Genomic DNA, 144,179 nt, shown 5'->3' with positions numbered 1-144,179 from the left:
CTGCTTGGGATTCTCTCTCTCTCTCTCTCTCTCTCTCTCTCTCTCTTTCTGCCCCTCCCCCAACTCTCTCTAAATAAATAAACATTTTAAAAAATAGAAAAGAGAGGGTTTGGAATGTTTACCACCTGATAAAGAGGATCACCATAAGAACAGGAAATTTAGGGGCACTGGGGTGGCTCAGTCGGTTAAGTGTCCAACTTCGGCTCAGGTCATGATCTCATGGTTCGTGAGTTCAAGTCCCACGTTGGGCTCAGTGCTGACAGCTCGGAGCCTGGAGCCTGCTTCCAATTCTGGGTCTCCTTCTGTCTCTGCCCTCCCCCACTCACACTCTGTCTCTCTCTCTCTGTCTTTCTCAAAAATAAATAAACATTAAAAAAAAAAGAACAGGATGTTTACATGGCACCCAAGTATCACCACACACCTTGTTAACTGACTTCAAAGGGAAACATATCAAGTCAGTGGGAAGGTCTGGCTGTCAGCACCTTTTACCAAATCAACATTACTAGTAGTGAGACAGTTCACTGTTATGTGCCCTGTGGCGTGGTGTAGTGTGAAATACCCAACATCAACTCTGAATATATTTATTAAAATGTTAAATCTAAATGAAATCCGGGTCTCTAGAGCTAACATCTAGAGGGACTAGAGCCAGTTAAATTACAACATCAGGAAACAATCAGAAAATTCCAGAATGTGAGATAACTGGCATAGACATTCCAAAAAGTCAAAGTTTTAGGGGAAAAAAAGCGGGGAGGGGGGTTGCCTGTAATTCTGGGAAAAAAGACATATACTCAAATGCAATCTGTGAACCTTGATTGGATCTTGACTTGAACAAAAACAGCTCTAAAAGACATTCTTGGAAAAATGGGCAAATTTGACCATAATTGAAGATTAGACGATATTATAAAATTATCGTTAATTTCCTCCGCTGTAGTAATGACATATTGATCACGTAGAGAATGTCAGATGATCCCCTTGAGTCCGGTCAAGGCCTTTCTCTCTCCAGGTAGGGCGAGGAATCTACTTTTGGACACCTGGCATCCTTGTCGGCCGGGCCCAGAAACCTCAACCAGTGTGATTCTGTATGGGTGGCCCAGATGCTGATCCGAAGCCTATCCAGAAACTGGGAATCCTTCGCAATGGTACAAGGCTGAAAAAGCCCTGTGGCAAAGGAACCTGTTTAGTGAGCAAACCTCGAGGTGACTCGGCCGGAGAACACTGGGTGTCCCAATCCTCATCCGAGCTGGCTGTAAGCCGTAACTGAGAGCTGAAGTGTCCTCCCTGTAGGCAGATGAGTTCCTGCTCTGGTGTCAGTGACCCCGCATCTCAGAGGAGGAGGGCGACAAGGAGAACTTTGTGGAAGGCTTGTGATCTGTGTTTCCCTCCTTAGGCTCTGCTCCAAATAGGCTGCAACCACTAGAGACCAAATGTAAGTCTGGGGAAAGTAGGTTATCAGGCACAGGACGGAGATAATTAGTCTATTGTGTTCTGCTTACAGCACGATTCTTTTACCGTGTTGTCCTCCCCAAATGCTCCGTTTCATGGAAATTAGTGTAGTATTGGCATAGCATCTAATAATGAAGCCAGGAGATGAGGAGAATTCCAGCAAGCGCCTGACCTAAGCAGGTGGACAGAGTCACGCTCCCAATTCCTTTGCACCCACCACTTGCTTTGCTCATATCCCATTTCTCATGCTGCTGCTGGTAATTTAGCTGTCTCAGCCCAATTTGAGTTAAAAAAAAAAAAAAAATGTTGGCTATTCTAAGTGCAGCTCCAGGCAAGTGACATTTACAACTCGTAGTTTCTTCCCTCCACCCTGTTTTTTTCCAGGATTTTTTTGGTGTGTGAAACTGTACTTGTTTCCGGATAGGGCCACGACGTGGCACATTGCTAGAAGAAAGTAGTGCAGGGAGGGGACCAAACTTTGTGTCTACTCTCTTAGGGTATCCAGATGGGCCTGAGAATGAAGTCAATGGAAGACAGATTGACAAGAGAAAAAACACAGATTTCACATGTGCCCGAGGACCCCCAGAGGAAAGCGCAGACCCAAAGAAGTAGTTGGAACGGAATGTTCACATACTAAGTTGGACAAAGAGTAGTGAGTGGTAGAGATGTGACAAGATCAAGGGACTTGGTCTAGGGCAGTTAACCATGACCAGGAAGACAAGGATTCATTTAACAAGGCTTGTTTTGTTTGTACAGAATCTCCTTGGCTGTGACTCCCGTCTCTGGTGATAAGGATGTTTGTTTCCTCCTGGTGTAAGAGGACATCTTTCATAGGGGGGGCTCCATCTCCTTCTTTCAGGAACAAAACACAAGGTCAGAGAATCCTTCTTCTTCTTCTTCTTCTTCTTCTTCTTCTTCTTCTTCTTGTTTGTTGTTGTTGTTGTTTTTCTTCCTCTCTCTCTTTCTCTCCAGCTATTCGCTCCAGAATCAGGGCTCCCTCCCCACTGTGGCATCCACGGCTCTTTTCTCCCACAAATTAATTCTCTGCAGTTCCCACCTTCCACGGGTCATTTTTTAGTGTTTGCGGATGTGCAGCTTTGTTTTCTAAGACTTCCAGTTGATTTCTTGGATGTTCAGAATGATTTGATATTTATCTAGCTGTTCAGGGGAGAAGGCAGGCTTGGGGTCACCCTACTCCTCCGCCATCTTAACCTCCCGGCCGGCATGTGCTTCTTGCATTTGTTGCTTTTCCAGCGCCTTTAAACTCAAAATAATCCTTAAGCCAAAGTGGCACATTTTGGGGTGGTGTAATTTGCCACCCTTCAGTAGTACATCGGTTGAATTAAATAAGCCCTCGCCATGCGAGCCTTCAGGTTTGCATTATGTCGGTACTGAGGGAAGTAGGGAGAGGGGCGACAGAGAAAAATGCCCTTTCAGAGCTTATACCCTAACGGCGGAGACGGACACACACACATCTGTGGAGAAGTAATCAGATACGTCCTCATCTTCCCATCACCCAAACCACCCAACTAGCCATGCCTTTGGCCACACTCTCCATCCTGCTCCCTGTTGGCTCATGTCTCGAGTCAACCTCTCTTCTTTTTTTTAAAGTATTTTTATTATTATTATTTTAAAGTTTTCATCCAAGTTAGTTAACATGTAGTGTAATAATGATTTCAGGAATAGAATTTAGTGATTCGTCACTTACATATAACACCCAGTGCTTGTCCCAACAAGTGTCCTCCTTAATGCCCCTTACCCATGTAGCCCATCCCCCCACCCAAAACCCCTCCAGCAGCCCTCAGTTTGTTCTCTGTACTTAAGAGTCTCTTCTGGTTTGTCCCCCTCCCTGTTTTTATATTATTTTTGCTTCCCTTCCCTTCCCTCGTGTTTATCTGTTTTGTATCTTAAACTCCACATATGGGTGAAGTCATATGGTGTTTGTCTTTCTCTGACTGACTTATTTCACTTAGCATAATACACTCTAGTTCCATCCGCATAGTTCCAAATGGCAAGATTTCATTCTTTTTGATTGCCGAGTAATATTCCATTGTATATGTATACTACATCTTCTTTATCCATTTATTCATCGATGGACACTTGGGCTCTTTCCATACTTTGGCTATTGTCGATAGTGCTGCTATAAACATGGGGGTGCATGTGCCCCTTCAAAACAGCACAGTGGTTCCCGTGGATAAATGCCTAGTAGTGCAATCGCCTGGGTCATAGGGCAGTTCTATTTTTAATTTTTTGAGGAACCTCCATACTGTTTTCCATAATGGCTGTACCAGTTTGCATTCCCACCAGCAGTGCAAATTGTTCCTCTTTCTCCGCATCCTCGCCAACATCTGTGGCTGCCTGAGTTGTTAATGTTGGCCAATCTGACAGGTATGAGGTGGTATCTCATGGTGGCTTTGATTTGTATTTCCTGACGGTGAGTGATGTTGAACGTTTTTTCATGTGTCTGTCGGCCCTCTGGGTAGCCAACCTCTCTTCTCGTGTCCAGTCCCATCTCTTGCCTTGTTAACGACTCACTTCAAGCACCCCTCTCTCATGTCTGGTTCACCACTCTACCCCTGCCATAGCATTCTTCTCTAAGGGCATGTCTGTTCAGAAATGACTTTACCTCTACCCCCCAGTGAGCCAATCCTCTCTTCTCCTCGGCCCCCTCCAGCTCTTGTCCCGTTTCGGGGCCGCTCATCTCGCACTTCAGAAGGCTTGTGTGTTGAGGCCGCCTCTACTTCCTCTCTACTCCTTCATCACCTCCCTTTAGACGAACTTCCATCCTCCAGACCCCCCCCAGGGAGCACCTTGGTCACTGTTTCTGGTGACCTCCAGGTTGCCAACTTCAATGGTAGCGTCTTTGTATTTATCTCCTTTGATTTCCCAGCAGGTTTTCGTTCAGTTCACCACCCTCCTCCTTCTTGAAACAATTTCCTCTCGTATTTCTTGACACGAGGCCCTTCTGGTTTTCCCTCTACCTTAGGGAATGCCAACTCTTATTCTTTGTTTGTTCTCCCTTCTCCATTTGACCTTTTGATGACCCAGGCTCCCTTCTTGTGCTTTCCTTTTCTGGGTGACCTCATCCAACCCCATGGCTTTTGACATCTCTACATGTCGATGACTCCCAAGTCTGCATCTCCAGCCCTGATGTCTCCCTGGAGTTCCACATTTTTATAATCAACTGTCTAATTGATTCATCGCTTGATAGGTTTATTAACTCCACTAAGATTTATTGATCATCTATATATGCCAGCTGCTGTTCTAGGTGTGGAGACCATTAGCAACACACATAAGTAAATTAAGTGCTATCTCAGAAGCCGGAAAGCATGGAGCATGGGAGATGGATGGTGAATGTCAAGACGAAGGAGACAGTGTTGTAGTTTTAAGTAAGATGGTTATGGATGTCGTACTGAAGAGGGAATAACCGAGCAAAGACTTGAAGGAGGGAAGGGGTGAGCCATGTGGATATCTTGGGAAAATAACAATTGAGGAAGAAGGAAAAGCAACTGGGGCAGGGGTGTGCCTTTTTGTATTCAAGAAACATCAGGGAGGGTTAGTACAGCCGAAGCAAGGTAGAAGAGAAAGTCAGAGAAGAAATGGAAGCGATGCATTGGGAGCAGGTCCCACGGCGCTTGGTTGGCCATAATGAGGACCTTGGGTTTTATACTGACTGAGATGAAAATCTATTGGCAGTTTTGAGCAGAAGTCTAACATAATTTGATTTACTTTTTAAAAGATCCCTTGTTTGCTTTATTGAGAATAGACTCTAAGGGACGATGGGAGAAGAGCTGGAAGGCTATGTCAGTTCTTGAAATGGTGAGTCATGTCTTGGACCAGAGCGGCAGCAGTGAAGTTGGTAAAAAGCTTCAGATTATGGATATATTTTGAAGGTAGAGCCAATGGGATTTGCTGACAGATTGGATATGGGATGTGAAAGGAAGAGAAGAATGAAGGATGATGCCAGTATCTTTGGGCTGAGCTGTTGGAAGGACGGAGTTGCTATCAATTAGGGTGGAGAAGACAGTGGGTTGAACACATTTTCAGATCCAGTTGCCAGATTTAACAAATGAAAATGCAAGATGTCTGGTTAAATTTGATTTCAGCTAAACAACAGATTCGTCTTTAGTTTAAGTACATCCCATGCAATGCTGTTTAAACCTACACTAAAAAGTTATTTGCTGTTCTTCTAACTTAACTCGGTGTCCTTTATTTTATCTGGTACCCCTGGATTGGAGGGAAGTCAGTGTTGTCTGTTAAAGAGAGCGATGTTGAATAGGCGGCTGGACAAATGGGGCTGGACTTCAGGGGCGGATTCTGGGATGGAGATTAAAGTTGGGGAAGCATCAGCATATAGGTAGTTGGAGGAAGTCACTAAGGCAGTGAGGTTGGATAGAGAGAAGGTCCAAAGGTGGAGCTTATGGCCGTCCGATGCAGAGAGAAGAGACGAGCCAGCAGAGAAGTCTGAGCAGCAGGCACCAGGATGGAAATCAGCACATCTAGAAGGTGTCTAAGGTTTAGGATGGCCCAAGTGCACTCTTGGCTTCTCCACACACCCCTTCTCAATTCTCCTTCCTTCCGTATTCTATCCCAATTCAGGGTAGAACGGCATCCATCCAATTGCAAAGGCCAAATACAGTAAAACCTTGGTTTTCAAGCGTAATTTGTTCTGGAAACATGCTTGTAATCCAAAGCACTTGTATATCAAAGCGAATTTCCCCATAAGAAATAACGGAAACTCAGATGATTCGTTCCACAACCCAAAAATAGTCATATAAAAATGATTACAATACTGTCATATAATACAAGATAATAAAGAAAATACCAAATATGAAGAAAAATAAACAAATTAAGCTGCTCTTCCCTTTGAAAACTTTTGTGGCTGATGTGATGGAGACAAGAGAGAGGAGGGTTATTGTGTAGGACAACTTTCACTCTCACCAACGGAATCACTGCTATCTGTTGGCTCAATGGAATCTTTTTCTGCATGGGGACCATTGTATACGCTCGAACGGATGTTGACTACAGTTCAGAGTTAATAAACTTGTCATTCACTGTGTTTCATGTAACTGGCCATTAGCCAGCAGAGGAAAGGGTCTATATCTGCAGGCAACCTGATCTAGAAGGAAGCAAAGCATTACCTAAGCTCACTCTTGGATGGAGAAACAAGGGACTGTCCATAGGCGCTTGGAAGTGACATAAAATACACAGGTGCCAGTTGTGGGCACCTTCCAATGTTTTGAAAAATCACTGATTTCTCCCAAGCACTGTGGCCTGAGACCGAGCATCCAAGCATGGGGGACGATCACCCACAGTCCCACAGTGAGAGAGAGAGAGAGAGGGAGGGAGAAGAGCCATTGGCCCAGTTGTGGTCATGTGACGTTCAGCATCACGTACTACTCGTATTGCAAGACATCGTTCATTTATCAAGTTAAAACTTCTTAGACTTGTTTGCTCATCTTGCGGAACACTCACAGAACAAGTTACTCGCAATCCAAGATTTTACTGTATCTAGGAATTATCTTTAATTTCTCTTTCCTTTACCCTGCCTATGTTTAGTCTAACAGCAAGTTCTGCCTCCTTTGTTTCCAAACCACGCTCTGAATCCATCAAGGTCTCTCCATGTGATGACCACAGCCCAGCCTCCGTCACTGCTCAGCTATGCTCCTGCAAGCCTCTTGCAGGACTCAGTATGTGGCGTGTGTGTGCGTGTGTGTGTATGTGTGTGTGTGTGTCTGTAAATCCAGGGCTTCAAATCTGGCATCTCATTGTCACGGTCGGCACAATGAAATCTAAACTCATGATGACACCTGGGCCCTGTTACTTCTGACTTCCCTCTGTGACCTTTTCCTGCTCATGGGATTCAGCCCCAGTGACTGGATTATGCAGGGTCAACAGGAGGGAGTCAATTTTAATAGTCCCGGCAAAGAAAAAGGGCTTGACCTGCAGTGGTGGGGTTGGGTTTGGGGGTAGGGTGTGCGTGTGCATAGACATTAGAGCGATCTCAGAAGGAGACGTAAGAAGGTTTGTCCTTGATTTCTGCCTTTCACTTAATTCTTTGTGGATCGTGATTTTAGATCACAGATAATGAAGAATGATCTGAAAGGTATGGTTGTCTACTTTTGTCTCTCAGAAATAAAAAAAACTGGCTTTCTGTTGGTTATTTTAAATCTGGGCAATGGGCCACTGTTGTGAGCTGTTTATTTTGGGTGTCCCTTTGTTTGTGGACACAGGAACTCTAGGAGAAAAATATAGATGTTAAGGACAAAATACCAAGAGAACACCACAAGCAGGCAGCAACCGACTTTCCCCTCCAAACTTTCAAATCCTCTCGTTTGTCAATGTTTAGCCTTCATGAGAAATCACCTGGCAACGACTATGCATTATTCTGATTGCTAGGGAAAAAAATGACACAAGCGCATTCAAAATCCTTAGAAAAGATTGCCATCTTTTTTGATGCTTTGTTGAAAAGCACGCACGAGAAACTAGCATCACTGGTTGCCTCTAGGCAAGGGGACCAAGGGTCTGGAGATCCGGACTGGGAGATGTGTTTTTCCTGTGCACTCTTTTATATATTTTGAATCTTGTGCTGTGTTCCTGTACTATCTACTGCCGCAGAACTAATTTTTGTAAAAACGACAGCTTAAGAGGGCCAGAAAAACGAAATCTGATTGGTTGCTGATTACTGTGATTTCATATGCAAATTTTAAACATGTATTCCCCGCATGGGCAAATATTTTGCGGACTGTTGAATCCGTGCCTGGTCCTGGACGTAGCAAAGAGAGCTCGGGCACCTCGTGCACAGACGGTCGGACGCCCTGGGAGCTCCCCAGACTCGGGCAGTTCCCGGTGCTACTGTGTGTTCTGCTTCCTGGACTGTCAAATGTGGGGCCACCTGGGGATGGCGTCTCCACTCCCTTTCAACTTGGATAGCCTTTATGCGTACTCATTTCACAGAGTGAGAAAGCATCTCCTGGCCTTTCTATCGCAGATTTTTTATGGGCATTGCCTGTGAAATTTCATCTCAAAGACAGGCTGAGTGCTTGCCTGTAGAGCGGTGCCCATGGATCCCCCAGCAGCTCACACCTGGGAAGTTGGTGGGTTTGCTGAACGGCTAAGACTCACGCCTGCAGCTGGCTGGTGCTTCCCAATCCATGCGGGCTGAATCTGAATCGGAATACTAATTCCACCCTCAGGAGCCAACACATATGGAAAATATTAATGCTTCCTTCACATGGAAATCTTTTTTTTTTTTTCTTTTTGGAAAAAAAAAAAGATTTTTAAAGAAGATTCTAGTTACGGTGCTGCAAGGAAAAAAAAAAAATCATCTTTCCAAATGCCCATAGAGTCATCGTTCTATCAGAAGTAAAGAGAAAATGGGGGATTATTTGAAGGGAAGAATAAAAATCAAGTCGGGCTTTTTCCTTCAACGGCTACAGGTCATTAGCCCTAAAAATTGGAACTTTCCATTTCCTGGAAACAAACCCAAGAACATCGATGTCAGCTGTGTTCCTGTGTTGTTTAATCTCTGTAGAGCCTGCTGGACTGAGTTCTCTCTGACCCTTACAGAAGGTTTCAGTACGTGAATTGTAAGTGTTGAACCTGGGTCTGAGTAACCACGGGGACCTGCCCTTCTTGGTCTCAGAGATTTTGCATTTACATTTTTAATTTTTTTTAATGTTCATTTATTTTTCAGCGAAAGAGACAGAGTGTGAGCAGGGGAGGAACAGAGATAGAGGGAGACACAGAATCCTAAGCAGTTTCCAGACTCTGAGCCATCAGCACAGAGCCCAACGCGGGGCCCAAACTCACGAACCATGAGATCATGACCTGAGCCAGAGTCGACGCTTAACCGACTGAGCCACCCAGGCGGCCCTACATTTTTGACGTGATACAGCTTCTGGTAAGTTCTTAATTGCCATTGCTCACAGTAATGTGGAATGGACGTGAGGGAGAGCTTTTGATAAGAGGTCTTTCTAGGGGCCTTTTAAGGCATTTAAACATAAAATCTTTATGTTTATACAATCACATCTAATTTTTCTGTTTCTTGTAGCCTGACATCTAATCATCTAACAAACTTGTTCACATATTTAAGTAACTGGTCCCTGTGTTCTCTCGTGCAGCACGAGGTCAGTTTGTGCTGAGTTAGACTCCCTGGGGGCGCGGAGAGGTTTGGTGTGAAGGGAAGGAGGATTTACTCCAGTAAGATTGAGCTAGTTAGGAGAAACCTCCGGATGTCCCCAATGAGAGGATTTCTGGGAGGTTGGATTAGTGGCAAACTTCAGGAATTGCAGTTCAGTCTTCTGCACGTCCCTCCCCCGGGTGCTGCAGGAAGAACCAAGCGGGGCGTGGGGAGGGTGGGTATGGAAAACAGTAGCTCAGAGCTGTGCTCCTTCCTGTCAAAGCCCAGACTAGGCTTGCTGGCTCACAAAGGAATGGGGGCAGAGAGAATGAGGGTGCCTGGGAAAGGAATGTTGAGAGGGGAAAATATATTTATATAAGAACACAAGGACTCAAACTATGGCTGGTGCTTTCTCACTGCTCTTGATACTGAAGACATCCTTGGGGGCGGTGAGGACCACGGGACCCTGCCTGACCACGCTAACAGTCCTCCAGTTCCTCTCCTTGAAATAGATAGATAAAATTCCAGTTCTTTCTACTCCTGGAGACCCCATGCTCTGCGAGAGGGATTCCAGAAATCTGGGTTTGGGGCGATACCTTTTCCTATTTCTTTTTTGCATGCCATCACGGGAGAGACCCTTTTCACTTTCTGAGCAGAGGAACAGGTCCGTTTTCCCACAGACCTGGTTCTTCTACCGTGACAGGTAGCAAAGCCTTGTTTTCTGTATCAAAAGGTATTTTGCCACGGTGCTGACTTCGTGGTGTGCGCAGGCAGCGTGTGTTATAAATTATGAGCTGATTATATGGCTGACTTCATTCTCCCTCTTCTGAAACTATGCAGTCTGTCCCAAACAATTAGCACTTAGTTATGTTTCTATATTGTTTCCTAATTGTTCCATATGTTGGGGTTTCACTCCTCAACCAGACTACACGCCTCTGGATGACAGACATCAGAACTGAAACTTCTTCGAACCTGCAACACAGCAGTACTTTCTGTCCTGATTAACACGGTCACTGGCAGAGTTGGGGTTTTAAGAAAGGGACGGTAGCATGAGTGTAACTGAGTCATTTGTTTGCGAGCAGGGTGGGCAAAGCCAAAACCAAGATTTAAAAGAAAAAAGCTGGACGGACATTTACTGAAGTCGTTCGTTGTTCACGTTCCCAGACGGCAGGGATCGTATGTTTGCATTACTGCTGCCTTCCCAGAGCCCAGCCTCTGGTTTGGCAAGTAGCAGACACTAAATGATTATTTTTATTTTTGTTATTTTTTAAAAGATTTTACTCTTTCTTCAGTAATCTCTACCCCCAGCGTGGAGCTCGAATCCATAACCCGGAGATTAAGAATTGCACGCTCTACCGACAGAGCCAGCCTGGTGCCTCTAAATGACTATTTCCAATGACCCAACAAATGAATGGCTTGAGCTCCTGTAGTTTCTAGGTCCTGTGCTACAATAGGAAGACACAAAGACAAATGGCATCTTCTTTCTTCAAAAGCTCACAGTCCGGGGAAGGGGAGGAATGGCGGAATTGAAAACGATGGACTCCCACCTACAAAAGAAGCTGTTAGACTTCCATACAAAGGGCTTTGCAACCAGAGAAGGGAGTTGCTCACTGTCCAGGGGCGGTCAGAGAACTTAAGACAAACAAACAAACAAACAAACAAACAAAAATTTGATGGATTTTGGAGGGAGAAAAAGAATTTGCCAGGTGGAAGATGTGGAGACATTCTGGGCAGAGGGAATAATTGGACCCAGTTCAGAGGGCGGGGAAGTCTGTGTTTTCTGGGAAACCTGTGGTTCTTCTGAAGGCTAAGGGATGAGGTCTCTTGAGGGGGGTGGAAGAAATAAGACAAGTGAGTTGAGACCTGTTTCTGAGAGCCTCAGCGTTGCTCTTGCTGGCAATGGGGGCCAGCGAAAGTGTCTGAGCAGAGAATCACCGCAAGTAGGTTTGGATTTGGGGGGATCGCTGTGGACAGCGTGGAGAGCACATCGGGAGCGGGAGAAACGAGTCAGAAAGCCCTCCACGAAGGTGATCGTGGCCCTTTGATTAGAGATTACGGAGGCAGGAAACGAGGGAGTGGAACTGGGGATGGAGAGAAACTGACTCATTTGAGAGCTTTTCAGAAAGTAGAGTTACGGGAGGACTGTATGTCACCTGGGTGTAGGGAGATGGGAAACGGAAAGACAGGAGTCCAGAGTGATTTATTTATTTATTTATTTATTTATTTATTTATTTATTTTTAATGTTTTATTTATCTTTGAGAGAGTGCAAGCAGGGGAGGGGCAGAGAGAGGGGGAAAGAGGATCTCAAGCAGGCCCTGCACTGACCGAGGGGAACCCAGTGCCACTTGAACTCATAAACTGTGAGATCGTGACATGAGCCAAAGTCCCAGGTGCAACTGACTGAGCCACCCAGGTGCCCCAGGGTGATTTTTAGTTTCCAGTTTAAGAAAATGGAGAACCCAGGAACAGTAGCGGAATGCGTGTATTGGGAGAAAGCAGGTCTCATTTTGGACTGTAATGCAACAACCTCTTCTCTGTGTCGACGACTTCATTATTATTACTATTATTTTTAATGTTTTTATTTACTTTTGAGACAGAGAGAGAGAGAGACAGAAGCGTGAGCGGGGGAGGGGCAGAGAGAGGGAGACACAGAACCTGAAGCTGGTTCCAGGCTCTGAGCTGTCAGCACAGAGCCCGATGCAATGCGGGGTGAGGCTCGGGGGCTCGAACTCATGGACCGTGAGATCATGGCCTGAAGTCATAACCTGAGCTAAAGTTGGATGCTTAACCGGCTCACCCACCCAGGCGCCCCCTGTGTCAATGACTTCAGACTGTTTTCCTGTTGAGGCGACAGGGAGCCTCCCCTTTGTAGGGAAGGAGAAGAGGCTTCCGTGAGGAGGTCAGGACATGGGTCCCAGTGTCAGCCATCTTGACAGGAGGACATTTCTCAGCCAACCAGCTGTAATTCCAAACGTGGTCTTGAGCTCTCTCTCGATTCTAGATTCCAAGAAGCCGTGGCCCCTTAGCTACAAATCAGGCTGCAAGTAGCCTGCAGCCTACGAGACTCAGAGAAGGACGTATTTTGTGAGTCAAAGAATTTAGTTATACGCTGTCATGTGCTTTTTTCATTTTTCTTATCCTCGAGCATAGTCGTCTACAAATAATCTAGTCTTATGGTAACTGTCCTGTAATGGCTTCAAGAACATAAAAGGAACAGTACCGCCCTTGCCTCCTTCGGAATAGGAATGATATTCAGGAGGAAACCCCTGAGGGGATGGGTGACACCTGCAAGGTTCAGGGATTTACCCCTTGCAGACAGTCCCCCTCGGTTGCCAACGTGGAAGAATGGTGCTTTATTTTGTTAAGGTGAACAGATGTTTCCTTAATGGCTATGTTGTCGTTTGAGGTGCCTACCCTATGTCACTTTTAGTATGTCTACTAGAAAATGACATCTCCTCCCTGGCTCCCCCAAGAAGAGGTAAATACCCACATCCTTTTGTTGATCCTGCCCCAGCTCCAAAGACTGACACGCTTGTAGTAAATGAGTGTCAAATGGGTTGGTGGCCATTCGGGGAAAGGTGTTTGTAGCCTATCACGAGAACCCTTATCTAATAATCGTACCGGAAGAAGACACCCCTCCACGCTAACATTGTCTATCCTTTCTTAAAATATTATTGTCAATTGTGGTAAAATACCGCGTGAAATTGACCATCTTAGCCATTTTTAAGTGTGCGGTTCAAGCACGTTCACGTTGTTGGGCAACTATCACTACCAACCAACTCTAGAACTTTTTCATCTTCCCCGACTAACACTCTGTACTCATTAAGCTCATAATAAACCCCATTTCTCCCTCCCCACAGCCCCTGAAAAACCACTATTCGGTTTTCTGTCCCTATGAATTTGACTCCTCTAGGGATTCTCAGTAATGTCCGTGGAATCATGCACTACGTGTTCTTTTGTAACTGGCTTGCTTCACGGAGCATGATGTCGTTGGTGTTTATTGGTACTGTAGCCCGCGTCAGACTTTCCTTTCTTCGTAAGGCTGAATAATATTCTTTTGTGCTTACCTACCACATTTTGTTGCTCCATTCACCCCTCATTGGGCACTTGGGTGGCTTCTATCTTTGGCTGTTGTGGGTGAGGCTGCCATGAACATGGGTGTTCGCGTCCCTCCTTCCTTTTTTTTTTTTTTTAAGTTTATTTACTTTTTTTTTGAGAGAGTGAGAGAGAGTGTGAGTGGGGGGAGAGGAGCAGAGGAAGAGAGAGAGGGAGAGAATCTCAACCAGCATCTTGTCAGCATGGAGCCCCACACAAGTCTCAATCTCACGAACTGTGAGATCACAACCTGAGCCAAAATCAAGAGTTGGAGGCTGAAGTGACTGAGCCACCAGGCGCCCCAGCACTTCTCGTCTTATTCACAGCTATAAACCCAAAACTCAGAGCAGAGTTTAGCAAATGGTAGGTGCTCAATACTATCTGCTGGATGAATAGATAAATAAACTAACAGTTTTGACTCAAGAGGAATTTCTATACTGAGTTCTCTTCAGTTCTGTTGCTGAATGTAGAAGGGGAATTTTGAACAAAGCTTTCAGTTAGATAGTGCCTCACATTCCTTACCTCTAAACTGGGCATCAGTCTTGCTTTAGCAATACTTGTGAGCCTCCCCCGTGTGACAGGGAGCAACGGAAGGGTCATCGTATTTTCTGGCAGAACTCTGGCCAGCCCTCTAGAATGATAAGCAAACTCCCTGAGGGTGGCGTCTGAGGATTTTCTCTCTGGTTTTCGTCTACTGGAAGAGTGACAGCTTTGTTTCTTGAGCTACCTTAACTTAAATTAAAAAAACAGTGTATCCTGAACTATCCATTCAATGGCATAGATATTGTCTCAAAGTATGCTAAGCCATAATTAAAGGAAGTTGTAATTATACCAAACTTGAGTTACACCCGTTACTACTTTCAAGCACTATTTTATGTATAAACTTCCAATAAAAAAGTTTAGATACAGGGGCGCCTGGGTGGCTCAGTCAGTTGAGCGTCCAATTCTTGATTTTGGCTCAGGTCATCATCTCACGGCTCGTGGGTTCGAGCCCCTCGTCGGGCTCACTGCTCTCAACGCAGAGCCTGCTTCAGATCCTCAGTCTCCCTCTCCCTCTGCTCCTCCCCAGCTTTTACTCTCTCTCTCTCTCTCAAAAAAAAAAAAGAAAAAAGTTCATATACATTTCACTCAATATGATGAATTATTTTATTCAATTTAATGTTATTTTTACAACTTTATTATAACATGTCACTTTCAGAAGGCTTTAGGATGGGCTCAAAAGTAGTATGACTTGTTCAATTTGCTTATTTTCAGTATTTCATATTTGTGTCCCAGAGTAAGTCAGTTTATGAGACCAGACCTCCAGAAGAGGAGACTCTCATCAAACCTATAAGCAGGGAGGGGCGCCTGGGTGGCTCAGTCGGTTGAGGGTCCGACTTCAGCTCAGGTCATGATCTCACAGGTTGTGAGTTTGAGCCCCGCATTGGGCTCTGTGCTGCTGGCTCAGAGCCTGGAGCCTGCTTCCAGTTCTGTGTCTCCTTCTCTCTTTCTGCCCTCCCCCGCTCATACTCTGTCTCTCTCTCTCTCTCAAAAATAAGCATTCAAAAAATTAAAAAACTAATAAAAATTTTTAAAAAAACCTATAAACAGGGAGCAGTTAGAAGGGATTCCCTAGAAGGAAATTTAGTTTTCTTAATGTTTTTTTAAAATGTGTATTTATTTTGAGAGAGAGAGAGAGAGAGAGATGAGACAGAGAGGGGCAGAGGGAGAGAGAGAATCTCAAGCAGGTTCCACTCTCAGTACAGAGCCTGATGCGGGCTCAACCCCACAACCCTGAGATCATGACCGGAGCTGAGATCAAGAGTCGGATGCTCAATCGACTAAGCCACCAGGTGCCCTTTGTGTGTTTTTTTTTTTAAAGATTTTTTTTAAAGTAATCTCCACACCCAAGTGGGGCTTGACTCACAGCCCTGAGATCAAGAGTCTCACGCTGCACGGACTGAGCCACCCAGGCACCCCTTAACCTTCTTGACTAAAGAAGAAGGTTAAATAAATATCTTCCTTACCTTCTGGTCGACAAGCTTCCACTTAGTACTTTGTATTCGTGCTCTGGGTGGGCACATCATAAAGGCCATCCTTACATATTTCTTTTCCCCAGGGCTAAACGCTAGTAACTTCTGAGAATTATAAAAGAGAACAACTTGTACATTATTATATATTTAAAGATTGAAACATAGTGTTAGTGATTTGGTGATGGGCAGATTGGAAGAAAAGGCACTGCCTCTACACTCTGTCCACCCTGGTCCTCTGCATCCCCTGTCCCAGGTCACAGCTCCACTCAAGGTGGCTGCACACGACACCCTCCTTTCTATTCTGGCAAATGCTCTTCTCGTCACCCACTCAGCCCAGAGGCGGTGCCGCTCTACATCTCAGCCACACTTTTGTAAGTGGTCTCTTCTCTTCTCCCTCCTCAGCTGACAGTATTTGGAACGCACCCTCTTTTCTCTGATTGGGTCCATTTGATCCATAGGGTTTAAGTCACCGAAAGGAAAAACGACTTCCGTGACCAAGACAAGATTTAATTAAAAAGTGCACAATACGCAGAGTTGCTCTAAACTACAGGCAATCCAATACCAAAAAGGTGGAGAGTGTGAGAGAGAGAGAGAGAGTGGAGTCAGGGAAGAGGGGGAAGGAGAGGCGGAAAGGAAAACGAGTGCTACGAGTCTTGGCTTTTGCAGAACTAGAGGGACTCTGAAGTCCTAAACCAACTGATGAAGGTGAAGGGTGTAGTATGCAGTAGAAATGACAATGACAGCTATATCACTTACTGAATGGTTTATGCGCATAATTTGCTCCGGAAACACGCTTGTCATCCAAAGCACTTCTATATCAAAGCGAATTTCAAGAACCATTGGCTCAGTTGTGATCATGTGACATTTGGTGTCACATATTACTCGTATTGCAAGACACCGCTCGTTGGTCAAGTTAAAATTTATGAGAAATGTTTGCTCGCCTGGGGGAACACTCGCGGACCAAGTTCCTCGCAATCCAAGGTTTTACCGAGTATGTTAGATGCCCGTCTGAGTTAGCCTGCTTGGGCTGCCACAGCGAAAGGTCACAGGCTGGGTGGCCTAACCAGCAGAAATTTATTTCCCAGAGTTCTGAAAGCTAGAAGTTCGAGACCCAGGTGCTAGCAAAGTAGATTTCATTCTGAGGTTTCTTCTCTTGGCTAGTCAACAGCCGCCATCTTGCTGTGCCTCACAAGGCCTTTCGTCCCTGCGTTCGCTATGCAGACAGGGGGAGAGCAAGTCTCTTCTCATAAGGACACTCATTCAGTCTGATCAGGCCCCGCCATTATGTCCTCATTTAACCTTGCTTACTTCCCTAGAGGGCCCATCTCCAAATACATCCACACTGGGGGTTAGGGCTTCAGTGTATGAATTTGGGGGGCACACGAACATTCAGCCTGGAGCACCTTAGTCCGTGTGCTACTGCTTTCTCCAGAGTACAACCACAGGGAACCAGAAAGAGGGTAAGGAGTGAGGCAGGGAAGGGGGACAGCCATTGTGAAGGCCAGTTTCCAAGCTGGCCAGTACTTCATATCAAACTTGATGCCAGGGACCATCTTGGGAGATGCTGAACAAGCACGTCCTGAGACTCACTCAGGGAAGGAAGGGGGTTAATGTGCCCGTGTGAAGTTGGCAGGAGCCCACACAGAACTGATGGCTGCAGTGGCGACTGGGCCGGAGACCCTGGAGACAAGAAGCCAGGAGAGCAGAAGGGGCAGGAAGGAGGAATAGTATTCCCTACCATATTAAGTGCTTTAAGGACATTAACTCGAAGCCTCATAATAACCCTCTGAGTAGATGGAGTGCCCGGTGCCCCTTTGGGAGGGAAGCGTAAGTTCCCTGGAACCAGGGATTTGAGCAATGCTGAGACCCTCTGTGCCCCTCCTACTGCTCTCAGAAGGGTTTCCCCTCGTTTCAGAATCAAGACCACCAGCCTCTCTGGCCCCACCCCTCTACAGGGCTGCCACTTGAAACGAAAGGAAAGGGTTTCTCTTTCTCTTACATAGATTGAAAGCATCACAGGGAAGGGCTCTGTGGGCTTTCGGTCACGTGGTGACTGCTTGGGCCAATCGCTGCAGAGGGAGCTGGGGGCCCAGTCACTTGGCTATTCCTTGGACCAATCGTTGCAGCGGGAGCTGGAGGCCGTGCTGTGATTGGCTACTGTCTGGTAGTGTGCCCTGCCGGGTGGCTGGAATCTCGGCATGTTAACAGAGCAAGGGAGCAGACCAGGAAAGACGCTCAGTGTGCAGTACAAAGAGCCTAAGGTGGTCACCGTCACGGTGGGTCCTTCCATTAAATCTCACTCCTACAAACAAGGGCTAGCCATACACCAAGAACACCAGATATCTTGTTTGCATGTGCACCCAAGGTCAGCCCCGTCTCTCTTGTCCAGAAGGATATTTATAGGGAATGTGTTTGGCGCGATTTCACCTTCGGCCCCCCACATGTAATTAATTGTGAATTTTTGTCAGTCCTGCCTCTTGAATGTCTTAAACACTCCCTTTCCTTTCTGCTCTCATGTGGCACCATACCTTGTCCCTTGGCCATTTGCAATCGCCACCATTTGCCTGTCTCATCTTGTTCACCCTACGCTATCACCAGATAAACCAGAGTTTGTCGCTGTGAAACAAATCTCAATTAACTACTCTGCTTAGTAGGTCAGTTTTTGATGACCCACTCTTTCTTCTATGTTGCGTATCAGCTCTGTGAAACCTTCCCAGGAGAGAAAAATGGAAGAATTTGACTTTTCTTCTTGAATGCCTCACCTAGCACAAGTATAAATACTTTTTATTTGCATAAACACTCTTAGGGTATTGACCATAGTGTGTGTGTGTGTGTGTGTGTGTGTGTGTGTATGCATGTGTATGCATGTGTATTAGTTTCCTCCACTAGATAGGAGCTTATTCAAATGGGTGGAGTGTTCTTATCTGTTATTCTATCCACAAGACTTGTCATGTAATAGGTGTTCAATAACTGTTTGCTGAATAAATACTTACTGTTTAGTCTTTGGTATTATTCCCTAGTTTCTGGAAAAGGTAAAGAGATAAAAAGGAAAAGAACAACAGGGAAAGGAATGGAAAGGAAAGAAAAAAAAATCCAAAATGACATTTAATGCCTAGCTCTTGTATCAAGTCAATTTTGGAATGAGGTGAGGTTATAAACAAGTCAACAAAATCATCATATTTTATATTAAATTATTTATTTATTTATTTATTTATTAAAATTTATGTATTTTTTTTGAGAGTGAGAGAGAACCGGGAGGGGAGGGGCAGAGAGAGAGATGGGGGGACAGAGGATCCGAAGTGGGCTCTGTGCTGTCAGCAGAGAGCCTGAGGTGAGGCTCGAACTCATGAACCCTGAGATCATGACCTGAGCAAAAGTCAGACGCTTAACGGACTGAGCCAACCAGGCTCCCTTAACAACATATATTCTTATCTCCAGAAAATAATCTGGCCTGGTGCTTGTGATGTACCTCTTGGTTGGAAGACACGATATTATTGCAATTGAGGCTGGGGGTGACACCGATTTGGGGACAGGTGCTTGAGGATCAATCCAGGAATGCAGCGACGAAGGTAGTAGGTTAAGTCACGTGGCAACAGCCCTTCAAACTCCTGACAAAGCTCAGTGGAAAACCCCCCAAAGATTCTGTGGTAGAGTGTTTTATTGTTTACAACTGCTCACTCCTCCTTTCTATAACAGCAGATTAGACATTCCTGCTCGTTGCATGTGACGTCATAGTAACTCCCCACCAGCAGGGGCAGGGTGTCCTCCACACCCTGTTGTCGTGTGGCCGGTGACACATGAGCAGACGTGGCCTGCACCTCGAGAGCAGGCGCTGTAAATGTGACTGCTTGCTTCTGCACCAGACTTCTGTTTCTGCCCTCCGCCATAGGAAAGCGTGTTCCAGATCGGGGCTGCTCTCATAGCCGAGATCCAGGGTTGAGAAAACACAGAAAGCAGACGGCCCCGGAGCAGAACCACAGCCTGGAGCTGACTGTACAGACCCACGTGGAACACGAAGAAAGCCATAAAAATGATTTATATTATAAGAAACGGAGATTTTTTTTGTAGTTGCTTGTTACGGCAACAAAGCTGACTATATAGAGAAGTCAATCAAAATTCTTTTTTTTTTTTAATTATTTTAAATTTATTTTTGAGAGAGAGAGCACAAGCTGGGGAAGAGTGGGGCGGGGGGGGGGCGCAGAGGATCTGAAGTGGGCTCTGAGCTGACAGCAGCAAGCCCGATGTGGGGCTCAAACTCACAAACTCGTCCTTTGACCTGAGCCAAAGTTGGATGCTCAACCGACGGAGCCACCCAGGCACCCCTCAAAGTTCTTTAAACTGAAATATACTCTTTAATATGAGCCATTAAATCCAATACTAATAGAAGTAACAGGGAATTTATTGCAGAGGGAAAAAAAAATTGCTTTGATTTTTGGTAGGAGTAGAATCTCCAATTACACAAACAAATGAGCAAATATTCACACCCCATGTCGTTATTTGCTCCCCTTCCAGTGAAAGATTAGACTTCCACACATCATTGACATCAGGTACGGCCGTGGGACTTCCTTTGACCTGTAAACTGTGAGTGAAACGGACATAGGACCCTTCTAAGCAGAAACCTTAATGAGGATAATTTGAACAGAAAAGGTTATCAGGATGTGGAAACACAGTAAGAGATCTAAACTGCTAAGTAACATGGACTCCCTTTGTTGATCTTTCATTGTTATTTTTTAAAGTTTATTTTGGGAGAGAGAGGGAGAGAGAGAGAAGGCATAAGCAGGGGAGGGGCAGAGAGGGAGGGAGAGGATCCCAAGCAGGCTCTGCACTATTAGCACAGAGCCGGACGCACGGTTCCATGCCACGAACTATGAGACCATGACCCGAGCTGAAATCAAGAGTCAGACGCTTAACCGACGGAGCCCCCCAGCTGCCCCTCTTTGTTGATCTTTTTTTTTTTTTAATTTTTTTTTTAATGTTTATTTATTTTTGACAGAGAGAGAGACAGAGCATGAGCGGGGGAGGGGTAGAGAGAGAGAAGGAGACACAGAATCAGAAGCAGGCTCCAGGCTCTGCGCTGTCAGCACAGAGCCTGATGCGGGGCTCGAACTCACAGACTGTGAGATCATGACCTGAGCTGAAGTTGGATGCTTAACCGACTGAGCCACCCAGGCGCCCCTTTGTTGATCTTTTAAAGGAGAGGTGTCACCAGACGTAAATCTTCTGGCTGGTCAGCAGCGGCCTCACTGGTGGTATTTCCTTTAGGAATTCTTGTCTTAGTCGTACACGTCCAGAAACTTCATCCTAGTGTAGCAGGCAGATTAGCTACGTGGAGAAAATGGCTGACGCTAATACAATCCACAAGGGGTCAGTTGTAAATCAGATCCTTGGTGTCTTGATCTATGAAGTACAGTAGCCTTTCCGGCGCCCCAAATCTTCCTTTCCAGTTCCTCTCCAGCACGAAGCGTATGCACTCGTCTCTAACAAGGGATCTGGAAATGTAGGGAGGAAATCTCTGGGTACGTGTGGAAAAGATGAGGCAAACAGCATCAAGTGTGTTTAAAGGAAGCTGCTTGGTGGTGTGTACCAGCCAGAGTCCCAGAAGTTTCCGCTATATTCTGAGACTCTCTGTGCTCCAGAGTTGGACATTCTCCCTTCTCACTGACACTTTTCTGTAGGTGCGTTCATAACACTAATCATTTCTCAAGTACACAGTTGCTTTTCCAGTTCCTAGCGGGTCCTTTATTTCCCAGTTCGGAGACAGAGTAGAGAAAGCATGGGTGTTGGAGCCAGACAGACACGGGTTCCAATGTAGCCTCTCCCATTGATTAGCTGTGTGTTTCTTCGCCAGTCTGAGCCTGTATCTTCAACCACAAAAAATTAGGGTATTACTATCTTCATCTCAGGGTTATTGTATAAGAGTCCAGCCTAGCTGGTGCACACAAATGCAAGGTTTCCTTTCTTTCTATCTGTACTAAAACGTAATGCAAAATCATCTCACAGTGATGATCACAGCAATAACACTAACCCTTCCCGAGTCCCACTGTGTTACTCATGCCATGCTGGACACTTTTGTTAACTATGCTCTGTGTAACTCAAAATGATCATTTTTAAAAAAAAATTTTTTTTTAATGTTTATTTTTGAGAGAAAGAGCGAGAGTGCATGAGCAGGGGAGGGACAGAGAGAGAGGGAGACACAGAATCTGAAGCAGGCTCCAGGCTCTGAGCTGTCAGCACAGAGCCCGATGTGGGGCTCAAACTCACAAACCGTGAGATCGTGACCTGGGCCGAAGTCGGACGCTTAACCGACTGAGCCACCCAGGCGCCCCTCAAAATGATCATTTAATCCTCTTTTCCTTTTCTTCTCCGTGCTACTGTCATATGCCTCCCTTTTCTCTAGAAGCTAGAGATTTTTTGTAGCTCAAATAGCTCTTAATGCTGATGAAAACCTCCATGCTCTGTCCTATCTTTTATTTATTTTTTTATTTTTTTTTAATTTTTATTTTTGAGACAGAGAGAGACAGAGCATGAACGGGGGAAGGGCAGAGAGAGAGGGAGACACAGAATCTGAAACAGGCTCCAGGCTCCGAGCTGTCAGCACAGAGCCCGACACGGGGCTCGAACTCACCGACGGTGAGATCATGACCTGAGCCGAAGTGGGACGCTTAACCGACCGAGCCACCCAGGCGCCCCTCTGTCCTGTCTTTTAATTACAAAGCCTCTCACGGCTCTGGCCAAGAGTTTACGATGGCTCCTGAGTGTATATGTATCAGGCTGAGAGACGAACTCCGGACTCCCCAGCCCCACCGTCACTCCTTGAACATTCCCAACTTTCCGCCTAAGGGTTCCATGCCATCCACCTCCCCGCATGAACACACCCGCATCTCACTACTGATTTCCTTTATGTGAACTCTCTTTATGCTCTTCCTCTGCCTCCAATAAGTTTTCTTTCCGTATTTCCCTTCTTTGAAAGCTTGCACTTTCTTTCAAGTCAAATTCGAAGTCACAGAACTTTCTAAGGGTAACCGAACCTCAACCTACATAATTAATATTTGTTTTGCTTTGAAAAATCTCCCCCTGTCCCTCTCAGGTAGACGGGTTACACAGCTCCTCAGTCACCGAAGATTATAGCCCCCCAAGGAGAAGGAAATTGTATTCTATTACTTTAGTGGGTTTTTTTTTTCCCCCATCTCTGAGCCTAATCAGAACTAGAGAAAACAGTAGGTAGGTACTTAATAAGTGCAGGAATGAATCACTAGTGTAGTGATCAGTGAGCCATGGAACTGTCTACCACAAAAACTTCTTGAATACCAAAAGAGTTCAACTCAGATTTGTGAATAAAGTTTTGCTCAATTTATACATGCTATGTATAGGGTTAATTTTGTTTTAAAATTCATGCATAGTTTTTAAAATGCATGTGTTTTTAAGAGCCAGCCTACTTAAAAAGATTCTAAGAATTCGCAATCAAGCCACATAAAGAATGATTAAAATGTGAATCGTTTAATAAGAATCATGTAGGGAAGGAGGGAGATAATTGTATAGTTTCATCTCCAGACTGTTGAAGGGTTGCCTTCCTGAATGTGACCTTTTGGTCTCTTGGAACCTAACGTAATTATGCATATGAATATATACTTTGCACAAGATAAGAGAATGACACCCAGTCAAGATGTTTTTTCCACCATTGTTCGTCATATCTTTAAAAAGCATGTATAAGGGCAAATAAGTTATATAGCTTATTTTTCAATATAATCGTAAGGCACAGCATCCCGTCCGTAACCTTCTTCTATGTGCTGACTTGTGTGAATGCAGGGGATAGCTGTAAACAACTTTCCACGAGAGACTGTGGAAAACAAAATAGCTGTGGCTTGGAACCTTCCTGGCGCTTACTGGGGGGACAAAAGCAATGGCATGAGTAAAATATTCATCGCTTACACCCTTCTCTGATTTTAGTATGGGCGTTATGGACATACCAGCATGTGGTCTACTTCTAGCTCACGGATTCCTGGGCCAAGGTCTAGGCTGAGGACAACGTAAATGAAGCCCAACTTTAGCTCTGAGCTTCATGGCAGCCGAGGAAGGATGAAGATTTGGGTGTCTTTTGTGATTTGACGTTGAAAAAAACCACCAGGTCTTTAAGGGATGAACTTCTTTTCCATATCAAACTGAGAAAAGCTGGTCCTGGGACCCCGAGCCGCAAAGGCAGGGAGTTCAATGAAGATTTCAAGAACAGATGGCCTTTCTTGTGAACAGACAAGAGCCTAATGTGCCGAAATAATTCTGAGAAATATTTTGACAGTTCAAGTGAGTTAATCCTTTAAAGCCATATCCTGATATAGCCATAATAAGAGGAAGTCATTAAGAGGGACTTAGTGGGTTATTTGGTTTTGTTTTTTAAAGCTGAAAATGGGGTGAAAGCGATTGAAAACAGAGTTTCACGAAGTCCAGGTAGCAGAGCGTTCTTTTTTTCAATTTTTCTTCGCCTTTGTTCTATTTTGGCTGATTTGTGGATTGAAAAGTAAATTATTTATGTCATACTTTGTTACCAGAAATAAGTGAAACACGTTTGACTACCGAATGCTTCTGCGGCGTTTGCTTCCCGGGATGGGTCAGGTGTCTCTTCCTACCTATTTGGCCACAGGAGCACTTGTAAGGGAGCCCACCTCAAGTCAGTACAAAACATGGGCTCCAGCCCAGCAGAGCACTGGAAGATGACCTTTGGTCTGGGCTGAGTTGTTTCTGTAAGTTGCCTTCTCTTTCCTCCTGGGGCTTTGCTCTCCCAGTGGACTCTCACCATCTCCTCGCCTCTGCGTCTCCCAATCCAGACCGCGGGACGGGCCGTTCCATTTTGGGACTCTACCCCAAACTTGGCCGAAATAATCTTCCCTTGGCTCCCCAGAGCATCCATGCATTCATTGGATGATAATTAATTCAGCATGATCGCTGTGCTGGATCCTCTCCTAGGTCCTGAGCCGCAGCGATGAACGAAGCAGAAAGAGTTTCTCCCTAATGGAGCTGCCCTTTTAGCGGGAGAAGGTACACTAAGCGTATAAATAGAAAAGACATTGATTGTTAGTCATAAGTACCATTAAGAGCCTGTGCAGTGTTTACACGAAGAGCTTGCATATATTAAGGGAGAATAAGAAGAAAAGATGATAGGAGACACAAATAATGAGGTATTTACATATGAAGTCTTACAAAGCAAAGGTTTTTGTAGTTCTGAAGAGCTGGCACTTTGCCACCCACCTGTCTTTCTAGTATTTGGACTCAGCCACCTTGCTGGTTGAGCCCTCAAATGTTGCTCTGATGCCTGTTTTGTCTCCTAGATTCAACACTTTTCTCTTTTCAAACATCATTGCCAAGAAGCCCTCTGTTTCAAACAAATCAATGACCCAGTAAATTATCTAATCCTGTCCCAAGCTCCACCGATCACTGGTATAGACTCAGAATGCCCAAGTGGAAAATGTTACGTGGGGCATGTCACCACCAAGGACTTGGAAATGAGGCGAATAGCCAATGAGGAGAAAACGAAAACTTCCAAGGGACTGGAACAGAGAGATGCAAAAAGCTCTTTGGTGACTCTCGGGCTGGTTAAAGACGAGTAACACAACAGAAGATGTTGGCTTATCTAAAAATGTGTCACTGTAATCTGGGGGTTTGTTAGTAGAGAGGGCCAGAAAACAGTGGTCAGAAAGGCTGGTGTTGGCAGTGTTGTCCGTGGACAGGATGCAGGGTCTTAACCTGGCAGGTGTACCCATCGGTTATAAAAATGAAGGCACCAAGAATGAAAACTTGTTGAACATTGGAATCATAATCTCCCTTGCTCTAAATCTATGCTCGTCAAAAAATCTTCTGTGGTTTGTTTTCCCAAGTCCACAGAGGAAACAAGATCTTTGTGATCTCTGGGCTCACTTGTTAGTTATATTTTTTTGTAGAAATGAATAAATTGGAATTTTTATTAATGTAATTTAATGCCTCGTCAGTCCCCTCTGCCCCTCCACACTCCCCCACCCCATCCCGTCCAAGTCTGATCAAATCTGGAGCGCTGACCAAATCTAGTTGGTTTTTTTTTTTAATTTTTTTTAACGTTTTATTTATTTTTGAGACAGAGAGAGATAGAGCATGAATGGGGTGGGTCAGAGAGAGAGGGAGACACAGAATCTGAAACAGGCTCCAGGCTCAGAGCTGTCAGCACAGAGCCCGACGCAGGGCTCGAACCCACAAACTGCGAGATCGTGACCTGAGCCGAAGTCGGACGCTTAGCCGACTGAGCCACCCAGGCGCCCCCAAATCTAGTTTCTAAGTTCCAAAGAGCTCTGGGCTACGTTGGAAATTCATCTGATCATTCCTTCAGTCAACTGAATATTTTTGAAAACGTATAGCATCAAGCACTGTGTTTAGGGATATAGCATTGAGCAAAACAGATATGACCCTGATGGCCAGAGAGCTTTTAGGCCAATAGCTATGATCAAATATGACAAGGATTTCTTGGCCATCAACGTGCAGAAAAAAAGAAAACTTTTGAGTCTAGGAGAAATTATTAGGTTCAGGGGGGCTTTCTGGTGCAAACAGTACCTAAACAGAGACTGGAAGCAGGAGTTCGTGCAGCGAACAGGGCAGGAAGGGGAAAAAGATAGCCAAAGAAGTGCAGGGCAGGAGGACAAGATGAGGGTAACAGAGAGAAGCTGTTAGCCTGGCTTCTTAAATGTCGGGAGCCCAACCAGGGGGCAGACAAAGGGCTTTGTGCTCAAGGTTTATGGAGTTTGGGCTTTATCCTCGGGAACCACTGCATAACTTAGCAGTGATTAGACTCGCGTTTTGGAAAGATCTCTGGCCATGCAGGAATGACACTAGGGAAGAGCGAGGGGTGAGAGTAGACAATCTGAGGCAGGGAAGTCAATCTGAAGTCACCTGTTGTCATCTGTGTGAGAAATGGTGGTGGTCCAAGGGAGAAACAATGGCATGAAGGGAGAGGTACATGGATTTGAAAGAAATTTCCGAGGTAGAGCTGAGTCTGGGCAGGCTGCTGGCTTGGCCAACCGAGCGGATGGTAAGGGAACCCCCTGAGCTAGATGCTGATCTCCTGTTTAGACTTTTCTTAAACATACACACAAGGATGTGTACATATTGACAGAAGGGTCATCTCCCACTAGAGAACACAGAGGAAGGAACAAAGTTCAAGATGGAAATGACCAGCCCATTTTAGGACTTGCCTAACCGTAAATGGGAAAGCCACTGACGCACCACTGTTCAGTATGGAAGCACCTGGAAAAAGAGCACTCACTGCTTCTTTCTCTGGGGACCCAAGGAGACAGAAACTTCCTAAAAGTGAGAGGCCAGATGATAAAACTGGGCTCTGTGCTGACAGCTCAGAGCCTGGAACCTGCTTCGGATTCTGGGTCTCCCTCTCTCTCTGCCCCTCCCCTGCTCACGCTCTGTCTTTCTCTCTCTCAAAAATAAATAAAAATTTTAAAACATTGTTTTTTTTTAAAAAGAGAGAGATTTAATGTCTTAAATTTAATATTTTAAGATTTTCTGTCCTATTTTAAGATCTTCATTAATTTAAGATATTGGTGAGTGTAAGATATTTAAGCAAATAAGTATCTTAAGTGTACTTTTGTTCCTTTATATTCCTGTTCCTTCCAGAATGTTGGGCTTCAACATTCACCATCTTCTCTCTTTGAGTATTTCATTGCCTCTTTTACCATGTCGGCCTTTGGTGGGTCTCATACTGCTCTTTACTGTGTGTCTCATACAATCCTTTTCAAGGTGACGTGGCTGCTTGGCTTTTCGACCTTCAAATTCCCGGGTTTATTTACTTTACTGAGCTTGGTTTTGCATACTATCTCCTTCATTTCATCTTAAAAACTTCCTTTGTTCCTGGTGACTTACTGAATTCTGCACGTTTTTAGCTACCCTACACCTCCCCCCACCCCACACACACCGCCGTCCATCTTGAAAGGCTGTTGTCTTTAGGCTACGGTTTTATCTGTGTGCCCACATCAGCATTCCAAATACTAACTCCGAGATTAGTATCTTTGCAGGCTTCGAGGATTAGCTTTTCAGCCTCTCTGGTATATGTAGTTTTAATTGTCAAGAAAAAAAATAATTAAAAAAAATAATTAGATACCACTACTTTCACTCCTTGTCATGGATTTGAATTTGATGTTCAAGCGTCATGAAAGAAAAATACAGACAATGGAATGTGTGTAGAAGAAAAACAATTGATGGGATGCTTTTGTTAACGGTAATTGTCAGGAAGATACTAGCATTACTTAATAAGCTTCTGGTGGTCTTTCTATCGGGGCGGCGAAAAGGGGCATTTCTAAATCAATGTTGCCAACTTCACGCGGGCTCTCAGAACTGCCTGGAAGTCTTAGTGTTTCCTGGTTCACTCCCTTTCCCTCTCCACTCAGCGACTGCTTTGAAAACTGTCCTGCTTTCCTCATACCTCTCGTCCCTACACCTCCCTTCTCCTCCTTGGCCTCTGTGAGCAAATTGAAGTCATCTTCCAGGACTTTTCTCAACTTGCAGTAAATTAATTACCTGGCACCCGAATGTAGCCTCCTTGCACAGTAGCAATTTATTTTCCTTTCTGAAGCTTTCATCCTTTGGACTCTAAATATCAGGATTCTTTAGTGCTTTGTCCTAAACTCTGTTCATCTTCTTTACTTTCCTTGGGAAATAGCAGCTCAGCCAAAAGCTCCAATCGCTCTCTATATGCTAATGACTCCCAGCCTGACTTCTCCAAACTCTTCTCCCCACTGGATCTTCCTCACTTCTCCACGGGAAAGGTCTGAAATATTTCTCAAGTTCAATTTGTCCAAGGCTGAATTCATTGTCTCCTTGCTTAAAGCTGGGCCTTTGCCATCATTCCTGAGCTCACGGACGGGAGCCACTATGCTGGTGCACAAGTAGGAACCTAGGTGTCAACCCCAATCTAATTGCTTGTCTTTACCTTCCGAATTTAGCACAATATAATTCTGCTGATTTAGCCTCCTAAACAGGTCTTGATTTTTCTTCCACTGTCACATGCAAGTCTAAACAAATCCTAAGGAACTTCAATGAAATCAGGTAGCATACAGGTTTTCTGAGGTCCCCTTTCTCTTGAAACTATCCTGCTACCCTCATATTTAACTAGTACGGGTACCAGTGGCCATGGGTTTCCATAGCATCTAATAGTGAGCCAGGGGGTAACAGTAAAGTAATTGCCTAATGGCTGTACATTATAAGCAAAATGAATACAGTAAAACCTTGGTTCGTGAGCATAATGCGTTCTGGAAACATGCTTTTAATGCAAAGCACTTGTATCTCAAAGTGAATTTCAAGAGTCACTGGTTCAGTTGTGATCATGTAACATTTGGTGTCACAGACTACCCGTATTGCAAGACATCGCTCATCTATCAAGTTAAAATTTATTGGAAACGTTTGCTTGTTTTGCAGAATACTCGCGGAACAATCCAAGGTTACTCACAATCCAAGGTTTTACTGTATTTCTAATACTGTAATCCCCGATTCTTGCATTATTTCATTGGTTACGTTTTACTTAAATTGTATTCTGAATAAGGGTGACATTAAAAAAAATTCATTGTGCAATTGACAATAATTAATTATGTAGTGGCGAGAGATGCGGGCTGTAAAAGATTAAAATAGGCTTAGAATTGTACACGGAGCACATTTTTCAAAAGCGACTGCACCAATAAACAAAGCATGAAGGCAAAATTGTATTTTATGTAACCTTAATTTAAAGCTAAGGGAAAGGTAAATACTCAATGAAAACCTAAACAAAGCATGTCCTCTGATGAGGAAATATGTATTATCAAAGGGATCGCAGCAAGCAATGCGGTCACAATACGCAAGTAATACATGCAATTAAATAGTCTTTTCATATCTTAAAGTGCTCTCTCCGAGAGAGGTCATCAAGTGAGTAGGAGTGGTTGTAACGTGAAAACCTCTCCCTCCCAGCAGTGCAGCCTGGGCACCCAAAAGCTCTTCATTACCACAACGAATGCCCAACCACGAGTAACCATGACAACAGCCCCTACAATGGTTAGCGGTATGCCTGTTAGAAAAAGATACAGTTCAAGGTCAAACTCCACATTTGTGAAGAAGTCTTACCCTGTTCCTCTGCACAAACTTTCCGCTGAACAGCAGCCACAATTTGAGGTTCCCTCTGCCTTGAGGGTGTTGGTCAAATACCCCTGCTGGCTGCCCTCCCGTGGGTCCTACAGGACTTCCTCTTTCTGTCCTTTCTATCTTGGACCATTGAGGTACCTCCATTTCCCGGAAAGCTCTCTGTTGGGGCCAGAGTTGGGATGACAGCCATGAAATCCTTTCACTTAGTCTCTACGGCGTTGAACCCACTGTTCCTGGTGGCTCCCGCTGTGGGCCTCAGCTGTGGACAAGGCCTTGGTTGGATTCCCTCCTCCCAGAGCTGGGATCAAGCCTACCAAGATACCGAGGAGGAATGACAGCCTGGGATCCTTCCAGTTTGTGAAATCTTTATTTCAATGCTTTTGAAATGGAATGAAGCATTTATTTCAATAGATTCCCTTCCCACCTCCTCAAGATTTGGAACCTACCCATGCTTCCTCAACACAACAGGGTTTATTCAACCTACATCATAGCCTATTGCATTTATGACCTTACTGGCAAGTTTGATAAAGGCGGGGATATGCTTTGAACTGAAAGGCATGGTTTAGCAGGGTGAAAGGGTGAAAAATCTCCTGGTTTGAGAAGATGCTTCACCCCAGCCCAGGGCTGATTTGAAAGATGGCCCATCCTCATTCCTTACCGAACAGTTACGAACTCTGGTGCCAAGACTGAGGGGAAAAAAGGATGTTCCTCTTTCTCTTCTCTGCCTTCTTCCTTTCCATTGTGTTTGGCCACACTGTGGTCAAGCAGCAGTGGTTTTTTTTGTTTTGTTTTGTTTTTTAACGTTTATTTATTTTTGAGAGAGAGACAGAGCACAAAGAAGAGAGGAAGACACAGAATCCGAAGCAAGCTCCAGGCTCTGAGCTGTCAGCACAGATCCCGACGCGGGGCTCGAACCCATGAACCATGAGATCATGACCTGAGCTGAAGTGGGATGCTCAACCGACTGAGTCGCCCAGGCACCCTATTATGTTTATTTTTATGATCTGAATCTTTCCACCAGACCATAAACTCCTAGAGAACAGGATCTTTCTTTTGCTCACTTTATTTATCACAAATGTCCAAAATGGTGCCTGGCACGTTGTAGGTCTTCGATAAATATTTAAGCAAGTGAAGGATGAATTGAAATAAAGCCTTCATGAAACTTTTCCTAACTATGTGGAATACGTGCACATATTTTCTCATCTCATCTATCAAAAAAAAAAAAAACAAACAAAAACAAACAAAAAAAACAACTGGCCAAGATCCAGGATGCTTCCGAGACGATGCTACAGAACTTAGCAATAGAAGGTGGGCATGAGGGAGTCGGGGGAGGGGGTAGGAGCGGGGGCAAGAGGAGTGAATCCAATAAATGTCGTAGTGGTTTGAAAATATATCCTTTTTTTTTAAGTTTATTTATACTTTAACTATTACTAGTTCTTTTTCCTCTTACATATTATATATTTACCATGACTCACATTTCCAAGCCTGTATTAACAAGTTTCATCATTCCTGCGGTTATTTATTTATACCCCATGTATAGTCCTCAGACTAAGAGAAGGAGGCTGAGCTCACTTCTAGTGCTGACTAGAGGCAACCAGCTCATCTCACTGCCCACGAGACGGGAGTGAATATGTAAGAATTTAATATTGGATATTTTCCCCTCCTAATAAAAATATTTAATTTGTACTTGTGTATTGCTGAAGGTTTTCTGGTTGATACGAGAAAGAGAGTGCATGCGTGTGTACATGTGAGTGGGGGAGGGGCAGAGAGAGAGAGAGAGAGAGAGAGAGAGGGACAGAGAGAGAATCCCTAGCAGGGTCTGCGCTGTCAGCACCAGAGCTGATGCAGGGCTCGATCCCATGAACCGTGAGATCATGACCTGAGTCAAAATCAAGAGTTGGACACTTAACCGGCTGAGCCACCTATGCGCCCCAGTCTTAGGTTTTCTATATTGATTACATGTAGTGGTGATAATATTTTGGATCTATTGGATTATATACAAAGTATTATTAAAATTAATTTCACCTATTTCTTTTTTTCTTTTTCAAACGTGGCTACTAGGAAATTTAAAATTACGTTTGTGGCTTCCACATATCTATTAGCGCTGAGCTAGAGGCTGGTTTAGAGTCTCTTGGGACTAATTCCATGCCCAGTTACTTCAATTAGCACACTTGATCTCATCCGCACTTGTGTGAGCCCTTCTCTGTGGCTTAACCACCTCCCTTAAACAGCGTCCAAGCAAGCAATTGGGTGTTAGCAGGGATTAGTAGGGCTGGCTTCTGATTACAGCCTTCCCTGACATGGGAGCCGGCTGCAGAGAGGTTACTGGACATGCTGAAAAGTTATCTGCCTTCTACCAGGGGAACAGAATTAAATCCCAGGGCCCGTCCAGGCAGGAGGTCAAGGCCATAGACTACCCAACTGAAATGATAACTCCAGCCTCGAGCAGAAAATGTTCTTGTCAGAAGGAGCAGGATGAGGGGGTCAACAGGAAAAAAAATCAACTAAAAACATTTTAACTTTGTGATTCCAGGGTTAAAATTATATTTCCCTTGTCCCCATTCGGCTACGCAGTTGGTATTTCCTGGGCTCTCAGTGATGGCGTATTTTTCATGGCTTGGTCACTGGGAGTTCCTCTATACTTTGCCTTCCATTTTAGTCAGAGGGAATTTTGTTTTACTTTAGTCTTTTGGTGACCTGTAGAGTCATGAGTCCCTACCACATTTAAAGCAGCTTGTTAACATCAAATTACTCCCAAAGCAACGCAGAAGAATACAATATAGGGAAATTTATGTTTATTCCTCTCACAATTCATTTTTCTTTAATAAACCATGACTTTTATTTTTTTAATGTTTATTTGTTAGAGAGAGAGAGTGAGCAAGCTTGTGCAGAGTGTGGGGGAGGGGCAGAGAGAGAGAGAGAGAGAGGAAATCCCAAGCAGGACCCATGCTATCAGCGCAGAGCCCCACTCGGGGCTTGATCTCATGAACTGCAAGATCATGACCTGAGCTAAAATCTAGAGTCAGATGCTTAGCGGATTGAGTCACCCAGGCACTCCAAACCATGTACTTTTAAATTCCAATCAACATCGATTCCCAAGGAGGAAAGTTTATTTTATTATTTAACTTATTTATTATGGAATCTTTCAAACATACACAACAGAAAGGAGAGTAGTATGATGAGTCCACATGTGTCTATCATGAAGTTTCAACAATTGTCAAAATAATCCCAATCCTATGTCATTTGTTTCCCCAATATATTTCCTTTTTTTTTCTTGAGCATTTTGAAGCAAATCTCAGATAACACGTCTCTTATAAACACTTCAGTGTGCATGTCTAAGTGATAAGAAGGGCTTTTGAAAGACATAACCACTCTGACATTTACCACTCGAGAAGATTAATAACCACTCCTTAGGGGAAAAAAATGGGTAATTATTTGTGGTGACCGATGTTAACTAGACTTGGTAACCACCTCACAATATATGCAAGTATTAAATTAATATGTTGTACACCTGAAACTAACATAATGTTTTATGTCAACTATGCTTCAATTAAAAAAAAAAAAAAAAAAAAAAAAAAGCTCATTCCCGGAGCACCTGGGTGGCTCAGTCGGTTAAGCATCTGACTTCGACTCAGGTCATGATCTCACAGTTCATGAGTTCAAGCCCTGCACTGGGCTCACTGCTGTCAGCACAGAGCCCCCTTTGGATCCTCTGTCTCCCACTTTTCTCTGCCCCTCCCCTTCCTGCTCTCTTTCTCTCTCTCAAAAATAAACAAACATTTAAAAAAATAAAAATGAAAATAAACTCATTCCTTAATATAACCTAATATCCGGAGAATATTTGAAATGCTGCGCTTTATCTTAAAAATGCCTTTTATGCAGGTTACTTGCGTGAATCGGGTTCCAAACAAGTATCACGAATTGCATTGGGTTGCCATGTCTCTGAAATGCCCTTTATCCTACCACAATCCCTTCTCTACATGCTACCCTTCAAGAAGAAAATGAGCCATTTGTCTATAGACTCTCCCACAACCTACTGCTGATTGTTTCCTCGTGGTATCATTCCACTTCTGTCAACTCCTGTATTTCTTGTAATTTGAGAGTTAGACCTAGAGATCTGAATGACAGGCTCAGGTTCAACTTTAAGGTCAAGAATCCTTCGTATGAGGTGCTGTGTCCTTCTTTTGGCATCGCATCGTGCGGTACATAATGGTTCATTGTCCCACTGTCACAAAGGCCAGATTGATCGGTATCTACCTCGTGTGTCGGACCGACGCCTCCATTATGAAGTTTCCCGCCAACATTTCATCTAATGGTTTTGGTCTTCATCAAAGAAAGACCATTTTATGCTCAGACTATGAGGATGAGCGGGGCCAGTATTTTTGACACAGGGCAGCCTCAAGAAGTTATAAAGATGGCTATCGAAACATCCTTGGCTCAGGCATAGGCAATATCCTTTTCTCCATGGCTCCGTTCATTCTGCCTGTAGGGATGTTCATTCTGCCTGGAGGGATGTATGCTCGTCAGAGAAGGCCACTTGCCTGTGAGGGTATAACGAAGTTATTCCAGTGTAAGGCCTCACCGCAGGTTTTATATGATTTTAAATAAGGACAATAGGGTAGTACATACGTGTCACACCTGTGTGTGTACAGGTAAAATCGGGAAATACTATCCTTTAGCTTGAAATATTTCTTCTACTGTTTTGAGGGCTAAATGTTCTTTATTTGATGAAATTATGTTTACTGCCAGTGATAACTGGCCAAAGACAAACTCTGCAACTTTATTCTCCTGATCTGTAAAATCGAAAAGCCTCAGATAACAGGTTAAGATGATTCTCAACCTAGGAGGTATATGAGAGCTTCAGGGGATCATGAGCTTTCGATATTTTTCCAAGTGGAGCATAGGTTAGGAAAGAAAAGATTGAGAAACGCTAGTCTAAGAGACAATGGAATCAGCACAGGGAACATAAACTGTAGCAGATGCCAAAGGTGTCCATAATAGGTAAAGTCTTCTTTTTGACCTATGATGGTCCACTTACTTTCAGCAACTCATTCAAAATAGTCACAATCAGATACCATCTCATACCTATTGGGATGGCAGGAATGAAAAAGAAATAGTAAGGAGCGCTGGCCAAGATATGGAGAAACTGGGGCCCTCATATAGCTGCTGCTGGGAATGCAAAATGGCACAGCCAGTGTGGAAAATAGTCTGGTGGTTGCTCAAAAGGTGAACACAAAGTTACCATATGACCCAAGGTTTCAGTTACCCAAGGTCAAGAGCGGTCTGGAAGCACATGATCCTCTTTCTGACCAAGCGCCAGGAGGTGAATACTATCCTAATGCCAGGTCACGCCTACGTCACTCACCTCACGTCATCTTGTCACGTAAGCATTTTATCCCCTCACATCATCACAAGAAAAAGAAGGGTGAGTACAGAATAATAAGATAGTTTGAGGTGCAAGAGACATAACTTTTATTACGGTATATTATTGTTCTAAGTTATTATTAGTTATTAATCTCTAACTGTGCCAAATTTATAAATTAAACTTTATCATAGGTATGTGTATATAGGAAAAAAGATAGTATAGATAGTGTTTGGTATTATCCGTGGTTTCAGGTGTCCATTGGGGGTCTTGGAACGAATCTCAGGTGGGTAAGGGGGGGATGACTGTATACATCCAAGAGAACTGAAAGCGTGTGTTTGCACAAAATCTTGTACACAAATGTTCAAAACGGCATTATAATAATGGCCAAAACGTTTTTCTTTTCTTAAGTGTATTTATTTTTGAGAGAGAGAGAGAGAGTGAGTGTGTGTGTGTGTGTGTGAGTGTATGTGTGTGCATGTGTGAACAGGAGTGGGGACAGAGGGTCCAAAGCAGGCTCTGTGCTAACAACAGAGAGCCTGACGCGGGGCTCAAACTCACAAACCGTGAGATCATGACCTGAGCTAAAGTCAGATGCTTAACCGACTGAGCCACCCAGGCACCCCATAGCCAAAAAGTTTTAACAACCCAATGTCTATCGATTGGTGAATGGGTTAATAAAATGTGGTACAAGGGAATGTTATTCAGGAATAAAAAGAAATAAAGTACCGACATAGGCTATGACATGAGTGAACCTTGAAAACATTATGCTCAGTAAAAAAAGTCAGTCACAAAGGATCACATATCATATGATTCTATTTAAGTGAAACATCCAGAATAGTCAAATCCATTGAGACACAAAGTAGATTGGTGCCTAGAGCTATGTGCGTGTGTGTGGGGGGGTGGGTGCTAGTGGATGGGGAATAGGGAATGATGGCTAATGTATATCAGGTTCCTTTGGGGATGAAATGTTCCAGAACTATTTAGTGATGGTTGCACAACTCTGTGCATGTGTGAAAAACCACTGAATCGTGCACTTTAAATGGGTGAATTACACAGCTTTGCAACATATTTTTATTATTATAAAAAACAAATAATAAGGCGCCTGGTGGCTCAGTCGGTTAAGCCTCTGACTTCAGTTCATGACTTTGTCATGAACTCACGGATCGTGGGTTCGAGCCCCGCGTCAGGCTCTGCAGTGACAGCTGACAGCCTGAAGCCTGCTTCAGATTCTGTGTCTCCCTCCCTCTCTCTGCCCTTCCTCCACTCGTGCTCTCTAGCCCTCTTAAAAATAAATAAATAAATTTAAAATCCATACATTAAAAAATGAAAATAAAAAACAATTAACAACCAGCTTTTTGAATAAGGGCTGCTTTAAAGACATGAAACATTCCACCCACCTCCCTTATAGAATCTTAGGGAATTAGAGAATGCCAAAGTTAGAATTGAGTTTTCACTTGTCTGGTCTTTTAATCTTGGTATTGTCTTTCCTATCGTCTTTTCCATTTCCTAAATTCTAATTAAATTGATGGGAGTGCCCCGTTATTAACTAACAATGAAAGATGAATACCAGGTATGAATAGAGCCACCAAAAAGATCAAATCAGACGAGAAGGCTGTTTAATGAATAAAGATTTAGAATAAATGATGTTAGATCAACCCATCTCCTGAATTAAGAATAGAGAACATAGGGGCACCTGGGTGGTTCAGTTCATTAAGCATCGCCCGACCCTTGATTTCATCTCGGGTCATGGTCTCATGGTCCTCAGATTCATCGGGCCCCCGAGTCGGGCTCAGTGCTGAGCATGGAACCTGTCTGGGATTCTCTCTCCCTCTGTCTCTGCCCCTCCCCTGTTTATGTGCAGGTATGCATATGCCCCCCCCCAAAATAAATAAATAAATAAACATTAAAAAAAAAAGAATGGAGAACATAAAATCTCTTAGGGCATAGAACAATGAGTTATATTTTTCATTTTATGACCAGTTTTATTTTTTTTTTTTTTAAGAGAAGATGAGAAGGTGAGCTGGGGACAGGAGCGGCCAGAGAGACCCAGAAAAGCCTAGTGTCCGTTTTGAATCTTGGAGACACAGTGTTCCTCGGGCCCGAGAACACCCCTTAAAATATAATCAAGTCAGGGTGGAAGGAACATAAATCTGTGAAAAACACCTCTCTTGAATTTTTAGTCAGAGTTAGCATATAAAGAGAGGAGACTGTCCCCCTAAAGGACACGATCTAGTGATTGATAACATACGACCATATGACCATAAGCATTTTAAACTACAGAAAGTGAGAATTCGAAATATGGAACGTCAAATACTAAGACCTAAGACGGATTCAAAATGCAGAGGGATTGCATGGACAAAAACAGATCTCAGGTTATTATTCAAAACACCAGGTGATTCAGAGGGAAAGATAGGTAGAAGGTTCTGCACAGGCCCTTTCTGATTTAGGCTGAGCTAGTGTTCCTTTGACTCTCGAGTGTCATGAGGGAAGGCAGGGCAGCAGAATGAGATACAAAGTCACTCTAGAGAGAGAACAGGAGTCCTCCCAAAAGTGAACCAAATACATGGGGCACCTGGGTGGCTCAGCTGTCTAAGCATCGGACTTCGGCTCAGGTCATGATCTCACGGTTTGTGGGTTCGAGCCCCGCGTTGGACTCTGTGCTGACAGCTCGGAGCCTGGAGCCTGCTTCAGGTTCTGTCTCCTTCTCTCTCTGCCCCTCCCCCACTCGTGCTCTGTCTCTCTCTCTCAAAAATAAACATTAAAAAAAAAAAGTGAAATTTAAAAAAAAAAAAAAAAAAAAAAGGGGCGCCTGGGTGGCGCAGTCGGTTAAGCGTCCGACTTCAGCCAGGTCACGATCTCGCGGTCCGTGAGTTCGAGCCCCGCGTCGGGCTCTGGGCTGATGGCTCAGAGCCTGGAGCCTGTTTCCGATTCTGTGTCTCCCTCTCTCTCTGCCCCTCCCCCGTTCATGCTCTGTCTCTCTCTGTCCCAAAAATAAATAAACGTTGAAAAAAAAAATTAAAAAAAAAAAAAAAGTGAACCATAAACAAACAAAAAGACCAGACAATGTTGGCTTTTAACTGATCTTGAATGGCTCATCACCTGGAAGGCTCATGTCCCGTTGACCCAGGATCCAAAGGCAAACATTGCTCAGAAAATGGAGATTCCTGAAAGATGGTTGAAGCTCCAGTTACTTCAAGAAGCAGTTTCAGATGCTGCAATTTCCATTAAAGAAACACGAGAAAAAACAGGAGTGATCAAGACAGACATTCGCTGGCAGTATTCATTTTTTTGTTTACAGTGTTATTACAGCAGCATCGACTATGTTCCCTGTCATAACTTTCATCCCCATGCCTTATTCATTCCATCTCGGGAAGCCTGGACCCACCACCCCCCTGCACTCACTAGCAGTATTCTTAATTTGTGACCTTTTAAGATTATGCTCAAGAGATTTAAAAGCCCCATTGTGCTTTCATAAGTAAAGGCATATAATGCCTTTGTACAGGTCCTAAAGGCTTAAATGAAGTCAAATTCCGCCCCCAAATTCCCACCACCTTTTTACGGACGCCATGAACTAATTTGTTCAAATCCCTTCCCTTGTTTTGGCCGAAGGCGTGTGTTAGAGAACCTCTTCCATCTTTCCCGCAAGCAGGCAGGAGACCATGTTGTCCAGCCTCTCGAAGGCCTCGGTCAAGTCACTGGAGACTCCATTTAAATTTAACACGCTGCAATCAATTCTGCTAAAAGATTGTGCCTGACAGTTTAAACAGTGTTATGTAAGAAGATGGCGCTCAATTTGGTGTTGTGTCAATTTACAGTCGAGTTAGCGTATTTTCACATGTGCCATGAATCTTGGGGATCTGCCAGCTTTCAGCTGGATTTCTAAGCCTGTTTCCAGGCACACGCCCCCCCCCCCCACCCCACCCCCCCCACCCCCCCCCCCCCCCACCCCCAGGCTTCACCTTCCCCAGTGCTGGAACAGCCCTCTTTAGACCCTTGCTTCAGAATCTGACGACACATCAGGGAAGAGCCGTAGTAAAGTTACAGAGCAGGAGAAGCATGAGAACCGGGCTATTTATAACCTTGCCCTTCTTAATTGTCACGTTCGGTATTAGGAGCATGGTCTTAACCTAAAGTTATTGGTCTAAATGGCCCAATTCTGAAGTGAGACTGTTCTAATTTTTAGAGTTACATTATAATTTATAAGAAGCCGTTAATACTTTAAAACCCAAATACGAAAACTTTTTATATCTTTTTTGACAGGATTCACACATCATACAATCCATTCATTTAAAGCCTATGATTCAATGGTTTTTTTCGTACGTTCGCTGGGTTGCCCAACCATCATCATACTCTGATTTTAGAATGTTTTTGTCCTTTCTAAAACGAAGATTGTTCTCATTAGATGTTGCTTCCCTACCCCCCAACCCCACTCCCACCCCCCCACCAACTCAAGCCCCCAGCAACCATAAATGTACTTTCTGTCTATATACATTTGCCCATCTGTACATTTCATAGAAATGGAATCATACAATATGTGATCTATTGTGACTGACTTCTGTCACTGAACATCATGATTTCAAGGTTCATCCACCTTGCAGCATGAATAACCGTATTTCTTTTATTTTTACTGCCAAATGAATGGCATTCCATTGCGTGAATATACACATCAGATTTATCCATTCATCGTCTGGTGAACGCTCAATACAAAGAGCTTATATAAGAAAAAAACAGGGGCTCGGATATACCCACGGGAATTTATCTCAGATATCTGGTACACGTGTTCTGCAAGAATTTCTAAATTCTAGTTGAAGTGTAATTTCCCGGGAAGGCTGGCTCTGAGTTATTGACACAGAGAATGAATTATAGAATGCGTAGCATTTTATTCAGACCTTTCTGGATTAGGAGAGCCTTTCCTCTGACGTTTGGACACCACACTCCCAACAATCTCTGGTCCTACTTTACCATAGCGGAGGAGCGTGTTCTAAAGAGCACTGCCATGGTCTTGACAAGCCTGTTAGTGATGCTTCAGCCAAGTCTGTGCGGTTTTTGCCTGGTGAGGTTTCAACCTGGATGTCCTAAATTGCCAGGAACTTCCGGACGATCCAAGACTAAACCCATTCTCTGGAGTCCGGCCATTTGCCAATTTGTGCAGAGCCGTGTAGCTTACCTGCCAATGATCATTTTCAAAAGTGATGCTCTCTCATTGCCTGAAGATGAGTACTTACAACGCTGGCTATAGCAGCAACGAGAGCAGATGAATCGTCACCATTATAACCGCCAGGTGAACGTTATCAACCACTGCATGAAAGAAATGGCGCCCTCGAAGCAGTTAGAGGCTGATTGGACTAATTGGAAGGACTTACAAATAAAATATAATAGCCTGGGATATGGAGGCGAGGGTGGGGGGCTGCACAGCGCCGCTCAGACACAAGCAACGAATGCCCTGGAAACTCAAGCATTCCGTTTTTATGCTTGCTCCGCTAATGACACGGTGACACCAAGCTGTCACGTCTGTTTACTCCCCTGTAAATGCAGATGGTGTCATGATCGTCAGAATGGTGAGCTGAAATAATGTATGTAAAAGTGCCTACAATCTGGCAGCGTTCTATAAACCATTAACTGCATCTGACAAGAGCTACATGAGTCCAATTTGGCTTATGCTGAATGCCGATACAGCTTCTCTGTTTTATAGAAATGAGTCCTAAGTCCTGATGATTGCAGTGGTTTTCAACAGAACAACGTCTGTACAACATCATTGTTTAGAGAGACCCGTGAATGTCACTAGATGTTGATATGCATGGAACAGCCCGTTCAACTCAGTGGCACCCTAAGGATACAGAGTAAACAGTGCAGGACACAATTCCTGTTCTCAAGAAGCTTCTGGTCTCATGGAGTCAGGGTTACCCCTACTATGCATGAGCTCTGGGAAAATATTTCTTGCAAGTCCCTCATCTGTATAAACAATCTGATTGAAAGAATGTACTACAAAATGTATGGACCCATCTGAGATATAGTGATTTACAATTTAGAATAATAGAGAAGAGGTATTAAAGTATTGGTTTATTGTGTGATCAGGGCATGTAAAGATTCTTCTTTTAAAAAAAATTTTTTTAAAACATTTATTTCTTTTTGAGAGAGAGTGTGAGTGGGGGAGGGTCAGAGAGAGAGGGAGACACAGAATCCGAAGGAGGCTCCAGGCTCTGAGCTGTTAGCACGGAGCTCAACACGGGGCTCGAACTCATAAACCGTGAGATTATCACCTGAGCCGAAATCTGATGCTCAACCGACTGAGCCACCCAGGCGCCCCTGTAAAGATTCTTCTTGGTGTTCAAGCACCACCTCTTTTGTTCATGTCCGGGAATCATCTTTCTGTGTTCTCTATTGCCAGACGCCCCACTCTTGATTACATTTACGTCTCCCGTCACAAGACATACTCGCACTATTAACACTTGCAATATCGTTCGTGGCTCTTCAGAACTTGTATGTATTGAAACAACAGAGATCTTCTCGTCTCTGCAGTTCCCCACACTGTTTATTTCACACCAGTGGCATCCTTATTCATGATGCTGTATCATTTGCTGGGTTGCCTGTGAACGCTGGCTTCTGATGACTCAGTGTTACTGTGCTTTATGGGCAGTGACCACAAAGGCAAGCCTTACGTGGAATATGCAGGAAAATGGGAACAATAATTTGTTCTCTGGTCAGGTAAGCTCTTCTATTTGGACTGTTATGACTTCATCACACATCATCCAAGTATGTCTTCTCTTTGTTCTTCAGACTCTAATCCCTACATTGTTAAAATGGGATCTCTGTGGTCTGTACCCCTCCCTTCCAGACGCTGCCACCAGCAGGGATGCTGGAGGGGCATGGGTAGGAAGAGAAGAGAGGTCCAATTTGTATAAGGAATGTCAGTCCTTTACCTGGCAAAACGGGCCACATATTGATTGGAAACAGGAGAGGACATTGAACAGAAGGGTCCATTGCATTGGAAGGGCCCATTGGCATTATGGAGTAATGGTTCTGAAAGCCCATGGCGAAGATAGGCACAGCCACTTCTAGAGGGAGGACTTGTGACATGTATCAGGCAGAAGCCTATGGAGAAGATGGGATGACTGCCCTGAGCGACAACCTGGGTGAGGAGGGTGGGGAGGCACCCTGGGTGATGGATGCCTGTACCATCCCCTGTGGCCCTCAGGTCCTGTTTTTTTTAATGTTTATTTATTTTTGAGAGAGAGAGAGAGTGAGCTCGGGAGGGGCAAAGAGAGAGGGGGACACAGAATCCGAAGCAGGCTCCAGGCTCTGAGCGGTCAGCACAGAGCCCCACGCAGGGCTCGAACTCACAGACCGCGAGATCATGACCTGAGCTGAAGTCGGACTCTCAACCGAGCCACCCAGCGCCCCCGTCAGGCGCTATTGATGGCAGTTGGCACCACATGGGAAACAGGCAAGTGAAAGCCGGGACTAGATTCCTGAGCTTGTGAGTTGGTTTCGTATAAATGAAACCACTAACGGGGCGCCTGGGTGGCGCAGTCGGTTAAGCGTCCGACTTCAGCCAGGTCACGATCTCGCGGTCCGTGAGTTCGAGCCCCGCGTCGGGCTCTGGGCTGATGGCTCGGAGCCTGGAGCCTGTTTCCGATTCTGTGTCTCCCTCTCTCTCTGCCCCTCCCCCGTTCATGCTCTGTCTCTCTCTGTCCCAAAAATAAATAAACGTTGGAAAAAAAAAAAATTTAAATGAAACCACTAACAAGCGGTCTTTCATGACTGGCTTCTGTCATGTAGAGTGAGTGGGTTAATTTTCTTCTGTCTCTATCTTAAAATTCTTTTTTGTTTTTCCTGTGTAATTATCTTAAAATTCTTACTAATTTTATCTGTGGGCGTGGCTGCGTGGCTCAGTCGGCTGAGCATCTGACTTTTGATTTTAGCTCAGGTCACGATCTCACGGTTCATGGGATGGAGCCCTGTGTCCGGCTCTGCTCTGAGCATGGAGTCTGCTTGGGATTCTCTTCTCCTCTCTCTCTGCCCCTCCCGGGCTTGCATGCATGCTTCCCCCCCCCTCCACAAAAAAAAATAAATAAGCTTAATAATAATAATAAGTAATAATAATTTTGTCTGTGAATTTACGTTTTGTAAGTGAAGTCCTATGGAACAACGGAGTATGCATGCGAGCAGCAGAAATATGCCAGGGCCAGCCGCTGACTATTGGCTTGATGGCCAGGCACACGTGTGTGTAGGAATGCCTTGAGGACAGTTGGGGCACCATGAGGGTCTCCGGGGGGGCCAGGCCAGGCCCTGGGCCCCGATCGGTGGTGATGACAGCTGCAGTCACAGGAGAAAAGTGGCTCCATGGTGGGGAGGGGGTGCGTGCCAGGACCCGGGTGGGAGGCAGCCGGACCCTCCGTCTCCAGAGCCCGTCCCTGCAATGTCTGCACAAATATTAACTCTCCAGCCTGAGCACCAGGACAGGAACCTCAGGTGCCCAGGCAGTAAAGTATGTCGGTAAACTACTGCAAAAGAAAAGCATAAACATGGGAATTGCCATAAAGCATATCAGGAAGTTATTAGAATTCACAGAGAGTTTCCGATCTCCAGTTTTTTAGACTGCTGAAACACTGCAAAGCAAAGCAAATATCTACGGGCTTGGAAATTAAATTTAAAGGTCATTGCTCTCAACCGAAAAGAACACTGCTTTCATAAGAAGCTTCAAATGAACCAATTATTAATGAGGAAGAAAATTTTTAAATTAAATTTTCCTTGTAATTGAAGATACAATTATAGAATGCATAAATAAGTGTTTTAAGTTGTGTAAAAATCACGAAGCCAATTTCAAACACCTCCACGAGTTAGAGGACGTGCCAGAGAAAAACCTTTAAATGCCAGTGTGTAAATTTAATATTTAATATTTAAAATAGAATTCAGATTTGTACGAGATTGATTTGTAGGAAGAGTTAAGTCTTTTTTAGAAAAAAATACTCTGTGAGAATCACCTCTAGATGTGCTAAACTTTATATTTCAAAATAATTTAGCAGAAATTGATCCCAACATTGTCACACGCCATAAATGCTCTTAAAGGAACTCCAGAAGTAGTTCAACCTTCTCAAAATTGTTTGTGATCTTGCATTTGCCAAGAGGGGCTGATACTGCTTTTGATTATATCGATTGAAAATGAAATTGCTATAAGTATAACTTCTGCTGGTCTAATCAGTGGATATACAGAAAAGGAAGCGAGAAAAATCTTACGTTAAGTCAAGAGTTAGCGTACTATGTAGAATTATGTCAGACAATGGGATGTTATTCAGCACTGAAAATAAATGAGCCATTAAGCCATGAAAAGACGTAGAGGAAACTTACATGCATATTTACAAAGTGGAAGAGGCTGATCTGAAAGGCTGTATATATCCTGTGAGTCTGAAACTGCCTAAAAAATAAAGTCTGTTTAAAAAAAGAGGGGCGGGGCGCCTGGGTAGCTCAGTCGTTGAGCTTCTGACTTTGGCTTAGGTCATGACCTCACTGCTTGTGAGTTCAAGCCCTGCATTGGATTCACTGCTGTCAATGCAGAGCCTACTTCAGATTCTTTGTCTCCCTCTCTCCCTGCCCCTCCCCCACTCATGCTCCGTCTCTGTCTCTCTCTCAAAATAAATAAACATTAAAAAAAAAAAAAAAGAGTTGGACGCTTAACCGACTGAGCCACCCAGGCGTCCCTGGGACAGTCTGTCTTTAAGGGACTGAAACAAATAGTTAAAAAGCCAAAATGATCTCTTAGTAGCTTTAATTAATTTTGTTTCATTAGTTCTGCACTCTTCATGCTCCTTCCTGTCGCATAATTATTTGTAAATTATAGTCATAACTGCTTCTTAATTTGTAGTAATTTTATCACTCAGAGGGTAATTGTTAATTATTTTCCCTATGATTATCATGGAAGAAAAACAAGACTTCTAAAAACTGTGAAATTAAATCGGAAGAGAATTTCAAACAGGCACAATCCCCTTTGCTCTGACATCCCAGATGGTGTCTGTGGTTTATATGCATAGTTATGCAAAATGACAGATGTCAGGAGCAAATATTTTCAGCATATTAATAAGAGCCATGCACCGGCCCCTTCTGTATTAGCAGGTATGACACTGATAAACGCTGGGAACTCTCAGATACAGCAGGGAAAAAAGGCTCAGGCACTGTCTTCAATTTGTTTAGTATCTGGATCGGTAAATGGAGAATCAAAAAATTGAAGCAGTGCCCTCTCCTTCCCCCAGAGACTTCCTGTGTGACTCTGGCTACGTTCCTTTTGGAATGAGCGAGGGTTTGAATTAATAAGTGCACTCTTGAGTCTGATAATAGTAACAGCTTGTGCATTAGGCATAGTAATCAGGGAACGAGACGGTACACACAATTTTCCAAGTATCTCAAGTTTATTTCTTCAAGCTCTGAAATGTCGATTGTATCAATTTGTAAGGAAATCCCGGGAAGCCTTAGGGTGCAGATAAAGTCTGAAGGCGGTTTGCTGGATAATTCTCTCTTACCTGGAAGGAAGAGGGCTGATCTTTTTGTTCTGTCTGGGGCTTCAACTGATTGGATGAGGCCCACCCACATTGTGGAGGGCAATCTGCTTTACTCTAATGTTACTCTCTAATGACAGTAACAGAACGATGTTCTGGAACGTTGGGTGTTCCAGAAACACCCAGAATAATGTTTGACCAAATATCTGGGCACCCCATGGCCCAGTCCAGGTGACACATAAAATTAACCATCACAAAAATATATGAAACAGATGGAATGAATAGAAAAGTAGATTTAAACCCAAATACATCGGTAATTACATTACCCATATATGGACTATGTATTGTAGTGAAAGGAGATCCACAGTGGCCCAGAACTCCCTTCCTAACTTGACCACGTCCAAGGAGGCCTCCATCTGTTGGAGGAGCATCTATTCATGCTAGAGAAGCCTCCAGCCCCACTTCTCTCCCATAGGGGTGAGATTCAGTATGAATCTTGCTCCTGCAAGTCCCTTCTGGAATGTGCTGCTGGATGAGATAGGCTTTCTCAACACATGAAAGCAATGCTTCAGTTCCAGCACCTTTTTTTTTTTGAGAGAGAGAAGGAAGCAAGGGTGAGTGGGGGAGGAGCAGAGGGAGAGGGAGAGAGAGAGAATCCCAAGCAGACTCCACACCGTCAGCGAGATGCCCCATGTGGGGCTCGAATTCATGAACCGTGAGATCATAACCTGAGCCGAAATCAAGTCAGATGCTTGACCGACTGAGCCGCCTAGGTGCCCCATCCAGCACCTTGTTTTAACTAGTGTGACTGTCCCCCGTTCCCTGTTTCTAATAGGAGGGAAAACTAACAGGACTGGTTTTCAAATATGTTGTGCCTTGGAAGCATCAGACAATAGCAGCGACCTCTGTTCATTCATTTGAGCTCCCTCTGCTGTTCCAGCAACATAGATCATTAAAAAAAAAAACCCAAAACAACAACAACAACAACATCAACAACAACAAAAGAAACCCACAATAACAAAAAAATCATACCACACACACACACACACACACACACACACACACACACGTAAAACCTAAGAACTCTTAGGAAGAGGAGAGGGACAGAAAATGATTTGGGGATTGCTATGGTCTGAATGTGCCTTCCCCTCACATTCAGATGTTTAGATCCTAACCCCCAAGGTGATGATATGTGGAGTGAGCAGGTCATGCTGGCAGGTGAACTGTGTCCTCACGATGGGATTAGCGCCTTTATAAAAAAGGCCCAAGAGAGACCCTTCACCCTTTCCACCATGTGAAGACATAGAGGCTTTCTCTGTCACCAGACACCCAGTCTGCCAGGACCATGATCTTGGACTTCCAGACTCCAGAACTATGAGAAGTAAATATCTGTTGTCTATAAGCCCCTCAGCCTATGGTATTTTTTTTTTAGCCATCTGGACAGCGAAGGACTGGTAAGGAATATCCCTTAGATTTCGATTTTAAAAAGAAGCAATCTTCATGTGAAAGACTAAACAACAAGTACGAGATGTGCTTTTTAAAAATAGCTACTTTTTTCTTCCACTATTTCTTCGTTCTCATCATAACCAAACATCATGTGAGCAGCAATCAATATGGCCAATGTGATCATCGTAATTCATGGCTTGGGGTTATTTATTCTTCAACAAATATTACTGGAATTCCCATCATGCATGTGGTGCTGGCTGCTGAGGATACAGCAGTGAGGAAGAGAGTTGTTTTTATAATGGCCTTTTATCTTATAAATCTTCAAGTCTTTGTTCTTAATACCTCCCACTGTCATACCCATTCCCTGCCTAATATAGAAAATCATTAATGAATATTAATGTCATTTGCTCTGGGTTTAGTTTTAAAAATAAGGCCCTCTAAAAGTCTTGTCTCCATGTGATCTTCAAACCCATCATGATGGTCAGTAGTGAGAGCAGCTTAAGAGCACGGATTTGGGCAGAGGACTTAAACCTTATGTGCCTCAGTTTCCCCACAGTATCATTGCGATGATGATAAGAATATCACTACTTCAAATAGGACTGTTGGAAATAATAAGTGAGTTCATACATGTGAAGTGCTCAGGATAGTGCCTGACATATAGAAAACACAAAATAGGGGCGCCTGGGTGGCTCAGTCGGTTAAGCGTCCGACTTCGGCTCAGGTCACGATCTCACGGTATGTGAGTTCGAGCCCCGCGTCGGGCTCTGTGCTGACCGCTCAGAGCCTGGAGCCTGTTTCAGATTCTGTGTCTCCCTCTCTCTCTGACCCTCCCCCGTTCATGCTCTGTCTCTCTCTGTCTCAAAAATAAACGTTAAAAAAAAAAAATTAAAAAAAAGAAAACACAAAATAGATGCGAGCCATTAGTTTCGTTTGTGCACGAAGTCACTGAGCACCTACCATGGGTTTGCTCTCCCTCTAGGCAAACAGAGAAACAAAGGTTTTATACTTTGCTAATATCTTGTTGTTTCCATACCGTAGGAGTGCTAACAATACTGACTCCATCTTTGGCCCGCCATCTTGTTCATGCCTGTGAGATGATGCCCCTCAGGGCTATTACATGTTCCAGGTCCTGTTAATGCGTGCCCTGACGGAAATTCGGGAATTTGAGGATGTGGGAAGGCTTGTTCCGAACTTCCCTAAGGTTGTTTAGATAATAACTTTAGATCACTTGAGAGTAGAAATAACTAGTAGAGATAACTCTAGAGTAGAGATAACAGTTTCTTCCCACTCCCTCTGGTGCATAGATGGCGCCATGAGGTCTGTTAAGTATTAGACCCTTTGTCCTCCCGCAGTGACCTCTGCTCATCCCCTCGCTCTATAAAATCTGTGGACTAAGGTCCAGACTTTGCAGACAAAGGCTGTGCAGTTCTGGATTGTCGCACACCTGATCCCTGCCCCACTCGCCCTCAGTAAGTTACCCTGAATAAAACTGTGTAAACTGTATGAAGTCACCTGCTTCATTTTTTTGGTCTCAAAGTGCCTTTTCAGTTTGGGCGATACTTTACTGCTGTCTCCCTTCTACCTTAAAACACTCTACCCCTTTCTCATTCTTTTCACCAGCAAACTGTTTGAAAGACAAGCCTTCCCATCAATGCCGTCTCTGTTTCCTCACTGTTGGTCACGCCCGAATTCTCTGCCCTGTGGATCCTGACTCTGGTTCTCTTCAGGACTTGTATTTCTGAGTCACTAATATCCCCAACGTTCAGTACAAAGTTCCCATGGAGCTTCTCCTTCTTGAAGTCTTGGAGGCATTTGGCCCTTGATGTGTATTGTTCTTGCTTTTCTGACCCTGTGTTTCAAAGTTCTCCAATCTTTTTGGCCTTTTCCCTGTCTCTCTTGCTCTTTGTTGACCTCCAAGTACAAAGATCTGTACCCAGCTTCAAAGTTCTGTACCCAACTAACTTCTCCTCTTCTTTCTCTATTGCTTCCTTGGGACATGCCATCCATGTTCACAGGATTAACCATTACCACCAGGAAAGGGGTAATGGAAGCTTAAAACACCACCAACCCATCCTCTAGACACCAATGGGGTGTCCAACAATTCAATTCAATTTGGACATGAACTACCTGGAGTTAGTATCAGATTCCACAGATGTAAGGTTTCGGTCCCACAAGACTGCTCTCCCTTCAGTTGCCAGTCACAGTTCCTGGCCACCCATAATCTGACCAACCACTGTAAAGCAGGGGTTCCTATGACCCTCTCTTCTGGTCCAATAATTTGTTAGAATAGTTCACAGAACTCAAAAAAAGACCCCACTTTACTTAGGTTTACTGGTGTATTATAAGGGGTACAACTCACAACAGCAGATGAAAGGCATGCAGAAGGCAAGGCGTGGGGGCGGGGAACCCAGAGTTTCTGGGCCGCCTTGGATGCACCACCCTCCCAGCACCAACTAGGAAGTGTAGCAAATCTTGTTATTTAGGAGTTTTTCTAGAGCTTCATCCCTAGCCTCCCTTCCCCTCCCAGAGGCTGGCAGGTGGGGCCAAAAGTTCCAGCTCTCTAATGGCTTGGTCCTTCTGGTGATCAGCCCCACCTGACCCTGTGTAGGGGCTCTACCCTAAGTCCCCTCAGTAGCATAAGCTCAGATGTGGTCAAAAGGGGCTCATCACGAGTCAAAAAAGACATCCCTGTCACTCAGGAAATTCCAAGGGTTTCAGGAGCTCTGTGCCAGGAACCAGGGACAAAGGCCAAATATATTTCCTATTACACCACATCTATAGGGCCAGACTGCCTGGATTGAACCCAGGAAGGGTCATTTGTGAGCCGTGTGATTTGGATGCATTAAGTAATCTCCATGTACTCCTGTTTCTTTGTTCAATGGTGATAATAATAAAAGAACCTACCTAATAGGTTCGTTGTGAGGTTTAAATGAATTAACAGAAGCACTTAGAACAGTAGCTGATGCCCAGTAAGCAATCTGAAAATATTTAACCACTATTCACTCCCAGGATCACCTGATGGTAACTCTCCTGTTATCTGCAGATTAAATTTCAAACAGCATCCAAGACTACCTCTTTTGTAAAAACATCAAATCTGTATTATTCACAGTACATAGTTTTAGTGTTAGACAGCAGTGAGTTTGGTTAGATGTGTCTTTTATTCTAAATGGGGACCTTGGGGAGTGTTGGCTGTGTGTGTGTGTGTGTGTGTGTACAAGTGCATGAGTGACATTTCAAGAACTCTACTCCCTGGAGTGCAAATATTTAGAAAAAGAACATTTAGGCTTTGAGTTATAACTATTGGATAAGTTTCAAACCGCTGCCCTTGATAAGAATGAAGACAAAAAAATCACTCTAAATCAGAAGTTGAGGAGTAATTTTTTGGTTAAGATATTTTTTTAAATTATTGCGGCACCTGGGTGGCTCAGTCGGGTAGGCGTCTGACTTCGGCTCAGGTCATGATCTCACCGTTTGTGAGTTTGAGCCCTGTGTCGGGCTCGGTGCTCACAGCTCGGAGCCTGAAGCCTGCTTTGGATACTGTGTCTTCCTCTCTCTCGGCCCCTTTCCCACTCATGCTCTGTCTCGCAATAATAAATAACTGTTAAAAAAAATTAAAATTATGGCAGAATGTCAGTTATTTCCATTATAATATGTTAATTCAAATCCAGATACTATAGGGTAGAGTTCACTGTGTGGCCCTATAACCTTTGAATTCAAGGGTGCATGTGCCCTGATTCCTCTCAGGGCATTACACAATTTTCATTGAAACAGGGATGAAATTGGTTGATTCACTACACGGATCATGAAATGAGAGCATGTAATAAATTCACAGACAAATCCGTATAGGAAAAGTCGGTTTGCAAATCCAACTCATACACCCAAGTATTTTTCCTTTGTAGCTATTTTTGGGTGTATCTAAGAAGGCTCATAGAATCTTTATTTTTTTTAAGTTTATTTATATATTTTGAGAGAGAGAGAGAGAGAGAGCACGAGTGGGGTAGGGGCAGAGAGAGAGAGAGAGAGAGAATCTCAATCAGGCTCTGCACTGTCAGCACAGAGCCCCATGTGGGGCTCGAACCCGCAAAACCATGAGAACTCACAAAACCTGAGCCGAAACTAAGAGTTGGACATTCAACCGACTGAGCCACCCAGGTGCCCCGAGGACTGATAGAATCTTTAAAAATCTGCTTGGAATTCACTCCTTCGGCCAAAAGAGTCTTATGCTCCCCCCAGGACCCACTTTAAGTCACACCTGTGATGCATCTTGTCCAAAAACTTTAGTTAGCACTACCCCACTATTCCTACTGGCTTATCATCATAATCACCCAAAGACTTTTGGAGGGAACAAACGTCTCAGGCCATACTTGTTGAAATTCCTGTTAGGCAGATTTGGGGTAGGATCCCGCAAACTACAATTGTGTAAGTTTCCTTGGGATTACGCTTATCAGACAGAATTAGAAGCCAGTGGTCTATCTCAGTGACCTGTTACTTGATATAAGTGCAGTAGATGAGGTTTGGAAATACCCAGGCTCCCTGAGACCCGCCCCACCCCCATCCCTTTTCTGAGAACTTTCCCGCTATCCACAAGGGGTGGGGCCTGACAGGGCCCGACTTTCTCCCATGCCACCGTGATTTGGTCAAGGGAAGTCATCTGGCATAAACTGGGCCAGGTTTTTTTTTTCTCTCGCCTTATTTCAATTGAGAGACACGGTCTGGCACAGAGGAGCTGCGGGACACAGAGGAGCGTCATACCGAAGGTCCACATGCCGGCCGCCAGGTCCCTGGGGCTACCCTAGTTCCCCCCTTTCCTCGGGCCCACTGTGTCCATTCAACTTGTTGAATTCTGCAGGACTCTCTGTTGGTTTCCTAGGACTGCCGTGATGAACGACCGCCCTACGGGGGGCTTCGAACGATGCGAATCTATTCTCTGGTAGTTCTGCCATCCAGAAGTGGAAAATCAGGTGTCAGTCAGGTTCGTGCCTTCTGCGGGCTCTGAGGGAGAAACCATCCCTGCGTCTCCTCGCTCCTGGTAGCTGCTGGTAGGCGATCCTTGGTGTTTCCTCGTGTGTCCGTGCGTCCCTCCAAGGTCTGCCTCTTCTCTGTGTCTCTGTGTCCTCTCCTCTTCCTTTTCGGACACCGGTCACTGGATGTAGGGCCCACCCTAAATCCAGGAGGATTGCATCTCGAGATTTTTAACCAATGTTACCTGCAAAGACCCTATTTCCAATTAAGGTTGCATGCTGAGGTTGTGGGTGCACCTGAAGCTGGGGGGCGGGGGACGCTCTTCGACTCACAACACACACATTTGCTAAGAAACCAAAGACAAAATGCTCACAGTCACAAAGAAGAGAAGACCTCTCTTCCTCAGGGCTGACATCAGGGCCACAGAGAAGGTCCGGAGTCAGTTTAGGTCACATGACCTCTCCTGGACCGGTCACTGGGGCAAGGGAGGTGGGTGTTCTGATTGGCCAGCCCGGGCCACTCACTTGCCTGCACTGGAGAAAAGGGGTCCGTGTGACTGATAGCCTCTCACTCCAGTGCGGTCCAGGCGCTCAGAACGGAAGGAAAGGTCCCAACAGGGGGTCCATCTGCTGTGTTCCTCCAGCAACTCAGCATCACTGCTGTTCTTTCTGGCTCCACATCCGAAACAAAAATAAACATTGAAATCAACACTTCCAGAGTTCACAAAATCGATCGCCGGGGATCTGCCAATGCCGTCTCTGTACAGGGCGTCAGCAAGTGTTAGGGTCCCCGCTGCCTGTGAGTTAAAGATTAAAATGATCAGGTAGGTGACCTTAGTTCTCCAATTTCAGTATTGTTTTGTTGCTAGAAACAGCTGTCTCTGTCCAAAGAAATGATAGTTATTCACGTTTACGTGGCCCTTGGTACATTTACGTATATTATCAAAATTAAGAAGCACAGTTACTCTGGGAGGGAGGCGTGTATTATTATCTCCATCTTAAAGATCTGGAAAACTGAGGGAGAGAACACTGAAGCGATTTGCCTGAGGTCACATGATCAGTTAGTGGCAGCATCAGAATTAGAATCCGGGTGCATGTGATTCCTAATCTAGGGGTTTCTGCACTTGTTGTAATGGCCCATTTCGGGTATTCCCCCTTAATGCTAGGACAGCACTGGGACGAACCTCATGCCTTCCCTTCAACCAGCCTCTCCAGGACACATAATTACTTTTCTGCCGGGACGCTCTCTATTGCAAACATCTGAGCTCACAAATAAATTTTTTCTTCCCCAGAGGCATAGATTTTCATGCGAAAGAGATGTAAAACTCAGAGGTTTTGGAGAGATCAACCTGTGCTCTCTCCTGGGAAAATGGAAAAATAGAGAGCTCTGATATTTTCTTTTCTCCTTGTGATAAGAACAACAACAAAATAAAGAATGGCCCTTCCTCCTCTGGAAGTTTGAGAACCGAGGCTTGAGGGTGATGGGCTTCAATCACGACAGGAGGGATCTGTCAGGAATCCGAACAGCATCTGCGTGTAGACTGGGCACATTCATGGTGTATGGCATCAGGTAATAATGTCAAATTTTTCACAACATGATCACTTCCCGGTGTTCGTTCTTTTTTTTTTTAATTTTTTTGACGTTTATTTATTATTGAGAGACAGAGAGACACAGAGCGTGAGCAGGGGAGGGGTAGACAGAGGGGAAGACACAGAATCTGAAGTAGGTTCCAGGCTCTGAGCTGTCAGCAAAGAGCCCGACGTGGGGCTCGAACTCACGAACTATGAGATCATGACCTGAGCCGAAGTCAGTCGCCTAACCAACTGAGCCACCCAGGCGCCCCCCCCCCCCCCAGTGTTCGTTCTAATGCAGGTTTTCCTCAGACCCAGGCGACAGTGGCAGAAACCAAATGGCATTTCTTCACTGCCTTTGAAACCACCGGAAATCCAGCCCTCCCCATCATCCCAGACCTCCTGACCAGTTGAGGGAGAACCGAGGAGAAAGGTGTGTATGATGGTTAATTTTATATGTCACCTTGGCTAGGCCACGGTATCTAGATATTCATTTAAACACCAGTCTAGATGGTGCTGTGCAGGTATTTTTAGATTGTACCAACATTTAATTCGGTAGATTTTGAGTAAAGTACATTAATCTCCATGATGTGGTGGGCCTCGTCCAATCAGTTGAAGGCTTTAAGAGTAAACAGACTGAGGTCCCGTGAAGAAGAAGGAATTCTGCCAGCCGGCTACCTCTGGACTTGAACTGCAACATCAACTCTACTCTGGGTCTTCAGACTGCCAGCCTACCCTGCAGGCTTTGGACATGCCAGCCTCCCACAATTGGGTGGATCAATTCCTTGAAACAAATCTCTTTGTATATATCTCCATGCACATCCCATTGGTTCTGTGTCTCTGGAGAGCCTGACGGACGCAGTGAGCACTGGGCGGCCTCGGTGTCCTACCGCAGGCACTTGCACATGCTCTTCCGGCTGCGACGTGACAGCTACCCAACCCCGTTTCTTGTGGCTGCTTTTGTTTCCCCTGCCGTCCCATATGTGTGCAGCCTGCGGGCTGGTCCTGCGGGCTGGACAGATCATTCTCACATGTACTGCTGTTCTCTCTCGTGTCTCTCTGTCCCCTGCTCTGACACGCTCCACGCCTGGGCCGGCCTCCCTTGTCCCCAACGCCTTCAAGCTGTGCTGACTTACCCGGGGCTGTAAGGGACATTGATGTCACGGCTCCTGCAGGATTCCCGTCTCCTCTTCCAGGGCTTTCGGACACATTTCTAAGGGAAACCATTGTGTCTAATTACTTTCAGAGGTATCATAAAGCTCTTCTTATTGGAAAAATGACTACATTTTTATGTTCAAATAAATTCTCTAGGACACAGATATAAAGGCTCCATAGTGTAAATTCTCCTCATCGAGTTATTTCCTGAACTCCCGAACAGACTTTCAGTCATGTGCCTTAGTTTTAATTTTTGACATTCTAATCCCGATGTCAAATTCAACATCATTTGCAAATTTAAGCATTGAATCCTCTATCAGCAGCCCAGGGATGTTCACATTTAATTAAAAACGACCGGGGAAGACATTTTTTTAAATAACTTATTAGTCTATTATTAGTCACTTGAACATATGGGGACTCTAGCCTTTAGGAATTAAATGACTTTTATCTTCACTCTTTTCTGAAAAATCCACAAATTTTCATTAGCTCTTCTTGGTTTTTGAACTACTTTCCTTTGGGGAATGGGGGCAGCGGCAACATTCTATTCTTTTACTACTCTACTGGAAAGCTTGTCCTTGACAATGACCCCAGAGACCAGTGGGAAATGCAGAAGGAGTTTCTTCCGCAGACGACATAGTCACTATCGGTCTTGATCTCCCCTCGCTGTGTCCTAAAATTCGATTAAAATGATACACAATATAGGCGCGCCTGGGTGGCTCAGTCGGTTAAGCGTCCAACTTCAGCTCAGGTCATGATCTCAGGGCTCATGGGTTCAAGCCCCGTGTTAGGCTCTGAGCTGTCAGCACAGAGAAGAGCCTGCTTCTGATTCTGTGCCTCCCTCGCTCTCTGCCCCTCCCCTGCTCCGGCTCTGTCTCTCTCTGTCTCTGTCTCTGTCTCTCAGAAAGAAATAAACATGAAAAAATGATACACAATATGTTTCTTAAAAGAACAAATCCATAACTGAGCTGGAAAAGAAGAAAGGGCGTTACCCATGAATCAGAATTTTTAGGGGGGATTCTGGAATATTGAAAGCAAACAGCATCAGATTTATGAAGAAGGCAGAGGCAGACTCCACTCAACACAGAGGGGTGAGAGGACCGTTAGCAAAGAAGCCATTCTCCAGAGGGAGCCCCAGAGAAACTCCAAGTTTAGGATACACTGTAGCAAAGGCGGACATTAGCCTAAAGACTGCTTGCAGGGTAGAAAGACTGTTGGCAGACTGTCCCGCCTCCTCTTTGTCGCTTAACACATATAAGCCTCCTGCACATCACCAGGAAGAGGATAAAAATCGAGCAGAAATATATGCAAAGGATACTAATAGCCAAAAGAAATACAAATGGCCTTCAAGTACATGAAGAGGTGTTCAAAGTCACTAGGGGGTCTGGTAAATACAGATGAGAATGACAACAGCACAGCATACTTTACTCATCTAAAAGCTGACACTATTCTGCTTATGTGAGCGCATGGGTGAACGGGCTCTGAATTCTGTCGGAAGGAAGACTTTGAAGGTATGGTTTATCAGCATCTAGCAAAATGTCTTACCATCCGTGGCCTCTGGTACAGCAACACTTCTTCCAGGATTCTCCTACAGAAATGTTGACACACGTGGGAAGATGTACTATGAGAATATACCAGGCAGCATCACTTGCAATGTCTGATGACTAGAAATAGTCAGTAGGGGAGTGGATAGATTGTGGTTTCTTCATGCTCTGAAATACTGTGCTTACCAGAACTGACATGGAAACATCCTTAAGACATATTGTTAAATAAAACATTAAAGGGGCGCCTGGGTGGCTCAGTCGAGTAAGCGTCCGACTTTGGCTCAGGCCATGATCTCGTGGGTTGTGGGATCAAGCCCCGCATCGGGCTCCATGCTGACAGTGCAGAGCCTGCTTGGGGTTCTCTCTCTCCCTCTCTCTGCCCCTGCCCTGATTGTGCTCTCTCTCTCTTTCTCAAAATAAACATAAAAAAAAAAAAAAAAGGCAGGCAAGCAAGCAAGCAAGCAAGCAAGCAAAAGTTTTCCACAAGTCCTCAGCTTCTATCTTTTTGCCCAGAACCGAGCCCCGCTCTGCAAATGAGTCTGGGCTACAATACAGGTCTCCACTCTAAACACCCCCAGGGTTCTGTTGGGAAGGAAGAGAGGGAAACAAACACGAGGCGAGGGGGTGCACAAACATGTCTCCTGCGGAAAGAAAATGTTAAGTGTGTCCCCAGGGAGAGTGTTATCTCTGGGGAAGGGGGTACATTTCCCTCTTATTTGACATACTTCTTTTGTTGTTGATTTTAAAATAATTCTGAACATATGGAAAACTTTCAAGAATAGTAGAAGAGACTTTCCTGAACCATTTGAGAATAAGTTGCTGATATAATGCTCCATCATCCCTGAATGTTTTAGTTTGTAATTGTTAAAAACAAGGACACTCTCCTCCCTAAGCGGAACGAGCACCATCAAAATCAGGACATTAACAATGAAATTCTTCTTACCATTTAATCCACAGATCTCAAAGGGCATTCTTTTCTTTAGGGCAATATATTGAATTCCCGTTGATGATTTTCCTCGATGTCAGCTACTTGGGAGTAAATATGGATTGTTTTGATTAAAACTGTGTCCTTCGAAGGGCTCAAGCACACAATGGTGAGAGTCTTTCGGTAACAGGCTGGAACTCAAGAGTAGAGGTTGAACAGGTGCACGGTGTCTGATCTCAGCACTCTGTGGACGAGTGCTCGGGCCGGGGTGGCTGGGACTCATGTGGATCTAGACTCCAAGGGGACTCAAGTCCCCCACCCCCCCACTCAGTTGCTTTCCCATTTTAGAGAGTAAGCATGAGAGTGGCCTTGCCAACCGGGACATAGTGTCTGCTTGGGCATCGGGCAGTCTGAGGTTTAGGTGGCAGCTGTTGAGGGAGTTAGATGCCTGGAGCGCCTGTCGCCAGCACCTGTTGGCCTGGCAGGAAGTCCTATTTGGGCACAGCCCCTCCTGCTGGGAGAGGGAGGCTCTGTTCTCACTCAGAGTGTTGCTGGGCAACCTCAGTCTTCAGGGTCAGACCCTCCTATTTGTCTTTCCACAAAGTATATAAACAAGTCATAAATAAAATACACTGAAGTAAAATTTAGATTGTTGAAGTAACAGAAAATAAGATTTTTTTTGTTGCCTCCCTCCTTTCGTCACTGCCCCCAGATATTACTGATTTGAAATAACTTTTTGATGATGTGTGTACATGGCCCCTAAACGAAAGAAAACAGGGATAAATATAGATGTCCCATAAGCTGATGCTTTGATGATTTGTCACAAATTAGGAGTCGCCTGGGTGGAGCATAGGGATTTTATAAGCTGCTATGTAAATAATGCCTAAATACAGCTATTCTTATGGTCTGAGTTGAATACCTCCACAAAATTCTTTAATTGTTAACTCATTTAGGGCTGTGTTTGATCACTTCTCCTCTAGTATATTTAAATCTATTCTCTAGACCTGTGTGTCCAATATGGTAGCCACCAGCCACGTGTGGTTATACAAATTAAAATTACAACGAACTGATTTAAATGAAGAATTAGGTTCTCCGTCACCCTAGCCACACTTCAAATACTCCACAGCCACACAAGGCTAGCGGCTGCCTTATTGGATCATGCGCATATAGAACATGTCCATCGTTGCAGAAAGTTATATTGGACAATGCTATTGACCTTTGCCAGGAAACAAAATGTGGGATTGTCTGATGTCCAAATCTTATCAAAAGCTGGTTTAGAAGACGCAGTGTTTATTGGAGATTGGTGGAAGACTGCCCATTCCTATGGTTTGAGTTTTAGCCTTGAATCAAGCAAGACCAGCTACAGTGTTTTTGGATCACAGCATCTTGGCTGTCTATAGAACTGCTTTCATTGAGCCACATTTTGGGGTTTTGTCCAAGAACTCATTAAGAAATAACCTCGTGAATATTGCTGGGCCAGAAAATAAAGACTTGCTGGAGTATAACGGGGATCTGTCAAAAGGATATGGGTGCCAATTTGGTGGGGTGTTTGCTGGCCAAATCTGAGAGTAATTGAGCAGCATAGTAAATAACGATAAAATGGATTACAGAATAAATCCAGCGTGGAAATGTATCCATGCTGATATAAGTTCATGTGTGGAGGAGAATGCCGGACCATAGAATGCCAACAAATAAATGCAGAAGGCCTGATGGAACTAGAACATCACCCCTTGGCCCTCTCTAGAGTCATAGTTGTTTTGAGCAAGAATCAACAATAGAAACTATGGGTAAAGGCTGGATATGGAACAAAACACTTTCATAATAGGAAAGTATCTCCTTACAAAATACTTGTTGATTATAAAGGTAAAAACTAGTAACTTCACAGTGGAGGCACCTGGCAGAACCTACCTTCGTCCAGTGTTCAAAGTTGATGTCACCAGGCATGGGAAGAGTGACTATCATGTGCCTCCTGACTGCACACGCTGAGGACACAATATTATTACTTCTGAGATACTCTTGCCAAAAAATACCTGCCCCGGGGCACCTGGGTGGCTCAGTCGGTTAAGTATCTGACTCTTGATCTCGGCTCAGGTCATGATCTCACGGTTTTGGAGTTCAAGCCCCATGTCAGGCGTCGCGCTGACCGTGCAGAACTTGCTTGGGATCCTCCCCCTCTCCCTCTCTCTTTGCCCCTCCCCCACACGCACTGCCCCCCCCCCCCGCGCAAGAATAAATAAATAAACATTAAAAAAAAGAATAAACAAATGAAAATTTTAAAAACTTTTTAAAAAACCTGACCTGAATCTAAATCATAAGGAAACACTGGACAACCTCAAACTGCGGGACGTTGTACAACTATCTGGCCCATACTGTTAAAAAATGTCAAGGTCTTGTGAGACAAAAAAAGACTACACAAGTGTTCTAGATCAAAGAGCAAAGAGACATGATAACAAAGTGCAAGTGTGATTCTAGGCCGGATCCTGGAAGAGAAAAAAAAAAAAATTTTTTTATTTTGTTGCTAGAAAGGACATTTGAGAAAACTGATAAAATCTGAAAGGCGATTAATACAGAAATACATTATATGCATATAGAAATATATATGCATATATATGTAAACATATTTTTACATATATTTACATAATATTTACATAACAAATATTGTATATTTCCATATGCATACATATGTAAACATATAAAATATTTTTACATATATATGCATATGGAAATATACAATAAGATATATACAAAAATATATATACAACAAAATATATACAAAAAAATATATATATTTTTATATGTTTACATATATATGCATATGGAAATATACAATAAGAGAGAATTTTAATTTTCACAACATAAAGGGTATTTCCCCTGAAATTTTTATATAAATCGTTCAAGCCAATTAGAGTCATTGATGATGTTTTCATGAGTATAATGTTGGAGAAGAACTGGGTCAGGCTAGAAAAAAATCGCTAGAGAGTCACAAACATGGCGACAGATGTCATGGTGGTAGAATGGGTGGTCTGAAATGTTGACCCCTTGTTGCTGGTTGGGGAAATGGAGAATGATTACTTAAAACCATCTATCCGTCAGGCGAGAGGCTAAGTAGAGGCATGTGATGTGTGGGCCAACCATTGGTAGCTACCAATGAAAATTGAAAAAGCAGATATATTTACTAGCCCCAGGCTAGCCTACAGAGGAGGCTGTCTTCCGAGAGCAAGGATGGGTGGGCTGCCTCAATGCACCTGTTCTCTCTTCCCAGAATGCAGTTTCCCCATTGCCTCTCACCAAACAAGAGCGGGTCGCCCCTCTGTCGATCTCATAAAACCCTGGTTTTTCCCTTCATGAGATTTACTGTAAGTTGTGAAAGCACTTTCATGTAACTCTCAACAGAAGAGCCGCACAGATGTAAACAGAACTATGCTCAGAACACCCCGGACCGAGGCCGGGCACAGTCCCATAGAGGGCGACCGACACGTAAATCTTCTGGTTTGATCACTGAAAGTCCCGTGGCTCAGAAGCTCTGCTGGTACGTACAGGCGCTTGGTGCAAATTAGGAAACAGGCGCCCTTCCTTTCGACAGACTAAGCAGGAAACGGATTTCCTTCTTCTCGCTGAGGTTGTCTCAAACTTGGGCATGTAGCTTGGCAATTAGCGGGTGACACGGCTTGTAGTCTACACCCGAGGCCCTTGTGCAAGGCACAAACTCACGACCCAGGGGCCTACTCCGTGGCTAGGTTTATTGGGCTCATTTAAAGACTATTTTTGGGGCGCCTGGGTGGCTCAGTCGATGAGGTGTCCGACTTAGGCTCAGATCACCACCTTGCAGGTCGTGAGTTCGAGCCCTGTCTCCGGCTCTCTGCTGTCAGCGTGGAGCCTGCTTTGGATCCTCTGTGCCCCTCTCTCTGCCCCTCCGGGCGCACACGCGCCCGCCCTCTCTCTCAAAATTAACATAGACGTTTGAAAGAAATAAATAAAAAATAAGTAACAGTATTGTTTAATTGCCAGTGTTTTAAATTCAGGGAAGCCTGCAAAAAGGTACGGGCCTCTGGCTTTTCTTTAAAGCTAACATTCCGCCTTCCTTCCTCCATGGCAACGACAGGAGGCAGTCGGCAGCGGTGCTAACTTTGCGCTCTGCAGACCTCGCGCTCCCGGTCACCCCAATTATCCTGGACTCGGAGGCTGAGGAGAAACTTGTCCTTCCTTCGTGCCCTGCGTTGTTTTTCCTAAACCCAACCCGTTTTACTCTGCTGGCTTTTTGTGATCGCCTCGCGCCCGGAGGCTTTTAAGCATTCAGTCCCCGCTACGGTCTGACTCTCCTTTGATCACAAGGTCTGACTCTCCTTTGACACCGCACCACGCGAAACCCAGCAGCCCGTTGGCTGTAAGCAGAAAGGCCAGAGCATCTCTCCGAGTCTTGCCGAAGCTCCCTGCCCACGTCTGTCTCTTAGAAGGGCGAGCCACACCTCGCAGCACGTGAACGCTGCATTTCTGGGCTTTGCATCTGTTTGCAAGCTCGCACTTTCCATGCCCGTGTGGTTATGGTGGGTTGCAGGAAAGACAATGGATTTCTGTTGCGTTTAGATTGGGGGGAGGGTAAGGCTTGTGGGAAGGCATGTACTTTGGGGAAGGTGGAGGAACCCCAGCAGCTGGATAGATGCTGCAGATTGAGGGGGCTGGAGGAGGGAGAACAAACAGCACACAGGGGGAGGAAGAAGGAGCCGCCCGCACTCCTGAGGACTCTCCTGGCTAGGTCTTTCTCCCCCTTTCTATAGAAGCTGATGCTATTTGTGATGTGAATCTTTTATACGCCGTCAGCCAGAAACGCTTGCTGGAAGGAAGGCCATCTGTCCTGGAGGCTGAATGCCAAGTTGTGGGGATCTCCCGAGGAATGTAAAGCCAAAAAAAAAAAAAAAAAAAAAATGGAACTTATTGCAGAGAAGGAAGATCTGACTTTGACAGGTAGGGGCTGTAGGGGCTTTGACACCCCTTGGCCTTCAGTGAACTTCCAGAAGCCAGGGAGGGCAGGGTTCCTCCACGGTATTCCAACGTTCCCAGCAGAGGAGAGCTGTCTAGTCAGTACAGGCCCTACTGTGTATGTTGATGTGTCTCTTCTGCAGCAAAGAAGCCACCTGCTTGTCAGCCCCGTGCAGCGAGCACCCAGTGAAGTGAGACAGTAGGTGTTCAGAGGGACCCAGTGCCACCAGTTTGTAATGCCCGGCAGACACCCCGGCCTGGGCAAGTGAGAGGCAACTTGGAGCAAATAGAACCACTGCAGAGGGGGAGGCTAGGGGTTTCTACCCTCCGTGGAGAGGGACTGGGCTGGCACTTACCCAGCACTCAACAAAGCTCAGTTATTGAGGAGAAGCTGTGGTGTGCAGGTAAGGAGACAGAATGGGCAGTAAGTGGAGTGGCTGCGAGGTTTTTCCTCCCGTTTGACAGGAGACACTGGAGCATGTTGGGCGGCTGAAGGGAATGATCTAGTAGATAGCAACTGATGATGCAAGAGAGCAAGGGGTAATGTCAGAGTCCTTGAGACCAGGGGAGGCAATGGGGCTCAGAGCTCAAGGGGAGAGGTGGGCGGAGCCAATGGGGTTTAGAGCCCAAGGGGAGAGGTGGGTAGAGCCATTGGGGCTTAAAACAACTCCTCCTCCCATCAGTGCAGCTAGCACCCTGGCTGCAGACGCACTCATGTCACTGCTTTTGCTGGACGCACTGAGTACCCTCTTCGCACCCAGGCCCACCTCTCCCCTTGGGCTCTGAGCCCCAATGGCTCTAACCACCTCTCCCCTTCAGCGCAAGTAGTATTCCTCCAACCTGAAGAGAGGCATTTAAGCAGAGGCATTAATATGAGTTTTCATGGCAGAGAGGGGACATGGATCTTGGGATATGACTGAGGGGCCACTGGTAAGAGGATGGGCCAGGAAGTGGCAGCTTCAGGGTTTCACGATAGCATGTGGACTCAGTGTCTGTGGAATGGGAGAGCGGAGAAAGGGAAAGGGGAACACCGGAAGAGAGCGGGTTCTTACTCTTCTGTAGTCTTACTTGGGCTGTAAAAAAAAAAAAAAAAGCGTCGTGCTCCAAAGAAGACATCCAGATGGCCCACAGGTACGCCAAAAGGTGCTCAACATCACTAATTATCAGGGAAATGCAAGTTAAAGCCACGAGGAGATAGCACCTCCCCTATGTTAGCATGGTTATTAGCAAGAAGACGAGAGATAAGAGTCATCAGGGACGCGGAGAAGAGTGCCCAGACCAACCTTGGGCGCTGTTGGTGAGAAGGGAAATTGGTGGAGCCGCTCTGGAAAACCGTACAATGAAAAATGAAAAATGAAAAATGAAAACTTACAAGTACCATGGGATCCAGCAATCTCACCTCCGGGTATCCATCCAAAGGAGATTAAAACAAGATCTCAAAAATAGGATCCCTGCACTCCCATGTCGACTGTAGCCATCTTCACAATAGCCAAGCTCTGCAAACCATATAAGCGTCTGTCAGTGGCTGAGCAGATAAGGAAAATGGTGTCATTATTCAGCCGTGGGAAGGAGGGAGGTCCTGCCATTTGCGACAACATGGATGGCTATTGAGGACATTATACCTAGTGAGATAAGCCAGACAGAGAAAAACAAATACTGTATGATATTATTTACATGTGGAGACTAAAAAAAGCCAAGCTTGTAGACACGGAGAGTAGAACAGTACTTACCAGGGGCAGCGTGGGGACGCGGGGAGATACACACAAACTTGCAACTAGAAAATGACGAAGTTTTAGAAATCTTTTTTTTTTTAAATGTTTTTATTTATTTTTGAGACAGAGAGAGACAGATCATGAATGTGGGAGGAGCAGAGAGAGAGGGAGACACAGAATTCGAAGCAGGCTCCAGGCTCTGAGCTGCCAGCACACAGCCCAACGCGGGGCTCGAACTCACGGACCGTGAGATCGTGACCTGAGCCGAAGTCGGACGCTCAACCGACTGAGCCACCCAGGCGCCCCTAGAAATCTAACACCCAGTACAGTGACTCAGTCAACAGCACTGCATTACATACTTCAACTGCTAAGAGACTAGGTCTTACTGGTTCTCACTACAAAAAAGAAACGATCATTGTATGGCATGATGGAGGTGTTAGCAAACACTAGGGGGGTAATCATATTCCAGTATATAAATATCAAATCAACACTTTATTTTTTAAAAAAATTTTAATGTTTATTTCTTTTTGAGAGCAAAAGAGAGAGTGTGCACAAGCAGGGGAGGTGCAGAGGTGGGGGAGCGGGGGAGACACAGAATCTGAAAGCAGATTCCAGGCTCCGAGCTGTCAGCGTCCCACGTGGCGCTCGGACCCACGAACCGTGAGATCATGACCTGAGCCGAAGTCCGACGCTCAACCGACTGAGCCACCCAGGCGCCCCTCAAACCAACACTTTAAAACCTACGCACTATGTCAATGATATCTCAGTAAAAAAATTTTAAGGCTCTAGTAATCTTTTAAAAAGAAAAAAAAAAGTAGAGTACGCACCAGAGAGCAAAGTAAAGAAGCTGTTCGGGAAGCTGCCTTGGCCCGTTGGCCTAAGGAAGAGGGGCGGGAGTCCGTGGGGCCAGATGCGGACACAGGTTCTCACACCAAGTGCTCACTTTGCAGCCCTCGGCCCATTGTCTACGTGGAGATGCCTGACAGGTCTTTCCTACAAAAACCCTGTCACTCAGCATTTCTTTCAATACTCAATAAAATGACTGAATATGGAAAAGGGGAACATTGTGTAAGGGTTAAGTGTAGGAAGACGGAGGAAGAAATTTGAAACTGATCGTCAGTCGCTCCAGGAGGACGTCCTCCTTCTGCGTGAAGAATCACAAGGTGGGGGTCAAATTGGAGTATTTTTTGTTTTTAAGGACTGACTCAACACAGTAGTAAGTCGAATTCCTGCCATACAGCCTGGTGTGTTAGGGTGACTCCCAGGGACAGCTCAGGTACCAAAACAAACGGGTTCTGCAGCTTACATTAAAAAAAAATAGGAGGTTTGAAGAAAATGCATGATTCTGCTCTAAATTAGAAGAGAACTAAAATGTTAAAGCAAAAATCCACGCGCTGCCAATAAAACCTGTAGAATTCGGTCCTTGCGGTCTCTCAAAGTGAACTCTGGAGGGCTCTGTGAGATGGCTTGGGGTCAGGGATAAAGCATCCTTGACGCTCTCTGGCTGGCTGACTTTTAGAATTCACCCCCTCTGACTTCCGGCCATCTTTGGTCCCATCTAACGACTGTTCTGGTTAAATCCAAGATCGTTTGATGGGATTCTACTGAAACCCTCACAATTGTTCGAGGCAAGTGGCAATTTAGAATTTAGAAAAGGAGTTTTCAGTTGTTTCAGAAATAGAACACACGGTACCTTTTATACCTCGACCAAGTACATAAACACACTGGTTCTAACAAACAAGCTGAAAATGTTTCACAGAATGGCGTCTACTCTAGAATTTATATTGTATTCGGATCTTTTTTTATTCTACTCTGTTCACTTTTTAAAAATGCTGCTAAAAGCCCACTAAATTGAATTTATATCCGCTAACAGGTTATGCACCAGTATGAACAACACAGGTTTAGGAAATGCATTTTTCTCTATTTTAGTTACTTAGAGTGGAATGATAGAGAGCTAAGATTATAAACTAAAAAAAGCTAAAAAGCACCTGATGTTGACATTCAGGGACATCTGATTTAAAGAACAGAGGGGACAAGGATATTTATTTAAAAAAACAGTGGGGCACCTGGGTGGCTTAGTCAGTTGAGTGTCTGACTTCGGCTCGGGTCACGAACTCCGCAGTTGGAGAGTTCGAGCCCCACATTGGGCTCGCTGCTGTCAGTGCAAAGCCCGCTTCAGATCCTCTGCGCCCCTCTCTCTGCTCCTCTCTCTCTCTTAAAAATAAATAAACGTTAAAAAAATTAAAAAAAAAAAAACAACGATCCAGTAGCTATCACTTACATCCTGCTCTGTACCCATTGCACCATCAGGCTCTTGGCGAACACTTTCTCTCATTTTCCCAAAACCTGGTAATTCAAGGTACTATTATTTTTGTCCAGGGAAGAGCCCGGGTCTCCTTATCGCTGAAGTAGAGGCCGGGAGATGTCATTTCCTTACATTCACACACATGGTGCGGAAGGCTGATTCCGGGACGGGTGCTCTTGTCACAGCCTCTGACTGACCCCGGATCCTCCCTGGTGCCTTTCAGTCAGGGTGTACCCGAAGATACCGATACTGGCCAGGGGCAAGTAAGAGTACAGGCCTCTATCCGTGCACATGGATCGTCGTGCACACAGACAGGTGTGGAAGTGGGAACGATTTCTCGAAGTGGAATTTCTGGGCCAAAGGCTTTCGTGATTGTGACAGATGTTGCTGGATTGTCTTTCATGAAGGTTGTGTTGATTTACTCAGAAAGCTTTGGAAGAGAGAACCTGTCCCTCACACCTTTGAAAATGGCGTTACCAGACTTTTCAGTCTTTGCCAACCTCATAGAAGAAAAAGAGAATCTCACTGAAGTTTTGGTATCTCTTGTTCTAAGAGTTCACATCATTTCCCCAGTTGTTGATATTTCCTTTCCTCAAACTGTCACCTTCTGGGGCACCTGGGTGGCTCAGTCCGTTGAGCATCTGACTTTGGTTCAGGTCATGACTTCATGGTTCATGAGTTCAAGCCCCACATAGGGCTCACTGTTGTTTCAGCACAGAGCTCGATTTCAGATCCTCTGTCTCCCTCTGTCTCTGCCCCTCTCCCATTTGCACTTTCTCTCTCTCTCTCAAAAATGAAAATAAACATTAAAAAACCTGTCACAGGGGCGCCTGGGTTGAGCGTCTGACTTCGGCTCAGGTCAGGATCTCCCAGTTTGTGAGTTCGAGCCCTGCGTTGGGCTCTCTGCTGACAGCTCGGAACCTGGAGCCTGTTTCGGATTCTGTGTCTCCCTCTCTCTCTGCCCTCGCCCACTTGTACTCTCTCTAAAAAAAAAAAAAACAAAAAACAAAAAACAACAACAACAACAAAAACCTGTCACATTCTTTGCTTCTTTTTCTATTATGTTTCTTCTTGATAACTTCTAAGAACTTTAGATACATATATGCATATTGAAAGCAATTTTTCTTTCAAAAATAAATGTTTCTTTCAAAAGAAAGATAAAGTCAGTTATCTTCCGTATGGGAATTTTTCTATGTAGAATGTTTTCACTTTTATTTAGCATTTTCTTATGGCTTTAGATTTTTGTGTCTTATTTACAAAAGGCCATCTCATCCTGAAATGACGCATTTAAGAATCTTCAACATGTTCTTTTTTCTTGATGTATCTACAAGTTACTAAGATGTGAAATGTGAGATAGAAATGCTTTTCCCAGGGCATCTGGGTGGCTCAATCGGTTGGGTGTCCAACTTTGGCTCAGGTCATGATCTCACAGCTCATGAGTTCGAGCCTCACATTGGGCTTTGTGCTGACAGCTCAGAGCCTAGAGCCTGCTTCAGATTCTGTGTCTCCCTCTCTCTCTGTCTCTCCCCCACTTGTGCTCTATCAAAAATAAATAAACATTAAAAAAAATTTTTTTTAAATGCTTTTCCCATGGGGTGCCTGGGTGGCTCAGTCAGTTAAGTGTCCGACTTCAGCTCAGGTCATGATCTCACGGTTTGTGGGTTCGAGCCTCCCATCGGGCTGTGTGCCAACAGCTCAGAGACTGGAGCCTGCTTCAGATTCTGTGTCTCCCTCTCTCTCTGCCTCTCCCCTGCTCATGCTCTGTCTCTCTCTCTCTCTCTTTCAAAAATAAATACACATGTAAAAAAAGAAGAAATGCTTTTCCCTTTCTTCCCCGTAGGTGGCTGTCTAGTTGTCCTAATGCCATCTATTGGAGAAATTATATTTTCTACAGACCTATCATACATTCAGTTCTTCTATGTGTGTAGGTCTATTTCTGGAGTCTGCTTCATGTCACTGACAGGAGCAGATGCCGCCTCCTTACTGATTTATTTCCTGTTGCTTGAAAGATGCTTAACTGGTAGAACTAATCTCACTTTATTACCCTTCTTTTTCAACGTATCTTCTGGCCGTTCTTGTACGCTTGGTTTTCCGTAAGGACCTCAAAATAAGTTTGTTTCTTTCTTTAAAAAAGTCCAGTTGCAATAGCACTAAGATCACCTGAAATTTATAGAATAATTTTAAAAGAATTAATATCTCCATCAATTTTATTGATTGATGGGTTGATTGCAATTGCTCAGCTCAGAAACTTAGAGGGGTCATTTTTGATGCACGTCTGTCTCTCCCACAGCCTTCATCCCATCCAACAGCAAATCTTGGCAGTGGTTTCTTCAATAATATATCCAGGAACTGACCACTGCTCACACACTTCCTGCCAGTTCATGCTGTCACCATTTTCCACCCACGCTTCTGCCATAGTTTCCGAACCGGTCTCCCTGCCTTCCTTCCATCTCTTTTCAACCCAGAAGCCAGAACGAACCGTTCAAACCTAAGTCAGATCGCCCCACTCCTCTGTTCAAAACTCTCTGTGCAGCGGTGGAATACTACTTACCCACGAAAAAGGAAATCCTGTCATTTGTGACAACATGGATTGAGCCGGACGGAGGACGTTCCATGAAGTGGGAGAAGTCAGACAGAGAAAAGCAAGGAGTGTGTGATCTCACTTGGAGGTGGAACCTAAAAGAGTCGACCTCACAGAAACAGAAAGTAGACTGGTGGTTACGGGGGTGGGGGTGGGGATGTGGGGGTGCTGGTCAGAGGGTACAAACTTCCAGCTAGAAGATGAGCAGGTTCCGGGGACCTGATGTCCAGCATGGTGACTATGGTTAACAATACCGTATTAAATACTTGAAAGTTCCTGAGAGCGTAGATCCTGAATGTTCTCACCCCACACACAAAGATAATTATGTGTGTTGGTGGGGGTGTTGACTGGTCATACTGTGGTTATCATTTTGCACCAGGTTAAGTGTATTAAATCATCATGTTGTACACTTAAAACTTCTGCAATGTTACAGGTCAATTATATCTCAATAAAGCTGGGGGGAGGGGAAGACCCCTCTGGAAGCTTTTTGCCTCGCTCAAAGCAAAAAACAAACAAACAAACAAAAAACCAAAAACAAAACCAGACTTGGAGCACAGATCTGCAGGTGAATGAGTTCACCACGTGATTATTTGAGGGAAAGAGTCCCAGGCACAGCCAAGAGCCGGAGCAAAGGCCCTAAGGCAGGAACGTGGTGGAGAGTCTTGGAGCTGAGGTTACAACAGCAGCAGACCACGGACCAGGATCTTGTGGGCCAAGTTAAGTCGCAAATTATTGAAAGCAGTTACTTACGTGGGGTGGGAACTGGAGTTGCGGGGGTGCGGCAGGGAAAGTTGACTTTTACATTAAACGCCGTGTGGAACAATTTGACTTCTCAAAATATACGTGTGACATTGATAAAAATAAAAAAAAATTAATAAAGGATTTTAAAACACTGACATACAACAGAAAAATATAGAAACGAAGGGAAAATCGTAACAGATGGCATTTGCCAGCACGTGGTGGGAGTTGAGCTTTTCTGTTAGCAGATGGATGGACATTCTTGTAGCCAAACTCCACAATTTCTCAGTCATCAAGATTTTAAATAACACCCATCGATTTAAATTTTTATCTTTGAGCAGCCCCTGCAAGGTAAGGAATATTTAGTTAGTGTATTCAGCACTTAGCAAGTGACATGTCAAACCGACAAATTCTCTAGATTTTGTGATCTTCAGAGATACAGAAACAAAGGAGAGAAAGGTTTCAACCGTTTTTAATTTCACTTTCGTGTTAAAAAACTCATATTCTTGGGTAGAGTTTGAAACAGGTATGATTTCTTAAAAATGTTTTTAACGTTTATTTTTGAGAGACAGAGGCAGAGTGTGAGTGGGGGAGGGGCAGAGAGAGAGAGAGAGAGAAAGACACAGAATCTGAAGAGGATCCAGGCTCTGAGCCGTCAGCACAGAGACCGACACGGGGCTCGAACTCCCGGACTGCGAGATCGTGACCTGAGCCGAAGTCAGACACTTAACTGACTGAGCCACCCAGGCGTCCCAAAAATCCCAGGTATGATTTTTAAGGCTACAAAACAGATGGTGAAAAGAACGTAGGAGCTGATAAAGTGACACCTGAGGGACTGACATTTCCCAGGGTCCGGGGTCCAAACTTAGTGTGTTCCTTCACAAACAAGGTGGGTAGTAAGTGACTCAGGACACCCATTGCCCTGTGGAAAAGCCCGGAGTCCCACCTCACACCCCGGGCAGGAGACATGCAGTGCGGGAGCTCACGGGAGTGCGTGGTCAGACTTTTCCTGCAATTGCACACGTTAAATCTCCTCACCTTTCTGTACTCCAAAAACTGTCATCATATGAGAATTTTCAAGGTTAATTTCTAGCCACTTAATAAGAAAAAAAAATGTTTTCATTTGTGTTTTTTTCCTTGTGAAGTTTCCGTTATATATACATATATGTATTTTTTAATTAAAATATTTTTAATGTTTTAGTTATTTTTGAGAGAGAGAGAGCAAGCGAGCACACAAGTCGGGGAGGGACCGAGACAGAGAGGCAGAATCTGAAGCAGGTTCTAGATCATGGCACGGGGCTTGAACCCACGAACTGTGGGATCATGACCTGAGCTGAAGTTAGACGCTTAACTGACTGAGCCACCCAGGTGCCCCTATATGTATATATTTTAAACTTTACTTATTTATTTTGAGAGACAGGGAGGGAGTGGGGGAGGGGCAGAGAGAGAATCCCAGGCAGGCTCTGTGCTGTCAGAACAGAGCTGGACGCGGGACTTGAACTCACCAACTGTGACTTCATGACCTGAGCGGAAACCAAGAGTCAGATGCTTAACTGACTGAGTCTCCCAGGCACCCCAGAAGTTTCTTTTTATAAATTGCATTCTCCTTAATTAGCAAAAGGACAAAACTAGATACAGAGATTGCTTGTTGCTTAAAATACCAAGAATAGTGTCCCAACAGGCCAAATCTTTGTGGAAGCCACAGAAAATGATAGCTCCAGAAGGCCGCAGAGAGGTACACAAGGTTACTTAGAACTTCTCAAGTGCCAGCAGCAACAACAAGGGAAAATGGGCGCTGGGGGTGGTGGGGAGGGGGATGTTTCCTGTCTGTGTTATCACCACCATCAGCCTATTACAACAATTTATTTTATTTAAAAAAATTTTTTAAATGTTTATTTATTTTTGAGACAGAAAGAGAGAGATGGGGCGCCTGGGTGGCTCAGTCAGTTAAGTATCCGACTTCGGCTCAGGTCAAGATCTCATGGTCTGTGAGTTTGAGCCCCACGTCGGGCTCTGTGCTGACAGCTCGGAGCCTGGAGCCTGCATCGGATTCTGTGTCTCCCTCTCTCTCTGCCCCTCCCCTACTCACGCTCTGTCTCTGTCTCTCAAAAAATGACTAAACGTTAAAACAAAAAAATTTTAAAAAAGAAAAAGAAAGAAAGAGAGAGGCAGAGAGAGAAGGAGACAGAGAATCCTAAGCAGGCTCTGCACTGTCAGCACGGAACCGGATGTGGGGCTCGAACTCACAAACCATGAGATCATGACCTGAGCCAAAACTAAGAGTTGGCCACTCAACCGGCTGAGCCACCCAGGCGCCCCTACAACAATTTGTTTTAGAGACTAGATTTAGATGGGAACCCCAGGAAGAAAATGATTATTCCTCTAGAAATGGTGGGAAACTTAGAACTAATTTCCTTATGTTTGGTTCTTATCAGTGAGAAATGAAAGCCGTTATTTACCCCCGATTCAGGCACTCGCTCCTACAGGTGCTCGTCAGCTCCTCATGCAAGTTCTTCAGCTCAAAAGTTGTCATGTCACCATTGCACTGAGCCCAGCTTCGCGGACAGTGTGAAATCACTAGGCGGTACATCTGGAAATAACACTACATTGCGTGTCAGCTAGACTCGAGTTTAAAAAACAAGTATTGAAAAGTTTTCAACAAGATTTCTGAATGAGAAGGAAGGAAGGAAGGAAGGAAGGAAGGAAGGAAGGAGAAAGAAAGAAAAGAAAGAGAAAGAAAGAAAGAGAAAGAAAGAAAGAAAGAAAGAAAGAAAGAAAGAAAGAAAAGAAAGAAATGAAAGAAAGAAAGAAAGAAAGAAAGAAAGAAAGAAAGAAAGAAAGAAAGATGGAAGCATTAAGCCTATAAAAGACCGGGCCCTAGAACTCCCGACAGGGCAGCTCCTGGAATGGTCTCAGGGCTGGAGGGACTGGTGTGCACCATAGTAAATGTATTTTTGAATCTGAAACTGATTTTAGGTTTTTAAAAAATTTGCTGACATTATAGGCAAGTCCTGCATACTTCTCCCCCAGGTTGCCGTATGGTTAGCATCTTACTTTATCACCTGCTTACTTAATTATAAATCTTCATATAAAATCTGTCCCGGGGCGCCTGGGTGGCGCAGTCGGTTAAGCGTCCGACTTCAGCCAGGTCACGATCTCGCGGTCCGTGAGTTCGAGCCCCGCGTCGGGCTCTGGGCTGATGATGGCCCAGAGCCTGGAGCCTGCTTCCGATTCTGTGTCTCCCTCTCTCTTTGCCCCTCCCCCGTTCATGCTCTGTCTCTCTCTGTCCCAAAAATAAATAAACGTTAAAAAAAAAAAAAATAAAAAAAAAAAAATAAAATCTGTCCCATATTTTGTATGCGCTGATCAGTGACTTTCACACTTTTTTTTTTGCCATGACTCACTTTAAGAAATACATTTTACCTGGTACTCACACATATATACCCCAAACCCAAACAACTGTCACACGCACTCAAATATCCTTGTGTGTGTGTGTGTATACATATATGTATACACACACACACACACACACACACACACACACACACACACACACACACTGGTATTTTCTGTTGCATTCTCTTCTCTTCTATTCCATTAGGAAAATGGCGGGTATCTTCAATCAGTTTCTTCAGTAAATGGATTGCAAACTGCAGTTTGAAAAAACACCTTAGGTCACAAAATTCCTTACTATTTTGTCACCTAATTGGAAACACTGAAATTTAGAGTTATGGATTACCAAGTAATCCCTACCAGATAATGCCTCTTTTCTGTTTTTACTCTGTGGAATATCTGATGACAAAACAAATCTGTTTTTACACAGCTTGATTTTTAAATTTATTATTATTGTTGTTGTTGTTGTTGTTAATTTTTAAGCAGGCTTCGTGCCCAGCCCAGAGCTTAATGTGGGGCTCGAACTCATGACCCCAAGCTCAAGACCTGAGTGGACATCAAGAGTCAGATGCTTAACCGACTGAGCCACCCAGGCACCCCTAAATTTATTATTTTTAAAGCTATCGCTAATAGCCCTCTGGATACCCACTGACCAATTCCTTGTCATAAGGACAAGGTCTTCTGAAACAAGATCCAGGGAGGCACATGCGCGGTGTCAAGCTTCTGGAAAGCTCAAATCACCCAGCTAACCTAACTCTAGCAGGGGAGGGGCTGTGAAGAAATGATGTGGAGACAGATTCTAATGTTACGATCAAAACGAGACAAAACCCAACAATGCAACTGAGTACCGCTTTTCATTCCAAAGGATATTTATACTTCACATTTGCCGAAGCGCACTTTGCAAGCAGTACTAGTCTTCATCTGTAACTTTAATTGTTTTCACTTTTCGAGAAGCTCTATTTGGCTCTTTTTCAAATCTGTTTGACGAGCCTTAATAGTTTCTCAATCTTGATTTAATTCCTCTTAACATGTAAGAGTCTCTGTCTGATCAATACATCCTCGAAGTCCTCATTCCCTCAAATTCCCTGCTGTCACAACATCCTGTTTCCGGGTACTGTGGCTTTTGACTATGCCTGTACATTTCAAGCGCTGTAGGTGTGCAGCTTCTTTAGAGGTCTCTGGACGGTGGGTTCTTTCAGGGCCGATCTGTGGTCATTTCTACCAGTTGCCCAGAGGCTCTACTCCATTGGTAACACTTTTTCCTTTTATTTCTAATGTTTATTTATTTTTGAAAGAGAGAGAGAGAGAGAGCGAGCGGGGGAGGGGCAGAGAGACAGGGAAACACAGAATCCGAAGCAGGCCCCAGGCTCCCAGCTGTCAGCACAGAGCCCGACGCGGGGCTTGAACCCACAAACCCCAAGATCATGACCTGAACCGAAGTCGGACGCCTAACCAACTGAGGCACCCAGGCACCACTAATTCTGCTTTAAGATTTTATTTTTTTAAGCAATCGCTTCACCCAACATGGGGCTCAAACTCACAACCTCGAGATCAAGAGTCACATGGTCTACTGACTAAGCCAGCTAGGCACCCCAGTTGGTACCACTTTAAAATCCTGGGTTGAGGGATTTTTTTTTAGATTGCTCATACGGGGAAGAAGTTGGGCTGAAATCCAGGTGTGAGGTGACGTGTAAGTCATTAGGAGGGTACATGTTTACATTTCACCCTTCCACCTAGAAAGAACCAAATTTCAAGACAGGAACTTTCCCTCAGGGTCCCCACCTCAGGCATGCTGTGCATACGTGCGTGTGCGTGTGACCCTTTTTACCCTGAGTTGACCCCAGACTTCATGTGTCTTCTGGGCCCCCCGACTCTGTAAAAACCAAAGCTGTTCTTAACCTCAAGCTTCCAATCTTCATTTATTGGACTCTGGGTACTCCCTACCTTCTTGTCAGCTCATTACAAAATGTCTTCTTAACCCAGTATTTTAAACAGTATCTGCTAGGAGGGCACATCTTACACCCTAAGTCTGTGCAAATCTGTAAAATCAACAATTCTCTCGCAATTGATTTGAAATAAAACACATAGAAAAATGAGCGTGTAGTTCAGGTTTTATTGCTTATCAATCATGTCATTCCATACAGTTTCAGGTGAACAGACTTTGAGAAAATATACTGGGGTGTCAAACAGATGATGGCAATACAGATGAGAAAGTTCAAGTGTTTCACAGAAGGTAGTTAGAGGCACCACTGCCACCATCACCCCCCAAATTTGTACAGTTCATATAAAAAGAGTAAAAATAGTTCATTGGCATTTAACTAGCATTATTCTTTGTCATCTAGGAGCCACAATGTGAGCCTGAACGATGTCACGGTCTTCAGAGCAAAACACAGTTCGTCCCACTGGCGGATATAGCTGTTTCAGTTTTCTTTAAAAAGAAGCCAACAAATCAACACAACCAAAACCACGCACGCAAGCCCCCCCAAAAGATGGCATGTTCCAGTGGTCTTGCCAGTGGTCTCGAATTTTACTGTTTCCATTACATAACTTCAAGATATGAAATGTGATTCAGCTTTTGAAAATCAGATTACACTCCTTCACCATGATTGCACAGTATTTACTTTGTAATTCAAACGATTGAACAGAGCCTAATATTAACCCGGGGAAAGCCGGGGATACAACTCAAACTGCTCTTATGCTGAAGACACATCTTTAAAAGTTAATTATTCGTGAAAAACTCAGACCCAAGCTGCACGGGTATAACTTGAGGAACCGACAGTCTACCGTTCCAGACAATACAGCAGCAGTTCTTAGGGTTTTAAAGCCGGGGAGCAAATGCAGTCACTGGAAATCACACACACGCGCACACACACGCACGCACACACGCACACACACATACACATCAGTAACTTCCTGCTTACGCTATACTAATAGTTTCCCTATTCGGGGTTTTGAAAACAATCAAGCATGAACTATGATACAGCATTTGAAAGACTTCTATGTCTCTTATGACAAAGATGCTCAGGCCGAGAATTCCATGTAGATATTGAAGGGAAACAAGACTTGAAATGTGGTTTTAAGACCACTTCGAAGACCTCAGTTACCAGACAACTAGAAACACACAGTCGCAGATAAATAGGAATTTATTAAAACCGTGGTCTCCGACAATACAAAAATTAACTAGTAAGGCATTTTTACTTCCGTCCTGGCATATGCAGCAAAGAGAGACGTTTCAAATGGGAACCAGCACTTCTAGTCAAACGCTTTCGAGTGTATTTGGCAGATTTATTTTTATATTCTCCTATTCCACACACCACTGAGAACTCTCACGGTCAAACATCAGGACCCAAACCGAGAGAAAAGCGTAAAACAGATGCTCATTTACTAAAAGGGGGCAGTGCACCCTTGAGAAATAAGAAGAAACTACCAAGAATGTTATGTGTAACGTTCAAATGCTAGTATTTCGATTTCCCTGAAGCCATTTGTGCTTCAGTAACTAAGAGAAAGAAGAGATGAAGACACCGGTAAGACGAGAAGTCTACTGGTAAGGACCATGCTGCAGAAACACCGTGGACTCGGCATTCTGCCCCACCGGGCTGAGAGTTTCCAAGGGGCTGCCGCCTCCTCTAAAAAACATCATAGCCACTAGAATAAGATCACATAAATTCACCTTGATTACTTATTTCCCATTTTGTCCATTTGCGAAGCTCAACCATCTTTATAAGGTATACGAAACGGTAACATTTCACCTTTTATTAAGGCAAGTTTGTGAAAATAATTTCATACAACCAGATCTCTTCACGAACTTTCAGGTTAAAACATTTCTTCACGTAAGAAACATACAAAAAAAAAAAAAAATTCTGTTTTTATAAAAAGCCACCTCAATACCAGAAAAGAGTAACGAAGGATTTTGAACCCGGACCCGGTTTACTTTTTAAAGGACGCTCTTCCTTTGTCTCCAATTCCAAGCACTATTCATCATCTTTAGAGCCAGTTTTGCTTAACTATAAAAAAAGATAAAGGACATAGTCAACAAGGTGAAGCTATCATGTTATCTGATAGTTCATTACTTCCACTCAACATCAGAAATAAATATTTATAGTTGATAGAACAACACGCAGCAAGATTCACGTAACTGACACCATCTACCGCTTTCACCATATTTAACTAGTTTTCATCTTAAGGCTCAGCTACTTTAAACAGGATTCATTAAAAATATAACCTCAATAGATCAAGGGCGGGGGGGGGGAATCCCTCAAAGTTTTCCAAGAAATAAATTGGAACCAAAACAGGTGCCATTTATAAAATGAATGATATTCTCCTATTTTTGTTTTCTATCACAAATAATAAACTTTAAAAATTTTTAAAACTGTGGCAAAAAAAAAAACCCACATAAATTAAGTACAGTTTTAAAAAAGTGATACAAATCTTAAATTGCAAGTCTTTTCTGTAACAATCCAAGGAAGTTAGCAAGCTGGGAGGTGTGGGGGGAGGGGAGATGTCCCCAAAGACTGACACACACACAACTCTGACCAGAATAAAGACCCAGCCACCAAGAAATCCCCACTGAACTCAAAGCCCGAGGACCCCAGGGAATGTGAGAGGCTGTGAAAGGCAGAAACTGCTAAGAGTAGCAGTCCTCAAACATTCTGGCCCCAGCTCCTCTTTCCACTTTGAGGATCTTAAAAAGTTTGGTTTTAATGTAGGTTATACCTACTTCATTTGAAATTAAAACTGATAAATTTAATTCATATAAAAAATAACAATCAACACATTGCATGATAACTGAATAACATTTCTTAAACGAAAAACTGCATTTTCTAAAACAAACTAATAAAACTTAATGTGAAGAATAGTGTTGTATTACATTTTTGTAAATTTCTTTATCATTGAGCTCAACAGAAGACAGCTGGGTTTTTGCAAATCTGCTTCTACTGTACGGCAGGTATCATGGAAAACGGCTAACAAGAACACGGTACAAGTATTAAGGACAAACTGACTTCGTGTAAAAATGCACACACACACACTTAGATTCTACACCTACTCACTACCTTAGAAAATTCTGGAAAACACAAGACTCTAAAATCGCACATTCTATTAGTGCTCTAACAGAAGAGTATTAGTGATGGCACCATCACACTCCCCGCAGCCTCCGGTAAATACCACCGTCCACTTGTGAGAGAATGCGGAAAAAGGACGAACAACACTTAATGTTAAGATATAAATAGTTTTGACCTTGCAGACCCCCAGAGAGCCTCTATGACCTCTAGGGGTCCAAAGACCACACTGAGAAACAACTATTCTCCAACATTTGGGCTAATGGCTTCTGAGTCCAAACCATGCCTCGGTGGGAACCTCCCTCTTAAGATGACTGGATTATTTAAACCTTCATTTCTTTTATGTTTCTTGAAATTCTAATTTATATTAATGAGGACTCTCTGAAAAACAAACAAAAAACGAAATTTCCGGAGCTAGGGAAGGAGGGGTACTATCCCCCCCTCTGGGACAATTTTGGATTAATCGGACAATTTTGTCTTCCCAGTTTCCAGGGAGATCTGCTGCCTGAAAAGAGGCACTTCTGTTCTGAGTTAGGAGACAGCTCGTTCTCAGGCACGAAGCATTCTGCAGAGGGAAACGACCGAGCTGGTGAGGTACCTACAAGCACACCTGGGACAACACGCAGTACCCAGCAGGCATCGGTGGAGGGGCCTGGGCAAGTGAGAGGATGCTGGAGAAGCTGCTCCCATACAGGTGTCTTGTGTACGGTCAGTCTCTTGCCCCGGAAGGGGACACGACATACCGCTTCTTTGTTACAATGGCAGCTCATGGTTCCCTACTCCCAGGGACTATTTTTGTACTAGGTTCTAGAAGCACAAAGCTTCTTTTCAACAGTTTCTATAGAAAAGGTATCCCACGGCCCAGAGGACTGACTTTCACATAAACTTTAAGAATATACTGCTTATACATTACGTGTATTTGTAGGTGGTCACTAAAATCCTAACCTTTAACCACTCTTGAATCATATCAATTACTTCTCACAGCAGCAGTGGCACTAATTGTCATGCGAAACTCATTTCCCGAAGTCCTACAGAGAGAATTAACTTACTGTGCTAAGTATCACTTTATTTGAAACTACGAATAACTCAAGAAAAACAATGGAGAGAAGGTGGCAAAAAACTTCAAGGTGAAAAGTGAATGATTTTAAACAAGAAAAACAGAAAATTCTTGTTGACAATGATGGGAAACCCCATCTAGGGTTTGCTCTAAACAAACAAACAAGCAAACAAACAATCAAACAACAACAGACAAACCCTCCAAAACCCAAAAAACTCATTTCTATTAAGAAATCAAAGCATTCCTCTCTAGGACTTGTTTCTTCAGCTTCCATACACACTCCTGCTAGTTCAGAGTCACAGTGAGGCACATTCATTATTCAGAGGTAGTTACGTAAAGTCATACTTTAGCGTACTCATAACTGAGTTCTTCACATTTTCCGTTATTTAAAAAAAGAAAATCTAAAACTGAAGGTGTAGGAAAGAAAAGAATGCGAAGGATATTTCAAAAATACTTACATGCTGAAGTAAAAAAGGAAACAGCCATCCCAGTAAAATTCAAAGGTGGAGGGGGGAAAGAATGGAAGATATGAGTTTCATTATTTGACGGCATAATCGTAACAACTGTCTGAAGCTTAGATTATATGCGTTACGTACCTTCACCACGTCAACCCAGTTCCATCCTCGGGGAAGCTGTCCTTTGTGATCTAGAAGAGAAAATAGGGACTTTACTTCCAAGACCAAGCAGTAATTTTTAAATTAATTACCATTTGAATAAATCAGCTTTTGCATACTATCCCATGCAACAAATTAAAATTTAAATCACATATTATGAAGTGAGAAAGCTAGTGTATCATCACTGGGAATTGGAAGCACGGCTCTGCCAGGGATACCGGCAAAGTAATTCGATGTACTCCCTTTTCACATTTACCCCATTTCATTCAAGACAAAACCTGATACTAAGGGGGAAAAAATATGGAGGTGAGTTGGAAAAGCCAGAAAGAGGAGCTAATCAATTTATTAGTTTCATGCACTTGTACAATTTTATTTGCTTTCTATAAGGTCACTGCTTATTTAAAGTAAGGAGTTGTGTTACTTTGCTGCTTCGGGTGTGTTTCACACTAGGGAGCTAGGCTCAAGACAAGAGACCCTGTAAACAAACGTCCAGCCCCAAGACTAAGAGGAGGCCCGGGCAACTTCTTTATTAACTTTTGTGGTCTGAGAAAGTATGACTTATTTTGTCTAACATTGTTTAATCTGACAGGCCTTTAATCTATTGGGAGCACTTGAAAACAAGCTCAAACTTTATGTATGAATTTATAATTTACAAAGTGATTTCGTTCTGGTGACAGAATATTTAAACCTGAAGAATCGTTTAATAAATACAATATAGAAGTGTTTTAATTTAACATGGCTTGATTTCCTGTATGCTCGATATATCTATATACATCTCATTTTATGGAATCTTCAAAATCTGCATTCAAAACCAGTACATTAATTTTACTCAGGGAAGTAGACACTAGCCTCATGATTCTTATAGGACAGAGGCAATATTAGTGGAGCTCAATTTTAGATGCTAATACTTCTTTCCTCCTTCATGTCAGTAAGAATCTTATCCCACTGTTTACTGGTTATACGGGGCATGGGGGCAGGGCACCAACGTGGGTAACTAAAACTTACCCATAGCGCCATGACTGTCCTATTCAAGTTTTATTTAGAATCCAGGTCCCAAACTCCTATACCATAACTATAGAAAGATACTCCCTTTTAGGTGGACGTCACCAAAAAGATGGAGATAGGGAACTATTAATGAAAGGGAATGATCATAGGTCATTATGTATAAAAACAACAGGTGATGAACCAACAGAAATGCTACAGCTTAAAAAAGAGATTAACTAAAATTCTAGAGAACAGATTACAACAGCTAACAATCCACTGCTTCAGTTGTTCATGCTTTAATTCTGCTCTGACACTAGGTATAATGGATTCCCTGATTTTTTATTTCACAAACCATTCCAACTTCAAAAATGTCTCTTGAGGGCCAGCACAGGGTTGTGATCTTTTCATTCTGTCACGCAGGATGTTAAACAGAGCATCAACAACCAAAAAACTGCCATCACTTTGTAAAAGAAAGGGCATTATTTTAAACTTCCTCACCAAAGTACAAGGGTCAGTTCCTCTCAATGAAGGGCGACTTGTAACCTTATATCAATAACACACACACACACACACACACACGTACAGACATATGTACACATGGACACACTTGTATATATGTATTCAAATGGTTATATGCATCCACGGTAATGTCCTCATTGTTCTTGACCAGAAAAAAGTTTACGGACTGATACCAATTTGCAAACTTTCAGGTTAAATAAAGAGATCAAACATTATTGATGGTATGAGCTAGAATTTAGAACTCTCTTCTAAAGGTGCATACAAAATGACTCTGCTTTAGTAGACACAGGAATTCTGTTCTTAAATCTTACTGTAGCTGTAAAAAATGAATTGAGTACAGACAAAAGCATTAAACCATTTATTTGTGCAAAGACTGAATGGTATACCAAACTTCATTTCAAACGAAAGCTAGAGTTCAAAATAATTTGAGTAATACACGTGTCTCCCATAGAGATAAGCAAATAGGAAAATCCCAACATGTGGAGAAGGGTACGAGTTGGACCCACTTTGCTATGCTATTCTGCTGTTTCTCAGTCTCAAGACTCATTTGTGGTTATTTTGCCGCTCAGTTACCTTCTCCTCACGTGGTGATGTCTGGTGGTGAATTAGTGGTAAATATTTTCAATATATATCTGTGACCCAAGACAGTGTCTGATCCAAATGTTCCAAGAATGAAGAGACGAGACCTTCTCTTCTAAACCTAAATATACTGATTAAACACTCATATCATATTAAAAAGCAACCTATTTATCTGTGTTATTAAAAAAACAAAAACAAACACAAACCTGTTTTATCTGCCAGCTTACGTTTCTGAGCTTTTGAAAGTTGTTCTTTTTTGTCTTTTTTCTTACTTGATGGGGCTGTATTAGGAGTTTCAACGGAGATGATACTGCTTATGGGTATCTAGAAAAAAAAATAATTCCTATACCAATGCCTTAAAACTTATTGAATTACACTAAATATGGCCACATCCACAAGTGAGTTGACAATTTTTAGATTTATGAAGTAAAAGAACCCTGTATTATAATATTCATTTATTAGGGCAGGTGTCATTAGCACATTGATGTCACTCTTCCAAAAGTTCACATAGAAGGGCTTACATAATATTAGCTCAATTATTATAACCAGGTCCCTGAGAAAGAAGATCTGACACCAGTATCACATTGAAGCTCTAAGGTACTAAGGTAACTTCACAATTCAATTGATTTGCTTTATTTGGAAATTTAAATAGGTCTTTAGGAAAACTGCATGTGCCTACCTAGAAAATCCTGATTCTCTGAAGAAATGAAGAAAAAGATTTCAATTTGGATTCATGCAGTCAGAGTGTGATCCACACAATTTAAAATGATTCCTAGTTGCCAAGCATTGCTGTAAATGGTGTACGTATAGTACCCATCTGATCCTTACTGCAATCTTACGAGGTAGATGCCGTTATAATCCCCACTTTTACAAATGAATAAATCGAGCCTAGTGAGGTTAACACATCTGCCTCCTTCCTCCCACCGAGAGAAGTCACATCACATAGCAAGCGGTGCAGGGAGGGTTTTCCAGGCCACGTGGTCTGACCCGCAGGCCATGAGATTTGCTGCCCTGCCCGATGGCCTCTCTAGCTGCCCTCCGTGTTCTTCCGTGTTCTGTTAGGAATGTGGAAGCCAGGATTGCTCAAGTAGAAGACACGCAGCCTTTGCTGTCAAACAGCTTACAGTTTGGTTCACCAAACTCGACGGACCCCGACCGCTGAAATTCTTTAAGCACATGACTTGGTGCAAAGGGGTCTAATATGTAGATGCCTAAGATCATGAAAGATGATTATTTCCTAAAATACTCTTAATGAAGTCTCTTTAAGCTTGCACCAACTTCAAAGTGAACTGTGGCAAGACTATCTACAACTAAATTTGCCTCGTGAAGAACGTAATTTCACATGTATCTTAGTGCTACATAAGAATCCTCTATAAGCTTTATGAAAACATTAAATAAATTTAAAAAAATACATGGTTCAACAATGTCTCTCTCTTTTTTTTTATAACATTCCTTTTTTTTTTTTTTTTAAAGTTTATTTAGTTTTGCGAGAGACAGAGCAAGAGAGAGAGAATGCAGGAGGGGCAGAGGGAGAAGGAGACATAATCTCAAGCAGACTCTACACTCTCAGGGCAGAGACTGATGTGGGGCTCGAACTCACAAACCGCAAGACCATGACCTGCGCCAAAGTCAAGAGTCAGACGCTTAACCGACTGAGCCACCGGGTGCCCCAACAGTATCTGTTTGGGCAGGCACATGAGGTATTCTAGTCTTATATGTAGGGTAAGATCTAGGGGATACAATTTCATTTTTGAAGTTAAATAAATACCAAGAAATCTAAAATTCATTATTCTTATTTAACTCAGGTGTAACTCATTTTAAATCTAACACAAAATCGGGGCGCCTGGGTAGCTCAGTCGGTTAAGCGGCTGACTTTGGCACCGGTCATGATCTTGCCATTTGTGAGTTCGAGTCCCGCGTCGGGCCCCGTGCCGATAGCTCAGAGCCTGGAGCCTGCTTTGGGTTCTGTGTCTCCCTCTCTCTCTCTGCCCCTCCCCAGCTCGCACTGTGTCTCTGTCTCAAAAATAGATAAAACGTTAAAAAAAAATCTAACACAAAATTTCCTTCCAATTAAAAAAAACAGTAACCAGGAAAGAGTAACTAGTAGCAGAGTGAAACCAAAACAACAACAACAAAACGTGACCCAAACTAATCACAAGCTCACCGTAGAATTAATGGGGTGGTGATTCTCCATGAACTGCTCTTTATTGTCCTTGGCATATTCAAACAATGTGTAGGTCATGGCGGTCCCGAGATGAATTTCCACTGCTTCCTGTAACTTGGCTAATATGCTCTGCTTTACAGCTGATGATCTACAACGCACAAGAAATACATTGCTGAGAAAAAAGTAAGGGGGAGTGTTACAAAAAAACAATGAGAACAAAACACTACTCACATGGTGTTGTTAAAAAAAGCGTTCATAGATATAATTGGAGGTGTTTGGGGATATGTTTCTGTCCAGGAAATCTCTATTAAGAAGGCTTTGGGATCGCCATTTTCACCTATCTGAAGAAAAGGGAAATCTTAGGCTTGTAAAAAGTGATACAAAGACAGAATATTTACTATGACTTTTTAAATGATGAATTATTGCCAGTGCTCACGATCAGGTCAGAAATGTAGTATTTTGAAAAGTTCAGGAGTACGGGCTAAGACTCGGAGGAGTTGAGGGCCGTATGAATAGTCTGACTTTTGATGTTCACGGCCTGTCTCTCCAGACAGCCCTTCAGCTTTTCCCAGTACCGAGACTGTCTCACATAATTTTTGTCTCATCAAAACTTTTTGAAGGCAGACATCAACTGTGGGGGACAGGAAGGGAATGGATAAAAATAATAAACCAAGCTGAAACCCTTCATCTTTGTCTGAAGTTTTCTAATTGCCAAATCATAAGAGGCATCAAGAACAAGTGAATTGCTACACATTAGCCCAATTCCAAGAGACCAGAAAATGAAATGTAAAATTTAGAGAAAAAAGGCAAAGAGATAAGGTTTAGGAATGCCTTAGGCTGGATGAGAACTTTCAAGATCTACTCTTTTACCAACGTTCAAATATATAATACGATACTATGAACTAGAGTCATCATGCTGAACGTTACATTTCCCTTACTTACTTTTTTCTAACTGGAAGTCTGTAACTCTTGACCCCCTTCACCTGAATAAAGATGTCTTTTTTATTTCTTTTGCTCGCCCCTACTTTTCACTTGGAAAAATGTTAATCTCGCAGAGAAACTAGAATAAGACGACGAGCACTCCTTGACATGTACCTTATTCACCAAATACCTCTGCTTCCATCCATTTCCCTTTCTTCCTTCCCACTACAGAACCAACCCCTGGCCCCAGGCGGGTGGCTTGCCTTCCTTTGTTTTTTGTTGAACTCTTTGAAAGTAAGACATGGTAAAACGTCCTGAAATATTTATTGGGTAGAGTATCCTAAAAACAAGGACGTTTTCCTTTATAACCACACTACCATTATCACACCCAAGAAATTCAACATTGATACAGAAATATCATCTAATTCGTAATCCATCTAAAAAGTTCCCCAATCATATCTAAAGTGTCTTTAATGAACCACCTCCTCAACCCGTAAATCTGTAATCCATTAAGGATCATGGATTACATTTGGCTGCCAAATTTCAAATCCTGCTTTAATTTAGAACAGTACCCAGCCACCCTGTCTGCCTTTTAAATATCTTTCATGACAAAAATAACCGAGGGCAGTTTTCTTGTATAATGTTCCCAGATCAGGACTGATTGTTTCCTCTATTCCAAGTCCGATTAAATATTTTGGTAAGGATACTGTGCAGGTGCTGTGGTATATTCCCATAGCATCACATAAGGAGGCACATAAGATCTTCTGGAATCGTCACTGGTGATACTAAGCTTGATCACTTGGTTAAGGTGATATTCTCCAAATCTCTTCAATGTAAAGGTATCTTTTCCATTTTGTAATTAAGAAGTAATCTGTGGGGTGACACTACAAAACCATGTGAATACATTGTCTCGCAACATCTTCTCACCCAAAGGTTTTAGCATCCATTAATGATCCTTGCCTGAAACCATCATTGTGCTGGCAGCAGCAAAATGGTGATTTTTAAAAATTAATTAACTTATTTATTTGAGAAAGAAAGAGACAGAGCGAGCGCACATGTGCACAAGTGGGGGAGAGGGGCAGAGGGAGAGACAGAGAGAGTCCCAAGCAGGTTCCATGTTCAGCACAGAGCCCCACACACGGCTCGATCCCACGACCCTGGGATCATGACTTGAGCTGAAATCAAGAGTTGGACACTCAACCAACTAAGCCACCTAGGTGCCCCAAAATGGTGATTTTCTAATACAACTATGGAATAACTCACAAATCAGCATCTCCTTGCACAAAGCTATGCTAATTTCCACTGTAATACTTTTAGTATGTATGTTGGGGGTTTTTTAATATTTATTTTTAGACAATAGCAACAGATTAAAAAACTTTCATCCCAAATTATTATTTGATTTACCTTTACTCTCTCTGACCACTACATTTTTATTCCCCTCATCCTCAATCACAAGACACAGCAATATAAGGTGAGGCTTAGAAATTATGTCAAACTTAGGGCTCTGTTGATATTCACCTATGTAAGTTGATTACATACTTGGTTTATGCTTGTGTTTCAAATGCAGAGATGATAAAAAAAAGTGATGAAAATTACTTGCTTTATGCACTGAGTCCTTTTTCAAGGTGCATGTAAACAATGTGCCACATGCCTCCTGCAGCGCTAGGTATGGAAGATGCAAAGACAGAGACAAGACCACGCCTGTCTTCAAGGGGGGGGGGCAGATGTTTAGGTAATTCACCAAACTGAATCATGATTAAACGTTTAAGGGGATGGAACAAAGTATGAAGACACGGGGGATGGCCAGTTCGGCTTTAAAGTCAACGGCTAGGAGACATGGCCCAAATACATCACAGAGGAGCCCGAGATAGGGATTAAAGGAGAAGAAGGCTGGATGAGGGATGTGAGGTGAGGGGAAGAGCAAATGATGTGTCCATGGGCACGGTATTAAAAATGCAGGAGGAGCACCTGGGTGGCTCAGTCGGTTAAGCGTCTGACTTCAGCTCAGGTCACGATCTCATGGTTCATGAGTTCCAGTCCCGCGTTGGGCTGTGTGCTGACAGCTCAGAGCCTGGAGCTTGCTTCGGATTCTGTGTGTGTCTCTCTCTCTGCCCCTCCCTCGCTCGCACTCTGTTTCTCTCTCTCTTTCTCAAGAATAAATAAACATTAAAAAAAAATTTTTTTAATGCAGAGAAATGTTCCACAGGCTACTATGGCTAATGGACAGTGGTGGCTGGGAAAATCTGGAGAGGCAGTGTGGGGCAAACAGAAGGGAGTTGAGTGTCAAGCTAAGGCATTTAATCCTTATTCTATAGGCAGGAGAAACCTTTTTAAAAGAAGGGCTGGGGTAACTAATTACATGTCTCAGAGAGCTGATTAGTAGTCTGAGAAAGGGCTAGTGGGGAGGTGCTGAGGGAAGCTGAGGACAGAACCAGAAGGGAAGAATTGCTCAGCAGGCTACTAAACCAGTCTGCACAGGAACTGAGTGAGGGGTCTGACTATAACCCGGCCAGGACTGTGCCCTTGTCCTCCGACTGTCACAACAGACAAGGTTTCTAAACCTCACTTTTTATTCCCTTTAAATCCATCCTGTAGGACACACGCACGTTCTACTACATTCCGTACACTGCTCAACGAGTAGCTGCTGTTGTTAATACGGATATTTAGGAAAAGATGGGGCAATTCTCAGTCTCCCATTTGCTAAGGGGAGAGTGGCAGTTATTGGGGAAGTCTGGGCAGGCAGGAGGATTCAAATTGAAGGTCTAGGACTTAACTCCAACGTTAACCTTGGCTATTCAGTCTTTCGTCTTCCTATCCCTGGAGTGGCCTAAGAATTACTGAGCTTGAAAGGGAATCAAGAAGAGTGGAGCAGAGGGGAGAATATCTAAAGAAAGTAATTATAGATAATCTATTTCCTGTGATGTCTATAATTATGTATGTATCATCTAATTTACTTTAGATGATGACATAAATAACTGTAAATCTTTTACAAAAAAACTTTCTCATATTACTACCACTGATAATCATCTGGATAAGTGGTTTTTATGTTATTTATTTACAAAATAAGATACTGGTACTGTTTCATGTTGAAAACAGTCATAAGCAAACTCCCTGTTAGAGAAAAATTGACATAACACATAATGTAAAAAATATTCACACATATTGATTATATGGAATTAGGAAAATATCAACTTTTCTTGACTATATCATAAGGTGGTAAAAATAATTCTAGATTTGGATTAGAGACCTGGATTTTAAATCTAGTATTTATCAGGATCAGCTTGGAAAGCTTAGGAAGCTATGACTGAGAAAAATTATCTTTAAGATTAGAAGGCAAAATTATATAATTTCCAAGGTTTCTTCCATTTCTAACATTTGATGATTCTGTCACAATAAAAACAAATTTATCTTGATTTTTAAAAGTTTCTGAATTGGGGCGCCTGGTTTGCACAGTTGGTTAAGCCTCCCAACTCTAGATTTTGGCTCAGGTCATGACCTCAGATTCATGGGTTCGAGCCCCTTGTGGGGCTCTGCGCTGACAGCATGGAGCTGGCTTGGGATTCTCTCTCTCTCTCTCTCTCTCTCTCTCTCTGCCCTCTCCCACTCATTCTCTCTCTCTCTCTCTCTCTCAAAATAAATAAACTTGAAAAAATAAAATTTAAAAATTCAGAAAAAGTTTCTGAATTGTTTTTAAAAGTTACAAATAACTGATGTCACGGTGTGAAGCTTTCATTCAAATGCTTTGGAAAACCCAAAGATGTAATAAATTTAAACCACTAAATTCAAAATACAAAATCATTAAAAAAAAAAAAAAACACAGCATTTTTAGCAAGCTTCAATCTTTTATAAAAAAAAATTTTTTTTTTAATGTTTATTTATTTTTGAGAGACAAAGAGACAGAGTGTGAGCAGGGGAGGGGCAGAGAGAGAGGGAGACACAGAATCCGAAACAGGCTCCGGGCTCCGAGCTGCCAGCAGAGAGCCCGACGCGGGGCTGGAACTCACGAACTGCAAGATCATGCATGACCTGAGCTGAAGTGGGAAGCTTAACTGACTGAGACACCCAGGTGCCCTTAGCTTCATCCTTTTCTGGAACAGTCGCAAGGGCTCCTGTCTGTGCCGCGTCTTACCCTGTACTGGAATGAAACTGGACTCAATTCCCGGAAGCTTTCGTCTCCTTCATAAATAGAACGTAATGCTTCCAGTTCCATCTGAAAAAAAATGAATCAAGTGAGTTTTGCTTAGTGGTATAAATGGATTAGTTTCAAGACCACTCCACTGTGTAAAACTTAGCTACCTTTCGCTGCCTTCCATGTTTATAACATTTGTATACAAGGTATATAGTCCATGTGCAACATAGTAACACAATATTAATACTAATAGTTACTTTAATCCTTCCCCCAGAATACCAAACTTGAAAAAACATTAATGGACAACAGAAAGAACTTAAAAAAAAAAGATGGTTAGAAACAGGTTGACAAGGATCTACCCAAGACGCAAAAGGGACTGCAAGAGAAAATGTCACTAATAATCCCTGCCTGGAAATATTTCTGAGAGCACTGTGGGCTGACGGATGAGGACTCCATCACACTTGTGATGACTGATGACCGCCCGAGAAGAGAAGCAAGGAAAGACATCACTTGGGTATGTATTTTACTTTTCAAAAAGATGCGTGTCATGAATTCTACAGACTAAGATAGACAAAATTTGAGAACAGATTATTAAAGAAACGGTTCTTGGGGTCCCAGGGGAATAAAGAGTAGAAGTCCCTGAGCATTGGCAAGCGGACGAACAGCAAGATAAATGGAAGCACCCTTTCCTAGAGAGGGTGACTTGGCTGGCACATCAGGGAAAGGCCCACATGAGTTTCGGCAACGCACCTCTTGCTACCTTCACAGGAAAACAAATACAGGAGTTCAAACTGGATTCAAGAGCAACTGAGATTAGATCAGAAACAACAACCTTATTCCAGATCTAGTACTCCTCCTCCTGCCCTTAATCCTTTCACATATTTTAACTAAGGAGTAGGACGGGAACAAAAATTGAAGGCAGGCTTAGCAAGTTTATGAATGACAATTTGATGGGATAGTGAATCGCGCTGGTAGCAGAAGAATTCAGAACACCCTTGCAAAACCATCTAACCACATGAAATTTTACAGGGTGGGAGGAAGAATTTATCTCAGATACCTAAACAAACGAACAGCGGATGAAAAACTAATTGCTTTGTACACGGCACTTAAAAGGTTGTAGTTGACAGGAACTACCCGTAGAAAACAGGACACAAATAAACGTAATCTGTGCACAGACACGATTCCAGGAGAGTGAAAGAACAAAAAGAATGGACATATGGAGAAAAGCTAAAAGGAACCACTGCGTATGAGAACAGGACATCGGAAAAACTGGGCAGAAAACTGTCTTCAAACATGTGGAAGTCAGTCATGTGGAAGAAGCATGGAATTCTATTATTAAAATAGAGATCTCTGGGCTCCCCAGGAATTCCAGGTCGGTAAATTCCAGGCAAAGTACAGGCTTCCGATTGTCTAACAACCACCGCTAAGGTTCTAAGCCTTGCTCCCTGGGCCAGACTTGGAGAAACGTTACATTTTATGCTCCATGGTTCACAGTACCAACTTGTTCATGCCTCCGCTTAGAAACTCACCAGGCAAGAACGGTTTCGAAGGGATTCACGTATCAATTAGCTTGTTGGACATTGGGGTCCTTTACAGGTAACTTCCAGTCCAGAGAGACTACCACATCTATCATGGAAAGTGCCACCTTTCAAGAAATATATTCTAAATGAAGAGTGAATTGCGTACCTGGGAGACTCGGATTCCAGTCCTGAGTCTACCCACAAGCTCACTGCGCAGCCCTGGGGCGTTCACTTTGCCCCCGCCAACTCTTCTCCATCTGTACACACGACACCGCTAGAGAAGGTTCCCCTAGAGATGACCTGTGTTACTCCCTGATCATATGATTCAACGTCAACGTGGCATTTCACGAGAGAATATCTGAGCACAAACCCTACGATTCAGGTGGCACGTGTGTGCTCAAAATAGACTTCGTTTCCACTGGACAACCACCAGATGGATAAATGATGCCACCAAACGATAAGGCCAGAAACCAGTGTCATTATCTTCCTCCACCAGAAATTTAACTAACTCAGGGAAGCCTCTCCCTACCGGCCAATAGACTTGAAAGTTTAAAAGTGATCAGATTCCAAACAATGTAACTCAGTACACAAGCGCCACAACAAGAACCTTGAGGACTGAAGGTGAGCCGAGAGCACTGGCTCGCCAACCAAGGACACTCATCCTTGTTATTAAGGAGGCGTGGGGCCACCCCCCCCCGGGCTTGCAAAACTGAGATGGGGTGGGGGGAGCGGAGGCAGAAGCTAACCCTTCCCCTTCCCGCGCGCCTGCACCGCCCCAACCCCCCCACCAGGACACCGGTCAACTTGGGGCACCCCAGCCAGGCTCTGTGCGCTGCAGAGGGGCGAAGGCACGTGCGGGGGCGCTCGTCCCGGAACCGGGTCGCAGCCGGGCCTCGCGAGGTCAGTCGCCCTCCCTCGGAGCCGAGGCACCGCGCCAGCGCGGGGGAAAGGGGAACCCGGCCAGGGGGACTCACCTCCTGGTCCTCGTTGGCGCTCATCGCGCCGGTCACGGGACGCCTCCCGGGAGGACGTGCGCGACGACCAGAAAGCTAGAGCAGCGGCTCCCAGCCCCGGGCGTCCTCCCGCTTCCGCGCCCTGGGCTGCGGGAGGCACGCCCCTCGCACTGCGGACGAGAGTCACGCGCGCCCCCGGCCTTCGGGCAGCGTGAAGCCGCCTGTTGGGGGGGGGTGTCTGTGGGCGGGGAGCCCGAGGCCGCCGAGGGTGGGGCGCCGGGGAGACTGGGGAGCTGCCGCCAGGCGGTAGCGGCAGAAGCCCCGCCTCCTCCCCCTCCTCGCTTCTCCTATTGGCTCCTTCTCTCCCCGCCCCTATTTCCTGCTCCCGTAGGAAAGGGAGCGTCTTCCTACGTTCCGTGGAGCGGCGTGAAGTTTCCGGACCGCCGTTGGTGTACGGCGCTGTCGCTCAGGTCCGGAAAGTGCTTCCTGTGCCTGCGAAGGCAGTACCGGGAAGTCTCGCTCGCGGGGACAGGCTCTGGGGCGGTGGCGGCAGGGACGGGCCCCGGCGTTCCGTGACACCCTGCCTGCTTCCCCTCGTCCACCCCCGGCCGGCGGCGACCGGCCACAGCTGCTGCGGGCCCGGGGCGTGCGGCCTGGGTGAGTCCGGCCCCGGAGACCTGCGGGGCCAGGCGAGACCGTCGAGGGAGAGAGCTAGCTCTTCACAATGCTAGTTGTGGGGGGCCTGCGTTTTCCTTCGGCGTCTGCGGGTGCAATCCTGGCATGTCCCTTCTAGCCCCTGAAGACCAGAAGCACCTGTTCCTAGGGCCTCCAGGTTTAAAGGGGAGGGGGAGGAGACGGGGAAGACAGCCTCTGCCGTGAGGGCTGCAGCGTTATTTCTCCGCCTATCCTCTGGATCTGCTGGGGCAGAATACTGAGAGCCTTGGGGATGGGAGCTTCTTAAGTCGGGTTGTTGCTTCACGTTTTCAACATCTGCCCCCGCCCCATCCTGGCCCCCAATTGTTATTCCTTTTAGGATCGTTTCGTAATTGGACTTCTCCGAATCTCATCCTTACTGACCTTATGCACTACACCCCGAACCTCCGTAAATTAAAAAATAGTGACCACCTTGGGACATTTTTGTTTTGTTTCGTTTTACCTGCCACTTTGCTGAGGTCGCCTTTCTTTGCAGTATATCATCCTTTTCAAGGCTCTTCCTTATTATTTTCCACGCCAGCTTCCAGATTATTTCCCCTTGCGTTACATGGTCTCCCATCCAGAGTGTTCACATTATGACTTTTGCATCTCCTTCCATGTCACAGTTTATTAGTTGCTTCATTGGCTTCTTCCAGGAGATCTGGAAATTTCTACAAGCTGTCACTGAGATCCAGACAACCTCTGCACCTGTCCTTTGCCAGTGTTGTTCCCAGTCCCATCCCTTTGCTGTAGAATAAGCAGTACCGTCTCAAGTGCCAAAGGCTTTTAAGGTAGCAGGTGGCAAGAATTTCTGGCACGGTTTCCATACGGTAGTTTTTTTGGGACAGAATTGCAGCAACATAAGCTGGGCTGTCCATTATGATAGCCAGTAGCCATATGTGGCTTCTGAGCATTTGAAATAGGCTAGCCTGAACGGAGATGTGCTGTGAGTGTACAATACATTTCAGATAATGAAGACTTAGTTCAAAAAAGTGAAATACCTCATTAACAATTTACATTAATGTCGAGGTGATAATATTTTGGACATATTGGTTAAATAGAATATTATTAAAATTAATTCCACCTGTTTCTTTTTGTTTTTTAATATGAGTAGAAAACTTAAAATTCTTTATGTGGTTCATGTTCTATTTCTCTTGGACCCACACTGTGATTTAGAGCTTTCTAACTCGTTTCTAGTTCCCCTTAATTCTCCATATTCAAAGACCACAGCCAATTCTCTGGAGCCTCTGGCGATGTTAAAGGAAATGGCCCTTTTAGGGTTCTAATCTAGATTGTTTGGTGCAAAGCAAAGGCCTCCATGTCTCCAGATAGTGTGTTTTGGCCGTCTCTTTATTTTTCACCTCTAAATTCCCTAGAACTAGTTTTTCTTTCTCTGAACTTGGCCCTTATCACTTAAATCCTATCTGGAAAATGTCTGTTTAAATAATTCTAAAACTTCTATCTCTTGTAGACATTTATCATTTTTGGTGACCTTTCCAAATCATCTATTCAATACCCCTTCTTCCTTCAGTACCTAAATGTGAGAAGCTTCATGATTTTTTTTTTTTATTAACTTTTCAGTTAAAATTATTTGGTTATCAGGTGGTGACGGCTTCTCACTTTCCACAAAAATTGTGTTTGAGTTCTGTATGATATACAGGTGAAGATTACCCCTTAAAAGAAACTTTTGATACGTGATTTTGGAAATGAGAAATTATCTTTAAAATATAATGGCAATTTTGTTTGGAGTAAATGTGTTTTTATATAATTGGTTTTCTTTTTTTTTTCTCTAGATTTAAAATTTTTTCTTTTATTTTAAAAAATTTTTTTAAATGTTTTATTTATTTTTGAGAGAGAGAGAGAGAGGCAGAGTGTGAGCGGGGGAAGGGAGAGAGAGAGAGGGAGACACAGAATCTGAAGCTGAGCTGTCAGCTTGGAGCTCGATACCGGGCTTGAACTCATGAACCATGACCTGAGCTGAAGTCGGTTGCTTAACCTACTGATCCACCCAGGTGCCCCTAAATTTTTCATTTTAGAGAGAGCATGCACGAGCAGGGAAGAAGGACAGAGGGAGAGAGACAGAGAGAGACAGGGAATCTTAAGCAGGATCCGTGCTCAGTGCAGGGCCCGATGTGCGGCTCAATCCCACAACTCTGGGATCATGACCTGAGCTGAAATCAAGAGTCAGGTGTTTAACCGACTGAGCCACCCAGGCGCCCCTATATCATTGCTTTTCTAAAGTTAGTGCATGGTAGGATTCATAGACTGATTCTCAGCTGAAAGATGCAGTAGAAACGTGCTCTCCTAGAGGTTTTCACTCATTGTTTTTCCCTTCTAGATATTCCTTTAAATAATACATTTTATATTAATTGTGGAAAAGTGTGAAAGCATAGCTATTTATATAACTGGCATATTATTTTAATCATTTCCCAGGAATTCAGAAATTAGATGTTAGCAGTTACAGAGAAATTAGAGTTGTATTTATCGTATATGTAAGTCAGCAGTTATTTTTCTTCATGTCAAAAATCGCTCATGAAACTGATTTTAATTTGATCACCTTCCTGCTTTCTTTGTCTGCTCATCCCAAAGTTCTGTGTGCATTTTGAGATGTTACTGAAAACACCGATTTGTCATGAAGTTGACTACAACCTTTGTAATAGGAAAGATTTTCTAAAAAATATGGTACCACTCGTTATTCAGGAATTGGAGTTTTCCCTTTTGTTCTCCTATTTGGTATTTGCTTGACAGTTTGCAGACACTTGAAAAGACTCAAAGTCTTTGGCCTTTTTGTAACATTTTTTAAATGGTGGAGGCTCCTATATTAGATATGGGTGTGGACTTTTAAAACATTTTGAGTGTATTTACATTTGTATTTCAGATTTTTTGTGACACCTTGAACATGAGCCCCACACAGTGGGACTTCCCTGTGGAATTATGTTGTCGGCCTATGGCTTTCGTTACTCTTACGGGCCTGGATGTGGTTTATAATGCTGTCCATCGAGCTGTCTGGGACGCTTTCTGTGCCAACCGGAGGGCTGATCGGGTACCGATTTCTTTCAAGGTGCTCCCTGGTGACCATGAGTATCCCAAATGTAGACCTAAGGTAATGATGTTATGATTGAGTGAGGGCTTTCCTTCTCTCCCTCTCTTCCTCTGTGTGTGTGTGTGTGTGTGTGTGTGTGTATCTTTTTTTTGTTCCTGATGTCTGTGCTGGAAAAGCGATGGTTATAGTGATGCGTTAAGAAAACCCAAGGCTTTTTGTATGTATTACATTATAGGTATATTTAATGATTTTTTTTTTAACCCCAGGGGAATAATTACGTTATCATTATTAAGCTTTCTATCCTCGTTTTTTTTGTTTGTTTTGTTTTTGTTTTTACTTGCTTAAAATCACCCCTAGTCTCCATAAAGTCCTCTCTAAAAGTAAGGTCTCACATTCTCCATTTATCATTACCTGTTATCATTATAGAATGCATGGCTTTCACAGTTTGGTTCAATTTCACACACATATTTTTTGAGCACTTGCTTTGTGTTAGGTACTAGGAACTATACAATAGGCTCGTGACAGAAATTTAAATAAGACATAAAGACATACTTTCTGTCCCTGGAGACTTCTACATAAAATAAAACAATTTATATAGTATGGAGTGAGAAAAGGCATTAAGTTCAAAACTGACTTTTAGGTTGAACATCGTAGTGGAGACTCTGATTGACCTAGAAAAATAATGGGATGATGTTAATAATAGCAGCTAATACAAGTGCTTACAGTGTCAATTTACTTTTTAAAGAAAATCATATATATTCACCTGTTATTATAATCTTATGAGTTGGTCTGGTCTGAAAGTCAGTTAACAAGACATCAGAATAAACCACCTGCTCTGCGTGTGTGTGTGTGTGTGTGTGTTTGCCCTGGAGCAGTGTTTCTGACAGACTGGTCTATGGACCAAATATATCATCATCACTTGGGGGTGTTGATTAAAACATGAATGTAAGACCTCCTTGGTGAAACTGTGGATCTGGTCGCCAGTCGATTCTTTTGCTTATGTGTAGGAGAAGAGTGGAGACACTGTTTCACGTTTCGGGCTGTAGAAGCCATGAGCTGTCTCTGGACTTATGCAAGTCACAGCACCCCGGCGCTCACATGTTTGTTCTTAGTTGGTGTTTGTGTCCAGGAGGGCCAGTGCCCAGCACAGCTGTCCCCCATTTGTCCTGGATCCATTCTCCAGGGCAGGGAGCTTTTCATTTGCCCATTCCTTGTTCCTTCCTGAGTCCCTAAGCTTTTTGTGTTGGGTTTCCTTACTGTCCTCATCTTTCCTCACTTGAAGTGGATGTTGGATCAGCCTGAGTGCAGCAGTCTGAGTCGGCGCGGGTCCTTTGGAAGTCATTGGAGGCTTCCACGAGTTTCTTCAGGGCTAATGTTCACATCTACCACCTCTTTCCCGTGATGTGGCACTTAGCGCTGACCCCCGAGTGACTGCTATGACATTTCTGTATTTAAGAGTTGTCCTGCATTTCTTTCGTCATGCACAGTAAGGCGAAATGCCATCCTGGTAATATGTCTTTGAAACAAGCAGATCCAGGGTTGAGATTCTACCTCCGCTGCTTGTTAGCTCTTATTTTATCTCTGTAAACCAGAGTTTCCTCATCTTAAAGATGTGTCGTGTGTATGTTGAATGAGATGAAGGCACGTAAAGTGCCCGTCACTCAATAACAGGGGCTTCTGCTGCTACTTTATCAAAGAAGTCTCTTCAGCTTTTGCCCCTGTTCGCAGAGGACTTCCTACGAATGGTACATTCCTAAGGGGATCTTAAAGACGGGCTGGATGAACAAACATCTGAATCTGGTGCCGGCCCTGGTGGTCGTGTTCTATGAACTGGACTGGGACGAGCCTCAGTGGAAAGAAAAGCAGTCCGAGTGCGCCACCAGAGTGGAAATTGTCAGGTATGAGTTTCCCCGTTTTCCAGACTGACCACGTTAGCTGCACACGTCTGTTATTTACCAGCACTTACGAAGGCAGCCGAGCGAGAGCTGTTCAGTCTGCGCTGCCCTCCAGTGAAACTTGTCTGGTTCCTAACGGGCAGCTTCACATTAACTTGTACAAGGCTAAGCTGTGTGAAGAAATTTAGAAGACACATTAGTCCGAATTTCCAAATGCTTTCCTCTTGCATTTATAATATTTTGGGGAGAGAAAAACTAATTTGCTATTTAGTCTCACAAGACACTTGTTTTATCACCACTGCTGTTTTAAAATACTTCTTTTGGATGACCAGTCTGTGATGTAGCGCTATAAAGAGAGAAGTTGTGTTATGACTTTTACACAAAAGTGTTTATTCAACTTTGCTTTTGAAGCAGATTTTTGTTAGGATTAGAAGCTCGATACAAGAGTATACTTTTAAAACCTCAATCATTGTAGCATAGAGGTTTCTTTGTGTGCAGGAAAAGATTTCCTCTAATCTTGGGTGTTTTTAGTTGAAATTTATCTTCCTTCACCTGAATCATCAAGCTTGTACTTTATGTAAAGTCTTGAATACATTGTTTAAAAGTTAAAAGTTATGTTTAGTTAACTTTATTATTTTTCCATTGCAGGCAAAGTTTACAAGGGAGAAACACAAAAGTTGCAGTGGTTCTGATTCAGAAGAAAACTCCATTGCCCCCAGGTAACAAAAGATTAATTAATAACGAATTAATTGCTTTATGTTTCCCATCCATGTTATCAGGAGGTGTAGTTTTTGATGTTAAAATCTTTTATGCGTTCAGTTACGGGAAAGATGGTGTGTTCACTTTAAAAGGTACAAATAATGCATGAATAAATGCTTATTGTAAAAAGAATTAAAATATATTAAAATGTTTTTAAAAATTGATGTTAAAATGTTAAATATTAAAATATTCTCCCCCAGCCCCAGTTCACTTACCTCACCATGTAGGCATATATCTATCAACTGATGAAACAGTTATTCACTTGATCTTTTAAAAAAGAATGTTATCTGAGGTCTGTTTGAAGTTATATTCTTTATGTAATTTTTTTTCTTAACATGCAATGGGACAAAGAAAAATGCCATAGGATTTCTAATTTCTTGTAAGAAAATGTCTTAGTTTCAAATGCTTATTTCTTCTACCTTCTAAGACTTTGAGAGGCCAGAATGTTTTTTGTTTCTCTTTTGAAACTTGTGGCATTTTGGAAACCACTTTCCTGGATTATTGCTTCCATTTTTAGTTACGGTTTTTGAAATAGTTATGTGGCATCTCTGTTGGCATAACTTGGCCTGTCTATCTTGGCTCCGTAGAAAATTCCACAGGGTTTTCCTAACAGATATGTACTGTGTAACTTCTGAGGACCCCAGAGAGCCCTCAAGGATCCCAGGAGACCACATGGCATGGTGAAAGGGGGTTTGAGTTTTTCTTCCTAATTCAGTTGTTTAGATTTGGGGAGCCGTTCATTTAGAAAAAACGCACCAATCATTTTATATCTCTATCTTTATGGGATTTGTTAACAGGAGAAGATGTCACGGCGTCAGAAAGGGCTGCGGCTTTATGTAATGCGTGTGAACTCTCAGGAAAATCTCTGTTTGTGCTGCCCCACACTGACCACCTGGTGGGTTATATTATAAGGTAAATCAAGATCTTAAAATGTTTCTTCTTTAGATTGTTCATGAAGCATTGAAAAATTGGTTGTGTAGATTCATTTAATTAACAAAAACACGTGTTCATGGGAAAAAATATAAACGGTGCACAAGCTATAAGGTGAAAAGAAAAGTCCCCATTATTAACGTTTTCCAGTTCCTTAATATAACCACTACAACAGCTTCTTAAGTTTCTGTCCAAACATGGCTTTTAATATGAAAATAGATGTAATTGTACAACACACGCTAAACTGCCACTTAATGTTACCTCATTGACACCATATATACATCTAGGTCAACTGCAGTTTTTTGTTTTAATTTTTTTTAATGTTTTATTTATTCTTGAGAGAGAGAGTGTGTGTGAGCAGGGGAGGGGCAGAGAGAGAGGGGGAGGCACTGAATCTGAAGCAGGCTCCAGACTCTGAGCTGTCAGCACAGAGCCCGACGCGGGGCTCGAACTCACAGACCGTGAGATCATGACCTGAGCCGAAGTCGGACGCTTAACCGACTGAGCCACCCAGGCGCCGCTCTTAAATATTCTTTATAAATCCCTTGTATCTAAAACGCATATGACTTGGGGACACAGCAATATCTCACAAAATATGTGACCATTATCTGTTGTTTTCTAGCTTTCAGTGTTGCAGAGAAGTTTTATAATATTACATTTTTGGCCAGGTTGTACTTTAGACTTGAACCTTTTCACTGATTTTGACCATAAGATGATTTTCCTTTTCATTCTGTGTAAGTGTCCCTCTTAAACTCAGGAACAGTGTAGTTGATCTTTGATTATTACTTCCCTTCTGTTTGTTCCTGTGTCTCAGAAGCAAACTTCTGGAAGTGATGTCCTATAGGAAGTAATAGGTCATTCCCGTTGGTGTGTAAATGACACGACTTTAGGAAAGAGAAGTATAAATTCCACAGTAGAGAGCTTGAAAAGGCAACAAATGAAAGGATGAACTGCGAGAAAACTTAGATGCAGTCAGCAGGTAGAATCTCCGCACAGAAAGTGGTAAACAGTAGGTAGCGTGGATACTCAGATCAGCGGTGCTGAGGCTGAAATTGCCATGATTGCCCAGAACGCGGAAGGAGAGGGCGGTGCGTTTTGTGTTTTCAACTGTGAACATTGACCTCTGGGGAGCAGAGGGGGGCGGATACCTAGGAAACTGGTAGCACACCCGTACTGCTTTTCCTCCACCAAGGCCCATCCCAGCCCCCCCTGCTGGCCTTGGACTTCCTCTCCAGGCTTTTGACAGTTCCTGCCCGTCCGGTGCAGTATTTCGCCGTTCACAGCGCTGTTTCCTGTCACCGTGCTTTCGTAGGACTCCTGCCTTCCAGCTCCCCTTTCTGGGCTCTCTTACTCCACTTCTGTGGCTGAGTTCGCATGCAGCCTCCTTTAGAAAGCCATTGTCCTCCATCCATCCTGCACCTTCATCCACTGATTCCTCACTGTGGGGATTTTGGCCTCCAGGGAACATTTGGGAATGCCTGGAGACATGTATCAGGGCCCCTACTGAGGCTTCCTAATACTGGCATCTAGTGGGTAGAGTTCAGGGGTGCTGCTCTGCACCCTTCCGTGCACAGGAAAGCCCACAACAAAGAATTACCTGGCCCAGAACACCAGTGGTGTTGAGGTTGAGAGACCCCGCCTTAACGCCCTCCTCAGCTTTCAAATTGAGTGCTATCGTGGGTGCAAGAGAAACAGAAACTGTGGCTTCTGCCCTTAACCGCTGTGGTCTTACTGGGGATAATGCCACATTTGAGTAAGGAGGGCTGTATCGAAATTACTGATATAAAAAGCAAGTGCTCTGAATCCAGGACCTCCAAAATAGAGATGCGAGCACCAGGGGTAAGACCGTCCACTGGACGTGAGGGAAGACATTATTTACACCTTTCCTCATATTGATAGTTCATCTTAAGAGAGAGGGTAATGCTCAATATCGGTAAATCTTCATATTCAGTGTCTGATCCAAGAGGGAGTTAGCAGAGTTCCTGGTGGCATCCTCACTCATTTGTGTGCTTTCAGAACATTTTGATGTACATATTAAGTATATAGACTACAAGATTAAGTGATTCAGTTAAGTTTTTTTTAATATTTATTTACTTATTTTTTAAAAATGTTTGTTTATTTTTGAGAGAGAGAGAGAGAGAGAGAGACAGATAGTATGAGCAGGGGAAGGGCAGAGAGAGAGGGAGACACAGAATCTGAAGCAGGATCCAGGCTCCGAGCTGTCAGCACAGAGCCCGACGCGGGGCTTGAACCCTTGAGCTCTGAGATCGTGACCTGAGCTGATGTCGGGTGCTCAACCGACTGAACCACCCAGGCCCCCCTGGTTAATGTGTTTTTTTAATGTCAGAGAAACAGAATGTGTATAAAACTCCTGTGATGTGTTGAGTGATCAGGAGACTCTTGTGCTTCAGAGGTTCACTGATCATTTCAAGTGAAAATACTTAAAAGAATTGTCAAGCTTCTCATGAGTTAAGCATTTTTCTTTTTTTTTTTTTTTCAACGTTTATTTATTTTTGGGACAGAGAGAGACAGAGCATGAACGGGGGAGGAGCAGAGAGAGAGGGAGACACAGAATCGGAAACAGGCTCCAGGCTCCGAGCCATCAGCCCAGAGCCCGACACGGGGCTCGAACTCGCGGACCGCGAGATTGTGACCTGGCTGAAGTCGGACGCTTAACCGACTGCGCCACCCAGGCGCCCCAAGCATTTTTCTTTTATAAAAATGTGTTCTAAGTCCAAAGGCCTTCGTCTTAGGACAATAGACTATCCGTGTCATGCTAACCAGCAGATTTTTTTTTTTAATCATATTTTGTCTTTCAAAACAAAGGTTACCCATTTATAAGACTTTATAGTTCACCTTAGGTTCATATGTTCTTTCAAAGTTAGAACCTAATTTTAATTATTTTCATATTTTAACATTTTAAAAAGTGTAGTTTTAAAAATAGAAAATCTTGCCTTAAAATAGCAAATTTTTAAAGTTTAGGCTTAGCCATTTTTTTTTCTTAGCATATTTTCCTCAGATGTACCTAAACTCTTTGAATACAGCTTCAAAATTGTGTTTTATTCCGAGGAGGAAAAGCCTTAAAGTCCAGCCTTTATCCGACTGTGACTTTAGCTTTCTTTCATGCCGTAGGCAGATACTTCTGATACATACTTATTTTCACAAAAGGAGCTTTGAGTTGTTTATCTGTCTGTGGTCAAATTTCCTTTGTTCTTATGTTATCCCAAAGTTAGGGAACAAAGTGGGATTTGAATCCTGTAAATGCTACTCTTCTGTCAATTGCCAGTTCTCATTTTTGGTCCTTTTTTCCATCAGTTTTCTTATCCTTTAACCTTAAATAGTAAAATCAGAAAAAATAGTCGAATGAATATTGTATATCTGTTTCTTTCACACTTCTTATAAAATTATAAAATAAAAGAGTGGATTATAAATAACTAAATGGTTTTGGGGGTCTTTACATTTTTTATTTAGAAATTAAGGATATTTTGCTTTTTATCTTTATCATGAAGTAAGCTATAGACATTATCTCTGTCATGATTTTACTTTTAGGTCTTACAAATATGACTCTTGAGAATAGTTTGGTTGAAAATAACTTTAGTGTTTGAATGTTGATTTTTTTTAAACAGATTAGAAAATGCCTTTTATGAACATGCACAGACTTATTACTACACTGAGATCAGAAGAGTGAAATCTCATAAAGAATTTTTGAATAAGACAACACACCAGGTACATTATTTTTCCTAAAGAAGGAAATAATAGAAGCATTCATCATTGATTATTTTAGAGGAGTTTTTTAAATGTCTGTAATACTTTGATGTTTTTAAATAGCTTCTGTGCTTTTAAATTTTTTTAAAAGCTTTTAAAAACTAATTTCTCTTTCTACTTTTTGCCCTTAAAGTTCTTAGAGATTTTTATAGCTTCCTTAACTATACTTGTTTGTTGGAGTAATTCTTGATCTTTAATTTTGAATACTTTTGTGTTTCCTCTTAATAAACATTATCGTAATTTTTACATTAGAAGAGAGTATGTGTAATGATATTTTTTCTATTCTTTTTTTTCAGCTTTTATTTGTTAGACATCAGTTCAAAATAGCTTTCTTCAGTGAATTGAAACAAGATACACAAAATGCCCTGAAGTAAGTTTTTAATGGTTGTCAAACTAAATTTTTCTTATCTTTGTGTTAACAGTAACATATTAATGGCAGTGTCTGAATCTCAACAAAAGTTTAATTAATTTTAAAATGTTATGTTGGTTAGATTCGTGTATGTAGTATTTGATTCGTTTAGAGATGAATGGAATATAATATTTTGAGATTTTAAAAGAATTTCCGTTTTATTATCAGAAGTAAATTTCATACTCTCATAAAGCTTTCTGATCTAATTTGATTAAGTTTTGTGATCTAAAGAAACATTAAAATTCTTCCCATCCTGTTGACTACTTATTTGTATAATCAGTAAAATCTTTGTGTTGACTGACTTCCACCGTTAAATATATGTTAAACATTCCTTATCTAATACGATCGATTTCTGAAGATGTATAGTGCATTTAGTTAGTTAATCTATGATTTTACTTATTTAAAAAAAATTTTTTTTGGTTTATGTATTTATTTTGAGAGAGAAAGCAAGCAGGGGAGAGGCAAAGAGAAAGGGAGAGAGAATCCCAAGCAGGTTCCATGCTGTCAGCAATGAGCCTGATCTGGGACTTGAACCCACAAACTGAGACCGTGACCTGAGCTGCCCAAACTATGAGATCGTGACCTGAGCTGAAACCAAGAGTCAGACGCTTAACCGACTGAGCCACCCAGGGATCCCTATGATTTTGTTTTTAATTAAATTTTTGTTAAAGTTTATACATCTCAGCATCATTTTTCATTCGAAGGCTCTGCTTAGAGCTTTGAAGAGTAGTTGTGTATGTGTTGTTAGTGGTTATGCATTTTATTCCTTTGCTTTTACTAAGCACAATTTAGTAAGGGGCGCCTGGGTGGCGCAGTCGGTTAAGCGTCCGACTTCAGCCAGGTCACGATCTCGCGGTCCGTGAGTTCGAGCCCCGCGTCGGGCTCTGGGCTGATGGCTCGGAGCCTGGAGCCTGTTTCCGATTCTGTGTCTCCCTCTCTCTCTGCCCCTCCCCCGTTCATGCTCTGTCTCTCTCTGTCACAAAAATAAATAAACGTTGAAAAAAAAAATTAAAAAAAAAAAAATTTAGTAAAACATTTTTTTCTAACTTTAACTCAGTTTTTAAAGGTTGAGTGTGGCAGTGTAACATAGGAATAAAAACTGAAGAGAGGCTAAGTGTGCAGGGCAGAAGAATAAGAGAAACAAAAGTCAATCTACTATTCAGAGGAATATCGCAGAAACATCTTTTTTGTTATTGTTGAGGTGGGGAACACCAGATTGTGTTGTGTAAATGTCAGCAACTCCATGGGATGGTAACTGGCTTTAACGTAGTTCACTTTGTACCCATGGTACCACTTCTAGGTCTTCTCAAAGGTAATTCTGGAAAGACAAATTTTACCAGGGGAAGTTAGGAGCAAAGAGTTGTCTTTGGAGAAGCCTGGAGATTTTCTCATCCCCTTCCATCCTCAGGGGAGGCATTCTTCTAGCAGGCTCTCCTGTCTCAGCCCACTCCCCCTTCTCCAGCCGGTGCCCGAGATCGGCAGTGGCCACTGAACTTGTAGACATACTTGGGTTTAAAAGCTGTTGACCTGTGCCCTGTCTCGATTAGCACCTTCTGTGCTGTTACAGTTTCTGTTCATTGGAGAAGCTCATAATGGTGCTTTTAAAAAAAAGCTTATTTCTTTTTAACAGAATGCTGACTTTTTAACGTAATTCTGGACAGTTGTCCACTTTCGTTTTCAACTTACTTTCTATCAGTTATTGACAGACGTTAATGACAGAACAATGCACTTGCAATGGTTCTGTTCTTAGTGAAAAGTCATTGATTCCTCCCACATACTATTAATCAACATCATTTTTCAGAAGGATATGTATAAGTTATTCCTACACTGTTCAGTGCTAAGAAATGTTGAGTAACGATTGTTTCCTTTTTCTAATAATTTGTTCTTGGGAATCTTTTCTTGAGATTTACTTATATCATAATTAACCATATTCCCCATGTTTGCATTAGGAATTATAGGACCGCCTATAATCTTGTGCATGAATTGAGAGCCCATGAAACTAATATTCTGGAAATTAAGACAATGGCAGGATTTATAAACTACAAGGTAATGGTTCTATTTCCAAATGAAGAAAATGTGTCTTTAAATATTAGATTATCTTTTTGAAATTTGAAAATCCATATTAGTTACTTGCTCTGAAAGTGAGTATTTGGCTAATTAGGCTCTCCTCTTGCGATGGTTCTGTGGCAGAACCGGCTATAATGCTTGCTTTTGAGTTTATGGGTCCCAGAGTTCTCCCTTAGGGCAGTTTTATTTTTGTAAGACTCCTTTAGGAGGGGTTTTTGTTTTTGTTTTTGTTTTTGAGTTTATTTATTTGTTTTGAGAGAGACAGAGCGCAAATGGGGGAGGGACAGAGAGAGAGGGGAGAGAGAAAGAATCCTAAGCAGGCTCCACGCTGTCAGCACAGAGCCCGATTTGGGGCTCAAACTCACAAACCATGAGATCATGACCTGAGCCGAAATGGAAGTCAGACGCTTAACTGACTGAGCCACCCAGGGGCCCCGAGGGGCTTCTGTTTTTCAGTGGGAATGGGAGGGAGGGAGAGAGAAGAAAGCTGCCTGTATTCGTGAATTTTTAAAGGTGCAGCACATTCAAACTTTGTAAGCCTCCTTTGGTTTAATGGCACAGCCATAGAAAAGGCGTATCTGTTCACCTCGGAGGAAACTTTTATACCTGTTATTTGAGCATTTTCAGATTGTATGTGGTAGAAATAGATGCCTGCAGAAGGCAAGCGAGGGGTTTTGTTTTGCTTTTAATCTTTCCACATTCATGTTTTAAAGACGGCTAACACCGGGATGGTGATGTGAGGGCGGGTAGACACTTTGATTCCTTGTGTAAATGTAAATTGGTACAACATCTATAGAGAACGTTTTTGCAATAACTATATACATTGAAAGGGGGTGTTTCCTTTAACCTAGCAATTGCATGTCAGGAAATTTATCTGATGTATGTGCTAATAATAAGACTTGTAAGTCATGCATGTGAGGATATTTATTGCACCTTGTGATAGGAGGAGATTGGGAACAACCCAGCAATAAGTGACTGGTTACATGTAACTTATAACTCCAGACAAGGGAATATTCTACAACTATTAAGAATGAGACAGCTCCACTTGTTGATATGGAATATTAGGTAAAAAAAAAAAAAAAAAAAAGTGAGTCACTAAACATATTTATTGTGAAACTATTTATTAAAAATGATAAGTTATATATAAATGACCACACACTTATCTGTGCAGAGACTATATTCTGAAACATACTGGGAGCTGGCTGCCTCGGAACAGGAAATTGGATGGCTGAGGGGCAGGGATGGATGAGAGACTTAACTTTTCATGTATTCCTCGTACCTTACAAATAAAACTGATGATAAGCATATGGAAATAAATTTAGGCCGTGTTTCTTCTGTTTTTCCTTTTACCTTATGTCGATGTAGATTATTACTGTTTTGAAATAGCATTCCAAATAAAAAGCTTTGAAGAATTTCTGTAATCCTTATTTGATATGGAGGCCATTGTGCTGTAATTGTGGTACAGAAAAATCTTTATAGCTTTCTGACAGTTATAGTCTGTGCTTGGGGAGGTAGTATTTAATTTTCACCAATCTTTGTGTTCTTCATTGAGTATAATTTTTGTGTATTCTACACTTTTTTTGTTTTTAATGTTTATTTATTTTGAGAGAGAGAGATAGGGCGTGAGCAAGGAGGAGCAGAGAGAGAGGGAGGCACGGAATCTGAAGCAGGCTCCAGGCTCTGAGCTGTCAGCACAGAGCCCGACAGGGGTCTCGAACCCACAAACTGTGAGATCATGACCTGAGTCAAGTCGGATGCTTAACTGACTGAGCCACCCAGGCGCCCCTATTCTATACTTTTAAGAAGGCTTTCTAAGGTATACGGTGCAAATATGGAATAATTTTATTTCATTTATCAAGGAGATATAACCTCTGGTTTTAGCATAACGATTCTAATAGAGAAAATCAATTCCGTTGCCAAGAACCTGAGAGGAAATTTCATAGTCTTTTTACAGAGCGTCTCACGTTTTACATATTTTTAAATGAATACACCTTTTGACCTTATTTTCTTCTTTATTATGGGGTTGATTCCACATTTTGCAGATCTGCAGGCTGTGTTTTCAGCACAACACCCCACTGGACGCAATCGCTCAGTTCCGAAAGCACATAGACTTGTGTAAGAAAAAAATCGGAAGCGCAGAGTTGTCTTTTGAGCACGCCGCATGGATGTCTAAACAGTATGTTTTAAATTGTACTTTTGGAATTTTTTTTTTCTTTCAATACTTGGGATTTGAAGGAATGGAATTAGCATGGACTCTAAGTTCTACATGGAGCTAAGCTTTTTGTCAGTAAGTGGGCTTTTAGAGATCTAGCATAAGTATGTTTCCAGTAATGGTAGATATTGATTCATAGAATTCCTTAGTGGAAATCACTTAATTCATGGTACCATCTCTCTCATTCAACGTGTATTTACGGAGCTTCTGCCACATGTCTAGGTACTGAGCCTATAGCAGGGAATAAAACAAAAGCCCTCCTGGCCTGGACCTTGCTATTTGAGAATGATGTTTAACAATCCCCAAGTGAAATTGTTCCCAGAAACATGGATGTTTCTGACTGGTGGGAACTATGTTGACATAACACTTTGATGGTATATTTATCAAGGTTTGCCAGTACAGAAGAGTTGACTTAAACGCAGAATTTATCTATAGCCTATAATTAGTGTGTGTTCGTATTTACAAAGAAACCCCCAAAATTTGCAGTTCCTCATTAGCATTATTTTAACACAGTCTGCTGAAGTTATGGTTTGAGAATGAATAATTATTAGAAGTAAGCTTCTTTTTCTTTCCTTTTTCTTTTTCATCTTTTTTTTCCTTGATTTTTTTTTTCTTTAAGATTCCAGGCCTTTGGAGATTTATTTGACGAAGCTATTAAGTTAGGGTTGACAGCTATTCAAACTCAGAATCCTGGTTTCTATTACCAGCAGGCAGCATACTATGCCCAGGAGCGGAAGCAACTTGCAAAAACCCTCTGTAACCATGAGGTAAGTTACCAACTCCTGGCTTACGTGGCATTTAGGAAGTGGATTAACCTTCTCTTGAAGGAAGAGAAGACTGATTAATGTTGATCATTTTCTTCCAAGCCTTTGAATACCATCAGCTTTTATCTTTAATAGTTTTAGGGATTATGATTATTTTCAGTTTTAGCCTGAAAATAATTTTCACCTGTGGATTAAGCAGAAGTTTTTCTGGTGAAGAACCAGTTTATGATTGACAATAAGTTAGTGATTTAGACAAGAGCAAATTACTTTCAAATAAAAGTCACAGTTTAAAAAAAAAAAAAGTCACAGTTTAGTCTGTGCCATAACATAACTCCATCTTGTTGTTTCCACTGATCACGGCTGTAGGAGTTTGAAGGACTTTGGAGGAATGTGCTTTATTTTGACCCACCAGAGAGGATAACGTTGGACTTCTTTCTCTTCCTGGGGTTTTTCTCTGTGGAAAACTCTTAAGAATCTGTGGCAGAATTTTAATTGCAGTTTCTTAACATTTCATTTTGCCTTTCTCGTGGGTGATTATAGTTAGATATCAGTTTCCCCAGAAGCACTTTTAAAATAACGTGGCGCGTACGTGTATAAATACATCTACATTTGTATAGTTGTATCAGTTTTTGTCCTTTAAAATCTGCAGTTTTCTTCTCTGAAGACAGATGAATATTATCAACAGTACTACTTAAAAAACTAGTCCAAAAACAGTTTGCATATTAGTACTTAAAAGGTTGGATTTTTTTTTTTCCCTTAAACCGTGATATAACCAGACTATTTCTACCATGTTATTTGCATATGATTTTCATTTTCAGGAAGTCTAAGGCAGATAAGGGATCCTAAGAGATAAATACTAAGATTTAATTATAAAGTTCTTCGGACAGACTTATTGATTATAATGTAAAATATAAATAACAAAATGAACGATAGGGAATTTGTTAAAATGTAACAGCAGGCAGCCATGAAAAATAATGTTTTAGAAGAATAGTTAATGATGTGAAATTTACAGAATGTATTTAAAGGAAAAAAGCAGGTTGAAAAATTATTCCAGTTAATAACAAATAAATGTTTGTGTACAAAATCTGGAAGACTAATGTATACGTTGTCAACAGTGGTAATAGGTTTATAAGTAATTTAAATTTTTATTCATTTCCTTTCGGATGTTTTCTGTATTTTTCAACAATGTACTTGCATTATATGTCTGTGCCGTTTCAGAGGGAAAAAATTATAAAAAAGAAAAAAGTATAAATTTGTAAATTCTGGTGCCAAAAATATCCCTCCCCAGACAATACCAGGATTGAATACACAAGTGATAAGGAAGGAAAATAGTGTCTTCTTTTTAAAACTCCTTGTCACATTACTGTATTTTCATTTGCACAAAAAGCACTTATATGTGTGGAATAAACATCAAGCATAATTTGTAACACATTTTTATTGGTTTATTTTAGCAAAGATGAAAAGGAAATGTAGAAGAGTTAGCTACTATGAAATCATTTGTCACAATCAGACTGATTTATTCAATTTAATTTTTATGATCCTGCCTAAATATTAAGTGAACCATTTATTTCAATTTTTGTGAAAATTTAGTGTATGTTGAAGTATTCACAACTATGATATCTGAACATGTATTTGGTATTTGTATTTTTGGAAATGTTCTTATTCTGTCAAAGACTGAAGAGAGTTGGTTTGCGAGAGGCTACATAAACTCTTATTTAGGGTTGTGTTTTACTTTACAGGCTTCTGTGATGTATCCCAATCCTGATCCGTTAGAAACACAAACAGGTGTTCTTGACTTTTATGGACAGAGATCATGGCGACAAGGAGTACTAAGTAAATAATTTTTCCCTCCTTTCTTTTCTCTCAACCTCAAAAGGCACAGATTGCTATCACAGTTTTTCCATTGGCTATATAGGCCATAACACATTATGTTGAGGTAAAAATGTGTTTTTTAAAGCATCTTCTTAAAGATTTTCAGTTCTTTGGTTTAGAATGTTTTATTTATATCACTACATCTTAGAATAACTTCTAATTAAAGATGTGAGCATGATTAAAACATTCGGACATCTCTTAAAGTCACAATTAATAAGCCACTTTAGGCTATTTAAATATTTTAATTCCAGTTAACTTTAATGATTTATTAGATTTGATATTTTAAAACAGTATTAACTTGTATCTCCTTAAAAATTTCTCTGTATCTTTTTTGCGTTTGATAGATACTTAATTTAGCAATTTTTGTGGCAATCACACTCAAGCAGTTATATACCTTAACCTCCAGAAAGTATATTCTGTATTGAGAATGATAATTGATATTATTCATCAGGTGGTTGATATCGCTAGGCAAGAGAATGCTGAATTCAGTAATGTTCTCTTCAGAACAGAGATCACAGAGAAGTTCCCATGCTCATAAAGCTGTCTCTTAGGATCTTTAAAATTCTAGAATGTCTAAGAATCTTAAATACGTTATTTTAAAGTAAAGGATTCAAGGAGTGTACACATCCAATGTGCCTACGAAGGATTTATGTTAAATGAGCTATCCAAAATGGGTTGCGTCTTATCTTACACAGGTTTTGATCTTTCTGATCCTGAAAAAGAGAAGGTGGGAATTCTTGCCATTCAGCTGAAGGAGAGAAGTGTTGTTCACTCTGTAAGTTTTTTGTTTCCCAATCTAAACTATGTTTTGGAATAGTCGAGGAAAACATGAGATTCTTTTTATTGGAATGCTTCACACTTTTCTCTCTTCTAACAGGAAATAATAATAACTCTTCTGAGCAATGCTGTTGCACAATTTAAGAAATATAAATGTCCAAGAATGAAAAGTCATCTAAGTATGTATCCATAATATGCCACAGTTTCATGCAGCTTTGAATAACTTAAAATTATGCACATACAAATCTTATTTCCTTTACAGTGGTTCAAATGGGAGAGGAGTATTATTATGCAAAGGATTATACCAAAGCTTTGAAGTGAGTCCTGTTCCCTATTTATTTTTCTAAGTAATCCGATTACCTTACAGCAAAATTAGAAGAGAAATTTGTTTTGAAGGATTGATTATTTCCATGTTTCTATTTCTATTAAACTCCATTTCTGCGGTATTTTTTTCAAGTACTATCTGTTGGTACAATCATTCTCAAAGTCTTAGGAAACCTCACGTTTAGCTAAATGTGAAAATGCCTGTTAAACTATTTCAGTAAGTTTTCTGACATGGATATAACATGGGTAAGGCACGTTATTTTCTCCACGGAGTCTTTAGGCCCTTTCTTGTGACTCCGTTTCAGCGTGTCTGACATTTTGCCTTCTGACAGGTTGCTGGATTACGTGATGTGTGATTATCGGAGTGAAGGGTGGTGGACCCTGCTCACGTCCATATTGACTACAGCTCTGAAGTGTTCCTACCTCATGGCCCAGTTAAAAGATTACATTACTTATTCCCTAGAACTCCTTGGAAGAGGTAACTTGGTGCTCTCACAGTAAAATTCTGATGCTTTAAAATGATGCGGCATCTTTAAGCTTCTTCAAACTGAAAGAATAATTCTCAAATCTTTGATACTACTTTTACCACGTGCAGATCAGTTTGCCAAGCGAAAGGACTCTTACTTTCATGGAACTTACTGTAGTCGAGGTCTCATGATAGTTGAGAAGAACAAAATTCTTCTTCCTATTTTTTTTATTTTTTAAACATGGCATGAAACGATTCTTCATATGGAGTTCAAATGCAAGTATATAGAGCATTGGGGCTAACATAGAAAGCCGTGCTGTTGTACGTTGTCTGGAATGGTGCTTAGCCGTCTTAGAAGACATATTTTTTCTACGGTATTTTGATCCCTTCAGTGGGGCTAGTAGACTTACTTGCTCATCTTACAGTTGTAGCTTTTTTTCCTTCTTTCATGTCAGCTTCCACTCTGAAAGAGGACCAGAAATCTCGGATAGAAAAGAACCTCATAAATGTTTTGATGGTAGGTTGGAGTTCTTTGTATAAAATATGTCCTGGGGATATGTATACTTAGATCTGTATCTGTGTATTTTCTGTAACTGGCTGAATGAATTGTGCTCTGTGTTGGTGCAGAATGAAAGTCCTGATCCTGAACCTGACTGTGATATCTTAGCAGTGAAAACGGCTCAGAAGCTGTGGGCGGACCGAGTTTCTCTGGCCGGCAGCAATGTTTTCACAATAGGAGTGCAGGACTTTGTGCCATTTGGTGGGTAGCTGGCATCCACAGTGTTACCTCAGAGAGGTTATCCTTTTTGCTAGAAAATGAATAGATAGAGAATAATAAATAAGAAAGTCAAAGAAAGAATGCTCAAAATATGTCGTTCTATAGATAAAAATTGTGATTTTTTTTTCCCTCACCATTGACTTAAAAAGATGTTCAGAATTTTAAATAGTTAGTTTACATATTAAAATCTACCCTGCCTGTTTGTACTTTAGATGTGATTTGAAATGCATTTGAAAAGACAGTTATTTAAAGAGTTTATTCTGTAATGCCTGGGCAGGTATTTTGAAATAAGTTAAAAAGAACAAAATGGTTTTTTCCCTTTAAAATTCTATGTTCGTTACATTTCAGGAGCAACTATGTTTTTAGAATTAAAGGTAGTTTTGGAGTTGTATTTTATTTAAATTTGTTTTGTTTTGTTTTGTTTTAAGTGAACTACATTTATGTGTTGAAATGCTTTAAGTGCAGAATTCAGTAAGAATGTCCAGTGTAGGGGTGCCTGGGTGGCCCAGTTACTTGAGTGTCTGACCCTTGATTTCAGCTCAGGTCATGATCCCAGGATAGTAGGATCAAGCCCTGCATCAGGCTCTGCACTGAGTATGGAGCCTGCTTGGGATTCTCCCTCTCTCTCTCTCTCTCTCCCTCTCTCTCTCTCTGTCTCTCTTTCTCTTTCTCTCTCCCTCTCCCTCTCCCCCTCCCTCTCCCCCTCCCTCTCCCCCTCCCTCTCCCCCTCCCTCTCCCCCTCCCTCTCCCCCTCCCTCTCCCCCTCCCTCTCCCCTTCCCTCTCCCCCTCCCTCTCCCCCTCTTCCCCACTCATTCTCCTTCTCTCTCAAATAAATAAAAAGAGGGAAAAAAATTTAAAAATTAAAGAGGCACCTGGGTGGCTCAGTCAGTTAAGCATCCGACTTTGCCTCAGGTTATGATCTCACGGTTTGTGAGTTTGAGCCCTGTGTCTGCACTGTCAGTACAAAACCCACTTGTGACTCTGTCTCTCTCTGCCCCCTCCTCACTTATGCTCTCTCTCTCTCTCAAAAAAAAAAAAAAAAAAAAAAAAAAAAAAAACCCACTTAAAAAAAAAAGAGAAGGATATCCCATGTAGGTGTTTCCTTTCTGAAGAGTAAGTGCGGATCAGAATAATTTGTGTGTCTAGACGGTCTTGTACTGTGTGACTCTGCTCTCTCTGTCTTATTTCTAGTTCAATGCAAAGCCAAGTTTCACGCCCCAAGTTTTCATGTTGATGTTCCTGTGCGGTTTGATGTCTATCTGAAGGCTGATTGTCCACATCCCATTAGGTTTTCCAAGCTCTGTGTCAGCTTCAATAATCAGGTAACGGTCGCTTTTCATGTATTTTTACCCTGTATCTTTTAAAAGAAATTTTTTTAATGTTTGTTTATTTTCGAGAGAGAAAGAGAGCATGAGCGGGGGAGGGGCAGAGAGAGAGGGAGACACAGAATCCGAAGCAGGCTCCAGGCTCTGAGCTGTCAGCACAGAGCCCGACGTGGGGCTCGAACCCATGGCTGTGAGATGAGCTGAAGTCGGATGGTTAGCCTACTGAGCCGCCCAGGCACCCCTAGCATGTGTATATCTTAATGTAGCTTATTTTAAATTAGGTGAAATGAGCTTAGTGAATTTTAGGTCATAATGGTTTCGTAGTAACAAATGGGCTTTGGTAAACTCTATCTGAAAATAAATATATTTATAGTTCTCACTTCTGTATCAGCCATTCAAGTTTTACTTACACTTTTCTTTAAGTTTTGTTATTATTCCATCCTTACGAACTACAAGAACTTTATCTTTTGTGATACATAACTTGAATTTCAAATGAGATATATTCAGGATGAATGTAATTTAATTTTTAAATCATTTGTTTTGTATTCTAACAACGGTATTGGTTTTTTAATTATAAAACTACTAAACGGTTGGTGTTAAAGTGGACTGGATGGATATAAAATGAAAAGTAAGCGTGCTCTGTCCAACTCCATTGCCCAGAAGTCATTGCTAGTAACTTCTTGAACAGTCTAGACGTTTTCTCTGTGTGCACATATAAGCAGCTTTTTCTTTCTGCAGGGCCGGGATTATATACACTTGCACATTTTTGTAGTGTGTTACAGTGTGGTCAGCTACTTGATTACATTCCAAATATTCCGATTAGAAGCTCACATAATAGATAATTATCTTCTGGTCCCCCAGAAAGCACATGGAGCCTTTAACCAGCAAGCGTTTAATGAGAGTTACAGTGTTCTTAGCATCGAGGTGAGCCTGCGAACATTTAGCATATGTCAGCTCTGTTAAAATGGAAGCGTTCTGGGGGCAGGGGCCAAGACTGACTCACAGATTGCCCTAGTAGGTAGGTAACGAGGACTAAATTACGTGGCGTAAGCCAGAAATACAGTTAGAGTAGGCGTGCCAGAGAAGAAGGAGGAGGTTTCAAGAATGAAGATGAGATGAAGGGAGCTATAAAGAGATGAGAGGGGGAGCAGGCTTGGCACTTGCAAACGCCGGGTGGAGGCAGGCGTTCCCGTTCCGGGCGTGTGGGCAGCGAGGGGCCCGTGGGAGGCAGGGCTCGGTGGCTTACAGGAACTCGAGCTCAGCGCATTTAAAGGTTTCTTTATTCATTCACTTATTCATGTTCTATTTATTGGACAGTGGTAAAGAAAGAGCTTCACCTGCTTTACTAGATTTTTCTGTCTTCACAACTGAGCAGTAACCCCGTAAGAGAACCGGTTGGCTGAACCTGGGTCACCCGCAGACCGGTGTGCTTCATTCAGTTTTGAACGATTACCCAAAGATTCCTTCTGAGTAGTTGGAGAATTTCATTTATTTGTATATGAAAAACATTTTTTTTAATGTTTGTGTTTGTGAGAGAGCATGAGCAGGGGAGGAACAGAGAGAGAGGGAGACACAGAGTCCGAAGCAGGCTCCAGGCCCTGAGCTGTCAGCACAGAGCCCGACGCGGGGCTCCAGCCCACAGACCGTGAGATGTTTAACCGACTGAGCAACCAGGTGCCCCTAGTTTGAGGATTTTAAAGCAAGAGCATGAAACTTAGAATTTAAGACACTTTATTCCATTGACAAAATAGAAAGAAAGGATCTTCTGGAGACCAACCGGAGCCTCTTTAGTGTGCTTCCCAGTACTAACGTGTGAGGACTTGGATGAAGACACTGTTGGTGGGGATGGGAAGGAAGAAAGGGCTACGGGAGGCATCTATGAATAGAGAAGTCTGGATTGCTGGGTGTGTGTACAGGGTAAAGAATAAAGGACAGCCCCTGCCCCCACCCCCACCAAAAAGCGATTCATTTGTGTGTGTATTTTATAGCTAAATTGTACCTACAAGATGATTTGAAACGCATATACTTCAGAATATGACCACAGTTACTTAACATCCATCACCTTACATAATTACCTTTGTTTTGTGGTGGGAACATTTAGGATCTACCATCTCAGCAACTTTCAAGTATGTAATACAGCATTATTAATTATAGTCGCCATGCTGCCCCTTAGATCCCAGAACCTATTGTCTTGTAACTGGAAGTTTATACCCCAACACTTCGCATCCACCATTTTACCCTGTTTCTATGAGTTACAGATTCCACATGTGATTGAGATCACACCGTAGTAGGAAAGGAGTATGTGATGTTACTTCTTCTTAATTCCTTTTCATGTTTTATCCAGCGGATAAAAGCCTTACTTCCTCAGGGACACCCCCCCCCCCCCCCCCCCCCCCGCCTAGCTGATTTTCCTGGCCGTAGCCCTCTTTAGTACTTACCACACCTGTGGTTTCATTTTTGTCTGTGTGATTCGTTGGTAAGTCATTTGTTTTCTTTGTTAGCATGTAAGCTCTCCCAGGTCAGATACTTTTTTTTTTTTTTTTTTTGCTCGATGGTGACAGTTTTGGGGAGATATGCTAAATCTGGAATTAGAGGATGAATAGATTCTTATTGTACTTCTGCTGTTAATATCCTACCATTCCATTTCTTTCCCCTCTTTTCTTAAACAACAGACTAATTAAAAACTAATTTAAAATGTTAAAATGTAAAGCAGTTCATTTTTAAAGTTAGATTATATTCTGAATATGTGTTATTTGAAATTCAAGATCTGAATCAGAAGAAAAAAAAGTAGTCCTTAGGTTTCAGAAGCATGGAATAGAAATGAAAACTCGAAGGCAAGTATTAAACTTAACTAGTAAGAATTTTCTGTAAGATAACTCATCTGCTGGGATAGAAGACAGCTCTTGGGAAGTTCTTACTGTTTACTGAATGGATGAGAATGTTGATTCCATAGACGTGCACAAGAAAGAGGTCTCCCTTCAGTTCTCTCCCTTTATTCTCACCTCTATTTATCACAGAAGGAGTGTGCTCTTCTAGGAAGGTAGATGTACATTGAGTTTGGGACATGCTAAATTTGAGTGGTAGTGGAATTAACCTCTTGACAATTGTGGATATGAACTTTTGGTTAAGGAAATAGGACAGAGTTAGTTTTTAATGTGGGAAATATTAGCATAGAGGTACAGAACATGTAAAAATGGATAAACTCTGCAATGAAATGAACATAAAGAGAGTAGAACTGAAAGCCGAAGACTAAGCCTGTGGAGCCTCTGAATTAAGGGGACAAGAAGAAGAAAAGACCTTTGAGGGAAAAACAGGAAGTAGTCAAGAAGGATGTCACAGAAGCCACATAAAAAGAAAGCTCTTCTTAAAAAAGATAGTAGATAGTAGTGTCCAGTGAAACAAAGAATAAATCTTTGCTTCTCTGGGATTTGTAAATGTTTTCAGAAATCAGCTTGTATGTGGTGAATTGTCTCTACCTTGTGGCAGCAGTGAGTGGGTAAGCGTTTCCGTTTGGCGTAAAATACCTCCCATTAATCACCCTTCATAATGCTTTAGTTGTACTGCAGGTAAATTTACCAACCTCCGAATCATTTTTGTTTAGTGTGAGCAAAACGTGACACTTGCTGTGTATAAACAGTGACCCTTGCTGACCTCTTTTACAGGAATATAACCAGTTCTGCGTAATCGAAGAAGCAACTAAAGCAAGTGAAGTTTTAGAAAATTTGACCCAGGGAAAGATGTGCTTAGTTCCTGGTAAAACGAGGAAGTTTTTCTTTAAATTTGTTGCAAAAACTGAAGATGTGGGGAAGAAAATTGAGGTTAGTGATGAAATTTGTTTAAAACATGCTTTAAATGACAAAAGTAATATGTGTACGTCAGAAAAAAATGTCAGTAATACACAAGTTTATTAAGTAAAAAATGAAAATATTCCACCTGGACTTCCTAAGGGAAATCGTTCATCATGGTTTGGTAGGTTTTCTTTTTTTGAGACTATACTGTACATAATATTCTACAGTTAGCTCTTTTTACTTACTAGTATATATGAGGCATCCTTTCCGGTTAGTACATAAGACCAACCTCAGTTTTAATGGCTATGTAATCAGTTAAGGAATTTCAAACAAAATACTATATTATGCACTGTACCAATTATATTTTGTATAATGACATAATTCACACTAGAGATATATATCATTTTGATATCTAAACATTTCTGAATGCTTTTTTAAAAAATATATATATTTAAAGGATTCCTTTAATGTACATAATTAAAATGTCTTTTAGAAATATATGATAGAAGTAATAATTTTATTGAGCGTAAATTCTGGAGCCAAACTTCATGGGTTTAAATTCCAGCTCTCCAGCCTACTAGTGTGGGGCTCTGGGCAATTACTTAACCTCTTTGTGTCTCAGTTTACTCATCTTGTAAAGTGGGGATAATGATGGTCCCTACCTCTTAGTGTTTCGTGAGGATTAAATCAGTTAGTTAACGTAAATTGCTTGGAATAGTGATTAGTATATGGTAAGCTTGTTTTCCATGGCTTAAATGGCGATAGTTGGTTCATCTAAACTTTGGGCCATTTCTAAGATAGAAACATAAGACTGTACTACCAATATTCCCATAACAGTATCTGTGAATCTGTTGATTTTATTATTAACCGATATCCAGAGATTTTGCTTATTCACTTAAAGTTTTTTTTATGATTTTGACTAAATCCCTAATTACATATTTTTTATAAGATACTAAGGAAGACTACCAGATGGAAATCATAATTAGTAATACTGTTTCGAGTACATTTGTTAATGGATTTTGTTGAAAGGAATATTTATTCAGTTAATAGTATTATACGTGTCTTTGGGGAAAAAATATGTGTGGAATTAGGAATTCGGTTATGAGTGTGCTAATGGTCATGAAAATATTCATGTATCTCACTCAGCAACCACTAATTGAGCATTTGTTATGTCAGGTTATTATCTCTGTTTAAAGGTGAAGCGGGTGAAACCTAGTCAGTGTCACAGCTAACAGATGTCGGGGACAGCTGTACAGCAGGTGTTCTGACTTCACCCTGGGGGGGTCTCTAGATGAACTCCACACACCAGCAATTGCTGTGTAACTCGTCGAGAGGGGATAGTGACAAGTATGAGGTGGCACTTCTGACAATCCTCCGTCTTTCAGATTACTTCGGTCGATCTAGTTCTGGGCCACGAGTCGGGAAGATGTGTGGTTTTAAATTGGCAGGGAGGAGGAGGGGACGCTGCCTCCTCCCAAGAAGCCTTGCAGGCCTCGCGTTCTTTCAAAAGGCGACCCAAGCTCCCTGACAATGAGCTTCACTGGGACAGCATAGTCATTCAGGCCAGCACGATGTAAGTCGACCTTGCTAGGCAGATTGAGGAAGGTCATCTTACTTCTTTTAAATACTTTGAAGAACTTGTTTTTTTTTTTTTAATCAGTTGCTTAGCTAAGGTTTTGGGTTTTTCTCCACCCCCCCCCCCAAAGGATTATTTCCAGAGTTCCAAACATTTCCGTGCATCTGCGGCATGACCCTCCTGCCCTGACGAATGAAATGTATTGTTTGGTTGTGACTGTTCAGTCCCATGAAAAGACCCAAATCAGAGACGTGAAGCTCACCGCTGGTTTAAAACCTGGTAAACATGCCTTTTCCACATTTGATCAGTGTTCGTTCAACAGAAAATAAGTATCAGTGGTGTCAACCACAGGAAGTTTGTTTAAAATACGGTCATGAAAGAGTGCTGTCTATGCAGTAGTAATTGTTAGGATAATGTCCGAATGCTCCGTATTTTAAAACGCTGATATTAACACTTTCAGGACAGGATGCCAATTTAACTCAGAAAACTCATGTGTCTCTTCATGGAACAGAACTATGTGACGAGTCCTATCCGGCTTTACTCACTGACATTCCTATCGGAGACTTACATCCAGGGGAACAGGTAAACTTGGTCACCTATGACTGGGGAGGAAATCAACTAGATTGAGGTTTTAAATATGTAGTGAGTTTTAGAGAACATTGTAACAGCATATTCTGAGACTACAAATGGGATTTAACTAATGCATGTTTTTAACACTTAAATGCGTAAGATGTTTACACATATTTAGATGCATAAGATGTTGTAAGCAGTTTTATACAAGGGGTTTTAGAACAAATGGCCCTGATGTGGAGAATTAGTTGCCTGATAAAATAACTGAATAACATTAAGTTTGTAACTTTGTGAAATAGCCTTTCAAGCAACTTTTATTTCCAAATGAAACACAGTTCTTGGGCAGTTGGGAATGATAATAAAAAAGGTGGCATAGTACTGGTTGGTCCCACATATACTGTGGCAAGAACAGCCTGTAAACAGGGTTCAAGAATTTAGTCAGCTGGTACAGTAAACTCCAAAAGGTGGGAACATTATCCTAGAGCATATACCAGGAAGAAATCTCTAAATTATTAAATTAAAATACTTTTATTTTGTTACAGCTGGAAAAAATGTTATATGTTTGCTGTGGAACAGTAGGTTCAAGAATGTTTCTCGTGTATGTTTCTTACCTGATCAATACAACTATTGAAGACAAAGAAATTGTTTGCAAGTGTCACAAGGTATTACTTCTCATGGCTACTTCGGGAAGCATCATACGTGGGGTGTTCCCTATTTTATGTTTTTTTTTACCTGTAAAATAAGCAGCTTAGGTGCTTGTAGTCTATTACAGATTTTAATTAAACATCTTGGGTTTTTTTTTAATCACTTATATTTATCATAAATGATGTACATGGCATTCACTGCTCAAACATCAGAAAACTGGCCTCCATGGCTTTTTGTACAATCAGCAGGTTTAGGATCTCATGCAAAAAAGTTTTGAGATTCCAAACCTATGTGTTTCTTTATAAAATCGCACATTAGGTAAAATCTGTAAGTTGATTATATGCTGAAGATTTGAGGGGACGGAAGGTCTCCCTTTATGAGATATTTTTTCCATTAAAAAAGATTCTCATGAAAATTGTGTCTAGTTAAATGCAGATAGAAGAGGATGAGAATAGCATGGTCATAGTCAGTGCCTTGGAGGCAACTGCTGTCAGCTTTTTGGAGTGTTTTCTGTTGGTTTTCTATTTATAGTGATTTGGGGGCACTGTGTTTTTATTTAGATTTAACCATATTACATATAATTGCTTGTACCCACTTTTAGTAATGGAACATTATGATACTTACTGTCCTCGTAGTCTTATCTGTATTGTTTCAGCCCGTTCTCAGGAATTGATTGATTCCTCAGCCAGCAGAGGAGAAGGCCAATCAGTCTGGGGATTTGTAGTTTGGTCATTGCCCAGAGTCTGGGCCGTCCGCCATCGTATGAGTCAGTAGGAGGCAACACTCATCCTACAAGAGAGGAATATTTCCCAAGTGGAAGGGAGGAAGGCATACAATATATCAGAGATTTCACGTAGCCTGATGTACTACAGTGGATCATGGCTGGTGAACTAGGAGGGGAGGGTGCCAATCTCAGCATGGCCTCCTAACATGTCCACCCAGCCTAGCCATGTAACCGTTTGACCTGAGTTTCCTTATCTACAAAATAAGAACATTCAAGTTCTATACATACAGCTTTGGAGTCCTATGCCTTGGAAAGGACTTCTGATAATGAAGCTTCTAGTAGACTTGGAACATATCTTTTTAAAATGATTGTTTGCTATGTAGTAACTATCCTGGAATCAAGCTACAACAGTGTGTAATGCTCTCTTTGCCTCAAGACACGATATTTTTGAGGTGCATGCCACTTTTTTTTTGATCCCTTCCATCTACTTCACCCATCCCCCCCACGTACCTCCCCTCCGGTAGCCACCAGTTTGTTCTCTGCAGTTAAGAGCCTGTTTTTTTGTTTGTCTTTTTTCCCTTTGTTCCTTTGTTTTGTTGCTTAAATCCCACATGTGAGTGAAGTCATATGGTATTTGTCTTTCTCTGACTTATTTCGTTTAGCATTGTGATGCCTAGCTCCATCCATGTGATTGCAAATGGCAAGTTTTCATTCTTTTTTATAGCTGAATAATATTTCACGGTATATATATACCCCGTCTTTTTTATCCATTTATCTGTTGATGGACATTTGGGCTGCTACAATTTGGCTATTGTAAACAATGCTGCAGTGAACACAGGGATGCATATATCCTTTTGAATTAGTGTTTTCATATTCTTTGGGTAAATGAATATTCAGTAATGGAATTACTATGTCATATGGTAATTCCATTTTTAATTTCTTGAGGAACCTGCAGACTGTTTTCCACAGGGGCAATGCCAGTTTGTATTCCCACCCACAGTCTACAAGGGTTTCGTTTTCTCTACATCCTTGCCAGTACTTGTTTCTTGAGTTTTTATTTTAGCCATTCTGACAGATGTGAGAAGATATCTCATTGTGGTTTTGATTTGCATTTCCCTGATGATGAGTGATGTTGGGCATCATTTCTGTGTCTTTTGACCATCTGTATGTCTGTCTTCTTTGGAGAATTTCTGTCCATGTCTTTTGCCCATTTTTAAATTGGGTTATTTGGTTTTTATTGGTGTTGGGTTGTATAAGCTCTTTATATATCTTGGATACTAACCCTTTATCGGCTAGGTCATTTGCAAACATTTTCTCCTGTTTAGTAGGTTGTCTTTTAGTTACTTTAGGGAGGGATACTAATTCTGAGGGATAGAAATAGATGTTACACAAAAAAGAATGAGTTGGTCAAATATGTTTGGAAAATATGGGTTAAGAGGTATTAAATGGATATTTTGACTTTAAGACTTAGCACAGCATTGAATTTGCTAATGTGTGTTGAGAATTTCACAAAAGGCTGTGGTGATTATCTTTCAAGATTATTGTACACAGAAGCACTTTTCTCATGGAATATCTATCTTACAGGTCCCAGTGTTACTTGTAAGACATTTTTGGAAATTTAAATGTAAATTATTTTCCCTTCACTGGATTGAATCTCATTTTTACCTTCATGTGTGGAAATTTAAAGTAGGCCACATCTGATCTAGTCATTGAGTTGTGTCTTCATTTCCTTAGATCTTTTCTGTGGGGAAATACTGAGGCCCTGCTTTAGACTCACAGACCTAATGCAGGCGTTTTCTACCACTAATATCCTGCTTATTACACTTTCTTAAAAAGTTAGCTTGATGGTATTGAGAGGAAGTCATTTGAAGTATGTGATAATAATAGTGAACATGGTTTAGGCATTTCACTAGTGCTTTATATATGTTATCTCACTTCATTGTTAACAGCCCCACAAGGATTATGAAACTGAGACTCAGAAACCATGGTTCTTCCTCAAGGTTACCTCACTAACCCCAAGGTCTGCATAGCTAATAGGAATGTGTCCTCCAGGATTAAAACCCACATCCCCCTGGCATTATCACAGCCTGAGTTTTTAAATCAACGTGATTTTTAAAAAAGGGTTCTCACTAACAGGGTGGGTGGTTTGTTTCCAAAGACATAGTAAGCCCATTGCTTCTTGAACAGACTGAGGGAGGGATGTAGCGTGTAGGTTAAGAGTACAGACCCCTACGGTCAGATCCGGGTCTGTTTCTGCCTTTGTCACCTACTAGCTATGCGGGGCTACTTCAGCTTAAAATAGCGAGTATGATGGCATCTGTTTCCTTGAGTTATTACAAACATTATATAATGCATTACATATATAGCGATTATAGCGCTGTTATATTATTATTGTCATTATCATTATTATTAGTCGTCTTGACTTGAGGTGAAGTAAAGAACTTAGACAAAAAGAAAACCCAGATTCTAGGCTTGGCACCACTAGCTTTGTGGCCCAAGGCCAAGCATTGAAACTTCCTTAACTTCTGCTTCGTCCTCTCTAAAATAGTGACATTGCCTGTCCTGCCCACTTTTACTAGATCCTGAGATAAATAACGTGTTAGAAAGCACTTTGCAGTGTGAGCTGTTTTAAAGCCGTAAGATAATTTATTAGAAATTGTAGTCCGGTTTCTCTCTATAGGTTTTTATAAATATTATCTGAGGGAAAGCTTCTAGCTTCTTAATATACAAATTGGGATTATTTCTTGATCAGTTACAGATTGTGTTTTGCATGTCTGCTATTTTTAAAGCTATTTTTAAGTTTAGAAAAGCCACTGAATGTGCCCTTTAAATTCTTACAGGATGAAACTGTAACTATAGAAACTGTCTTTCCATTTGATGTCGCGGTTAAATTTGTCTCTACAAAGGTATGTTCCTATGAAGCATTTTGGAAATCATTTCAATTATAGAAATTAACAGAAAAAGCAAAATGAATTATTGTAGTTCCAGACAGATCTTTTGTCTTCATTTGTGACAGTTTGAGCACCTGGAAAGGGTCTATGCGGACATCCCCTTTCTATTGATGACGGACCTCTTAAGTGCCTCACCTTGGGCCCTCACTATTGTATCCAGTGAGCTACAACTTGCTCCTTCTATGACCTCAGTGGATCAGCTAGAGTCCCAAGTGGACAAAGGTGAGAATGTGGACCATCCCACTTAATTAGAAGACCGGGGTGTGTGTGTGTGTGTGTGTGTGTGTGTGTGTGTGTGTGTGTAGGCTAGCAGGGTAAGAGTTAGCTTTTTGCTAATGGAGGGCACTTGAGACTGATAGAAAAGTAAATACATTTAGAATTAAAGTAGAATTAGTATCAGTTACCACTTGTTTGAGTATACCTTATTTTAAAAGATAAGATTTTTGCTACTATAAGGAAGCCACTCAGAAAAATGTACTTGAAAATAAAATAGTATTTTTTCATATTTGGATTTTTTATAGATTGTTTTTTCTTATTGATTTTTAATTAATGTTTACCATATCTTATAATTTGAAATGGTGAAAGATGGTTATTAAAGAAAGTTGGGAAAATATAGAAACATAGACAGTAAGTTTTCTAAATCAACTAAAATAGTTTAGAGAAGAGATTTAAACCCAGGATATTACTTTTCTGGTGCATTATACCTTGGGCTTATATGCTTCTTGAGCTGTTAGAGAAAAATAAAAAAAATTAGTTTGAATGTTAACCCAAGCAAAATTGTGCTCAGCTCTATGATAAGGATAAAGATTGTATGAAAAAAATCACGATGTATTTTTTTTTAAGTTTATTTATTTATTTTGAGAGAGAGAGCACATGCTCGCAGGAGGGGCAGAGGGAGAGGGAGAGAGAGAGAATCCCAAGCAGACTCTGTGCTGTCAGCATAGAGCCCAGTGTGGGGCTCAATCTTACAAACTGTGAGATCAAGACCTGAGCTGAAACCAAGAGTTGGACGCTTGACTGACTGAGCCACCCAGGTGCCCCCCACCCCCACGATTAAAATCAAATATAAATGAGTCATTTATTTGCTGTATCTGTTTATCTATCTACTACTTGAGTTCAGTGTCGTAAGTCATATAGTTGATTTGCAATACAGATTAAAATTAGATGAGTAGTTTCAGAATTCCAGTATATTTTTTGTATCCGGCCTGTGAGTAAGTTTCAGTATCTATCAATAAATAATCAACAGGTATTTATCAAGTTCACTATCTGGGCCCATGCTAGGTTCTCAAGAAAATGCCAAGAAGAGTTTGTCTCTACAAGAGACATAGTCTTCATAGTCACTTCTGTGCATTTTAGGAAAGTCAACATAAAGGAGGAAAGATAAAATAGATTAAAAAACCTCTTTATTTAAATGCTACAAATAGGGGGGCGCCTGGGTGGCGCAGCCGGTTAAGCGTCCGACTTCAGCCAGGTCACGATCTCGCGGTCCGGGAGTTCGAGCCCCGCGTCGGGCTCTGGGCTGATGGCTCGGAGCCTGGAGCCTGTTTCCGATTCTGTGTCTCCCTCTCTCTCTGCCCCTCCCCCGTTCATGCTCTGTCTCTCTCTGTCCCAAAAATAAAAAACGTTGAAAAAAAAAAAATTTTTAAAAAAATAAAAAATAAAAAAATAAATGCTACAAATAGGTCCTACGTCCTGTAAAGTAATAATACTAGAAAACAATTTTGCTTTCCGAATGCCTTTATAAGTTTTGTTTTTATCTTTTGAAACTTGGTTTTCTCTCATGGTTTTGGAAATCAGTCTGTGGTTCTGCTTCGTTTCTCTGTCCACACTTCTTCCTTTTCTCCTCCCTGGCTAACGTGGAATGACCACGAGCTGTGGAGTCCCGCTGAACTAGATTCCATTCTCTGACCTTCTGCCTGCTCTTAGGTTACGTTGGACGGTTCACTTTGTTTCATCACTTGTCAGAGTTAAAGAAGATAACATACGTGAAACAGCGTGTATGAGGTAGTCTGTATGAAGTATCTCAGCCCGGTGTTTGTCTCCTCACAGCTCAACACAAGCTGGCTATCTGTCCATTCTTTGCTGATTCCCTTTCTTACTCCTTAAATGTGGGTCGCTTGCAAGATCCTGACTTTGGCTCGTTTTACTTTTTCTACAAGTCTTCACCTGCCATGCAACCTCAGGCTCCCCGCAGTCCCCAGTCCAGAGAGAGGAGTCAGTGTATATTTGGCCCCAGGTAGAAACCACAGAAACAGACCAGACTCCCTCTTACGTGCGCATCCATCCTGGCGCCACGTTCTCCCTTCTGCACGTCTCTTGAATCCAGCTTCTCTCCATTCTCACCGTCTCTCCTCTGGCCTTCAGAAACACCTTCTTAACCGCTTTCCTCTTTGCCCTTCTCTCCCCTAGTCTGCCTTTCATATTGCTGCCAGAGATTGATTTCTCAAAAAGCAATTTTGAACTTGTTTTTCCTTCTTAGAAAACCTCACGACCTACCAGACCTTTCCCTGGGAAGCTTCCCTTTCAGGCTTCTTCTGTACAAGGCTCCCTACTTCCTCTTCCTCTTTCCCAGACTTTGACCAAGCCCGGATTTGTACATTCAGCAAACACTACCTCCATCTGGTTTTGAACATGTTGGTACGTCTGTCCAAAACCCTTTCCTTTTTCTTTCCACCTGATCGACTCTTGTTTGCTCTTTCGGTCTCATGTAAGCTTTGACTTTTTGATCTTCCTAAGCGGGACTAGATAATCTTTCTTTGCTCCCAGAGTTTCTTTACATCTGTTATGACACTTATCCACTTATATTGTAATAGTTTACTTACTCTTATGGCTCCCCTACTACACTATGTGCTCCTTTAGAGCAGGAGCCATGACTTACCCCTTTTTGTGTTGGCAGCCTCAGCTGCATAGTAGTTGCTTAATAAATGTTTGTTAAATGAATGAACAAATACCTACCTTGAATTTCCCATTACTCGTTTCCTATTGCTGCTGTAACACATTATCACAAAGTTAGTGCTTAAAACAACACAGATTTATTATCCTAACGTTCTAGAGGTCAGAAGTCCTAAAATCAAAGTGTTGTGATGTATCCCTTCTAGCTCTGGGGAACACCCTTTTCCTGCCCTTTTCAGCATTCAGAGACCATCTGGATTCCTTGGCTCATGGTTCCTTCCTCCGCCTTCCAAACCAGCAGTGTAGCATCTTCAGATGTTTCTTCTTCTGACCTCTGCTTTCATTGTCACATGTTTTTCCTCAGATTTCCTCCTACCTACCACTTTCCCTCAGAACCCTTGTGGTTACATTGGGCCCAATTGGAGAATCCAGTATAATCTTCCTATTTTAAGATCCTTATCTTAATCACATCTGTAAAATCCTTTCTGCCGTGTAAGGTACCACATTCACAGTTCTGGGAATTATGATGTGGATATCTTTGGGGAGGGGGTGGCATGGCTTTATTCTTTCTGCCACCTCCAAGGACACCAGCACTAATGCATTACAAACTTTGTATTTGACACATTAAAGATAACAACTTTCCTAGGTCATAAAGTTGACCCCAATGTTAATTGTTAATAAACGTTGTGATCAGTTTTGTTAACTTCTTAGAATTAAGGAAGGCTTGAGCTGGGGAGAAGCAATATGAATGTCCTGGGTTTTTGAAAAAGGTATCTTGGGGCGCATGAGTGGCTCAGTCAGTTAAGCATCTGACTCTTGGCTTTGGCTCAGGTCTTGATCTCTCGGTTCACAGGATCAAGCCCCATGTTGGGCTCTGTGTTGACAGCGTGGAGACTGCTTAGGATTCTCTCTTCTCTCTTTCTCTGCCTTTCCCCCGTTCTCTCTCTATCTCTTTCTCTCTCTCAAATAAACTTTAAAAAAATGAAAAGAAAACGGGGCAAGGATCCTGAATTTAAAAAAAAAAAAAAAAGGTATCTTAAGAGGTTTAAATTGATGTATGTTTTACTAACTGGGCTACAGTATCATTTCCTAGTCCTTAAAAATTACTTAAAAGTGGTTAGAGGTTGGCCCAGCATTTTCCCCTTTGACTTCTAGTATCTGCTCACAATCGTAACTAGTAATTTATCACAACCTTCTTCATTAGAGAACCATGAAAACAATTAGTTAATGTTTAGAGACCTTGTTATTACTGTTTGAAAGTTTCACCCACAGATTTGCCCAGATCAGCCTCAGATGGGCACTGTTGCCAGCTTGCATCGAAGGCACTGCAGGCTGGGAGGTGCTGATGGCAGGGAGGGCTTGGTTCAGACGAACCTTTATCTTGGCGTCAGGAGTTTAGGCTACAGTTGGCAAGAGGAAAGCAGCCTTGTATGAGAGGTAAGTCACCACATTAGGCAATAATGAGGCAACATGTAATGTATTTCCATTTGATGGGATCGCTAATATGTGTTTGTCAGAGAAAGCCAGAGTTGCCTGGAATGACATTTTGAGTACCTAAAAGGTTAACTAAAAATTTCTTTTTCCCTACTGTGAAATGTTTCCTTTAGAGACATGAAATAATTTGTAGAAAGAAAAATAATCACCAAATGGTATTATTCCAACTCCAGACTTTGCCCTGTCATTAGTTCCTATAGGATCTTGTCACAGACCTACAGCTGCTTTGCTGAGTTTTATTATAATGGAATATTGATATATTAGAAAAAACACTGGATAGGGACTTTGTGACCTTGAAAAAGTCATTTAACATCTCTGAGCCTTAGTTTTTAAGTCTCTACAAATAATGTATAACTGATATTCTTTTTTTGTTATATTACTTAAAGGTAAAACTCTCCTTTCATAGAGGAAATCGTTGCATAGGATTATAAAGATTATTCCTTATAGTTGTCTTACAGACTGGAGAGAGTGCCAGTGAATGCTTTTGTCTTCGGTGCCCATCTGTTGGAAATGTTGAAGGTGGAGTAGCAACTGGTCATTATATTATCTCCTGGAAGAGGTGAATCAGCCCTATCTCTTATTCCTTCTCTGTCCTATTCTACTGCCTTTATTATTTGTCATTGTCATTTAATATTTGAAAGTTTCTGTCAGTCCTGGAGAGAAGACTAGAAGTCACATGCTATCACTAAATGTTTGTCAAGAACACAAAGATTAAAAAGGATAATTAAACTTTTATTTGTATTTGTCACAATTTGTGACCTGTATACTGATGAAATTTTAACCAAGCGAATTCTCATGACAGGACCATTAAAAACATTAAGAGAAACTGTTCTTATTTGCATTCAATAGGATTGTCTACATAGAAAACCCAAGGGAATCAACAAATTATTTCCATTATAGGAGTTCCAGCAAGGTTGCTGGATATAACATCAATATACAAAAATCAGTTGGCTTTCTATATATCAGTAATAAACCTCCAGGCAATATACTTGTAAAACAGGTATCATTTAGATGATAACAACAATTATAAGGTAAGTAAGAATATATCAAATAGAAAATGGGTATTGCCATTATGGAGAAAATTATAAAACTTTAAAACATTAAAGGAAGTCCCTACATGGGACAGACACAAAATTGTCTTGGGTAGGATTTGGATAAGATCTGATATTGTTTGTTCTGTAAGTCACTGCAATTTGCTTCAGGATCTCAATAGCTTGTTTTAGTTTGTTTTTGTGGAGCTTGACACTGTTGATTTTAAAGCTTATATGGAAAGGCAAAAACTCAGAAATAGTCGAGATACTTCAGAAGAAAAACTAATAAGCAAGGATACTTGGCTCTTCTAAATTCCCAGACTTAAGGTAAAGCTACAGCAGTCATTGCTGTGGTATTGGAATGGGAATATGTAAATAGGCCAGTGGAACAGAAGAGAGAGTCTAGGGGCGCCTGGGTGGCGCAGTCGGTTAAGCGTCCGACTTCAGCCAGGTCACGATCTCGCGGTCCGTGAGTTCGAGCCCCGCGTCGGGCTCTGGGCTGATGGCTCGGAGCCTGGAGCCTGTTTCCCATTCTGTGTCTCCCTCTCTCTCTGGCCCTCCCCCATTCATGCTCTGTCTCTCTCTCTGTCCCAAAAATAAATAAACGTTGAAAAAAAAAATTTAAAAAAAAAAAAAAAAAAAAAAAAAAAAGAAGAGAGAGTCTAGAAATAGATCCACACATATGAAAATTATGTTTTAGGGAGGTAGCATTGCAAATCAGTGGAGATCTGGTAATTGGTGGTAAACAATTGGGTATCCTTATATCTCTACACTGTGTATAAAAATTAATTCCAGGCATATTAAAATTCTAATTGTGAAAAGCAAAACGTTACTACTTTTAGTAGAAAATAAGAGAATTGTTTTATGACTTTGGAATAGGGAAGAGTTTCTTTAAATAAGACATAAAAAGTGTAAGCCTCTAAACTTGATGAATTTGATTTGTTAAAATTAAGCTTCTTAGTTCATTAAAAAATACCTATAAAAATACAAATTGGGAAAAGCTATTTACAACATGGAAAACTGAGAAAGCATTAGAATTCATATCAAGAACTTATACGAATCATAAGAAAACCAAGTCTCCTAACAGAAAGTTGAGCAAAATCTTGAGTATGCGGTGTTAAGAGAAACAGAAGAGGCCAGATGGCCAGGAAACATAGGGAGAAAATGTGCTGCCACTAATTTGGAAAAATAAAAGGGGTTAACAATGCAAAGTTTGTCAAAAAAGGTAGAGTATAAAATAGAACAGTTACTTTGGAAATCCATTCAGCAGGGCTAGGTGAAACTGAAGATATCTATATCCCTCATAGAAAAGGTCTCAAACAAGTACACAAAGATATATGTAAGAATGTTCATAGCACCTCTGATTATAGTAGTAAAAAGTTACAAACTAAATATCCATCAACAGGAAAATGGACAAACTATGGCATGGTCATAGAACGGAATGCTACGTATCAGTGAAAATCGATGAACCAGAGCTGCTCCTGTTAACCATTAGTATTAAGGGAACAAAGCAACTGCAAATGTTGAAAATATGAACAAATTGCATGTATGTAATATTGGGAAACATGTAAAACACTGCACATTTCTTAGGGCTACCTTCATAATTTGGAAAAGTATAAAGAAATACGTAGCAATGATGACTCCCAAGTTAGTACTTCTAGGGCACAGGTGCAAGCAGGAAGGGGCACGTGGGGAGGTTCAACTATATTGTGATGTTTTCTTAGGCTGGGAGGTAGATATGTGATATTTCATGTGTGAATTTCTTGGCTCAATTTTTTCATAAATTTAAAAACTGCGAATGAGACATGAAAAACGAGAAAGGAAAAATCATGGACTTATTTTTTTAAAAAAGCTAAGATCTTTCTTTCTCCCACTTCTGAATTTACCACATCGAAGTTTAGTTTAATTTATGTTTACAGGAATTAAAATAGGAATTTGAAGGCACTGCTTACTCATCCCATCACGTTACTGTAATACCATAAAGACCTACTAATGAAGAGGGGTTAGATGTGTTCGCCTGGGGCTTTTGTGGTGTAATAATTTGCACCCAGTGTCAGCTGTTCCACATCTTGATCCCGACTCTCCCCAAGGCTAGTTCTCGGGAGTCAGCCAGCCACCCTGTGGTTCCCGTCCTAACTGTGACACAGGGGAAGATATTTGACAGTTTCATAATGTTACTCACTTTATCTCCGTGATGTCAGAATGCTGCTTTTTTATTGGTAGTAAAATACTTTTTGTTCTTTGGTTTCCATTCTGTACTTTGGGTGTAGCTAGGACGGTACACTTGGAAGTGGTCTGTGCTCGGCCTCGAACTGGCCACAGGGGGAGAAGGTCTGTGTCATAAGGTCAGTCCGCACGCTCCCACCCACGCTGAGCGCTCTGCTACCACGCCCTGTGTTAAATGGTGGGTTTCATGGTATGGCTGATTCACATTCTGGCCCCTGGACCAAACAGCAGCCCTGGGTTATACCATCGATTCATTGGAAACATTCAGAACCCAAACGGGATTCTAAAAGCCTTTTCTTCACTAAACCACTTCCAGGAATAAAGTTTTAGGAGATGTTTAAGCCCTTTCTGTTTCCTTTGAAACAAGTTGGTGAGTATACACGTGGCCTGTTTTTGATTCCACGTTTCACGTAAAATGCGGATTTGAAAGATTCCCTTTTCTGTCACAGGACCTCCGCCATGGGAAACGTCCCTGTCATCAGTACTGCCATCACTCTGCCACACGTGATCGTAGAAAACATTCCCCTCCATGTGAATGCAGGTAACGGCACCAACTTGTACTTGGTAAAAAGAATCCAGTGAGAATACTTATTTTAGCTTCTAAGATTTAAAACTACTTTTAGGGGCGCCTGGGTGGCGCAGTCGGTTAAGCGTCCGACTTCAGCCAGGTCACGATCTCGCGGTCCGTGAGTTCGAGCCCCGCGTCAGGCTCTGGGCTGATGGCTCAGAGCCTGGAGCCTGTTTCCGATTCTGTGTCTCTCTCTCTCTCTGCCCCTCCCCCGTTCATGCTCTGTCTCTCTCTGTCCCAAAAATAAATGTTGAAAAAAAAATTAAAAAAAAAAAAACAAAAAAAAAAAACTACTTTTATTACAAAAAATGCCCAACGTTTACAGAAGTAGATTATGATCAGCCTTGTTTCATCTGTACCTCAAGCTCCTCCTCCTGCCTTATTTTAAAGCAAATCCCAGATATTATTTCATCTATCAGTATTTCTGTATTAGTGGCTATTTTTCTAAACATCATCACAATTCTATTGTCATCACCTTAAAAATTAGCAATAATTCCTTAATATTAATTGCCAAATTCCAGTGTCGCAGTTTCCCTAGTTGATTTTGAATGTTCTTTATTGTTTATAGTCTCATCACTGCAGCTGGTGGATGTCTCATACTTTTGAAATCTCTGGGCGGGCAGACTCCCTCCCCACTCCCTCACCTCCTTCACCCCCCCCCCCCCACCTCTTCCTTGCTATTTATTGAAGAAATGGGAGTTAGTTGTCCTGTAGAGCGTCCCACAGTCTGGGTTTTGCTGATTGCATTGTATCATTTTTAAGTGTCCCTGTAAGTTGGTGGTTACATCTGTTGTCTTGATCAGATTCAGGTTCAGGTTTTTGGCAAGAATACTTTATAGTTAATGGTATGTGCTCTCATCAAGAGGCACATGATGCCTGTTATTCTTCTTGAACCATGATGGATAGTTAGGGACATGTTTTATAGATTCAAAAAATTATTCCTAAAGTATAATTCAGTTCCTGATAGCCGAGACCCTTTCTAAGTCATTCAGCTTTAGAAGGAGACTTGATTCTGTTTAGCCTGTTTTATCACAGTCCCATGGCTGTTGTCCAGTCCAAGAATGTGCTTCTTTAGCAAGAGTGCAGTATTAGCACTAATTTAAATAACCTCATGTCTACAGAATGAGATTCATTTACAAGAAGAACTCATAAATGGTACACTGTTTTCTTTAACCAAGAGAAATGTGTTGTCTTTCTCTGCAGATCTGCCATCGTTTGGGCGTGTCAGAGAATCCTTACCTGTCAAGTATCACCTACAGAACAAGACTAACTTAGTTCAAGACGTGGAGATTTCTGTGGAGCCCAGTGATGCCTTCATGTTCTCTGGACTTAAACAGGTATAGGGCCTATCGCATTGGGCTGCTTGTGTAGACACAGAGGTGTGGCCAGGAAATGGAGAGCTATATACTTAGTTTTTACAAATGAACTGATAAGGCTGATTATGGTCCCTGTTATTTTGATAATAGGAAATTTTTCATCACCTTTAAATATCAAGTACAATTTGTGTAGCAGCGGATTAAGTGGACAACCCTTTTCACACAGAGATCATACATATAAGTTCTTTCTTTCTGTAAAACGAGAATGCACAAATCCTCAGAGTATAATAGACTTTCTGAAAATTTTAGATTTCCCTTTTATTACCACTGTGTGTGTGTCTGTGTGTCTGTGTTTGTCTTTTAACTTGAGGCCTAGAAACCTGACTACCCATATTAAAAGCCTGATTCTCTGGGGCGCCTGGCAGGCTCATTTTGTAAAGCATGTGATACTTAATCTTGGGGTCATGAGTTCAAGCCCACACTGGGCATGGGTCCTATTAAAATTAAAATTTTTAAAAAAATTAAAAAAAAAAGCCCGATTCTCTTCTGAACTATCAGTGAAATTTTTTAGAGATCTTTAACCTTGCATAGAATTTACTTATCTTTGGCGCATTTAGACATAATTTTATATTTACACATAAAAATAAGTTATTCAGGTGTTTTGATTCACCCATTCAAATCAGAGGTGGATTCCACATTTTTTGAGTGGAACATACACTTTCAGGCAAAACCAGTTTCCATGAGAATACTGTTTTCTGTCAAAGTTGATAATAGATGCCCCTCAAGAGTCAGTAAATACTTTTTGTTAACAAGGGCATAATTAGAGGAACAAACATGTCATAATACTTAGAAGTGTCTACCTTGACTAGTCATTTTTGCTGTGCATATTCTGGGTGCTAGGTTTGTTGTGAAATGTAAAATAGAATTCTTGGGGTGCCTGGGTGGCTCAGTCGGTTAAGCGTCTGACTTTGGCTCAGGTCGTGATCTCATGGTCCTTGAGTTCGAGCCCGGCCTCGGGCTCTGTGCTGAAGGCTCAGAGCCTGGAGCCTGCTTCAGATTCTGTGTCTCCCTCTCTCTGCCCCTACCCCGCTCATGCTCTGTCTCTCTCTGTCTCTCAAAAAGAAATAAAAACATTAAAAAAAAAAAAATAGAATTCTCTACGAAGTAGAGTGTAAGTCCATACACTAATTTAAGTTTATAACATATAGTACATGTCGTATTAGCTGTTCTGTGTTGGGTACACACACGTTATCTTTGACACGTATATAACGTATGTACTCATTTGCAAATGCGTAAGCTTTTCTTGAGTGTCCTGATCTTTTTCACATACTGACTTACAAATAAATAATGCACGATACCAAAATCTTACCTTTGTGATCTTTTCTAAAGTATCACTAAAATTTTCCAAACATCTTTTTTTCCCGATAGTATTTACCTTACTACAAAGATAAAATCCCAAAAACACCAGAAACAACTAGCTTGCCTTCTGTTGACATAGTATTTACAAAGATACTTTCCTACAAATTATCTCATGGCATAAGTGACTATAAAATCTACATGGTCAAGACATAGAAAATGTTAGTCCATCTAGCGTTCCCCTTTTTAAGCTGGTACAAATTGCCATTTAGATCTTGGTAGAAACTATAGAAGCTGAGATGATCACGCACGTATTTTTTGCATATTTATTACGTGTGTGGCCCTAGTCTCATCCTAATTCAGCCCTATTAGTAGCATCTGTCTGGAAAGTGGAATAGGAGAGACAGCACATTTCACCAGAAAGATGTGGGTGTCCAGTGATTTCTAAATAACTAAGGGGTGATACCATGAAGATGCTGTAAGTGTATATACTGATTATCTTTCTCTACCATTTGTTATGATGTAGATTCGACTGCGTATCCTCCCGGGCACCGAACAGGAAATGTTATATAATTTCTATCCTCTAATGGCCGGATACCAACAACTGCCATCTCTCCACGTCAATCTGCTTAGATTTCCTCACTTCACAAATCAGCTGCTCAGGCGTTTTATACCTACCAGTATTTTTGTAAAGGTAAGTCTTAGGACTTCTAAATCTCCTGTCTGGAACACAAACCAAAGGTGGCTTTTCATGTAAGCTTCTCAACGATATTTTGAGACTGATAGTTTTTTTTTGTTTTGTTTTGTTTTTTAACGTGTATTTATTTTTGAGACAGAGAGAGACAGAGCATGAACAGGGGAGGGTCAGAGAGAGAGGGAGACACAGAATCCGAAGCAGGCTCCAGGCTCTGAGCTGTCAGCACAGAGCCTGACGCGGGGCTCGAACTCACGGACCACGAGATCATGACCTGAGCCAAAGTCGGGCGCTTAACTGACTGAGCCACCCAGGCGCCCCATGACTAACTGATAGTTTTGACGTGTATCATATCAATTTGGCAGTATTGCTTTTCATTTCTGTAAAGTTGCTATTACTTTACAGAATCTAATTTCCAAGGTTTTTATTCCCTCAGGTAAAAATGATTTACCTTTACAGTATCCTTAGACAGGTTTTTTCCTTTGGCTTATAAGTAAAGCATATTTTTAAGCTGTGGTTAGTTTATAACTAATTTTTAATCAAAATGGATTAACTTTCTAAATATGACCCTTGAGCTTTCCTGACTCTCTATGTAATACTGGATTGGGGTCTTTTCTGAAAATGGTCCTGTGTTGGAAACTGTAGTCTGGTTTAATGTTTTGATTTTTTTTACACTGGTACCATTTCCAGGTTCCTGCAGTAAAGGAATGTGTAGGATGGTCGTGGTCAGTGTGGGAAGGAGTGAATCGGGCCACACAGGTGGTTTGTTTAGCACAGTGCTCACCTCCAGTGAAGCCGTTCTCGATGCCTAAAATTAAGGCTTCCCTCCAGGTGGTTGTGGTTTCCTCAGTCACTCAGATATAAAAGTTTGGAGGAACTGTCCTTTCTTTATATAATCTGGGATTGGGTACATTTTACATTACTCTGTATTAATGTAGCCTTCATAATCTTCCTAGCTTTTATCTTTCCAGACTTACACTACTTCTTATTTACATTTGCAAAAAAATAACTTATTGATGTTTCCAAGCACCATACTTTGATTAAAAAAAAACCTTTTTTTTAATGCTTATTTATTTTGGAGAGAGAGAGACATACAGAGAATCTAAAGCAGGCTCCAGGCTCTGAGTTGTCAGCACAGAGCCCGATGCGGGGCTCAAACCCATGAACCGCGAGATCATGACCTGAGCTGAAATTGGACGCTTAACCGACTGAGCCATCCAGGCATGCCCTAAGCACCATACTTTTAAACTATAAAAGAAAAATCTCATAATTCTAGATCTGTGTTTAAAAAAAGTAGCTTTTTAAGAGACTTTATTATTTTTTTTTTTTTTGAGCAGTTTTAAGTTCAGAGTAAAATTGAGTGGAAAGTACAGAGGTTTCCTGTTCACCCCCTGCCCTCCCCACCCCCCAATAGCAGTGGCTTTTTTAACATCTCTGCCCATTCACATTCTGAAGCTATGTCTGTTGCTCTTCCTCCCTGTCATGTCTGAGGTCACCTCGCGGGGAAAAAATCTCATGACGGGTGGGGAGCACTGGGGAAGTGATGGCCTCTGATGTCCTTTTCGCCGTTGACCTTCTGAGGTCTGCTGTTCCCAAACTCAGAAGTGCAGCTTAATTAGTGTGAGACAGAGGTGCACAAACACAGCCTGTTTGAGGTGTGAGAGTGGATTGATTTGAGGAATCAGGATTTCAGGTCCACCAATTAATCTCCTCCTTTCCTTTCCCTGTGGGGCTCCCTACACCCCACCCAGTCCCAGCTCCTGCTGGTTCAGTCTTCTCATTTTCTTCCACAGGAAACCTCCTCTGGGTAGTGCTTTAGTCTAAGGAAAGGTTCCAGAACAATAAACATTTGCAAGGTTTAGCGTAACTAACGTGCCCTTTTGAACTGCCATGCTCTTTTTTCTAAATCCAAGTACTACCTTCTAGTAGCTTGACTACTGCCAAAAAAGTTGGCTGGGATCCTCAGAGCCAGCTCCTTTATCGGGGAGAGTCAGAACTACAGTTGTTTTACTTGTCACACTAAGGACAGTGACTAAGGGTTTCCCTTTTCCCACTTAGCGAACAGTCTTACTCGCGCTGTACATCCCTTCACGTCTTTGCTAAACTTGAGCGCCGTGCTGTTCCAGTATGACAGCCACTGGCCACGTGTGCCCTGTCAAGATTTAAATTAAAATTAATTATAATTTAATTTACTTTAAAAAGTAGTTGCACCAGCCCCCCCTTGAAGTGCTCAGGAAGTCAGCGTTCTGGTGGCTACCATGTTGGACAGCACTGACACAGAGCATTTCCATCATCACAGAATGTTCTGTTGGACGGCGCTTCCCTCCTTCGAAGCTGGATGAATATTTTTCTTCCTTTGAAAAGTACATTCCAGTCTTCTAATTGCATGACGTTCTTGTCTTCTGTTTCTGTTTGTAAAGCTGTGTTTCATAAGGATTTAGCCACGTTGAGCCATTATTCTTTTTCTAAAACTGAACATCCTCTGTCAGTACTAAAGATGACATGACGTATAAAAGACCAGCACCTATGCTTTCTTTCATTCCGTTCCTGCCTCAGATGTCAGAGGCCTAACTTATACAAGCACACACGTACATATACGCACACACATGCACACATACACACACACGTGCATAAAACGCACAGCAACAAAACTGAAGGCAGGAGTGCTGCCTTCCTTACCTCAGGGAGTCCCCTGGGGATCATTCTGCATAAAGCATAGTAAATGGCTTTTGGTGATGACGTTGTCACACTGTTCTGTTTCATGTCTTGAATGCCATCTCTGTCGTGCGTTACCACAAAGGTCTGCTGACATACATCTGCTTGATCAAATTATTTGCAAGAATTTCATTTTGGGGGCACCTAGGTAGCTCAGTCGGTTAAGCGTCTGACTCTCGATTTCGGCTCAGGTCACGATCTCACAGTTTGTGAGTTCAAGCCCCAAGTTAAGCTCTGTGCTGACAGTGTGGAGTCTGCTCATTCTCTCTCTCTCTCTCTCTCTCTCTCTCTCTCAAAACAAATAAGCATTTTTTTAAAAAAAGTTTCATTTTGTCAGTTACTTGATGACACCCTGAGGTGTTGCTAACCTGTCAGAAGTTTGATACCCTAAGTACAGTTACAGTACCTTTTCTTCCTGCTTAGCCTTTACTCTGCTCATGTGATGGTTTAAGTTTTTCCAGTGACCTTGGGGAAGGGGAAATTTTTGTTTTCATCTACTGCTTCTATCCTTGCACTATTCATTGTTAGACACCATAGTTCATCGCGGATTGCTCTTTCTCAGACAGGAGACTGGGAGACCTTGAATCCCCAAGAACTTGTCTATCAGCTCAGGTTTGTCACCTGCGTAAAGCTTGAGGTGCAGGAGGGCCCTGAGCGAAAGAGAATAAAGCTACCACTTAAGCGGGAATGGTAACTAGGTTCCCTCTCACCCCCTCCCGGTGATAGAGTAGCTGCTAGAAAACAAGGTGAAGAGAAACAGTGCCTGCGGCGGATTTGGCAGGTGGACGTGTGTGGCCAGCGGGTGACGTCTGTGGTGTCAGAGGGAACGAGGGGGGGGCACCTAAGCGTGCAGTGGCCATCCCCAGGTTCAAGTGCAGAGAGACTGGGGTGGGAGAAGGAGAAAAACAATGTGATTCTGATACTTGTACACTTTATTCTGTTTTTGGGACACAGTTCCAAGAATTTCAGAATCTTTTCCATTCATAGAGCTTTTGTTGTTACTGTGTTGTAAACCTGTTTTGTTTTCCCACTTTAAAGCCACAGGGTCGACTCACGGATGATGCCTCTATTGCCGCGGCATGATGCTCAAGACTGGCCGTCGGCCGTTCTTACAGAGAAGGTGTCCAGAACTGTATGTTTTTCATTGTGAACTATATCTTTGATCATGGTAAAGTTAATCTTTTCTATTTTTTGATGGATGTTATACCAACTGTTCGGAGGAACTCATGCTTAAAATATTAGGAAAATCTATCCTCTCTTCTAGTTTCACTAATAAATATTTGAAATCTCTCAGTGCGACATGGAAGGATGTCAGACCATTGTTATTGTACGAAGCCATTTTATGAATAGTAAGTTCTCTTAAAAGTAAGTGATTTGCATGTGCAATATTGGAGGAAACGTAAGCATCCCAAATACGAGTGGCCAAGGAGAGGAAAATGCCCTAGTATCTGCCCCAGCGAAGTTCTGAATCCCCATGAGTCACTTTTAGAGTTGACTGAACTGGAGATAAGCCCATCCTCACCGACTGGATGTGTGCTGAGAATACATACATTTAAACTCATAAGCAGCTGTATGACTGATCCAGAAAACTTCCAGAAAGTTTTAATCAAAGCAATTTAAAAGCTGTCTAAAAAAAAAAAAAAAAAAAATCTTTGCTTGGCACCAAAACATGTGAAATAGGTTGAGCTTGTGGCCCAAATGTGGATCAGTTATGAAACAGGTTTGTATTTGTAAGTGTGTTAACAAGATTTTTGTCTGTCAGGATCTAAACTATAAGGATGTGATTATGAGCTGAATTTCTTAAGCAAACCGTTTTTGAAAAAGATACAAGGTCTAAATGAGAGCTTTAGTTATATTGGGCCGTTTCAAAAGGAACAATTTAAAACTCTTGGAAATTCATGTAAATAAAAATCATATTGTGGAAATTTTCTTCTGTTAAAATATCTTAATTTAAAACTTACCAGATTTCCTGGAAAATTTTATTATTTAAAAGTGTAGGAGTTGTAAAAAGGAAGTAGTGATGTAAATAAATATGTTCTCTTCTCTTTCAAGTATGCTCGTCTGTATCTTTTATTTATTTTGAGCCTGTTTGATTTCAACTTCACAAAGCATCTTGTACTAAGAATACTGCTGCCTGAGGTCTAGGGAGAGCGTAGGATTGGAAATTAGGAGCTCTGCATTCCCGAACTGACTCTGCTAACCTTCCAGGAGACCGGACAGTGGGATTGGTGGTCTTAGGAGGACGTGAGTTCCCTGCGGTCTTGGCTTTTCAGATAGAGGCCACGGGGAGCTCGTCTCCACAGTCAGGTTGTCCGGGGTCAGATCCTGGTTCTGCTGCTTGCTTGTGAGGTCTGTTCCAAGCTACTTACCCTCTGTGTGTTTTGGTGTTCTTATCTGTAAGATGTAGGCGGTGGTACTACCGATCTCCTAGGCTTAGGAGGAGAGTAACAATTACTGCATGAGAAGAGCTTGGAAACAGTAGCTGACGCACAGGAGTGCTCAACCAGTGACATCTATCATATTATTATCATTGTTATTATTGTTATTATTATTATTATTATTATAAGACTGAAGATGATATTCATGCACCTCCTGGAGGGTTCATGTTATCAGAATTTGTTTATGTAGTTCAGTTCTACATACATGAGCATATATGTGTGTACATATATATAACATACGTAAGTGTCTAAAACCGTGAGCAAAAACGCCATGGAACAATATATTCTATATACTCTTGTATTATATATCCTGTACTTCATGACCCACTAATGGGACATAACCTGCAGCTTGAACCATTCACAGGTTCCTTTGAATTTGAAGACGGTCTGATGCAGAGCTTATGTAATAAAGATCTCACGTGTTAACACTGCTGTCGTCAAACACGAAGTAGGTGTTAGAACAAATGAATCACCGGCACTCCTGTAAAAACGGTTAACGTTATTGTGAGCGTGATGTGTGCAACTCTGTGCTCCTGCAAACGCACCAGACGCACAGCCCCGCGCCTCCCCTCATCTTCCTTGGAGCTGGCAATAGAGTAACCCTTCCCCAGCCAGGAGTTCTCCCAGACCAGGAGTGCTCCTGTTTTCTTATTTTCTACTCAAAAATACATGAGATCAGCAGCTTCCCCGGGCCCCAGAATCAAAACTGCCGCAGTGTTTCCAGAGCTGCTGATTAACTCAGGTTACAAGGGTCAAAGGGGACCTCACGGTCTTTCCCTTCCTGCCTCCGTGCCATCAGCCACAATCATCTGTGTGCGTGGAAATCTCTTACTTTCTGTTTTTTACTGGGTACCGTTTGGTTCTCAGTATTGCTCTCCACCAATTCAGGGGTATACATTTTTAATTAAAGAATTATATTTTGGGGGAGGTATCCATGGAACTTTGACTCTTTTTTTTTTTTAATTTTTTAATGTTTATTTTTGAGACAGAGAGAGACAGAACATGAACGGGGGGAGGGGAGAGAGAAAGAGGGAGACACAGAATCCGGAGCAGGCTCCAGGCTCTGAGCTGTCATCACAGAGCCTGACGCGGGGCTCGAACTCACGGACCGCGAGATCATGACCTGAGCCGAAGTTGGACGCTCAACCGACTCAGCCACCCGGGTGCCCCATTGACTCCTATGTCATGATGGCGAGCACTACTAGAGATGAGATGATCAGTGTCAAATGTCACGAGGAAGATGAGGATGATAATGTCTTGGGGAAGAAAAATTCAAATTTTTTTAATTAAAAAAAATTTGTTTTAATGTTTTTATTTATTTTTGAGAGACAGAGCACAAGCAGGGGAGGGGCAGAGAAAGAGGGAGACACAGAATCTGTAGCAGGCTCCAGGCTCTGAGCTGTCAGCACAGAACCAGATGTGGGGCCTGAACTCACAAACCATGAGATCATGACCTGAGCCTAAGTTGGATGCTTAACCAACTGAGTCACCCAGGCGCCCCTTTCAATTCTCAGGTTGCCTAAACCCGTATTTTATGATCCTAAAAGTTCAGTTTGCAATTTAAACTCAGTTTTCCTCAGAAAATCTTAGGTTCCTTATCCTCAAATTCTTTAAATGATTTTATGGAGCTTGACTCTTAGAGTAGATTTTTAAAAATGTTTTTCATGTTACTTGAAGGAGGGATTCTTTAGTTTTAATTCAGTCATGTCTTTCATGGCCCAGGTTATATCTCCATCCCAAATATATCTCGTCTTCCAGTCGAGATACTGCCCCTAATAATAGCTGTTAAGAATTCTGAGTTGTGATTTCTACATTGGCACTGTAATGAGAGAAGGGCCACTTGTAAGTGGAAAAGTCAGGCTCACCCTTTCAATGGTGTGGGCTATGTGGTCCCAGGTAATACCTTTCTGAAATGTGGTCCCAGGTAATACCTTTCTGAAGCTCCCCCTCTTGAGCTAAAACCCCAGAAAAGGCACCTAAAGTGTCCCAACTCCTAGAGTAGAAACTACTTAGGAGTTGTATTACTTAATGGTACAGTGAATAAATAGTAGTGACTATAATCTTCAAGAAGCAGGTATGTGCAACATTAGTGATTAGAGGTTGTTAAATGACTCCGTGACACCAGATGGAGATGTGTACTCTCTCCTGTTCCCCTCTCTTTTTTTCTTGCCGTAAGTCCTCTCCAACTAAAGTGTTATGAATGGATGCTAAGTAAAAAAAATCATCGATCCTGTGCATGAAGATATATAAGAAAACAAGCTTACATTTTATTTTATTATCCTAGCATTTCAAATACTTTTTTTTTTTTTACACACATACGGATTTGTTTGGAAATATTTTTAACAAGTGATACTCATGCTGTGCTTTGGTGAGTTCCAAAAAATATCTTCCTTTTACTTTAGCAGACACTGCCATTCTCAGACACACGTACTAAAGAGCTCCATAAAATTCGCTACATGAGTACAGAATCCCGTGTTTTTAGGTTTTCTTCAAAGATCGTATTTGTGAGAAACTTTCTCTTCCACTCAGCTTACTGTTTCTGCTTTCTCAAGCATGTTTTCCCACACAGGGAAGTAGAAGCACAGTCAAAGCATCTTTTTAAAAAATTCTGTTTTCTCTTCAATTGCCGAAAGAACTCCTAGCAACCTTGAAGTTGATTTTTCATTTATGTAGTAACAAGTCTTATTCAAAGTCTTATAACAAAGGTATCAGCAGGCGTGGCAAATAGAAACTTGCAAATACTATCTTTATTAGGTTGGTCAAGATTTCTAAACGATGTATGTTTCCCAAATGATGATCGCCAACATTTTTTGAGTGCTATAATGTGCCAGTGATGTTCTTACCTCAGTTAATACTCCTAATAGTTTACTGTGTAGAAAACATTTTGGAGAAGTGGAAACTGAGGCATAGAGACCGGTGGTCTGGTTTTCTCTTCAAAACAGGCCACTGCAATAGTTAAGGGTTTTTTTTGTTTTTGTGTTTTTAAAGCCTAATTTTTGTTATTTTTTTGTTTATTTTTGAGAGAGAGAGGAGAGTGAACCCATGAGCAGGGGAGGGGCAGAGAGAGAGGGAAACACAGAATCTGAAGCAGGCTTCAGGCTCCGAGCTGTCAGTACAGAGCCCGACTCGGGGCTCGAACTCATCAACTGTGAGATCATTACCTGAGCCGAAGTGGGACACTCAACCAGTCGAGCCACCCGGGCGCTTCTAGTGGTTTTAAACAACAGTGATTATCTTTCATGGTTACAGGGGGTGAGGAATTCAGGAGGGGCGGGCTGTGCAGTTCCCACTGTAAGGCCGTCGTGGTCCCACAGTAACTGGAGTTAGAACGGCAGCGAATGGAACAGGATTCTGAAGTGGCCCGGGCCGGCCGGGAATCTGTGCTCATTGAGTTTCCGCCTTCCCAGCCGTCTGCCGGCCACGGACGGTTTGCAGGACCGCGCGGAGCTCCAGTGCGTGTGCCCTAGAGGAAACCACATCGCCTTTTGTGACCTCACCTTGGATACCACACGACATCACTTCCACTGTGGCCACCGGCCCACCCGGGTTCAAGAGGAGGGAACATAAACTCCACCTCTGGAGGGGGAAACGTGGGGGACGGGAGATTCTGCAGCCATCTTTGGAACCCACCTTCTGTCGTTCCCACTGACATCC

General features: G+C 42.3%; 2 protein-coding genes across 5 annotated transcripts; one reads left to right on the top strand and one right to left on the bottom strand.

The window, feature by feature from the left end:
* Positions 1-75,057: 75,057 nt before the first annotated feature.
* On the bottom strand, positions 75,058-91,707 carry RWDD4 (RWD domain containing 4). Of its 3 annotated transcripts, XM_047091538.1 has the most exons (8): positions 91,483-91,707; positions 88,989-89,069; positions 84,170-84,279; positions 83,939-84,086; positions 81,981-82,098; positions 79,675-79,724; positions 79,537-79,539; positions 75,058-76,968 (listed from the first exon to the last, which is right to left on the bottom strand). In XM_047091538.1, exons 1-8 carry the CDS (start codon positions 91,504-91,506, stop codon positions 76,936-76,938), a joined length of 567 nt encoding a protein of 188 aa, XP_046947494.1. In that variant the 5' UTR covers positions 91,507-91,707; the 3' UTR covers positions 75,058-76,935. The 3 variants fall into 3 exon arrangements, with proteins under 3 accessions (XP_046947494.1, XP_046947497.1, XP_046947496.1); XM_047091541.1 differs by lacking the exon at positions 91,483-91,707 and having other exon boundaries at positions 84,170-84,275; positions 88,989-89,068; XM_047091540.1 differs by lacking the exons at positions 88,989-89,069; positions 91,483-91,707 and adding an exon at positions 84,375-85,742.
* Positions 91,708-91,869: 162 nt separating this feature from the next.
* Positions 91,870-140,138, top strand: TRAPPC11 (trafficking protein particle complex subunit 11). 2 transcript variants are annotated; one of them, XM_047090708.1, is made up of 30 exons: positions 91,870-91,931; positions 95,033-95,257; positions 96,926-97,095; positions 97,741-97,811; positions 98,649-98,763; positions 102,408-102,507; positions 102,843-102,916; positions 104,905-105,001; positions 107,065-107,198; positions 107,854-108,001; positions 109,738-109,831; positions 110,566-110,645; positions 110,748-110,826; positions 110,910-110,964; positions 111,304-111,449; positions 111,893-111,954; positions 112,065-112,197; positions 113,408-113,538; positions 117,204-117,359; positions 118,715-118,902; positions 119,036-119,184; positions 119,366-119,487; positions 120,018-120,137; positions 123,685-123,750; positions 123,861-124,017; positions 128,629-128,740; positions 131,888-131,979; positions 133,210-133,343; positions 135,205-135,372; positions 139,126-140,138. In XM_047090708.1, exons 2-30 carry the CDS (start codon positions 95,054-95,056, stop codon positions 139,168-139,170), a joined length of 3,402 nt encoding a protein of 1,133 aa, XP_046946664.1. In that variant the 5' UTR covers positions 91,870-91,931; positions 95,033-95,053; the 3' UTR covers positions 139,171-140,138. The 2 variants fall into 2 exon arrangements, with proteins under 2 accessions (XP_046946664.1, XP_046946663.1); XM_047090707.1 differs by lacking the exon at positions 91,870-91,931 and adding an exon at positions 91,956-92,118.
* Positions 140,139-144,179: the final 4,041 nt, after the last annotated feature.

Source organism: Lynx rufus, unplaced genomic scaffold (assembly GCF_022079265.1).
Source record: "Lynx rufus isolate CCGP_SWC_20201006 ecotype Redwood Valley unplaced genomic scaffold, mLynRuf1.p SCAF_3, whole genome shotgun sequence".
NCBI lineage: Eukaryota > Metazoa > Chordata > Mammalia > Carnivora > Felidae > Lynx > Lynx rufus.
This window is presented reverse-complemented; position numbering and strand designations above follow the sequence as displayed.

Bases quoted from the DNA above. Each gene is read 5' to 3' on its own strand.
- RWDD4 (XM_047091538.1), bottom strand. From the start codon at position 91,506: ATGAGCGCCAACGAGGACCAGGAG. The intron at 84,087-84,169 runs GTGAGTAGTGTT...TGTGCGTTGTAG, and splicing joins GCTTTTTTTAACAACACCAT to ATCATCAGCTGTAAAGCAGA. The intron at 82,099-83,938 runs GTGAGCTTGTGA...TTTTTTTTCTAG, and splicing joins ACCACCCCATTAATTCTACG to ATACCCATAAGCAGTATCAT.
- TRAPPC11 (XM_047090708.1), top strand. From the start codon at position 95,054: ATGAGCCCCACACAGTGGGACTTCCCTGTGGAATTATGTTGTCGGCCT. The intron at 102,508-102,842 runs GTACATTATTTT...CTTTTTTTTCAG, and splicing joins TGAATAAGACAACACACCAG to CTTTTATTTGTTAGACATCA. The intron at 108,002-109,737 runs GTAAGTTACCAA...TTTACTTTACAG, and splicing joins AAACCCTCTGTAACCATGAG to GCTTCTGTGATGTATCCCAA.